Here is a 109,325-nt window from a genome sequence, read left to right as displayed (position 1 = left end):
CTTCTTCCTACAGTTCTGCACAGTCTTCCCACAAGGCAGGATTGCAAAAAACAAAACAACAACAACAAAAAAAACAAAGAACTGAGACTACTCCAGCTACTTTAGATTGCAAAGATAAATAGACAGAGGAGATTGCAAATTCAGTTACCGATTTATCAGCACAAAGATTATGCCTTTCAGTTCACTTATCTGCATCAGCTAAAACATAATGCTTTGTAAAAGAAAAATATGGGTGGTAAGGCTGTAAAAAAAAAAAGAATAATGATCTTAATCTGTAATGGCAACACAGAATGTTGAGGTGGATCACACCACCAAGGAGAAATAAAAAAACATCATTGAATGAGGAAGAACACCGAAGGGGCTACACAACGTGATGGTTAATTAAAACAGTTTTATGTAGACTTAATTACAGCAATTTCTGAGGTCAAACAAGTCAAGTTTATCCATGGAGTGCTTTTAACAAACCGCTTTATCACAAAATGCTTCCAATATACAAAACACAAGATGCACAAAAATATAATTAAATCAAAGCAGTGAGATGGTCACAATGGGGAAAAGCGGAAATCCACCTGGTATGTACAGGTGGAGCCGTTAAGTAACATTGCTGATTCAAATGTGTGCACTGGTGGTGGTGCTGTGTTTGTGCATTGATGGGGGGTTAACACAAAGCAGGAATAATGACCATTATCGCTATTACCATCATCATCACAGGCATGGCATTTCAAGAGCACCATTATCATCATTATTATAGCTAATATTACTGATGATGAGGCCTCTTTGTTGGCCCTGACTAAGGTATTGTCATGGAAACAGATGACAGAAAAGAGCATAGCTTTATTGAATTACACTATGATGCTATTCTGACCAAATGGGGCTTGAATGCTGCGCCGTCTGAGTGGGGTATAGAAGCATCAATGTGAGAAGTCCTGAGGAGCGACAGATGAAAGTCAGGAGCAGAGAGCGGGAGACAGAAACACAGATGAAAATAGCTCTTCGTGCAGATCAAATAAAAGAGGAGCAAAAAGAGACAGAAAACTCCAGCAGTACTGAGGGTCATGTGATTGCAGGGAGTCATAGATCCACTGGTACAGAGTGAACTGGTGATCAGCACAGAGGAATATTGTCTGATGGTTGGAAACAATGACACCAATTCACCAGCACAGGGACAGTCATACGAGAGAAAATCATTAGTACTAATAACAATAATACAGACAATGGGCATAACAAGGGTTGATTGATTCAGTCTTTAACAGATCTGTTACAACAGGCTTAACATGGTCACCTGATGAATGACCTTAATCTTTTTATGTATTTATTTTTGCTTCTCTTACTTGATTCGTAGTGTCTTTTAAAGTATTTCATCCTTTCTTCATATCCAGCTCTTCACATTGCTAACATCCCAATGCGGTATTTTAGTAAGTGCAAATGTAATCTAGAGGCAATATGCTATTTAAGATGAATGCAACCCTCTTTTTTATTGTCAGAAAGCAGTAATAGCACGGTGGCCTTCCAGCTATCTTAGCCTCTGCAGATTTTATCACATGGGGGCCATAAACCTGGGAAATATGATGTGCCACTTTCTGTTTTACTTTTAATATATCTGATGAAAAGAGCTTGCCAGAGATGATTCTAGATTAACTATTTCCTGCCATTATCAAAAGATAAATCTTGCCTAAATCTTTATTATTGTCACTTAAATTTTGTGAAAATGCTTTTCTACTGAAAGATATCAAGGCTGAAACAGATTAAAGCAACAAAAAATATACTTGTGAATATGGAGCTCCAAAAGTGACAAAATGAATGAATTAAATACACCATGAAATGATTAATTAAATGTGTCAATAATTAATTTAAATTGGAATTAATTAATTAAATAAATATTGATGACACATTTAATTAATTAATTAATTATTGACACATTTAATTATTTATTTATTTAACATTTTAATTAATTATTGACACCTTTAGCTAATTTTAATTGATCTGATCAAGTCAAAACCATTGCTTTGGCCTGGTGGCCATTCTTTTTAGTGGGCGTTTCTCCACACCAGCAACTGGCATGTGGAAACTAACTGAACTGTACTTTGAAAAAAAAAACCTTGTTTGTGTGTCACCAAATACACTTTTAATATTTTTATTTAGCTGACAATGTAGTGGTTTAATCTTCAGATATCTGGTCGGTTTGTCAAAGAGCCTCTTTGCAAAAGTGCTTCGACGATTTCGGAGATGTCTGCCCAGCCCAGTCTCATGGCAAAGTGTGTGACAGACCTGCTCGCATCGCAAACGCTTGAGCTGTTATACCGCCGACAAAGCTCAGGTCCCGGTACACAAATGTCATAACCTCCACTGACTGTGCACCGACTTTATTTACTGAGGTTATATCTATCAGGTCTTTATTTCCTGATGTTTGTAAGTGTCATACTTGTTTTAAGTCGTCAATTCTGAATTATAACTAGCATTAACATATCTTTAAGGAGAGAGCAAATCTGATTAACATCTGATCTTTGTGTTTTTTGTTCAGTAATCAGCATGACCTGTGTATACACGCATAGCCTTTATTCAAATAGATAATGTTGGTGTTTCCATCATGTAGTAACTGCTAGGTTTAAGTGTACAAAGCTTCTTAGACACTATGAAGCACATACAGACTTCACAATGTTCGACGAATATTTTTGTTGTGAATATTAATCATAAGGGTAAACGGGCAGTCCAGCTGCTGCCTCAGAGCCCAGTACACCATGGAGTGAGGTCAGCATATCCAGGATATCTTCAGCTCTCTAAGTTAACCCCGAGTTTCCCAGCTCGGTCACATGAAAGTGTCGGCAGCATCAAACTAATCTAACGGTCATCTACGAATTTAATTCACGGGTCATATCGATATTCTTTTACAGAAAATCATCCTTATTACTGCCAACTATTCCAGAGACGTGAACTCCACAGTATAAAGAACACAAAAATATAGCAGTACAACACAACACTGCTGTAAAAGAGATCAACGCTTCAGTTTGTTGCAGATCAAAGTGGAAAGAATGTGATTGGCTGAACAGGTGTTCTTGCATGTTCTATGTTATCTGCATTTCCATCAGTGTAAGACACTCAGCAGCAGATTAGAATCAAGTATAATAGCATTTATACATTTAATAAATGTATTAATACACGCACGTTCCCGTGACAATGCCAGGCACTGTTTGCGCAGAGATTTTAGTACAGCACGATGCTCATTTAAAACACATTCCTGAGTCTATGTACACATTTGATATGAGGTCAGCAATTACAGTGTCTGTGTCCTGTGACAAGCTGACCAGGCATGTGAAGACTACTCCACTACATTCGCGGCTAAAACATTAAAAGTGTAGTTGGTGACAGAAAAACAGGGTATTTTAAAACTTTACCTACAGTTTAGAGCACCGGCACCATTGCTGCTTGGGATTTGAAATGCATCGTGGGATTCCAAGCTGCCCCAAGTCCACACTACCACCAGTTCATAGCAATCCATTATCTAGGATTGACCTTACTTTGCACTGTAACCAATCAGATGTTAGACAAGCTGCAGTGGCAGCGTTAACGCTGTCCCCTGAGTTTGATGAGTGAGGCTGACAGATAAAATTAATTCATGAACAGCCAGAGGTCAGGACTGCTAAAATGAATTAAATAAATACATCAATAAATAATTAATCAAATGTGTCAATAATTAATTAAGATGCGAACAAATAAATAATGAATTAAATATGTCAATAATTAATTAAATGTGTCATAAATATTTATTTATTTAATTAATTAATTCCAATTTTAATTAATTATTGACACATTTAATTTATTATTTAATGGTGTATCTAATTCATTCATTTTGTCACTATTGGCACTCCATAATGAAACAGTTAAAGTTAAACATTTTCCAAATTTCTTTTTTTAAATATACACTCTGTTCACAGTCTTTCTTTCAGAGCTAAACTTTAAACACTGCGCACACTTGCAGCCCACTCTATGGGAAGAATAAAATGAGAACTAAACTTTTAAAAGAGTTTTAAAATATTGACTGTATATTTTGAGAGATTTACAGATTCAAACATGAATAGAAATTCTATGTGTACACTGTTTCAGAAACAAACTTGTTCATTCGTTAGCATATAACGATAAGCCTGATACTGGACAATCTTGAGATATAGGAATAAACATTGCACCATTTCAAGTACAGACATTTTAGATACCATTCTGATTGGTTATTCGTCCTTTATTTTATTTAGTGGCTCAATAGGTTCTGTAGTTAAACCTGTATTATTCTTTGTAAATTCAAAAGTCACTGTTTATGGAGCCTGTCCATCTTTTGGCTGATGTTATTGGCCAGTGTCGGCCCATCAGAGATATATCAGCATTATCATTTAAATTTAGTGATGTGTGACAATACAATACCTTTTTTTCTTGCAGAACATAATGAAGAAAATTATGGATATGCCAACTTAGAAGTGGTGTCACTACACCTTACAGTAGTCTCAACACTGTTTGGAGCGGAGTGTGTCTCTGTGTTAGGCTGTTAAGTAAAATGCAATGCTGGATAGTTAGTAAACAAAGACCCCACTGATAATCAAATGCACTTGATTAACTGATCATCAGCAAATGTGAGCACCTCTATAAAAGCAGAATTTTTTAGCAGTTTGCCAGTCTGGAGCATTCGTGTGTGTGAGTTAACAAAATGACACATTGTTCCCAGCAAATTTACCCCAAGGTCAGACTGTGCAATGTTCAGAAAAACTGCAGAAAACCCAAGAGCTACGTCTCAGACTCTACAGGCCTCTGTTAGCAGGGAAAAATTGGAAAAAAAAGACTGAACAAATATGTCTTGTTTGGAAGGGTTGCCAAGAGAAAGACTCTTCTCTCTAAAAAGCACAGCTTAGCTTTGCAAAGAACAAACCACAAGACTTCTTTGGACAGATGAGACCAAAGTAGAGATGTCTGGCCATAATGCACAGTGCAACGTTTGGTGAAAACCAAACTCAGCATATCAGTACAAACAACTTGTACCAACTGTCAAGCATGGTGGAGGAGGGGTGATGATTTGGGCTTATTTTGTAGCCACAAGACCTGGACACCTTGTAGTCACTGAGTTGACCACGAACTCCTCTGTATATCAAAGTATTATAGAGTCGAATGTGAGGCCATCTTTCCTACCACTTAAACTTGGCAAAAATTGCATCTTGCAACATGACAATGATCCCACAACTGCAACAGAATAGCTGAAAAAGGAAATGTGTTGGAATAACCCAGTTAAAGTCCAGACCTCAATACTTGATTAAAATGATGAGGTAGGACCTTAGGAGAGTTGTGCAAAAGTGCAAACTTCAATAAACTCAATCAACATTGTAAGCAAGAGTGGGCCAGTACACAAACTTTCTTTGTCACATGTCTGTATATACAGTTTATATATAAAGAATATTGACACTTGCTTTTTAAAATTTTTTTTTTTACCAATTTAATGTCATCATCAGCATCTGTCCCTAGAAAATAACTTCTTCCAAATGATTATACTTGAAGTAAGATGACATATTGTTTAATGTCATCATGTGGCTAGTAACATACTATGGGTGTTACATGATCCCAGTCCTTTCCCAATAAGTATTTAATTTAAAACGACAACAGGAAACTTGTTATTTAATAAGAGCGAAACATGAACAGTGAAATTTATGAGGTAAAGAGTAAACGACTCAGACAAAAGCCAAACCACAAAGCACGGTTAGCACAGTTAAAACAAAAATGGTGAAGATACACCTACAAAAAACAAAAGAACAACATGATTGGCAGTGCCACTCTCTTCAAGGCATTTCTGGTATGGCCGTTTTTCAAAAATGTCAGTCAACCAACTACACTTACTCTTTTTAAATAGAGATATGTAATTTGAGGCTCATTGTATTGGTTCCCAGCACTCCACCCAGAAATATAACTATACATGGAAACTATGTACTAAAGTTCAGTCACAGTAAACTGTCTCAAGTGCATCAAGAATCCTCAAATCACAGTACAGCTTTCTATGTAATTACATAACTTAAGTCTCTGGTTATGAAAGCTGTGGTATACACAGTATTTTATTAGTCTTTCCACAGTGTGTAACAATGCAAGCCTATAAACACATAAATACCAACACGCTGTGACTCTGGACTGGAGCAATATAAGTGAGAAGCATTTGCACCGAAGTTGCTATGTTTCAGAGAGGAGAAACACCCGGTCCTGGGTCTAAATGGTAAGTATGGCTTGTCCAAGCTGCTGTATGTTACTGGTATATGCGGGTTAAATGTAGCTCTCCTGCTCTTCCTTCATAGGGGGAATAGTTTGAGTGCCAACATCCGATTCTTTTAATACAGTCATCTCACTTGTTTCATTTCTTCCTGTTGAGTTCTCCTCCTTTTGTTCTGTTTCAGTTTTTCCACCTTCTTCCAGTTCCTGTGCAGTCACAATAGCCTGCAAGATGTTTGGGTCTGTGCAGCAATGCTTGTGGTCGCGACTGTGTTTTGGGCCGTAGTCTTGGCTTTGTCCTTGGTCCTGGCTATTGAAGAAGTTGCGAATTGTATGTTTAGGTAAGCCCAGCTGGGCAGATAAGGTATGGACCGCTTCCTCGTCTGGGTTAAGGCCCACGTCCTTGATGAAACTTTGCAGGATACCGAGGGCATCTCTGGACACATTTAACCCCTGACATTGGACCTCCTTGTAACTTTCTACCTCATTATCTGTCTCTGAACAAACCTCAGCCCTACACTGTTCCTCATTCTTCATGTTGGGCCACTTCACAGACAGCTTCTCCTTAACCTTCCCTTTTTTGCCATCTCCCATGATGTCATCTATGCCTTCCTTCCCTATATTTCCATCCCATACCTGTTCGCTGTTTTCTGCACTTCTGTCCCTCACGGTTCCAGCACAACCCCAGTCCCCACCCAAACTGTCCCTGTTTTCTCTTCCACCCTCAACCCATTCTTTACTGTCCCCTCTCTCACCATTGCTGCTGCCTCTGCCCTGCAAACATACTCTCAAGTGCTGCCAGGCACCGCCAGCATCAGACTCGGCTGGCGATGCAGCGCAGGGTTGTGTCGGGGAAAGGTGAGGTCCTGCCTCGGGCTGAAGGGGTTGATGGGGTTGTAGATGGTGTTGCTGTGGCATCAAAGAGCTGCGTTGGTACTGATGAGAGAAATTAGAAGTGATTAGAGCAAAAAGGTTGGTATTTTAATTTTTCTAGTTTTGAGTGTGAGCAGTACTATGTTTGACTTTAAATAGTTGTGAATGAAATAAAGTGAAGTCAACAGAGACTGTTTTGCTCAAGAAATGTCACCTTTTATGTTAAAATGAAACTACAACTTAACATGCACACCCATCCATTGTGTTTTGTTTTTGTGTTTGTTTGTTTTTTACCATATCTAATTGAATCTGCAGAGTTTAGACACTGATTTGCTGCTATATGAGCAAAGGCACAGGACACGATGATCTGGGCTGGTGTGAAATCAAGGGTAGTGGAGACCGTTTGATCTCAATCTCCTTAGTGTTCACATGTGAGGTGATCTGCAGTGCAGTCACCCAGAACTGATGTCTCCAAATGCACATCAGGATCTGAATTTGCCCATGTGGTGTTGACTTTTCTTGTCAACACTACATGGGCAATGATGCAATGATGTGCTAGGCAGTGGGCTGTATGTTCACAAACAGAAGGGTATGCAACCATTTTTTTTACACGTTATCTTTGAGTTTGTGCTATAATCAAGCCATCAATCCATGCACAAGCAATGGAAGGGAAAGAAAAATAACTAATCAGCCTCACGGATCATTGCTTAATGTGGTAATCATCTTTTTTTTCTGACATCTCTGGCATTTAGCTGTCATTACTCTGCTGCTTTTCCATTGCACGCCCTAGAGATCTATTGGCATTCAATGTGATGTATTCACTTTCAGATTTCTGATAACTTTTTATCCATAACTTTTTTAAATTACAAAATTAAAGTCAGTACACCTTAGCCTCAAGTGTTTTCTGCCATGCATATAGCTGTTTAATACTCTAATACATAATAGTTTTCTTCTCAAGCAAGATCTACTGAAGTCAGAGTGTCTGTTGATAATAATGTTTGTCACTTTTGGAAGTCTTACCAATGTATTGTCATTGCTGAGCAGGGTGAACCTGTCAATGCAGTGCTGTTGTGCAGTCATGTTGCTGCTCTCCTGTTCGTAGATGGCATCTCTTTCATTCTGGGACAGGCTGAGGAAGCGGCGGATCATGCACAGATTCTCCCACAGCGTCCGGTTCTCTGGACTGGGTTCCTCCTTCCAACGCAGCAGCTCGCACAACCATCCCTACAGGAAATATGTGCATATGCACAAGGTGGCTACAGTTGCTTAACAACTCTTAAAATATCTTAAAAGCACATTCACTGATAAAGGGCAAGGGAACAACCAGCCTTACATTAAGTTAGGATTGGTTTCAATGGGTTTAGTCATGTCACTGGAAAAATTTCCAGCACAAGGTGCTGTTGTTTTCTCCCCAACGACACATTTAGATCACACAACGTGACCATATCAATATGACTATGCTGTTATGTTTGACAACCCCTTTCAGGCTGTTTATGTCTATTTTAAAATGCTTACAGTACAGTACAGCAGACTGATAAGATAAAAAAGGTAATTTAAAGGTTGCAGAACATGAGTAAACTCACACATTAAAAAAGAGGCTAAGCTGGGGTTCAGTTTAATCCTTGTAGACTGCCAGCAGAAATTTGAAGATGCATATTTAGCGACAGCATTTGCAGCCTTACATTTAATTTGCTTATGTATGTTGGCACCTTACATACAGTGAAAGGGATTGACCAAAGGGAAAAAAAAGAATTCACAATAACTTTGTCTATACATTGACTCCAAACTGGTTCAGTGTGCTCTCAATATACATACAAAATCAAAAAAAAAAATTAGGATCTGCCAGATAATCTGAAGATTATAGCAAGATTTTCTTATCAGCATGAATTGTTTGTGTATCACGAAGGAAGAAACTTGTGAGTGACAGATTGAGGAATGTAAAGCCAAGCTAGTTTCAGATTCATGAACTGAGGATGATTATGTTTGCAAGCAAGCTGATATGCTCACACGCACATGCGCGCGCGCACACACACACACACACACACCTGGCTGTAGCCCAACTCTAGCACACAATGCCATCCAGATGCACAGTGCAGATAGAACAGGGAGATGCTGCATGGCTCTGCCTGCCAAACAACCGGGTAATACGGGGGGTGGGGTGGGGGATAAAAGATAGAGAGAGTGCAAGAGAATAAAGGGAAATAGGGGTGGGGGTTAAAGAAAGTAAGGTAAAAAAAAAATGGAGGCCAGTGAAAGAACCTCAGGGGTTTTGGACCACCTGGCTGTACTGGCATGACCGCTGAATGACCTCCAAACATCTTGATGATGAGTAGAAAGAAGAGGGAGTTATATGGGAGAAGAAAGAAAGAAAGAAAAGAAAAAAGAAAGCAAGCAAGAAAGAAGCTAAAAATTGGAGATGTGCTCGAGAGGAAGAGAAAATGAGACAGCTAAAATCCCCCCATTCCATGAAGGGAAATTATCCTCAAAACAAAAGGCAATAACAAGCTTATGGGGCCGCCATAAAAATGAGAACAATAAACACTCAAATCGTGCTTGTGTGTGTGTATTTGTATTAGTGTTGCTGTGTGTCTGTGTGCGCGATCACGTTTTACTTGCATGTGCTCTTACTGTATGTTTGTGTGCACAAGCGAGTGGTGTGTATGTGTGTATGGTGACTATTAAAGCGATAATTTAGGACACAATAGCAGTCTGATGCACTGATGATAGTCCTCTGCAGAGTACAGCTGCTGGTTGATTATCTGGGCTTTCCTCCACACACGGTATCCATCGCTGCTTTAACTGAGGCGATGGAGTCATAAATGAATGCTAAAATCGAGCATTTCATCAAGCGATAGAAACGATTGGGTGGTTTGTATGCTCAGATTTAAACTAACAAGAAGCAAAGTACCTGGCTCTTGGAGGCGGCAACCTTCGCAAACAGTGCCTGAGACACTTTGGCTCTCTTCATCTCATGCTGGATCTCCTCGTAGATAGAGGCGCTGACATTGAGAACGCAGCTGTCTGTCCGCAGTCCTCTTTCTGCTGTAACTGGGGACAGTCTTGACTAAAAAGAAGCAAACAAGAAGGAAAACCGGGTTTAAATACAGGCTATGCAAAGTAATGGGCAATAGGAGGTCTATGAAACAGATAACAGGCAAAGGTTTTTATGTTTTTTTTATTTGAAAATGCTCCACTTTGAGAGCTAACACAGGCATAGTTGAGCCAAGTGACAGAACTCACACTTGAATATTTCAATGCTGTTTTATGAACAACTTTAACCTTTCACAGCTGGTTTACAAGACTTTTGTTTTCATGTCTTTCAGTCTTTTGCTGGCTGACCTGTGAGGACCTCGGTGGCGTGTTGTTGCAGCTGGGTGTGAATACAGTCAGACTTCTCTCCTTCTCCTCTTGGTATATGCGCTCCCTCTCAGCCTCTGGGAGCTGCAGGAAGCTGTGCATTGCCCGTAGGTTGACCAGCAGAGATTGGGAAGCGTGTTTCGGGTCCTCCTCCTTTCGCAGGATCTCAGAGAGTAGGCCCTGATAAACACACAGAAAAATCAGCGTAAGTTGATACTTGTGATGGATTTTTTTTCCTTCTTCTATAAGCGGTTCCCTTTAGGGGTCACCACAGCAGACCATCTTCATCTCACCCTATCCTTAGTATCCTCTTTTGTCACACCAACCTTGTGAATGTCCTCTCCTCAGAGGACTTCCTCTTTTCCTCCTGCCTGGAAGTTCAGTATTCAACATCCTTTGTCCGTTACATCCTCTATCCCATCTCTGCACATGTCCAAACCATCTCAGCCTTTCCTCTCTAACTCTAACTCCAAACTGCTCAACCAGAGCTGTCCCTGTGATGTATTAATTTCTAACCCTGTAACATCTTCATTCTGCCACCTCCAGCTCAGCCTCCTGTCTTTTTGCTAGTCTCCAAACCATACAGCAGGTCTCATGACTATCTAGTAAACCTTCCTTTTCACTCTTGCTGCTATCCTTCTGTCACAACCCTGACACTCGTCTCCACCAGAGCCATCCTGCCTACACTTCCTCTCACTATTTTTTTGCGCTGTCCGTTGCTTTGGATTGTTGACCCCAAGTATTTAAACTCATCTACCTCTAAGTCTGCTCCTTGCATGTTCACCTTTCCACCTGTCTCCCTGTCATTCACTCACGTACTCTCTCTTCCTTGAAAAGTGGTCCCAGCACACTTCTTCTCCATTCTGGAGGCATCCTCTCATCCTCCAAGATTTTGTTATACAATCTGGTCAAAAAGTCCACTGTCCTCTCTACCACACATTGTTACCTCCACAGGATTGCCATCTGGATCATCCTTTCTCCTTTCTATTCGTAGCTGCCCTTACTTCTTCACTCCATCCATCCTTGTTTCTCTCTCGTTTCCTTCCTTCACCACCTCCTCAAAGTACAGCTTCCGGCTTCTCAAGTACATGTTAGTACATGTCCTAGCAGCACATCCTTTCCAGGTCGATCTATATATAGTAATGTATAACATACATGACGTTAGTGGTATAAAAATGGTTTAAGGGACACCAACTTTGCTTTCTTCAGTTTATTCAAAACTCACATAATTTAAAATAAGCGTCAACTTAAGATAATTTCTCAACCTTCAAGCGAGAAATGGTTAGCGATGATCACCATATATAATAGAAAAAAAGAAACAAGTCTTCACCAGTGCTGTGATGCTGACCTTTATTCTTCTAGAATTACTTATGGATCATTTCTCATTCTTAACGGTAGATAGACATTTTCTGAAAAGCTTTAAGAAGAAGAAGAAGAACTACTGAGTTAAGATAACAATCAGTAATGATCTCATCAAATATGAGAGCAATACTGATAATCTCATCTAACTCCAAACTGCAACATTTCTTTGAAGCAGAAGAAAAGTAAGCATTCAGTTGTACAGAGGGATGACAGATATTGTAATTCTGCTTTAAAGCTATATGAACTCATAAACCTGAATTCTTTTCCTTCATGTTGAATGTTCAGCTTTCACAAACAAAATGATTCAGGTCAGGTATTAAAAGCTCCAGTCTCTCAGGAACCACAAATGGAAAAGGTCTCATGAAATATTATGTATTCTTTCACTGTCTTTATTTAAAGATGATAAATATAAAGTTTCTTGTGAAACTAAAGGAATTTAGCAATAGCCTCGTATCCAACTCTGAATCCTATTCAGTGGCATCTTGACAAAACCTTGCAGTTTAGGGTTTCACAGCCAGCTTCTAGTCAGTGCTTAGCATGCTGCTCGCCTGTACATCTAGCATTATTCTGTCTGTATCTGTCTATACAGGGAAGTGTTCAAACACCACATGCAAATTTCAGGGATTCCTTCCCTGAAAGGAAATCAGATTTCACACTGGCAGAGAAATGGCTTTAGAGGAAACAGCCTTCTTATTCAAATAATAGATCGTGGTTGGAGCTGCCCAGCAAACCCTGCCTTCTGAAGAGATGGAGGCTTGATGTGAGTCGTCAAATGACAAATGCTTCCCTCGCTTTTAGATGACGTTTTGGCATCGTGCCCAACTTGTATGGCTGGCACCAGAGCACCTTGGACTTGGCAACAGGGAAACATGGGGGTGGATAATAACTAACTCTGCTTATTGTGATGAAAATGATAATGAAGGTAATAATAATAATAACAACGGGCTTAGCCGGTCCTTTGAGCCCCATTTCTGTGGGCACACTAGTGAATATAAGATGATGGACACAGACAACAAAGCATTTTAGTGTTAGAGAGGAGGCGATAGTAGAGGGAGATATGGATACAAAAGGAAGGAGACCAATGGACAAAGTAAGGGAGAGATTAAATATAGATGGATTGACCATGGGGGTTAGAGATTAAATGAATAGAAGGGCTGCCAGAGTGAAAGGTGGTGAGATGGACAGCGAGATATAGAGGTAGAGAGGGAGGCAGCAGTTCTCTGAGGGGTTGTGATTAGTTGGCCCAGCTGCTGCTTCAGTGCTGGCACCGGCTTTGTGCCGCAGAGAGCTGGCACAAACACACACTCACACACGCATACAAACACACATGCACAAGGGGGAGGAGGCACTACGGCAAAGGCCATGCCAGTGTGCCAACCATCTCACACTCACATATTCACAGAACACACTTAGCTATCACCGCAGCACCAGAGCACGAGCAACCTAATCACCACCAAAGAGTTGAAAACTGCTTTAAAATTTCAGCATCTTTTATTCTGCTCTCTCCTGCAACCATACCTGGGTCCTGTTAAATGCCACCCGGGCAAAGACGGCTTGGGAGATGCCTGCTCTCTTGAGCTCCTCCCTCACGTTCTGGTAGATGTCAATCGGCACCTCTGATGGTCCAGCGGAAGACGCAGCCGAGGTCTGGTTTTGCAGTCCGGCAGAAGAGCTTCCACCTGGGCCGCACTGCACTTGCTGCAGGGCTTGGGGATCAGGAGCTTTAGAGAAGACCTTGGCAGGAGCCCTCCCTACAGGGGGATGGTTCAGATACTGCTGTGGTGACGATGCCAAACCCTGGCCAGCAAGCATGCGACTAACAGCATACTGCTGGTTTAGAAACTGGGCCATCACCAGCTGCTGGTTGACCATTTGGGAGCTCAGAGGCTGGGTTACCAGCCCAGGAGGGCGCAGACTGAGGGGTGGGCAGTTGGATATGTTGGCAACTGCTCCACGAGGGAAAAGGAGAGTTGAGCTCTGGTCAGCGGGGGTACCAGTGGCTGGCTGGCTGAGGGTCATATGTGAGGACTGGTCAGAAAAGTTGTCAATGTCTGGTAAAGGACAAGGAAAGAAGAGACAACTATTTTTTACTCATTGTTCAAGTGGTAATAACATCTCCAAGTCACAGGATGATTTATATTGTGGCAGGAAAAAGTGGGTGAACCCAGGTTTTCTTCAATATCTGGTCACCAGGTCATATATGATCGCAAGTTTAAGTAAAGAAAAACACAGTAAGCTTCTTCAAGTCATCAACTGGCATCTCAGTTAGGTTTAAGCCTAGGTTTAGACTGGACCAGAAGATAGATTTTCTTCATTTGAAGCCATTTTGTAGCTAGTTAAGCATCTTGATGTATCATAATACTCCCTCCACTGTATTCCACCCATGGAATCATGGTTTCAATTTGGAATACAGTCCACTTTTATTGCCCTAAGTAGTGGTTTGTGTTCTCCATAAACAATTCATTGATTAACTGTCTCTATGGGCTCTGGTTCTTTTATTGTTGTGCATTTTGTATTTTACTGTTTGTCATACTGGTAAAACCTCCTCCTGAATAAAAAAGAAAAGCCAGTTCTGGGAACTTTGGCAGGTTTGGCAGGTGTGTAAGCCTGTCCCTTCATAGTTACATCACAATCATGTACAATACAGTCATGACACTTTGCAGCTGTGTAGCTGACACCAACATCCTGGCCCCAGATGGTAGATGGGTGTTGTCTGGAAACTGATATGATTCCTGTTCAAGATCATCTTTAATTTATAAGTTAAGTTGTTCTAAGACGTACTCCATTCATATTTCAAGGATTAGACTCCATGTTTACTGAGTCCTTGCTTTAAATAGCATTTGTGGTCATCAGCAAAGATATTCAGAGACTTTTTCTAATCTGTATTGTACATGTTTAGTAGTTGTGACAGGTGGATCGTGCGGTTTGCACAAACTGGTCTTGGAGACACCTACAATGGTGGGAAACCTTTACTTTATTAAGTACTAATCTAATAGCATGCAATTTCAGACAACACTTCTATCATAAAGTTTGCTTTCATGCAATATTTTCTTTTTTGTTGACATTGTTGAACAGTTAATGATTCTTAAACTAAGATAAGCTAAGATTTTTTTTTGCATTTGAGGAGCAGAAGCCACAGACATCACCCCACCAACTCAACACTGGACAATCTTATCCAAATCCCTTGAGGAGTACTGGTAATAATTCGGCTGTATGTGTAATATTGAGGTTATAGGTAACTGGCAGTGGTATATACTGTACTGAATTATAATTAAGGGGCACTTTTAAATTGCATGTTTTGGTGGATGCCTGCGAACCTTTGTCACCACATTAATGTCACAAATGTGCAAAGCGCACCGAACTTTGTGTGTAACCGAGATCAAAGGTATACTTTGAAGAATACAGCCAATTTTTAAAAGTTGATAAAAAAAATGTATCTGTCCATAGTTATAACTTATTCAAAGATTTGGCTATCTCTAAAAACAAATTCATACGGCTTATTTTAAAGGGTTCAACAGCTTTTTCCTGCTACTGCACTGTAAAATTTCCCTATAAAATGAAAATGATGAAGCATTCATCTTTTTATTCAAGCTGCTAAAAGTGTATGACGCCTGTTAGTAGGATAAAGCTCATACAATCAGTATCTAGAATGTATCAGACATGCTGTAAAACTTCACAGGTGTGTTTTGAGTTCTCTCACCCTTGAAGCATTTGGACTTCTTGAAGTGCTTGTACCATCGGCCAAACTCATGACACTTGGCAGCTGAGACATTTGCATAGTAAGTGCTATTTACAATAGACGATATCATACTCTGAAACAGAGGGGAAAAGACAATAGAAATTCATTACATTTTCTGAGCTCCTGCTATGGGCGGCTTGGGTGTCTCAGCTGTTCACACATCTGATATTAATGAACTCAGATCTGTGTTATTAAAAAGACCCCCAGGTAAATAGGATAATAAAGACAGATGAGAGTGTCAGTGTGTGAGCTGTGTGGGTATGCCTGCATCCATGCATACATGCGTGTGTGAGTGTGCAGTTAAACAAAACACTACAGGTCATCAGAGACTATGCCTCTGTCTCTCATTCACTCACTCTTACACACACACACACACACACACACACACACACACACACACACACACACACACACACACACAGAGTTTGTCCCTGAACACTATCCTGTGCAATCTTTACATCTTATTACACCTTTCATCTTCTCATATTTATTTTAATCTGCTTCCCGCAAACAAGAGAGGGGGGTTAAGGTAGTGATAGGAGAGGAAGAGAGATGGGGGAGGAAGGATTTGCTTGTATCAGATTTTAACATGGCAGAGAAGAGAGGAATCTGAGGTAGAGAGAAGACGGTGAACAGTTATCCTCTATCCGACTGTAGATGTCCTACGCCTCGGGCAAAATAATAGATCGACCAGGTTGATAATTATGAATATTCATAAAAAGGCCTTCCCCAAACACTGCGTGATTAATGACAATTATTTCTGCAGTTGTGTCTGTATTTGCTTAATTAAACACACAAGAATTGAAGATATTACATTTAGATTATTGCTGAATCAGTCCAGAGTGCAGAAAAGGCTAAACAGCAAAGGACTGAAAATCAACAGGATCAAGATAGGCAGCAAGCAGGCAGCATGGCTTTTAAGGAGATAACCATCTCTCTTTATCTGTTTCTACCTCCTGTGCTCTGCCCCCACACCTTATCTATCTCTGCATCTGGACTTGTCTATGTCTAACTACTGGACCCTTTCCTTACTCTTTGCCACATGTCAAAGAGGGCACAGAAGATTAAATTGCATGCATGTTAAATGCTCATTTTGAATTTCAGTCCAGTTTAGATTATTATCTCTCTTTTGTATACCTGGGACAGTGGGCACTCCTTGGCCAGTGAGCTCTGGTTCATGTCCTTGAGGAGCTCTTTCAGAGCATTTCTCACCGTCGAGTGACTCCACTGCTCGGCTGGCAAGTCCTCCAATTTAGGACAGCTACACAAAGGTCAAAGAAAAAAAAAGAACTAGATGATTTTAGTATATTACTGTTTAAAGGTATATTCAAGCTCAGCAGTGTTTTACTTTGACAACAAAGTGAAACACAACTAGACCTTCCATGATGTAACTTAATGGCATATTTCATTAGAATCTCTCAACATGGTTATTTACTGAAAAAGCTCCGGTCAGAGCTAGAGAAGCTTAGTAGCATCCCTTCAAGAAGACACCAACATGGATTGTTGTCTAAATGCTGAAGCACATGTACTGTCTAATGCAATAAAGAAATCACAAGGACACTTAAGCTCAAGAAGCTTCAGATAACAATAATGATATCAGGTCCGTCTTTATTTGCAGTACACTGTTTTCATAGAAGATATTAAAAAATTTAAAAAAAAAACAATAGGAAAAGTACATTTGGTGTCAAAGTGCTGGTATTGCATATGCTGACTCCGTGTCATTACTAAAATCTGTGATTTAACCACTGTAAACTTCATCTGAATGTACATTTGTGCAGCAATGTATAACTTACACAAACAGGACAAAGATATGACCCTGAAGGCAAACATGCTAATATGAGTGCTGTCTGCTCTCTACCTGTGCAGCTGGATTTTAAGTGTGATAACGTGGTGAACATCCTGCAGCATGTCTGCCACTGTTGCATCTGGAGCGTCGGTTACGTAGGACAGAGGCACCGGGTTCCACCTACCCACCTGGATCAGACCTGAACACACGCACATACATAGGTGAAGATAAGGAAGGTTTAGAGTTTAAGCGGCACTTTCTTTGCACTACAAGTGTTTTTACCTTTTGCCTGTGCTGCAGAGCTGTGTGAATATCCCAGTGTCAGCAGGGCCATCTCTATCAGCTGGTTAAACAGCAGATCTCTCTTAACCAACACAAACTCAGCATGCTCTTCTCTCCTCTCTCCTTCCAAAGGGCTTTCCGTGTGCTCCACCACACAGAACACCGGCAGCAGGCTCCCTGCGGTGACAGACATGCATGATGCCATACACCAAACCATTTGGGTAATTAGAAGTAATTCATAAAGTATTTTTATACATGCATTTGCATCAGAACTAGCTGAAATTAAAAAAAAAAAACACATTTACGGTTATGAGATAAGCTCAATTAATTTGATAACACAGCTGAGCCATAATCACAGAAGATCCGTGTAAAACTAAAAAAATACATATATGGGTTCAAACCCTAGGTTTCATCTTTTCACCCCAGGTACCTCTGCTGTGCCAGCTCTTTCCCTGTGACCTCGCTGTGGTGGGTTTCTGTGCCATGCAGGGGTTTTTGGCCACAGGACTACCCTGTCTGCTCCTCTCCTGGGTCGAGGGTCCCCCCTCGTGTTGCTCCACTCGAGCCAGCTTAGCAGGAGGAGGGCGAGGGTCTACAGCGAGATCAACGCCCTCAGCTTTCTTGATTCCATTACACAAGGGATCCATCTGTGGTCTTACACTAATACAGAGATAAAGACGCTTAAACATCAAATACTACACAAGGTAAGCTAATAAAAGTCACGTATACCAGTTCTCCTTAAACTTTTATTGACAAACTTTTTTTTTCTATATGTACTCATAGACACCAATTAAATAACTGCAAACTGCTCTAACATTCGCATACACAGTGAACGTCAAGAGAATGTGAGCTGGAAACTGCCACATAAAGTAGCCATAATAATATATATATTTTAAACACACACACGTGCACGCAAAGGTTTAAATATCCGTCTCAGCATCGGGGATGACCTTCACCCAGATGCCTCTTTGAGGCTAACCACTGAAATCCCTTATAACAAAAAAGATGCAGTGAATGCTACAGCGCAGTTTCCCCACAATAAACTGCCGTCGCCTCCCGGTGCGCCGCTTGTAAGCGCCGCTGATTCGCTTCAATTTTAGCAGCTAAACAAACAGTCCGACATCTGATTCTGCTGAAGTTTGACTGAGGCGAAACCAACCTGTTTCAGTCTGCACAACGTGCATGCTCGACCCGCTATCGTACATCAGCAGCCCATTCCCGCAGACGGCGTCTGTATCCATATGGTTCTCCCCGCTTCCATAGATCAGTTGGAGAACAGATCCGCTTCTCCCGGCTGTATGTCCCGCGACACGCTCCTGTGCGTCCTATTACTCACAATAACCGTTTACCATCTGAATTTTCTCGTTTTCCCCCTTGTGTCAGGAGTAACTATCTCGATCGATCCTCCCTTGTTCCCCGACAGCGCTTTGCTTTCCGATTAAACTGGCCTCAGCACAAGTTGTGAGCGACCTCCCAGCCAGAGCACCGGGGCACGCTGCTTCTGTGGATCAAGCTCCACAAAGAACAATGTGCGCCGTGGAGCTCCTGGAGTATATTTCCTGTCATACATTAGACCACTGACTCAGGGAGAGCAGTTGTTGGTTACACTTCAAAGCGCTGTGCGCACGAGGAGAGAGATAGACAGCGAGAGAGAGAGGGTGAGAGAGAGAGAGAGTGGTGGGGAGGGGGAGACCTCCCTACACAGTCTCTAAAATCCACGGACCCAGCTGCATTAACATATGGTGTAATAATGAATTCACTAGCGCGCTCCGTAAATGTATTAAATGTGACAATTGCGCATAAATCTATTTATTATGTTCTGCCGCATGCTGTGCACGCACTTATTATTGTCTTTAGGGTATTGGAGCTCTCCATGGTAACAAAGTGGAGCAGGGCAAGGTGGAACTGGCTCACTGATATTAACTTTTGAACGCTGATGTTGTCACAAGATTATCTAAGGCTCATTTTTAATATGCAGAAGATCACTTTTTTCTACTACAGGAAGAGCAGAAATGAGCTCTATACTAAATTTACAGTAGTGTAGGGTGTTTATACTACAGCTCATATTATATGTGTAAAGGTTATATTAAGCTAAAGTATACAGTTGGTATATAGCTGTACACTCAGAATGGCTGTTTCGCTGTTTTTAATGACTAAATTTCGCTTTAAAGTGCTTCAAGGGGCTTCACTTCTTCAGTGTACCTCGAAGTGTTGATATGGCTGCATGAGTTATCATTGGAACCAACTTGTCTTCTGCCCTGTTTGCAGCAACCTTAAGCTGCAGCCGAGCGTAAGCAGACCTCCCCCATGCGGTCCACTGCAGAGGAGGTGCACTCCATCTCGGAAGCTGAGATCCTCAGACAGTGCTTGAAATCTCTGTGAGGGTATCACAAAGCAGCGGGCGAAGTGTGCGCTCCGTGCGTGCACGAGAGGGAGACAGAAAGAGATGAAGAGTCAGAGATCACTCATGCTGGCAGACAGTCTGTTTTCCACCGGTTCATTATAGGGTAGATGGTGTGCAGTGGAAGTGTATGTTTGGGGAGCGGGAGTGTGCTCTACTACTTTTTGACTAATTAAACAAAGTGAATTAGCTATCTCCCCAGCCAGAACGAGTCATGGCTGGTTACACATCATTCATCGTGACTAATTCACAGAGAGAGATGTCACTCCGCTGGGCGGAAACGTGTGCGTGCGTATATATGTGTGTGTTTGCAGCATTCCCCTTGCACCTCTGGGTATTTTGCAAAGTAAGGTTCGCAGCAGTGGGTCATCTACTAGTTTGTGTGTGCACGTGCCTTTAAGTTTTTATATGTTGAAATTTCTTCCCCTCTGTTATTCTCTGCTCTACTATTTCATCACTGGCCTGATACGTCATCAATGAGGCTGCCGTGCTAAATGATAATTAAGACCATTACACGCTCACAGAGCGTGCTAGCAGTGCACCGCACAGCTCCCTCAATCGGAGCCTCATCTCAGGGGACACCCTGCTGCTCACACAGTCGCGTATCTCCCCAAATTAGGTTAGATTTTCACGCCACCTCATTCGCCATAGATGTGATGTGGTTATTATAACCTCATGATGTGGTTAGTGAGGTGGCTGCCGTTACATGGGTGGAGGCAACACGTCAGGGTGTTAAAGGGGGAAATGGATTACCGGCACTAAGTATTGCACAGTTTTGTTTCGCCTGCTCCCTGATCTTAAAGCGGACCTATTACGCTTCACATTTTTATTCCGGTACTCCACTAGAGTAGCTTTGTGTGATTCACAGTTCAAAATAATACTCGTTAGTCTTGTGCTGCCACTTGGTGCTGTCTAAAAGAAGCAATTTTTGCTCCTCTCCCTTTAAGGTCATGCTTATTTTGAGCCAGCTTTCTTCTAATTGGCTGCCCCTTTTAAACGGGAGGTTTGGTAGGTGGGGCTCCAATACTCACGGCCAGAGCTGTGTGACTGACATTTGAAAAAATATTCACTCTCAGTGACGTTATGCAGACCTAGGATTACAAATACTGACTGAAGCAAGGCATTTAGAGGAGCCTGAAGGCTCAGCTTCTGGCTCATAGGGATTACTTGCGCATACAGTGACCTCAATTTTAGCTCAGATGTTCTGGGTCACATAGAAAGAAAAGCAGTCCTGTTGCTCTCTAAGCAGCCATCGTACCTGTGTATTACAGCGTCCTGTTGTTTTACTTCATCCAGGTTTATCACATGATTACATAACATAAACATTACGTGATTACATCTACATAAATGTAAATAGGTCCTTAATCATTTAGAGAAAAGTCTTCATTATCTTAGCATAGATGAAATCTGTTGTGCTTATCAAAGAAACAATACATTGGGGGAGTTGCATGTCCAGAATATAATCCCACCCAAAAAGCTTTCTTCATGTGCTTGCTCTAAAGAGTTAAGGGAAATTGCCAAAAGGCTACGGACTTCATGGAACGGGGTGTGCTGCTCTTTTCACGAAACATCACATCTCTGAAAACATCAGAGAACTTTTTGCAAATAGGCCCTATGTGGAAAATTCGACAACATATTTGAAAAATAATTAATTCATTATTTATTTATTTCCAACATCAATTAATTAGTGAAAGATTTAAGAAATTAATTATTTTCTATTTTAATCCATTAATGACATGTTTATTTATTTATTTTTCCAAATTTGATTAATTAATGACATATTTAATTATTTATTCATTTCCATTTTTAATTAGTTCATGCCGCATTCAATTAATTAATAAATTAATAAATTAATTAATTCAAAGTTCACTGAATTAATAACATAATTAATTAATTATTTATTTCCAATTATAATTAGTTCCTGACACATTTAATGAATTATTAAAAGATGTCACTCTTGGTTCTCTATATTTCTGGGCAGAATTTGATTCGGGGCCCTGCCCCCAGCTAAACTCATCACCAACAGCCTACTTCAGTGCCACCATTATTAACTATATGTTGTCCATGCTTGATCAGTATGCATCTAATAAACCATTATCATGTTTTTCTAGTGTGCTGGAAAGAAATAAAATAAACGAGCAGACAGTGCCCTTTTAAAACAAGTCAATTGTTTTTTTTAAATGTGCAAAAGGGCACAACAAGAGTTTATAATGACCTAAATTTAATTTTTCGTTTTTACATGACGAATCCCACATGACAAATGTAAAAACAGACAATATTAAATAAATTAAACAGAAACTAACTAAATAGAGAGCTAGCACTAGATTATTAACTTTAATGCCTGTGGTTTCCATGCAGCATCACCTAAGCTCACTACAGCTTGACTGAACCAAAAGCCCTTGTTTAGCTAATGTCACTGTTAGCCAGTCTTAATGATTAACTGCTTATATGTGATTATTCTCAGAAACATACGTTTATCTTCCTTTTTTCCCCTCTGATTTTTTTCTTTTCTTTTTAGCCCCAGGGGAATAAATCATTTTTTAAAACTTACTTGGACACCAATCTTCTTACAAATACTTACACTGTGCATGAGCATGACCCTGGCTCTGACAGTAAAAATGATTATAGCAGTAGCATGAACTTGTACTACTGATATGTCACATGCACAAGAAATACATTTAATCAAACTGTCTTTTGTGACGTTTCAAGCACTCTTGGGGGCCCCCTGTTGGTGTGGGTTCCCCAGGCACATCTTGCTGACAGACAATTCCTTCAATTCCTATCTTTGTCTAAGGTTTTAAGATGTGGAACAAAAAAAGAAAAAGGTGCTGAGGAGGAGGGGTGGGGGTGGGGCTGCCTGATGTCAAAAGCCTAATATAAATATGGTGGGATTAAAGTAGGAGATTTGTACAAGATAAAAGTGATCTTGATTTTTAAAAAAAAGAAGGCTAGCCACGTTATTTAATTCTATGATATACTCCTAGGACACTTGTTTGCTTACAGCAGGATAATGGTCCTATACACAGCTCCAAACTATTACAAAATATACAAGAGCAGAAGCAGCTGGCTGTCTTTGGCAGCTGTAATTATCAGTCATAAATTAAGATAGCACTTTAAAAAAAGATAGCAGGGATAGGCTCCATGACCCTAAATTGGATAAGCAGTTAATAAACTGAATGGAGGGAGAAAAAATATGATCAGATGATAAAATTCAGCATATTGCTAAAAGTTCTATTTTTGAGCTGTTTGTTTTTGACTCTGTTACAAATGACCAGTGTCTAGTTTGGGCCCCTTAAATGTATCAACAGATGTTTGTGTGTTGCTATCTTACATGTCCTTGGAGTAAACAACTAGCTACACTTTCATCGACTGAAACACAGCAATCTTTATTGAATATTTGTTCACATGAAAAGTTTGATGATATAATGTAGAATTACATGTATGTCAGGGGCAATTTTCTGCACAACCAAATCTTTTTGTGTCTAAAATTCCTGTTTTGAATGCAGGGCTTTCTCTTGCAATGGGTTTGGGCTGTGAGTTTCTGGTAATATTACTTCATTCTTATTCAGCCACTGTCGTTATCATTTGCTCTAATATGAAACATCTTTACCCAGAAAAAATCTCTCTGCAAACATATTAGATGGCCATACTATAATCTTATCTCTAACATTGTATCATAGCTTGGCTTTAAGGCGACTGTCTCTCCTCAGGTCTCTCCTGATCTGGGGCGTGCGCAGGCTCCTCAGTCTGTTAATGTACCAGCATGGGTATCAAACACTGCCTGAAAAACCATAGCCTTGGGTTACGGTAGCTTTGTTAAATGTATACAAATCAAAAAGTCTCTGAAAAAAAAGGTTTGAATTTAGGAGCCTCCAGGTTTCAGATTAGATTGTGAGCTCAGGATCAGATGCGTGATGCTGCCCTACTTACTTGCTTGATTGAAAAATTGATGGGTTTTGTTTTGTGGGAATAAGGACAAGAAAGAAAGGACAAAATATAGCAAGTGTAAGTACTGGTTAGAAGAGGGCAGGTGTGATGTGTCATGTGACATTTCTGTAATTGCTTATTAGATCCCATGCAGTGTTGATTGTGAGTGAGGACACCAGTATTGCTCTGTGGAAATGTGGCTTTGTACATATTTCATGTAAAATAACCTGCTGCAAAGGTGTGTGTGTTTCTTTCATTAGGTGTGCCTGCACCGCGCATAGCAAAAAACGGGAAGTTGAAATGCTAGCATTGTGTTGCTTTAATGCCGCAAGGGAATCTTCAGCATAAATGCATGACTGTACATTATACAAACACAAGGTCAGATCTGATTAGGGTCCAACTGTTTATACCAAAATAACACAGAGAGACTCAGAGCTGGAGCTGAGAGTACTGTAAAACAGTACAAATGCATATAGGCATAAAATGATCTTCATTACAGTTATTATTATTGTGCACTATTCAAACATCTTAAATTCACTTGTAATTGGTGCATATTAATGGGTTCGTGTGCATTTTTAAACCAACATCCCCATCAAGCTGAGGGATTAATAAAACGTAACTTTGGCGCCCCCTAGCGGTGCTATCTAACTTAGGGAAAGGTGGCTGGAAGAAATCTATCCATTGCACCAAATTTTGACAAGGGTTGTCTAATGTTTTCTGCGACACAAATACACATTGCCCCCCTACCTCCACGTGTCAGGATGTCCACAGACATTCTGAAATGCCATTTCAGGTGTAATGAATAATGTAAACAAAGCCTCAGTCTCAGTAATCAATAACAATGACCCAGTGTGCAGCACTCCGGCACTGACACGTCCAAATGAGAGCCATTTAAAACGTTACACCTGAGCTGAGAAAATATCTGCTGTAAGAGAGGTTTATTTATGTCACCTCATGCAGTAGATTAATAATAAAGTTAGGTGTAAAGTTGCTGTGTTTGCAAGCATTAAAAACAATTTGGACAGATGGGAGGTGGTGTGGAGGGAAATACATTTTTTTTTCTCCCTTTGGGGTAAGGTAAATGTTATAAAAAAGCATGGTGATAGCTCTGCAAGTAAACTGTTTTTCTTTAATATCCCAAATAATTTTTCTCTAGTGCCTTAAGTGTTGTCACAGCTACAGTGATTGATTGATAATTACGCGGAAGCTTAATTGGCTCTAATCTTTGGAGGTTTAATAACATTTCTGGTGAGGTAACGCTGGAATCCACAGCGACTCACTTTGGCTCGACTGTCACTTTGCTATGAACTTAACTGTGAGGCGCACACACATATGCACATGAGATGTGTATTTGGTGCAGTGATTAGGATTAAACGATGCATTAAGCATTTAATTACTCAGGTGGAGCATCGCAGTGTGTTGGCTGTCTGTTTTAATTTTATTAGCTGACACATTTATGGAAGAAGCTCTGTGTGCTTAACTACTTGGCTCTGGCTCACCTCGGGGACATGACTCACATATTTCTTTATGTGGATCCTGAATGCATTTGTTTGAATGCGCGTACAGTTCGTGAGCTTGTTTGAAGGCACAGAGGAGACATATGATTCACATTTCGATGGGCCTGGGAGCGCCTGATGACTACACGTTTTCCACATGACATAAACACTAAAACAGCTGCTTCACTTTTGGGAAAGAGCTGAGTAGGAGGCACTGTTTTTGACTTTTGCTGTTTAGGCCCATGCTGTAGCACTGTAGGTAATGGGACTGACCTAGAATGGAGTTTAGTTATGGCTTTTGTGTTGAACATGTGTGTATTTGTGGGTTTATGAACTTACTAATGGTTTCAAGATATTTCCTAGAGGTATATTGTACTTGCAGCGTGAATCTTGAAATTGAAAACTTGGATGTAGTCCTATTTCCTGATTTACGTACTGGAGAAAATAAGGATTTGCAAATTGGGATTTTATTACGCGAGGCAGTTTTCTAAACATTCCTGCACAACTTTTTAGTAGCAGGTGGTGTCTCTTACTGTTAGCCAATATCTCAGTAACTTTACTCCTTAGGAGCACCGTGAGCTTATGCTGAAATAAATTTCTTTTTATACTGAATGTTTCCTGTTGAGGAAAGGTTTACATTTTAGAAGATATTATCATGTGGAAAAGAAGCACATCATGAGAAAAATTACTATTTGAATAATATCCAAACAAGTGAAGCATTTGAAGATCTTTTATTTATTTATTTTCTTTTTTTCTTGGGCTTCAGGAAAGTATGGATCCATCCATCCATCCATCCTCTTCCACTTATCCTTATCAGGGTTTCCGCAGGACGAGGGAGGGGCGCAACAACAAGCAGTGTGGTGGTTTGTAAGGACAACCCCATTTCTATCAAGTTCCCCTGATCACTAGAGTCAAAACATCAGAACACAGAGTGGCGATGAGAACCCGCACGAACCCAGAAACCACAAGTGCCCACAGCCAACAGCAAAGACCAAGCCCAGCAGCACAGAATGACTTTGCGTTATCATCTTTTAAACAGTATATAACAGTACATGGATTTAAGAAAAAAATGCAGATTTTAATTAGAAAAGTGATTAATGATGTGGAAAAAGTACCAATTTTACTTCTTTAGAACCATAAAATTAGGAATTAGGCTTGCAGATTAAGTACCAATAAATAGAAACTCGTAGGGAAAGTGGAAATTGTCTAATTTAGTCTTCTGCCAATTCTGGAGCTGTCTTACTTCTGAAGTGTGTCGTGTCATCAGGGTCTAAAAAGCTCTCTCAGGTCTTTAGAGAAAGGTTGAGGATGTTTATGAGTCTGGTAGTCTGTGGAAAAAAGAACATCAAATCATTCCACTGCAAGAAAATCATCTACAAGCGGCAGTGATTTCTAATGACTGTCAGTTTCACCGTGACCTACCGCTCCAGAAAATTCAGCCTAAGAACAAAACTGTTTAATGCACAAAAAAATCTCCAGGATCTGTCGCTAATGTTGTTGTCAAAACCAAATCTGAGCTGCATGGGAGTCGTATCAGGAAAAAGCATTTGCTATCTATAAAAAACATTAGAGCAAAGGTACACATTACTACTGAACATACCAACTTTTTTTTTTTTTGGAATAACACATCCTGGATCAGTGAATAAGAGATATCACTGTTTGGCCACAATAACAACAGACATATTTGCTGCAGACCAAAAACAGCTTTTCCAGAGAAGAGCCTCATATCAGCTGGGAAACATGACGGTGGAAATGTTTGGTTTGAGGCTTCCTTGTTGCCTCAGGAGCTGGGCAGTGTGCAGCTATTGATTCAACTATAAATTGTGTATCACATCAAAGAATATAAAGATGAGAGCCCATCTGTCCAAAAGCAGAATCAGAAGCAGGCCTCTCTACAACATAAGCACAGGTGGAAATCCACTAAAGAGTGCCTCAGAAAGACTAAAGAGTATAGTCCATGTTTGAATCCTATTAAAATAAATGTTAAATGGACTCGTACTTAATAGAAGGTGTTACTACAAGCCTTATTCCCCCAATCACACACAGGTAGATTCATACTAGTGTTTTTTTTCATGCCTAGGAAGCAAATGTCTGACTTCCTGTTGGTAGATGACTCACTATACCTCCTGACCACGACTAGTTAAGCAATCATATAAACATATAAATGAAAACCCCAAACATCTTGCAACAGAAGGATATTTTGTAATTTCTGCTGCCCTCTTGGTTATAGTCTCTCTTAGAAAAGAGATTTTTTTTTATCTCAATGAAGCTTTTAGCTGATAAATGAGTGATACATAAGGAGTGGTCCACTGTAGCCACAAAAAGGATGCTTGTCCAGATCCCTCAAAAACAAAAAAAAAGACAAACATTTTCATGGGATGTTGCTTTTGAAATCATTAGACCGTACTGTTATGACATTGATAAAACTGAGTCTTGCCGTTACAGCTTCTTCAATGTCATTTTCATTGTACGTCTCACTTAATGGTTTAAGTGATTTTTTTTGACCCCACATTGGAAAAATTCACACATTACAGCAGCACAAGGGTCAACAAGAAGAAGGGAATGAGAAATATATGAGAAAAAAATAAGTAAATAAGTACGTAAGAAAAAATAGTGGACAAATAATAAAAGCCTCAAAACTATACCAGTATTTTCTACTATTTACAAATGGTTACTATATACAGTAAATACACTCTGATTATTTTTTTCATATGTACATAAAGTGCAGTGTGAGTAATGTTATATACACATATCTATATAAGAAACTGTAACTAGTTAAGGAGCATTTATGTGCTGCACATTTACAGGCTTTATGGAGATCTGTATCTTACCATCCACAGGATGGCGATGTAGCACAGCGGATCCGAGCTGCGCAGCGCTGTTGTGCAGCTCATGGCAGACTTCAGCCCATCTTTCCGTGCCTTCCATGAAGGCCGTACCTTGATCCTTCCACCAGATGTCGCTAAAAACAGTGCGGACACGCTTCCAACACAACGACGTGAATGAGTCGTGCACCTACTTAAGTGACTTATTTGCAGTCTGCACAACTGATGTAGTTTATTGGCTTTATTTTAACACCGCGGTGTCCTTAAGCAGAGTACACCGAGCAACAGCATAAGAGAAATTCACGACTCACTTGATTGACGCGCTAAGTGGGAGAAAACGAATTAAAAAGCTGAAAATCAAAATTTCAATAAAAGTTCAGGAGTCAGCTGTTTTTCTCTGTTGTGATGTCACCGTGTCTCCACGCCGAGAAACCATCAGATTTGCGGCTTTAATCACAGCTGTTGAGAATGCTCGTCTCTCACCGCTGCACGCTGTGGATAGATGATCGTTGGCTCCAACCTACATAATAATGGAATCGCTGACAGGGAGTGTCACCCTGTCCCTCGCTGTTACCTGAGCAGCACCTGTGGTCTCCCTCTTCTCCTGTCCTTAACACACGCAACAGACGCACGGGTGGGCGCATCACGTGCGCTCCCCACCAGCTAGGGGCTTTTGCGTTGTGCTGAGTTGACTGGATAGCTGCTCGGTCATATAGCCATCAGCACCTTCGATGGGAACACCTCAAGGGTTTGGACGACTTGCACCATCTCTTCAGTAACTTTGATGGGGAATTCGACATTAAGCAGGGAAAATGCCTGTGATGAAGGGATTACTAGCGCCGCAGAACACGTTTCTGGACACTATAGCCACTCGGTTTGATGGCACTCGTAAGTTTGCTTTTTAATCTCCATATATTTTAAATTATTGACTCCTTTAAGGATGTGTAATAGTTTGCGATTTAAGTTCCTTTTCTTTATTTTTGGCCGGCTGGGATTCTCCAGAGAATAAGCTTGACAAAGCAGGCTGATCCAAAACGCCCAACACCTGTAATAGAGAGAATAGGGAGTTGTCAGTGCCTTTCAGTATGATTGCATGCTTGCTGTCCTCGATACAGATAGCGACATTAAATCACCAGGTATTTCACATTTCTTTCTATTTCTTTTTTCCTTGTCCAAAGAGAGACTTCACTAAAGTTCAAGGTAATCCAAAATTGTTTGCAGTATCAAAAGCAGACAGCGCTGAGGCTTTCAGCACCACAGACAGCGACAAAGGTCCACTCCCAGCTTACAGTACAGCTTCTCGCCAGGCATTTGGGCAGCATGCACACAACTTGCAACCAGTGTTAATATTTGTGTTTTTGAAAGAAGAAAAAAAAAAGCCCAACTTTCTGTGGCTTTCCACTCTTTTATCTTTACAGTGAAGTTAACCTTTATTATCTGGCTAAATCCTGCAGACGCCGACTGCAGTCGTTCCTCCCGCCGGTCTGAAAGCAGCGGTCACATTTATCAAACTTAATTGGTCGACAGCGACATTACAGCAAGTCCTTCCCCAGGCGAAGCCCACACAGACGTTTCTTCAACTTTACTCTGAACTCTTGCTTCCTCTCTCAATAATAACCATGAGGATTCCTAAACACCAAGCACCGTATTTCATAACTATGTCGTGTTTCTCTTTGAGGATTCTTTTTTATTTTATTTTATTTTTTCCAGGAATCATCAGCTGCTCAAATAGAATCAATCCACCTGCTCTCATTTTCCATTCAGCTTTGTTTCAGCTCTGTTGCTGTTTGTTTTGGGCAACGGCTCATGTCCTTAGGCGTGGATTATTATGGACTTTGTGGCTGAATTTTCCCGTTTTTGCTCTTTAATACAAATCGTTATATTGTAGAGTAAACAGGAATGAACAAAGGCAATGCTGTATATTGATCATTTTCTTTAAAAACACACACACGAACAGTAGCTTTTTGTGTGATTGGTGATTCAAATTTACATTTACTAGAAATTGTCATGACAACCTGTTAAAAACTCACTTCTGTCTGTTCTCTCTGTGCCAGTACTTGCCACATTTTATTACATCACAGTGCTTCCTACATTTAGGGCTGATTCAAGCTCCAGTTTAATATATTAGCTCATTGGTATGTGTGCTCCCTGGGATGTTCTACCTTTCCTGTAGCTTGTTCACTTGGAGAATAGCAATAATAACCAGAGACATTTATCATTATTTCTGTCCAAATATCTGCTGGTTGACGACCAGTAAAGGCACACGATGACAATAACTATTAAGCTGCCTTGGCAGGAGGGCTGTCCTAACAAAGGGGAATTGGGGTTGTACTGTACCTGTAGCACAAGCAGTTTGTCAAGCTCCTGAGAATGAACTGCTGTCCTTGAGTTGGTGAAGTAAAGGAAATTAATGTTGGATTTGAACTGCAAGACGGGGCAGACTGGAGGTAGCAGAGCCTGACGGGACAAATTAGCTATGATGGCCTGGCCAAGAGCAAATATAAGGGAAGAGGTAGTTTCGCTGCTATGCAATCTCCTATCACATCAACCAAAGCCAAGAACAGGTCAGACCTTTAAACAGTGATAAATGGCTGAAAGCAATAGTGGAAAACTCTTTAAGTTGATCTGATTTGTTCTTGGAGAAATTTTTTTTTTTTTACATTTAGTGGTGGTCATTTAAATCAATTTAACTTTTTCCTGGACAGTAACATTAACTTCTACATTCCAACCAACTGTTATCTGAATTAACTGAGTTTGCCCTTTCAGGGCAACCAGAGTCTACAGAGAACTGAAAACACTCAGAATTAATTCTATTAACAGCTTTGAGAAAACAGATAATGCCTGTTCAGATGAGCTGTTCAAACAGGGATATAAAATGTTAAATTCAGATTACTCTAAATGCTTCATTCCAGACAATGTTTTCCACTCTTAGCCTGTATGATGTCACTGACAGGAGTGGCATAAAATACTATCACAGCTTTGGCTGTGAAGAAGCCCCATCCACCTCTCTTTGAACTCTTCTGTTTGCAAGAGGCAGCCAGTCAGAAAAAGTTTGGCTTAAATGGTAAAGACAGGGAAAACAAAGACAGAGTATAAGATAAATAAGGATTATTATGAACCATGAATCATGCAAAGCTACTCTTGTGTGTTCCAGGAATAAAAATGTGCAGGTAGAAACGAGCATAGTGTGTTTACTGAAAGTATCTAAAGCATTTTATTACATTTGGTTGAAATTGGTTCACTTCTTACTATGGTAACTCACATTATTACCTTCTCTGCAGCAGGTTATGCTCTAGGTTAGAGATCAACAGGTATGAAGTCACTGTCTAGTGATCCTGTAGCTTGGGAGGTATGGTACAGATCAGGTCATGTACTGATTAGTAGGTTGGCGGTTTGACAACTGACTGCTCCAGCCTGCATGCCAAATATCCTTCAGCAAGATACTAACCTCAAGTTTCTCTCTGATGTTTCCATCAGAGTGTGAATGTAAGATACAATCCACTTCAGCATTATAAAAGCTGCTTGTGTTAATGGGTGAAGGAGGCATGGTGTATAAAGCCCTTTGAGTGCTCAGGTAGAGTAGAAAGGTGCTATATAAGAACCAGTCCATTTACCGGTTCTTTGGAAAATAGCGTCACCATTCCTGGAAGATCGCTTGAAACTCACGGACAGCAGGATGGTCTAGATTTTTTAATAGCATCTAAAGTCTTTGTGTTTCTTGGATGAGCATCAGTAATTAAAACAGATTCTTAGACACACTTTATTCTATGTTTTTTTTTCTTGTTGGCTACAATCTTCCAAAGTTTTAGTTTTTTATGAGCATTAATAAATGATCCTAACAATATTAAAGGATACTAACAAGTCTGTTAACTTACACAGTCAGCATTTTTCTTGGCTTTCTTTTCTGGCTTCAGATAGGCTAAACTTTATTAGTAGCTCTTCTGCAGTCTTGCTGACCAAACCATTCACGGCGCTCACACATTCATACACTTTTAATACTGAACTACTACACAGTGCTTTCTCTCTCACACTCACACACACTCACAGCTTTGTCTGCATGTGTTGCTTTCAGTCTGCACTGTTTTTTTTAACATGTTTATATTTTTATAATGTTTTTATTTTTATTTGTAAAATCAGCCTATGTGCTGCCAGTACACTTCTCCGTGTTTGTGATTGGTCAGATGTTGCCACTCCTTTCAGATGAACATGCTGGGGAAACCCTGGGTTACGTTAGCAAGTTGATCACCAGTTAGACTAAATGTATCCAGATAATGGAAAGATATCCCTCGATATGATGAACTCTCTTTTTAGTACAGTGCTCATCACTGTTATTTTTGGTCTGTTTGCCCATGCTGTGATTAAAATAACAGAATATGGCTGTGGCGTATGCTGTGATACCTTCTGTCATCACTACAACCTTACACCATCCAGGTGACTAATCTTACCACCTGTCCAGCACTGGTAGTTAATTATTGTGGGGAGTAGAGTATAGATTTAGTAATAATTTAAGACAAATCTCCAAAACTCAATGTGAGAAATTCTAATCATTCAACATCCAAAACTTATTTTTCATTTGGCATAAGAGTCATTTTTATTATTTTACTTATCTTAACTACATTTATGATATGACAGCCTCGCTTCTGTGAGTCTGCCCCAGGGCAGCTGTGGCTACAACCGTAGCTTGCTTCCACCAGTGTGTGAGTGTGAGAGTGAATGAATAGTGGAATTGTAAAGCGCTTTGGGTGCCTTGAAAAGCGCTATATAAATCCAATCCATTATTATTATTATCTAAACAGCAGTCACTTAATATATCAATGCTAATGGTAAGGCGGCCTCATCATCAAAAACACAATACTTGCTGCCTTGGCTCTGCAATCTAATGCTGGCCCTCCTTTCGTAAGGAGACCATATTGGGGTGTCCTGCTTCCAAGTTAAGCAGAAGGTCTGGTTGCCTCACAGAGTGTCGCCTTCTTCCCGAGCAGCACTGTTCTTCCAGATTGCTATTTCCTAGCTCTCAGCACAGACTAGTTCCACCTCCACTAGGCACGTAATTACTGTCACGATCGCTGGTGCCAAGACTTGAAACAGCTGTGTGTTGAGTTGGAACACAACGCCAGTCGTAATGTTTAAGCGTGCATGTGAATGAAAACGAGAGAGAAGGAGAGAGAAGGAGAGAGAAGGAGAGAGAGCATGTGTTTAAAAGGAAACAAAGGGAGACCGGAGATCAAGAAGAAGCAGGAGAGTATGCTACATTTTCTGCATTTGGCTGCTTTGTGTCACCGAACTGCCCGTGTGTAGTTCCTGCTCAACTGCCTTTGAACGTGAGGGAAGTAAAACAGAAGTTTCCTCCCTGCTGATTAACGTTCCTTAACGCAGCACACCTAATTACATGCTTAAGAAGTGGCTGAGGGATCCATATTGTGATTACTACTCGCTGCAAGGTGAATGTTAAAAGAGCCTACTGGAGTTTCTTACACAATGAAGGAAGCTGCCTCCAGTGAGCTGAGTTCATACTGTTGGTGTCTCTATGGCTTTGTCTCAACAGCAACCCCGTGACCTGCAAGAAGACAGAGGAAGCTAATTACCGAGTATAAAAGACCACAGACCGCACACTGACGCACATACAGTACGCTTGACGAAGGTTTATTAAAGCGAGGAAAGCCTGGACTGTGTGCTGGCATTAACCAAGATTATATATGTCATATAGTAACAGAAACAAGAGCGAGACTTTAACTTCTCTTAACAGATGCTTATTAATAGATGCAAACTTGTGAAAAGGCAGCTCCGATATTGTCCTCGGTCAGAGAACGGCTGTGAAAGAAATAATGAGTGCAGTTATGAGACTGTGAGGGAGTAATCAATCATCATTGACTGTTGTGCTGCAGGGTGCAGAGGGGCCCTCACTTATTTGGCAGTGGATTGCCACTACTGTTCCAATTTTCTCCAAAGCCCACTTAATATCGAGACTCTTACATTTCAGGGCAAACAAAACAAAAAGTAATGGTGCTGTGCTGCACGCACGGGAGCTCTAAAAAACCCCATCATGTTAAAGAGACAGCTGCCTGTTCACACATCCACCAGAAACAAAGCTTTCATTTAAAGTCTTGTTAGCTAAAGTAAAGATTATTGTGTTTACCCATACAGGGTTTGGTGTGCACACTTAAACGCAGGATCCAGGATAGTTATATTCTAAAATATCCTCTCTCTGATCTGAAGGTGGAATAAGGCCATTCAGACCAGGGTGGAGTTTCTAAACTTCCTGGGTATGTCTAGTGTTTTTGGGGAGGTGGGGAAACATCATTACAGCACAGTATCTCGATATTTTGCGTAGCGATTTTGTATCAATACAGGCAAACCAAATAAATTAACGCCATCCTGAGATAACGTTAGTTGAGCGAACTTATAAAATCCATCCAATAGCGGACACACACACACAAAGCAAACTGATGCCTCAGTCACATAAGTAAAAATAGGAATTGCAACTTGTGCTGGCTAAGTGTTTGCCCAGAGTGCTGCAACTACTTATGAAGGTAAAGCACTTGCACCACTCTGCAAACAGTCACTGTCTGACTGCAATCACTCTCAGAGAGATTGTCATCTGATTTATGAATGTAGACATACCAACATGTTGCCATGAGTCTGAGTGAGTCTTTGTCAATGAGCACAACTTGAGGGGACTCAGCTCAACTGGCTGCCAGCTGGTTCTATTCTTGTACAAAACAAATGCAAATATAATAGTTACATGTAAATTTATGTAAAATGTGAATGTCTATATAGACAGCAAGAGTGATTTCTCAACTTTTTATCAAACAGAATTGCTGTATTATCAGAAACCAATTACATGGGATTACAGACTCCACCCCACTGAATCGCAGCCGAATAGCAGACTGATTCGGTTTTATGGGGGATCTTTGCTAGTAGTGTGACGATCTAACGCCACAGAAAAGTGGGAAAACCTTTTGTTATTGGATAAAAGAGATACTGATAAAGTTTGACTTTGAGGACATAGATAGATTGCAATATATGTTATTGCAACAGTCAGCATATTGCAAAATATTAAAAGTTGCGACAATATTGCATCGTGAGTGAACTATTGTGATAATATGGTTTCTAGCACGGGACCTAATTTTGGATTACTCCCAGTAAAGCCTCTTCTGTCCCCTTCCAGCTGTGCCTTTGCAGTGCGTCAAAACACAAATCCTTCCACTTAATTTTTATTTAAAGGAAGTGGACAAATTCACAGGTACTAGAGTGTGTGGTGACTGTTAATTGTGTTGGTGTGACACAGTGTCCCATGCCATAGTTCAGGTCATTTCTGTGGAACATTCTTCATCAGGTGCCTGAGCATGTTGCCATAAAAATCTGCATTGATGGTTTGAATTTTTGGTGACTTATCCAGTAATTGATAAAAAACCATACTCAACAAATCCCTAGCTGCACAGTCGTGACCAGAGACCCAGCTCATCACAAGCAATGATCCTCCAAACAAAAGTTATGCAAGTTTAAAACAGAAGTATTTTGATGACTTTGCATGTCTGTGTTGAAATCACAGAAGAGACCCGCTGTGCTGGAAGCAGTTCAGAGGTGCACGAGTGGATGACTTTGAAGGGGAGATTGACAAGATTTTAAAAGAGATGCAGGTTTTGCATCAGCTGCTAGACAACCTGTTTAACCTGTATTATCCCAAACAAGCTGTTTCCTACAACACAGCCAGCTCCATGCTAAAAGCAATGAGATAGAGTGCATCTATCTCCATACTCACTGTAAACCAACTGTGAAAAATGTAAATCTCAGTGTCACATTAATAGCAACCCAGCACTATCCACTGGCTTTAATAAGGCTTTGATAAAGTATTCAGTTAAAAAGACACAGCCACCCTCATCAGTACAGACTTAGCTGGGAAATGCTGTCCTCGCTGTAAGGTCACTGGACTTGATTATTACCGTGAGCTTAAAGGAGCGTGAGCCTCTCATCTGTTCCACCAAACTTCTGGGACTTCTGAGAGCCTCCCCATCGCCGTGGATGTTCTGCCTTGTTAAACCTCCTAATTAGCGAGATTCCTCTCCTAATCACCATCCCTAATGGACTGTCCAGAACGATCGACAAACTGGGTTTCACTAGAGGAAGCCTGGGCCAAGTTGGCCATTTTTAGACTCAATTAACTGTGTGAGATTTTGTGAGACGGGGAGGAAAGCTTTTCTTTGTTTTGGGTTTTTATGCATTTGGAAGAAGAGGGGGAAATAGACAATGGAGCGTGAAAAAGACACTGACTGAGACAGACATGGAAGGAACAGCAGGTGTGCAACCTGCAAATTACAGGAATGTAATGCACAGTGTAATGTTTCATTTGCTGAGAGCTCTGGGGATTGTATGATAAAGGGGCACAGAGGTGATTAAGGCTGTGGATTTGTGTAATGATTTTCCTTCTTCAGTTACAGGGTGTGAGAGGATTACCACTGTTAGAATGGGTGCGAGAGTATGTGTATGCATATACTGTATGAATGTGTACAGAATGCTCTGACTAATAACCGAGACACAGTTTGTTGATACAGCACAGAAACTTAATCTCATTATCCCATACAATGACTGACTCGACTTTTAAGACAAACTGTACATGTGTAACCTTGGTTGCCATGGTGTGTGTCAGTGGTTACTGTGGCAACTGTAGAGTGACTTTTTTTTTTGGTTATGTAACTGCTGCTCTAGCAGCATTTTCAGAGGCCCACATGAATTTCGTCAAAAAGGTGGTGAGGTCTTTTCCATCCATCTCCCCACTTCCTGACCAATTTTTTACCACACTCCATCTCCATCTTTCATCATTCCGCCTCTCACAGCTCCATCTCACTTACTTTCAACTTTCCAAATCACCCCCTCACCTTGTGGCCCTCTAACACCTTCATCTGTCTGCCACAGTGTATCTCTCAACCTCCCCTTCTAGTCCCCTTATCTGTCCACATCCCCCTTCTCTCTCATTCTCTCATCATATTTGCCATCCATCTTTTCTTCTCCCTGCTGTGCAGTGCTGTCCGATTCTACTTCCCTACTTTCTCTCTTCCCTCTCGCTGACTCTCCACTGCTTCCTCATGCTCTGTTCCCCATCATAGGAATTGTTGTCGTGACTTAAATAGCTCTGGGGTTGCTTGCAGTGACGGCACAAGGCTGACAACGAGCTGCTCCCGGTGTGTGTGTGTATGTTTAAAATCCCCAAAACTGGGACAAAACCATGTGCGGACAAGGTAGCAAAATCACACACTCGCCTCTTCTCAAATATACCATCTGTTTAAGGCAGGGGTGAGCAATTCATTTTCCCAAGGGGCCACACGAGAAACTGGGACTGTTGTGGAGGATTCCACCAACAAGCTGAACTCAAGATTAATCTTATCTCTTTATAAACTGGAAATGGCAAGGGCTAATATTGCAATTAGGCAATGAAACACTGGAACAGTCAACATTTTTTCACTATTTTATCAGCATTCACATTTTTCCAGCTATCCGCAGCCTATCCAAGCAGTCACCTCCACAAAGAAATCACTCCCTGTCATAGACCTTTTCACTGAGGGCATTGCTGCCAGTTTTGCCGTGATCTCAAAAGTTTTAGTTAGTCCACAAACAAAGATGTGCAACTGGACTGCGTTACAGATTTCACAGCTCTCATCCAGAGCCAAGTGTAAAAAGTCAAACTGGATCAGTTTATTTTTCAAATGAAGCTCCAGATTTCCCTCAGTGTTCCCAATCTGTCTTGTTAGGTTTCACCAACAGAGGCGTGCATTCCAGCAAACAGTCTTTGATCCCCATCAGAGATTGGCTTAATGTCATAAAGCTGCTGCATACCTGGATGAGTAAAGCGTGGTCAAAAGCTTCTTATACTTTTCACCTTTGAAAGCTAATTTCCCGTTGTCTACACACCTTTGGTCAGGTACAACCAAAGGACTGAATGAGATCTGTGAGCTGTATAATGCCAGGGGCTGGTTTAAGAATTGGTAGTGAAAGACTTCACTTTCAGCTTTGCCTGACTCGTCAAAAAATACATTGATCAACTGTAGTAAACCCAACCTGTTTTCTCTTTGTTTATACCAATGCTTTCACAGTCCCGAGGTTATCTGTTGTTTTTAACTTTTGGATTCCTGTGACGATTATTATTAAAGCCCTGCTGAGCCTTGGTTTTGTGATATTTTAAAATTCAGACTCATTTTTGTTCTAGTGTTGTTTTGTGACATATTGAACTTCGGTTGCTGTTTTGATTTTATTTTTCTGCTTCCCCAGCGTTTCCATGTTGCGTTCCTTCAATCTCATTTATGTGTTTGTGTCCTTCTGTCTTTTGATATTTCCCTTTATTACTTTGTAGAATAATTTGTGGTGTCTGTGGTGTCTCCTTCTACTTTTCCTTTGTGCTAACTATTTTCACCTACTGTTGATGTCTTCATTCAGTCTTCCAAGTAAATATAGCCCTCTGGTTCTTCATTTTCCTGTCAGATTGTCTGCTATTTGTTTTGGACTTTCCTTTCTCTGCTTTGTTTTACTTTGTCTGCCTTTGTGTTCTGGATTTGGGTCTCGTCTCCACCACAAATCTTGACAAAATCGACCAACATGATCATTTGACATGGAGCTCCTATATTGTAAAGCCATGTTTTAAAGCCCCACAGTGTTAAGAATTAAAGTTTCCTTATCCACTGCTGATATGGTTTATGTTCTCTTTGTTTAAGTTTGTTTATTTTTAAGCCCATAAAACAACTCTGTGCACATGAGACATGCTAGTGCCTCTGTGAGGCTATGCATATTGAATAAAAATGCAAACATGATTGCTGAGATATTTAATATGGACCAGAGTTCAACCCAGAATTTCTATTCGAAGAGCCACACTCCAATGTTCACTAAAACCTGTTTATTAAGGTGATGAAAACAGTCGTTATTTATTTACGAAGAGCACTTTTCCGTGAAATTTATACCACTGGTTATTTTGTGTGTTTGTCTAAATTCTGTATGTGAGTAAATAGCAAACCAGTTGAAAACAGTCTTTTTAGTATTTTGGTTTTACTATTTACACTAGAAAGTTTAATTAATCACAAATCATTTGCAAATCTTTTGCTAACCACCTTCACTTAACTTTAATTACATAAGTAGTCTCTGTAACCACATGTGTCTTGCTTCTTCTTGCATTTTTTGTTCTTTTCCTGACCTCTTTCCTCTTCTGCCATCCTGCTCTATCTTTCTTTGTCACTGCCTTTTCTCCTCCCTCTATCCTCTGTGTACCTGTGGGGTTTCACTAGCAGCTGTCATGCAGCAATGTGAGCATGAGGCAAAATGATCTATTGGCTTCCACACTGGAGCAATTAGCCAAAAGAAAATTTAAATGGAGAACACAACTTGAGGTTATGAAGAGGGTACGACAGAAGGTAAAAGATGCAGAGAAGAAGTAAGAAGGAAAGATGATTGAATTTTAGTTTAGCAGAGATTCAGGGTGCAGAGGAAAGATAAAGTAAACTTAGATAGTTTATACTTTTTTTAGAGGCAGTAAAGAAGGTGGACGTGTGCAAAAATGCAGGGAATAAGCAGATTGGGGTAAGAGGAAGGTGTGATGGGATTCCAAGGCTAGAGAGGAGATGAAGAGTAATTAGGTAGAGAGAGCCAAAAATGGTAGGAGGGACATCATGAAGAGTTGGAGGGGAAAGGAAGGAGAGAGCAAAGGTTGATAGTGGAGTAAAGTTGGAGTGATTGAGAAAGTGGAGGAGCAAGAAAAGGAAGTAAAAGTCTGAAATTTAGGAGGGAGGAAAAAGAAAAGTATAAAGAAATTTAGTTAAAAACTGATTTATTTCATTATTTGTTATTTTTTAAAGGTTGAAATGAGTTTTGTGGTGATTACAAACAAGTGTCCAGTTATTACAGTAGTAGATGCAAAATCTATTTGATTGTTTCCAAGTGTAGAATTTGTGATGTTCTTTCTTTTTTGAATTCTTGGTGATAATTAGTTTCTATTTTAATGTTCATGGGCTACTGCTCTTCCTTTTTCAAATGTTTTTTTTTTTTTTTACTAATTGTATTACCATGATTATTTTTTGTGAAACATCTTGTAACATCTTTTTGAAATGCACTATATAAATAAAGTTTCTAATAACCACAACAAAAACAACAAAAATAATAATATTTAGTAGTGGTGGTAGTAGTAATGGTAGCACACTTTCATGTAAAGCACTCTATACACTGTACTTAATTACATTACACACAAATTATAGTGTAAAAGTTAAAAACTGTGACTAAAGCTGTTCTCTTAGCTCCTGCATTTTGCAGGTACTACTGGACCCTCTCACCACACATCTTCTACTCAAAAAAAATAATGATCTAGTTGGTTTGTTTTACCTTCCCTTTTTCTAGTGTATCCATTATAATAAGTAAGTAAAATTGTATTTCTATAGCACCTTTAAAGATAAACATCACACAGGTGCTTCACAACAAAATGCCAGAGGATAAAAACAAAAGTTAAAAATATGACTTTTTAGTTGTTTAGTCCATGGATTTCAAGCTTAAAGGGAGATTTCCAGAGTCTGGGGCACACTGTTGCAAAAGCTCTTGGGACTTAAAATCGATATATAACTGAATGTCATCTGCATAGCAGTGATAACAGATGTCCTTAAAGGTGCTCACAGTATGGTGAAGAAAGAGCAGAAATAACTGAAATAACCAAAACAATAAGGGCCCCTAAAATGAACCTTGTGGCACATCATAGGTAAGCAAAGTAAAAGAGGACTAAAAGGCAGCCACAGTAAAGAATGGTTCCGATAGATGTGATGCAAACCACTCTAAAGCAGACCCAGCAATAAATAATAATTGATGACTAAGAAGTGTGCAGCTATATGCACTTACAACTTGGACCATTATGGGTAGCTTATTGGGCCACTTCTTATAGCCTAACTTGTTGGTATGAGTGCTCTTATGTGTTCAAAATAGCAAGTGTAAGTTTGAAGTATGTGTTCTGAGACACAATTATAAGGTGTTTTAGTCCAGGTCCTTTCTATAGATAACCCAATAGGTTAGGTTAGATGCATGTCAGAAGTCAGACACAGTCAGACCAGAAATTAACTGGTCGTTAACCTACTAGTTGCATACTGCAAAGCACATGTGAAGTTCAGTTGCACCCATGGAAAAATAGCACAGGTAATTTTCTGGTGAATTCACAGTGATGAGTGAGTGTCATGTGTCCTGCTTCTCGAACACCAGGCAGCTGCCTAGACAAAACCAAACAGAGAATTTCCAGTAGTGAGAATTTGTCTGAAGCTATTCCCTGCTGTGAGCTGCATGTGAGAAGAAAACTTCATTGCCCTGACCTGATTCTGTTGTGCGAAAGCAACTATAGGCTAAATATAGTTCTTAACATATTGAATTTAACACAGGGCATGAAAGGAGAGTGGAGTTTAATGTACATGCTTAGCTTAATGTTTGCTTTGTTCTAGAGTATGTTCATATTATGTGTGTGATCATGAGGGGAGGGGAGACAAGGTCATGCCAGGTAAAACAAGTTACCTAAGATGACCTTGTCTCCCCACCATGTCACCCAGTACAAGTATACTGTATGTGCAGATAATATATTGCATATCTGTCAATTCTAAGCAAACAAATTAATCTGCTGTCAAACACAGTATAGTTTTTTGTCAACACCAACCTCCTGTGCTCTGAGAGCTGCCACGAGATAGGCTGCCTTTCCCCAGGACTCACGAGTCTCAATCTCCAACAGTCTTGACTGTCTCTCTTTTGCATACCCTCAGCCTCAGGGGCCTCACGCCTGACAGCCAGTCCCAGTGCTAAGACCCACTCTGACCATCTGTCTGGGCCATTCAGGCCAAATACTGCTGCTGACGTAGACACGTTCATATGTGTTTTTCTTTTTCACAAATTGGGATCACTGTCAATTAGACTTTTCTGTATGCTAATGAATCCAAAACATTGTTACATTTTGTTTTTCTAGTCATGCTTACCACAGCTCTTGGTAAAAAACCAAAACATTTCAATTTTTCTGTCAATGCAAATGAATTATGCAAGTTTTTGTAAATTACTTGTTTTCCTGTATTGGTATTCAAATAGCCAGAAAGTATTTTAAGACAGAGTAAAGAATAGATTATACTCTGTTTTGGACACAGACGACTAGAGACATGATGGTCATGTAGTCATTGCTGTTATTCTTTGAACTCTGCTTGATGTCCACCACCCAGGGTGCATGTGTGGTCCAAATCCACAGATGTAACAAAATTTACATCTAACAGACCCAAGCAGACTTGTGGACTTGTACAGGCTAAAGACTATTTTTGTTTTTATTGGTTATTTATTGGTTATTACAGTTCAAATTGCCACCAAAACTACACTCACCAGCTACTTCATTAGGTACATCTATTCAACTACTTGGGAAGTTCACATATCTAATCAGCCAATCACACAGCAGCAACTCAGTGTATTTAGGCATGGTAAAGAGAACCTGCTGGGGTTCAAACCAAGAATCAGAATGAGGAAGAAAGTTGATTTATGCAACTTTCAACGTGGGATTGTGCTTTGTAGCACATTCGATCAGAACTTGGCATAAACACCATTAAACCATGGGTAAAACCTAGTACTAGTAAGGTGTAGCTAATAAAGAGGCTAGTGAGTGTCCAAAACAGTTTCCTGTTACTGTTCTGTTTTCCCACATCTTAGCCAATATTAAGCAATAAGTAATAGTGATGATGGAAATAGTACTAAAGCTTTAATAAGCAAGTGTGTTTCTGTTATTAAATAACATAAAAGCATCGGGTATAATGACATTTATATTTTTTTTATAGTGAGCACTGTCAGAGTGCTGAAGCAATTATTGATTTCTTGATGGGATTCGAGAAAAGGAACAAGCTGCTCGTTCCTCTTGTGTCACATACAAGATTTTTGTTCCCTGTAGTTGAATTCCCAGTTCAGATCTAAGGTGTCTGCCTTCAACAAACCCTGACATAAAACATAAAACTATTAATTACCTGGGATGAAGAAAAAAAAGATTTACTGATGCAGAAAATTGATTTTTGCAATGAAACATAATTGAACAAGTCACTTTGCAGGATGTCTCAGCCAGTGATTATAAACAAGCTCATGTCACTTTGTGGGTTTGTGTTCGGTGTATCGAGTAAAGTGCTTGCAGCTCATTTATTTGCTCTGATTATACAGATGTCTCAAAATTTGTGTGGGTTCTGTATAGTTTCTCAATACCAAATGAAGCCATACATGTATCTGTATTCTTACTTCATCGTGTAATTCGTGGACAAGGATTTGCTGGTTTGACTGCTTATTAAATTACAGCAGTGGACACGCAAATACATAGACCTATAGACACTCACGCACTATAGAAACCGTCAAAGCAGCATAGTCAACTGTCGTGTATAATAGGCATTGTACTGTAAACGGTAGCTGTCTGTCAGCACAGCTCAGCATCATTCTGCACAATCCTGCCACTGTGGGTGTTTGTTTGCACACATGGGTGTATGTTTGTGTGCCTTAATAGATGGATTCAGGTAGAAACAGCTGGTCCACTTCAACTGGGTATTTCGAGTTAGACACAAATGGGCTAATTAATTGTGATAGACTTCAGCACAGTGATTCTTTTTTTCACTGTCATCATGTCACATCTCCCTTACTGATCCCCTTCTCCAGATTTTTCTCTCACTCTTTACCAAAATTTCTCCTGAGCCCATGGCCTATCTTTAACACGACTCTCACTAAGAGTATTACAAATGAGAAATCAGTGTTTATTGAAGCCAGGGACTTTCAAGGAGTTTCATAGGCATATTTCTTTGTACACAGAAATCACTCATTTATTTAGTTAAATAACCTTTATTTTGCCCACACAGGCCTTTATGTGTCTAAGCTAAAAAAAAAAATCCAACAAAACAAAACCCCCATCCTATCAGAATTAGTTTTTCTGTGTTAAAATATCACCGCAGTGGCTAAGTGAGAGCAAGTCATTGAAACAGCTAGAGAGGCACTCCTTGACCAGTTGAAAACGATTCCATTTATACTGTTTGAAGTTTCAGAAGTTGGTGGTGATAAAAGCATTTTGGTGTCCCAGTGCTGGCAGTACAGTTTCCACAGATGAGCAGGCCAAATTTCTATTCATAATGTTCAGCTTTCCAGAAAAAAAGAAATGATGATAGCTAGTTTCTCATTTCAATATGGATGAGATGGCAGTGTGCAATATGAAAGATGTCTCATATTAGGCATGTGGGCCGGTAAAAAAAAAATTGACACCCGTTTGCGGTTTTCCTTCTGGCTTTCTGAAGCATGCTGGCATCTGTTAGCAAATTTGGGGTTTGTACACAGACTGTATAAAAAAGACAGCCATACCCTCCGTGATGTCATCCACTGGCTTCCGGGCTGCACATTCTGACATCCTGGATGTTAGTGTCTTGACCATTTCCATGTTAGCTTTGGAAAACCAGAAGTTACACTATGTGGGCAAAAGTATGGAGCCACACCTCTTAATTTTTCAAATCAGGTGCAATCAGCCTTTACAAGCTTTCATTCTAAAGAGCTCACTGAATTTGAGCATGATACTGTAATAGGATGCCAGTGTTGACACTTTGTTATTCAAATTTATTCCATGTTAACTGTAAGCTGTGTTGTTTTTAAGAATCAGCAACTCTGCCACAAAGTAAAAGACCACATAAAATTGCAGTGTGGAGTCGCTGAGTTCTGAGGTGCATAGTGCATAATGGTCTGCAACGCTAAGTAACTGCAGAGATCCAAACCTCCTCTGCCATTAACATCAGCACAGAGACTGTGCACTTGAAGCTTCATGGCATGAGTTTCGATTGCCAAACGGTTCCTGTAGCCATAAAATGAAGAAGGCCAAGTTCTTTTGTCCATATAGCGCATAGATGAGAGGATAGAGCACCAAATTATCAGCTAATGCTACCAACCATGGCTAGTAAGCTGCACCCATAAACTGTACTAGTGTACATAGATATCTGCTAAACAGTGCAAAGTAACAGACTCATCAAATAGCAGAATTTCATTCACAAAAAAACTGAAGCACAAATTTCCTTGTCAGTCATTTTTCAGATAATTACGTTAAAATGCTTCAGGAGGCCCCCAAAGATACAAGCAGTTTTAGAAATAAATTAATTGTCAGGACCCAAAGCAGTCAGTGCAACCACACCCCTAATTATAGGCTTTAACCAAATGGGTGAGGTATTTAAAACAAAAAAAGTTCATTAAATTGTACTGTTGTTATAAAACGGGGAAGAATAAAGGCCAAACTGCTTTTTGTACCAGCCTGTGAACATGCTTTTAATACTCTTGAATTCGTCGTAGGAGTCTGTTGGGACAGACTCGCCTTTGGAATGAGCTTCAAGTGGCCATTAGAGACACTTTTGCATTGGCCTAATTTTTCAGTAATAAAGGCGGTCTCTTAGTTTCCTTAGTGCTTTGGTTCATCAACGTTTTTTTTTTTTTAGACATACAGAACTACTGTTTTTCTGTGAAAATGCTCTTAAAACCAATTGTACACTACTACCCAAGCACCAAGGTAAAGAGGAGAAAAAGAAGAAATGTTAGTAACAATGGTGAATTTAGATGGTGCATTTTTTTGGTTGCTACGAGATTGGTTCTGGGACCTGAAGGGCCTCTTGAAGCAGCAAAATAAAGAAGAATTAAAATGAAATTTGCTCTTAGAGTTCTGTTTTATATCTATTTTTGGTCACTGGCCAATTGTAACAGTGTACTCCTTTTCTTTGGAAAGGAGCTATGAATTGAACTAAGCTATCCTGAGCTCTCCATTTATTTTTCCTTTTTAGCAGAAACCTCATAATAGGCATTCATTATTTCTTCTAAGTCCAGGTAAATAGAAAAAAAACTAACAAAACAAAATTCTACCATAACCTTGACAATAATGCAATCTTTTCTTTCTCTTGCAGACAGCAACTTCATCCTGGCCAATGCTCAGGTGTCGAAGGGGTTTCCCATTGTGTACTGCTCCGATGGCTTCTGTGAGCTCACAGGCTTCTCTCGGGCAGAGGTCATGCAGAAGAGCTGCGCCTGTAAGTTCCTGTATGGTCCTGAGACAAGCGAAAGCATCATCCTCAGCATCGACGAGGCTTTGGAGGAGCGCAAAGAGTTTAAGGATGAGATCATGTTCTACAAAAAGACAGGTCAGTCAAATGTCACTTTCCTAGCTGTAGTATTTGAGTTGCGTGCTCAATTATTGTTGGCTCCCTTCATTTATCATTTGTTTTCAGCTCATGCCGAGTTGCTTCACAATGCAGTGCAGAGTCTGAGCCTTTATTTACCATTTGCCAATTAGATTGTGGAATCATAGATGGTAGACAGGCTCAGAAAGCTATTAGAGACTGCACCATGGGGTACTTTGTCTTTCAGATTTCCACGAATGGATGGCAGTTGTGTGGCTATTTCTGAAGAAGGTCAATTTAAACTGGCGTAGATGGGCCAGTCGATAGATGAAGCAATGGCAGAAGGCATGGATGTATTACTTCTTTTATTGAGCCATTCTCATTAAATGGTGATTAAACAAAGCCACCAGTCGGGAATGTCCTACAGTTATTATTTAATTCTGAGACATATTAAACTTTAATAGCTGTCTGCTAGTGACTCCTTAACCCCGTCTCCTTCAATTAAACTGAGACCAGAAACTAGCTGTGGTGCAGTATGGTTCGGTGTGTGATTCGCTGATTAGCAAGCCGGCCAATGAACAAGATGGAGTCAAAATAATGAGATCGTCAGGGCGCCAGCAGATACACACTTGCTGTGATACAAGCTGAGATGGTGCTATGTTCCCCTGCATTTAAGAGTTTTTGTTATTTCTTATTGTTTGGGTTTTTTTTTTTTAACAGATCCAGTTGTGAATCTACAAAATAATTAGAAAAACATGTTCCCCCCAGCCAGCCAAATGTTGTATTTGGTAGTGAATACCTCAGCAGTTCCTCTGTCACAATCCAGGAGGAAAGTTATTCGTTTTATCAGTTTGGTGTCTTTCTTTCACTTCACATTAGGGCTCATTTGCGAGTTTCCAACTGAGCCTTCAACATGACACATTTGATAAAGTCTGTGGAAACAAAAGAAATCTGTTCTTGTGCAACTGGGCAAAGTCTCTTCCTTGATAATCTGACTGGATTGCTTTATTTTTCACTTTCGGTTGTGGAGATTTCTGTTCTGTTTTGTCCAAACAGATCAGTGGTGAGCAATGAACCTGCCTCGACATTATTTTCTGTTGGCACTGAGATGGAGCCTGCAACAGCTGCTAGAACCGCAAGTTCCAGCAGCTGTTAATGTTTTTAAATCGATCAAATGAGCTTGTCACTTTACGAGCTGTTGTTTCTAAACATTGATTCAAACAAACAGTGTTGGTTCAATGTCTCTAAAGCTGCCATCAATTTACACAGCACTGGGCTCAGCCAGTCTATACTGGAGATGAGGTTACAGCTGAGAGGACCATCATATTACTTTCAATTCAATTCAGTTCCATTTTTTTATAGTGCCAATTCATGACAACTCCTCAAGACACTTTATATTGAAAGATAAAGACCCAACAGTAGTAGAAAGAAATGGTAAGCCTCTGTGAGCAAGGACTTGGTGACAGTGGGAAGGAAAAACTTGAGGAAGAAACCGCGAGCAGAACCAGACTCCACCAACACTGGTTGGGTGTGAGAAGAAAAATATTATAAAGTAACCAAATTATTGGATGCTAAATCATTATTTTCCATCTTGGTTTTACCGCACAAATTTCTTCATCTCCAGAATAGTAAAAGTCTGCAGTAGAAGTCCAACTTCTCCTTTAACTGATGTTGTTCTACCTACATGTTCTGTCACATCTTGAGTCCTGCCCAGAAGGTTATTGTAGTTGGTTAAAAGTAAACTAAAGACTAAAACAAGGTTTGAAAAAAGATTTTAATTAACCAAAAATAGCTTTTTTTTCTATTTGCTTCCACTAGCTTCCACTTAGGATATGAGTGAAATATTCACCAGTGATGCTCCACCAGTCACAAAAATCTTAAAAACCTGGACAGCTGCATCAACCACAGAGGAGATTCTAAAGGCTTCCCGTGTAGATGGGTTGCTAATATAAAAGTCCAATTAGTATCTAGTCATGGGGTAATTGATGTTCCTGCACCCGTGCATTTGACAATAAGTAGAACTCAGGTGTGACTGCCTTACTACCTGCTTTGGGTTTTTTTTCACTGCTGTTTATAATGTAAGTTTGCATGCACATGCAACATATTTACTGCACTTTAGTGCACGCCTAATAGAGGATGTTCAAAACACACAAATCTGTCTGATATTGCAGAGGACTTAGAAACTGAGAAATCTGCAAACACCATTGTGTGAACTGATCAAAAGCTGTTTGTGATTACGCTGTTTTGACAGCAGCTGTGAAGATGATTTGCCATGCTGCATGCTCTCTCAAAACGAGTAAAACAGAGATGGTGATTCGTGCACATGTCAGATTTTTTAGCATGTTTGCATGTGTTTATTTTTGATTTGCTTTTAAAGCAAATTCAGCAGGTCATGCAGGGTATACACAGCTTTGCTATTAGCATCACAGATGTGATTTTCTACCAGCATCTTTGTTGTCTTTGCCACCATCTCCTTTTCTTTTCACTCAGCCCTTTTGTTACATTTCATCTCTCTCTCTTTCTCTCATGGCAATGCCATTTGTTTCAGTCCCGGTCTTATTACCATCTCCACATTGTTCTTTTGGCATCGCTTTTTCTATGTCTCTGTTCCTTATCTTGCTGCTTCCTCCCCTGCCTCAGCCTTTTTGTGTTGCCTCATCCCTCTCGTTTTCGTCTGTCACAGCGGCGTCCCGAAAGTAAACGCGGCTGATTGACTCAGTTTGTCCTCCGTCTGTCTGCCTGAGAAAAGCCAACGCTGCATGATCGCAATCAAGAAGGCTCTTTCTCTCACTGTGTACTTGATAGTGCTGCCTTGTCTTGCAGGCAGACAGATATTCGCACGCACACACGGGGAGACGAAAAATACCGTGATTTAGTTATCATGAGGGAAGGGGGATTTAGTGAGTGGGAGAGATGGGAGGGAACTCCATGGGAAATCCCTCTTGATCAACAACTCATTTCTAATTACTGAGCAGAAAAGCAGTAAAGGTAGAGCAAAGATCTCTACTGTCACAGTGACATTGTGTGCTAAAAAAAGATGAATCCTTTTAAAGAACTAAAATGTTCACCTACCTACCTAGCTATAAAAAAATGTAAATGAATGTTGTCAAATATTGTCCTTATTATTTACTGCCAGCCATGCACAATCCCCCAGCTTGATGTGGATTAGGTATAATTTGATGTGATTAAATAATTAACATAAAGAAGACTTCCAGACGGTCCTTAAGGAACACAAACTCGCTTTTAGATACAGCCCTGGCTTGATCACTTTTTAAGCTGATGGAGTAAACTCATAAGCAGACAGCTGCACATATGCAGATCCAGAGGACACGAAACACGATTTATTTTCATTTCAAATTTACAGTCCATCCAAGCCCAATATTTGCTCTTCTTCTCAATCTGCTGTAGTCTCATCAAAATTCTGTGAAAAACATCTGTCCCTTAGCTACTGAATGCTCCACTGTGCTCACTAGCATGCTCCTAATTGTTTGCTGTTCAGTGCTCGGCAGGCAGCGTACAGTGGCTTTTAATGAGAGCTGTAAAAACAGTCCCAAAGTTTTGATCTGTGGAACCAAAACAATGAACTAAAAGGAAATGTTCCACAAAGTTGAGGCAGACGGCAGGCTGGAGATAATTCCACAGTAGGCATTTTGTTAACTTTTTGGCTCATCTACAGTACATACAAAATGATACAATGTGGTCTACTTGTATTTTCTGGATGCACAAATCTGTCTCCTATGACACTTTCCTTTGGAAAATCAATCGTTTAACAAGTGCACAATAACCACAACGAGCACACTCATTCTGATCAGAAACACTGCCCACAATACTGACCTGTAGTCTCTTTGACAAGGAATCTATTTAGCAGGAGATGGGACCTCAGAAATGGGTTCATCTCTTGCTGTGCCTGGAGAAAAGTGGCTTGATCTATTTAAAGTCTCTGCTTCCCCCGAGGGGCATCCAGCTGTAGACAGGCTCACTAATAAGTCTAAATCTTTGGAACTGTTGCTTTTGCATAAACACACCGGTATACGCACAAACTGTAAATCTTGTGTGTGTTTTCCCCTTTCAGCTGTGTTGTTCTGGTGCCTGCTGGACATTGTGCCAATTAAGAACGAAAAAGGCGACGTGGTGCTCTTTCTGGCTTCATTTAAGGACGTCACCGACACTAAAGTCAAAGCCATCCAAGAAGACAAGAGGGAAGGTCTGTATGTGCATTTATGTACAGGAAGTTATGTCCTCTAAAGAGAGGTGACCAGAATCCCCAAATATTTAATCTTCATTTTGCATGTGGATTTTTATAATGTAAGCAGCCACAGCTTATCCATCGGATTCAATAGTTAAACTGGTGTTTCTTGATGTAGACAAAAACAATCCCCTTAAGCTGTTGCATAAAATATGTGTTGAAGCTGAGTGTGTTTGATCTCTCCAACAGAAAGTAGTAAGGTCCCCTTATACTGTTATTCATCTTTCTTTACTGCATACTGTACAAGTTAGGTTTGTGGGGCAAAAGGTTGTAGTGCAAACTAAAGACCAAGAGTTAATATAACATCCATCCATCCATCCATTCAATTCAGCGTCAGTGAGCTGGAGCCTATCCCAGCGGTCAAATTATAATTGCAAGTTTACCACAGAGAACGCACATAAGCATGAGGAAGAACATACAAACCCTAAAAAGGTCCCAGATGTCCAGTGGATTCAAATACAAGACCTTGCTGTGAGGGAGCAGTGCTAACCACTGTATCAGTCCCTGTCTTTAAATAAATTATGTATAAAGCCTTGCGTTTCAAGACAATATATCGGTTTTTGTTTTTATTTTTTTAATCTAAAACCAGTCTTTGTTCAGGTGCTTTGGTCAGGATTAGCATGTTCTGTCTGATAGGGAATTTAAAAATGAACTTCAATCAATGTTTCCAGCTTTTGTAATTTTCATCAATACAAAAAGAAGCTAAGCTAAAGCCAGAGTCAATGTGTGTGAATGTATGTGCTTGTGAAATAAGCAAACTCACGTTTCTCATCTCAGACCTTCCTCTTCTGGATTTGCCTAATTACTCTGTAAATAAAGCGGAACTGGAAGCAGAAAGTTATTTTTGCCCATATAATGAAATGCTTTTCATAGAAAAGGAAAGAGGCTGATGCTGCATGCCTCTGACACAGACAAACAGCACAGTATAATGGGTTTGAGACCCACTATTAATCATGTGTGTCTTCCTGTGAACTAAGGTAAATGGTAAATGGACTGGTTCTTACATAGTGCTTTTCTACTAGACCTGAGCACTCAAAGTGCTTTATAAAAATTGTCTTATTCACCCATTCATATAAGCACTTTTTTCTATGGTTAATTGCTCTCCAACAGTCACACCCATTCACACTCCCATGGGTGATTTGGAGATCAACTTAGGCCATCTAGTATTTTTACCAAAGGATATTTGGCATGCAGACTGGATCGAACCACCGATCTTCCGTTTAGTGATGACCTCTACTTTATGCTTTAACCAAAAACCCAAACAGCCACTACATAAAGACATGACACAACATAGAAGAGCGAGCTCGACAGGACAACACTGTACAACTGCACCTAAAGGGTAAAGGTCACTCTTCTTTCTTCCGTTCACAAGCACCTTACCCCCCACACAAATCATGTGTCAAGTAACCTCATTAGGTTAGATGATAGGATGGGGCAAGGTCTGACAGTGGTTTCACCCAAAACCTCCAGTGGTAATGACCCACACCTTTTTTCACACCTTATTTCATGATTAATATTGGTCAACAACCACTTCCCGAGGGACAACTCACCAGGCTTTAAAAGTGGGACTCTCCACCTTTTGCTTTTAGAGCTGAAGAAGCATCTTGAATGAGAGGTGAAGAGTCTTCAAAAACTTTCAAGCTCTTAAGACGAATCTCTTGCGTATCTTTTCAATCTCCTGTCATTCCTTTGTTTGTTCTCTTCTTTTATGACAAACATTTTCACCTTTGGCAAAACAGCTTCTCACCTCTACTTGACTTTTTGCTTCCTTCAGTACTTTTTTCACAACTGCATCCCTCCATGAGTTTTTCATCTATTCCATCTGATTTTACAATCTGTCCACGGCTTCCCCTACTTATGCACAACATCCACCCCTCCCTACCTGTGTGCCCCCCTCTACCCACACAAGAATGGCTTTAAAAGTGGAGGGAAATTCATTAGATCTAAAAAATAAGCATGTCTCTGCTTCTGTGCTCCTGCCGTGTCGCGTCCCCCAAGGCTGCACCGTGTTATGGATGAGCCCTGTCTTTTCGCCTTGTCTGTGGTCCACACGCGCACACACCCACAACACACACCAGAGAACTCATATACTTTCCAAAGGACACTCAGAAGCAGTTATCACTTCTATTCTGCAGCTTTGTTATCGTTGTTATCCCCTTTCAAGCCAATCTAGCCTTAGTCCTTTCCTGTGGGTGCGCAGCGGTGAGAATGAGGCCCAGAACCCAGCAGCAATAAAGTGCCTTCTCCCATTACCCAACTCCTCAGTCTGAACACATCAATCCTGTACTATCCTGCACTATCTACTTTATCTGCTACACACAGTCCCACACCAGTAGCAATTTACCACAGAAAATATACCTTACTGAACTGCCTCTTTGCCCCAGTGGCGACTTATCAAAGCTGAAAATTGCACTGTTTTGTTCGAGACGGTACTTACACAATAAGACATTATCAGTCAACGTGTTTGTCCAGTACAGCGGATGAAAGCATAACAAATGTTTTTTGACCAAGCAAAGGCCAAATGACTGTAAATATCATTCACTATCTTTGCATTTCTGATCAAATAACACAGTTTGCTTAGAAATGAATTATTCCCACTGCTGCATATTCATGTTTTCCTATTCAAGACAGAATATTATGTATTTCATCAAGTATAATGGCTGGTTCAGTCATCAGTTAACCTTGGGGGGTAAAGTGTTGTAGATCGGTGTGTACTAATTTTTCCCTGTGTGCATTTCCAGAGCGACGGCGCGGCAGGGTGAGAACAGGCTCTCCTTTCAGCTCAGCTCGTCTGCGGAGTAGTACCGTACTTTACCACATCTCTGGGCACCTACACAGCAGAGAGAAGAGCAAGATTAAACTCAACAAGGTATCATCATATCATCAGCCTCTTCAAACAATGGGACAGGATGCACCGTGACGAAGGATTCATTTAAAAAGTGGATGGGGACAGATTGTGCAATTTGGGAATTAAGAAGATAACTGCTGTTAGTGAAGCACAATGGACACACTCAAGGGCTGGGAGCAAATATCTCTCACAAACAGTGAATTTACAACAATATGAATAGTTTGAGTAATTTCATTCCTGTATTAATAATGTGATTATTTATTTAACAAAAAATCAAGTCAAATGCAAAAGCAGTGTGGTAAAAACGAAGAAAAAAGTAGGACAAAAGAGGGTCAGTAGCAGCCAGGTGCTGCTAATCTAATGTACTTGATTAACTGAATATTAGCAAGTGTGAGCACCTCTATGAAAGAAGAGGTTCTGGCAGTTTGTTGGTCTGCAGAATTCAGGTGTGTGTTACAGGTGTGTGTGTGACATAAGTCATCAGCAATGATCTTAGAGAAATTGTTGCTGCCTATGAGGCCATTTCTACACCATCTGAAGTCCATCATTCTACAGTGAAATAGATTCACAAGTGGAAAATATTCAAGACAATTGCCAGCATGATGTCCCATCAAATCCACCCCGAGGTCAGACTGTGCAATGCTCAGAGTAATTGCAAAAAGTCCAAGAGCTACATCTCAAACTCTACATGTTAAAGTTAAAGACAGTAGAATAGGAATAAGACAGAACAATGACAGCGTGTGTGGAAGAGCTGTCAGAAGAAACCCTCTTCTCACTAAACTGAACACTGCAGAAACAATGTGCTTTGGACAGATGAGACCAAAGCAGAGATATTTGGCAATAATGTGCAACACCACACTCGGTGAAAGCCAAACTCATACCAACCTTTAGCACGGTGATGGGGGGTAAAGACTAAGAAATTCAGCTACAGGAGCTGGATACTTACGAGACCATGAACCCCTCTGTATACCAAAATATTTCAGAGTCATAAATGAAGGCATTAGCTGTCAAACAGCTAACGTTTGGCCCAAATTGGGACATGCAACAGGATGTTGAACAGAATTTCTGAAAAAGAAAATTATCAAAGTGCTACAATGGCCCAGTACATCAACCTGATTGAAATGTAAAGCTGGAACATTATGAGAGCTGTGCATTAATAAATGCTGTCAAACCTTCATGACCTGAATAATTAAAAGAAGCCGTGCTTTGTTTTTTGCTTGACTGTAGGTGGAAATAGGTGGATAAACTGGCTTTTTTCCCCCTTATCTTGTCCCATCCAGAATGTGTTTGGCGACCTACCTGCTCTGCCCGAGTATAAGGTAGCAGATGCCAAGAAGTCCAAATTCATCTTACTACACTACAGCACATTCAAAGCAGGATGGGACTGGCTGATTCTGCTCGCCACGTTCTACGTTGCCGTGACGGTGCCCTATAACGTGTGCTTCATCGGTAACGATGACGACCTGACCCGCAGCACAACCGTCAGTGACATTGCCGTGGAGATATTGTTCATCATAGGTCGGTTGCTGTCTTAAAACTGTTTTATTGTCACTTGTAAATAATTGAGTCTTCATAATAACCACCAAGCCTGTGTGCCTCTTTTTTCTTCAACTGCCAGACATCGTTTTCAATTTTCGTACCACTTATGTCAGCAAGTCAGGCCAGGTGGTCTTCGACGCACGACAGATATGCATCCACTACCTGACCACGTGGTTTATCATCGACTTGGTGGCCGCGTTGCCCTTTGACCTGCTCTACGCCGCAAAAGTCAGCGTGGTGAGTAGCAACTGGCTCGATGCCTAACACCGCAACATAATTTGGTTTCCAGAGCTCTTTCAGTGTCTCTTTGGGATATTAATTACGTGCACTGAGCAAGCACTGACAAAACCATCAGATCTGCATCATTAAAACTTTTTTTTCTGTTGCTTTAGTAAAATACATATCCCCCTAAAGAACAATTGAGAGGAGGAAGAAACAGAGATCTGGAGCAATTAGGTAGACTGTGTTGTCTTGTCCCCGGTTGAATGATGTCACTGAGTCGAAGCATTGCACTGTAGGGAGGTTTTGATTGGTTGCTTATAGAACTTTTCGTTCTCTGGTCTTTAATTTAGAGAATGGGATGCTTTGACTGTGCTGTATATCACTGTTTGCTCACTCAGCTGCTGTAGAGTGGATCAAAAGCTCAATACGGAGTACTGGATGGATGCACACAAGCATCCAGTCTCAAATAGGTACATGTTTGAATAAATGCTCAGAACAGAACAGGTATTAAAGAGCAGGAAGAAAGTGTACAGATCTGTGTTATGAAAGGAGACGGTTAATAGAAGAATTAGGCCGCTGTTTGAAAAAAAATCAGCAAAATGAAAAAAAAAAAGTTTACTTTCAAGGTAAGGAGGGAGGGAAAGGATGCGAGTAGTAAAAGGCTGCTGCAGGCAGTGGTACCAGTTTGATACAAGACTCTATTAATGGAAATACCACATGCTCAGTAGGCCAGGATTTGTGTGTAGGGGTACCAGGCCATGAGTTCCTCCATTTCCCCGCTGGGATCAGCAGGAATGGCTAGTAATTGAGGAACGTTCTGCGTGAAGTCTCCTCTAAGGACGGGAGCATTCATGCTGATGTCCCTTTTGAGAACAGAAGCCATCTTTCACTGAAATGAGCCATGGGGCCTCAGCGGTGTTCCTCACTTTTGTTTCCCTTTTGTTTTTGTCATATGTCTCAGTCATTTACGTTTTTAGTGTGTTTCGCACTCTATCTTGTGACTTTTCTGTTGTTTTGTGTCACTTGCACTTTCTTGCTCTTTTTCATAGTCTCTATAATGCTCTCATTTTCCATGATCATTGCTCTGTGTATTATAAAATGCAGATAATATTTGTTCATATTTCACAAGTTTAGGAAACAGAAGGGGACAGAGGGAAAAGTATATAATAAAGCAAAAGCAAGTCTATGATTCTGGGTGCTGTAATTTGTATGTATATATTGTGTGTCTATACACTGGCTATCGCTGAAAGTGTATATATGAAAAGGTTTCTGTGCATCATTTTGTTACCCGCAGATTGTCACAAAAACACATCATTTTACCCAAATTTTATAGCTGAATGCACAAAAAATGCAAAACATAACAGAGTTGGCAGACATAAAATAGTATTTTTGCACCAACAAAGTGATTCCCAATGAAATATGAGCTTAAAACTGGAAGCGTATCTCGATATTGTCTGGAGTAAGTCATTAAAGCAGACTGATCAAAAAACAAAAATAAAAATAACGATAAACAGTATTTGAAAGTCGTTTTCTTAAGGAACAGAGAAAAGTTCCAGCAAAGACCTGACACAGGACCTAAGAGATGCATCTGGTTCTTCAGCTGATCCAGCTACTGTTCACTGAAGCTTCATGAGAAATTGTGTCAGTGAAAGGGTGGCTGTCAGGAAGCCATTTTAAATGAAGGGAAACAGGTAAGGTATTCAAAATTAAATTAAGAACTGGCCACGAGTGATGAATCCAATTTTGACATTTTTGGTTCAAAAAGTCAATATGTACAGATCAGGTCAGGAGAGATGTATAACAGCGAGTGTCTACAGCCATCTGTAAAACATGGTGGAGGCTCTGTCATGGGTTTGGGCTGCATTTCAATCATCAGTGTTGGAGAGCTTATCAACACTGATGAAATTATGAACACAGAAAGGTACCATCACATTTTGATCCTCTACACAGAGTTTCATTGGGAGCAGCTTCATTTTTCAGCATGACTGATTTTTGGTATATATAGATTATACTATTATTATCGATTATGTTTCACTGCACTGCACCTATTTTGCATTTTCCTACAAAATTAAAAAGATATGAGGGGTGGCTCAAGACTTTAGCACAATGCTGTACTTTTACTGTGAGGGAATAAAGGAACAGAAGAAATATGTAATTAAATAATATAAAAAAAACACTGTTTATATGAACATTTCTACAAGCAAGCTCCAGGCAGGTTACCAATACTCACCAATTAGTCCTTTTCCTTGGATATATTACTTTTTATTGGGTGTTTTCAATACTCTTCCCTTTTTCTCTGTACTTTGGACAAGACCTCTATTTATCATCTCCAGTTGGTCCAAAATGCAGCTGTTCATCTGCTGACTAGTACAAAACAGAAGGAGCATATAACCCCAGAGTTGGCCTCTCTACACTGGCTTCCTGTTCCTTACAGGATCCAATTTAAAACGTTACTCTTTCAGAGCCTTCTCTGTGACAGGTCCCAGACTCTGGAATAGTCTGCCTCTAAATATTAGATCTGCACAAACACTTGAACATTTTAAATCTTTACCGAAAACACATTTTTATCCACTGGCTTTTAGCATGTTGGCCCAAACATTTTTTGTTTTAACAGCCCCATTTTACTTATTTTAGTTGCCTTTTAGTTTACAAAGCACTTTGTCCAGCATGAGCTGTTGTAAATGTGTAAATTTTGGTTTTATCTGCTTGACTGAAATATTTTTTCAAGAAAATAACACAGGAGGTCCAAAAACTTGTCCTAAGCGGAAATTTGAATAGCATTTCTTCACTTGAAAATGTTTACCACCAATGTACATTTCATTCACTTCTTACTTCCGTCTTAAATGAAAAGTGTGCTGAGATAATCTGTTTTTTTACTGATATGAACATTTTTTTCAGCAGTACATAGTTGATGTAAACAGAAACCTCCGCTTGATTTAGCTGCTGTGAGTAGGTCTCCTGGGTCTGCATGGCTGAATGCCCTGTTGGCATTAGAGAACAATGTTATTCATGCTTATTGGCCCGATACCGTGGCATTAATAAAATAAAAAAATAAATAAAAATGACTGGCCATGCTGTTGTGATAGGCGTGCAGGGCTAAAGGCGTGGTTTCAGGGGGAGAAATAATGAGCATTTCTGCAACCTTATGGTCTCACGTGCACAAAAAGCAGAAGTAAGCAATCAGGCCGCAAAGCATATATATTTCACACCTGATAAGCAGAGGAAATGAAAATGTGAATGGCAGGGGTGAGATGGAAGTGACAGGAGGAAAAGTTAAAGGAAAAAGTAGCAGGTGGTGCACATTTGCATTGCTGGCTACATTATATTGTTTACCACTCATGGCGCTGGAGAGAACGGGACGTGGCGCAGCCTGCTCGCTCCATAGGTGGGATGTGGGGTAGTGATAGATGGTGGAGGGGAGATGGTGCTTCTCCCCTGGGCTCAGTAGGAGGCTTCATTACGCCTCATGCTGCAGCTCTCTACCAGCTCTCTATTTCTCACAAGCTACCATAAAACTGGAGACATGTGCAGGAGAAGCTCTGATAAGGTCAGTCCACATATCTCCTCCTCTTAGCTTTGTTCAAGCACTGTAATTCCCTCCTTTACCTCCTTGTCCCATCACATGCACCCATGTACACACAAACAACCCTTGATATATTCTAGTTATTACTACATAAAATAGTTATATGGTGCCCTGCTGATAATCAGCACAGAGCCTGAGAAAATATCTGTCTGCACATCAAATGTAACCCACGGGCCAGAGAAACAAATTGTCCCAGAGAAAAGACACTCTTTATTACATATGTTAAATAATACATGTGCTGTGGACACAGATGTTGGACATCCATCTGTAACCCTGGAGAGTTACTGAGGGTTTTAGTGTGTTATGAGTGATGTTAGTATTTTGAGTTCACTGTTAAGTTTTATTAAGTTAAATTATTTTGTTGAGAATTAATAAAATAGAAGATGTCTATAATGTCCTGATGGTCCTTGAAGTATACAGGGGGAAGTACCGCCTCCTGCCGTTCACTGCGTAGCAGCTACGATATCAGGAAAGAGGGAGAGGAAGAAAAGTCAGTTTTTTCCTAGTGGAAAGCGTGGTTGCTTTTATTCAGTCGGATTGTATGGTGGAAATAAACTATCTGAAATTGTTGTTAACCAGAAAGGAGTTTGTTACTGCTCGGATTCTTCTGGGTGAGTTAATTTGTTGTGAACAAGAATATTGTGAGTTTAAGCCACTAACGATGACATGCTAGCGGCTATCGCGGCTATTGCTATTAGCCATGTGGCTGTACATGTGTGATTGTAAGGATTAAACTATATGTTAGAGTTTGTTAGCTTCTTATGACGATGCATGTAAAGATTGTAAGTTATATGTATGCTGTAGATGTTGATATGTTCCAATATCAATCCTTAATTGTGTTCATTGTGAGGTGAATACAGTTTAAAGAAAATGGGGTTATGTTTCTTTGTAGTTGTGCTACAACGCTGCACCATCGCCATTTTGAAGCTCCAGGAGAGCTCATTTTATTGGTTACTTTGGTCAGGTTTTTTTTACTTGGGAGTACAGTTCAGTGATGATCCAGTCCAAAGATGGCGAGCCACCCCTCCAGGATCCTTGAGATGATTGTTTTAAGAAGAGAACTAAATTCTTTGGACGAACCGTGAACTGTACAAACTCTACTTAAGTGGTAGGACAGATTTGCACTTCATTCCTCCTTTGCACATCCTGCAAGGAGAATCCTCATTGCTGGACTCACACTTAAGGGTGTCGGCTGACACGAGAGAGAGAGAGAGAGACTGAGTCAAATCCCCCGGGGTGTGTGTGTTTTGTTTATTATTTTCCGTGACTTGGGCCCAATTTTTCCTTTCATGTACTGTTATTGTTTTCATTGTATGTATGTGAGATTCTTTAATTGTGAATACAAATTGATCAAACCAAGTTCTCTGAGCGTTTCATTAGTCATCCACTCTGCTCCAGTAGTCGAACCTCAGCTATTGGCCCAACACACAGGTAACCATTTAAATCTGTATCCCAAGTGTTGAAAGGGGTGTTACAGAAAATTGGCAAGCCAGCCAGGAGCAGGTGGCAGACTATTGACGCTTTGTTTTCATTTTTTTCTCCTTTCTGGGCAAAAAATTCTTATCTTCAGTTATTATAACAGTAATTTGCCAAATTGTTGACATGGAAGTAGTGACACTTGAGCTGGTAAAAATCCCTAACTCTGTCATGGTTGAAGGGTTAACCTGGACTGAGGTGGACAATGAAGTACAGAGCTATCTAGAGACTCATGGTTCTATTAACCGTGTCCTGCATATAGATGAACCCAACTCAGAGTTCCATAACAATGCAATTGTTGAGTTCACTTTTGGTACTGCGCTGCACACGCTTGCTCCTTTGTTGCCATTTAAATACAAAAGCCCCACACGGCCTGATGTGACTTTCCACGTGTGTGCGCTTGCTAGCGTCTATACCCCTGTGGTTAGCCATAGTGCTACTGAGAATTACATGTCTGAGTTGCAAAACATTGCTAAGTTAACAGGGAAGTCATTTCAGCTTCTTTTGCAAGATGAACTAACTAAGTTGAGCTCTACAGTTGCAGCCACAGTAGAAAATGCCCCTGTGGACAGGAGTCATCATGATGGAAGTCAGGCACCTAATTTCAGCTCGGCATCATTACCGCAAGGTGCAATGCAATCTAGAATTGCTCCTGACACTATTGCCACTATTGCCACTATTCAGGGTGCTGCACTACGCTCAGCTCCAGAGATACAAAACCTGACCAAAGAGCAACATCCGAGAATACCACCAGTGACGGTCCGTTCATGCCCAAATCTAAGCCCCAGTGATCTCAACCCCCCTGAGATACAAAAGGTTGTTGTGGAGCATATTGTGCGAAATGAGGAGGCACCGCCACACCATTATGCTGCCTCACGCCTTCGAGTCTTTTCAGGCCGATTGCCGCGGCCAAATAATGAAACTGATTATGAGACCTGGCGCTCTAGTGTGGAACTTCTTTTAACAGACCCAGCATTGTCTGATTTAAGTCGCTCCAGGAAGATTGTTGACAGCTTGTTGCCCCCTGCTTCAGATTTCATTAGGCATCTTGATTCACAAGCTTTACCTTCTGCATATTTGCAGCTTCTTGACTCAGCTTACGGTGCTGTGGAGGATGGAGATGAGCTGTTTGCTAAGTTTATGGGTACTCTGCAGAATGCTGGTGAGAAACCATCAAACTACCTTCACAGACTCCAAGTTGTGCTTAACACCGCTACAAGGAGAGGAGGGGCCTCTGCTGATGAGTTTGATAGGCAGTTGTTGAAGCAGTTTTGTAGAGGCTGCTGGGATGACTCCTTAATAGCAGAGCTCCAGCTTGAACAAAAAATTAAAAACCCTCCTTGTTTTGCTGAATTATTGCTCCTGTTGCATACTGAGGAAGACAAGCATGCTAACAAGGCAGTACGTATGAAAAAGCACCTTGGTACTTCCAGACAACAGCCAGCCCCACCCAAACAGCATGTTTGGTCCCTAACTGCAAACTGCCTGTGTTTGCTCTGAGTCTAAGGCTGTAGCAGAAACCAATCTCCTGAAGAAACAAGTTATTGAGTTACAGGCTCAAATGGCTCAGTTAACCCCCCACAGAAAAAACAGGGGTAAGAAAGCAAACTCAAATGCAACGGTAACTGTGCAGACCAATCCTGCTCCTGAGCAGCCCTTGGCAGTGCCTGTTCCAGAGCACCAGCCACCTCCCAGGCCATGCCCGTGGTACTGCTTTCGGTGTGGAGAGGATGGCCATGTAGCCTTGAGATGCAGTAATGAGGCCAACCCCGTGCTAGTAGCAGCAAAAAGGAAGCAATTTCAAAGAAAACGACAGGAGTGGGAGACACAGAATGGCTCTGTGGACCCACACCATTTAAACTGACAGCAACTCCTGTTGTGGGACAGACAGGAGTTCAGTCTAACACTAGTCCCTCTACCTCCCAGCAAAAAGGCAAAAGACAGCTAAAAGGTCAGCCATGTGGGCTGCCACAGAGGTTAGTTGGAAGCAAATGCACTGCTGAAGTGTGTGTTGCAGAGAAAAGAGTAAACTGTCTTTTAGACTCTGGATCTCAAGTTACAACGATCCCATTGTCCTTCTACGAAAGCAACCTGAAGGACCAAGAAATTAAATCATTAGATGATTTGTTGGAGGTTGAAGGAGCTAATGGACAGCAAGTTCCATATTTTGGCTATGTGGAAATAGATATCACTTTTCCCAAAGAGTTTAGTAGGAGAGGAGATTGAGATTCCTACTTTGGCCCTTGTGGTTCCAAACATGAGAGAAAATGCCCAAGACCAAATTCTCATTGGCACCAATACACTAGATGTGTTGCACTCAAGTGTTGCTACTCACATGAATGAATTTGGCCTACCTGTCCAGTATGGCTACCGAGCAGTCCTCAAAGCCTTGGAGCTTAGGCACAGACAGCAACCAAATGGCAAGCTGGGCCAAGTAAAACTGTCTGGGGGGGAAATCTGAGACGATTCCTGCTGGACGGACTGTTGCTTTAGAAGGGGTAGCCCTTGTTGGGAGCTCCTTTAATGAAAAGTGGGCCTTGGTAGAGCAACCAACAACACCCTCTATGCCTGGTGGCCTACTGGTAGCGAATTGTTTAGTCACATTGCCTAAGAAAAGGGCGAGCACATTGGCAGTGATAGTCAAAAATGAAACCGCCCATGATGTAACGATCACACCAAAAAAAGTGATCGCTGAACTCAGTGCTGTTCAACAAATAGTAGCACATAAGTCTGACACAAATGTACCTGACTCTGTCAAAGACAAGAACAATTCTAGTCCAGATTTACAGTTTGACTTTGGAGATTCTCCTTTGTCAGCTGACTGGAAGGAAAGAGTAACACAAACATTGAAGTCAATGCCAGAAGTGTTTGCTCACCATGACCTCGACTTTGGTCATGTAGGTCAGGTCAAGCATCACATCAGACTTCACGACCAGACTCCTTTTAAGCAGAGAGCCCGGCCAATACACCCACAGGATGTTGATGCCGTGAGAAAACATTTAAGGGAGCTGTTGGATGCAGGCGTGATTCGCGAATCGGAGTCTCCTTTTGCGTCCCCTATTGTGGTGGTCCGGAAGCGTGATGACTCCATCCGTCTCTGCATCGATTACCGCAAATTGAACTCACAGGCAATCAAGGACGCCTATGCCCTTCCCAATCTTGAAGAGGCTTTTTCAGCTCTCACAGGCTCAAAGTGGTTTTCGGTTTTAGACTTGAAATCCGGCTACACCCAAATTGAAATGGAGGAGGCCGATAAGGAGAAGACTGCGTTCGTGTGTCCCTTGGGATTTTATGAATTTAATAGAATGCCACAAGGAGTCACAAATGCCCCCAGCACCTTCCAGTGCTGCATGGAGCGTTGCATGGGTGATCTGAACCTGAAAGAGGTGTTAGTTTTTATTGATGAACTTATCGTTTTTTCAGACACAGTTGAAGAGCACGAGAAGCACCTTCTGCATGTTCTGAATCACCTGAAGGAATATGGTCTCAAACTTTCACCAGAGAAGTGTAAGTTCTTTCAGTCTTCTGTCCGATATCTAGGCCATATTGTTTCCCAGAATGGAGTTGAGACTGATCCAGAGAAAACTAGTGCCCTGAAAACCTGGCCAAAGCCATCTAACCTAAAAGAACTGAGGTCTTTCCTTGGGTTCAGCGGTTACTATCGCAGGTTTATTCAGGATTTCTCCAGAATTGTGAAGCCGCTGAATGAGCTAACAGCCGGATATCCTCCAACCTGCAAGAACAAGGAAAGAAAGGCCAATGTCAAGTCCCTGCAATCCTAAAGAACCATTTGGTGAGCGCTGGACTGCTTCTTGTCAACAGGCTTTTGACACCATAATCGAGAGACTCACTTCAGCACCTGTTTTGGGTTTTGCTAATCCTAAACTTCCCTACCTGCTCCACACAGATGCGAGTACGACTGGGTTAGGTGCAGCCTTATACCAAGAGCAAGATGGTGAGCTTAAGGCTATAGCATTTGCAAGCAGAGGGTTATCTAGAAGTGAAGCTAAGTATCCAGCACATAAGTTGGAGTTCCTAGCCCTTAAGTGGGCTGTCACAGAAAAGTTTAGTGACTACCTTTATGGGGCTAGTTTCACTGTGGTCACCGATAGCAACCCCCTTACATACATTCTAACCTCTGCCAAGCTTGATGCGACTAGTTATAGATGGCTGTCTGCGCTCTCCACTTACTCATTCAAGCTGCAGTATAGGGCTGGAAAACAGAATGTGGACGCAGATGCATTATCACGAAGGCCACATGGTGGACTCATAGATGATCATATCTCAGTGAAGGAGAAGGAGAGGATCTTTAAGTTCACTGCCAACCACCTCTCAGAAACGGAAACCTCAGAGGTCATTCAGCCAGAGGTGATCAAAGCTATCTGTGAGCGGCATGACATCTATTTTGCTGGTGAAGGTTCTGAGTGCTCTGATCACTCAGTTGCTTTGGTTGAGTCCATAGCACTCAGTCCTGAAGCCCTGCCACCTTGCTTCCAAGGGAATGACAGTCAAGGGCTGCCAGTTATCCCCTCTTTCTCATTTGCTGAAATCTCAGAGAAACAGCAAGCAGATGCAAGCATCAGTGAAATAATTACTCAGTTGGAAAGTGGTGAGACACCTCCACCTCAAGTGAGAAAGGAGCTCCCTGAGTATGGACTCTTGTTGAGAGAATGGAACCGGCTAGAGCTCAAAAATGGAGTCTTGTTTCGCAAGAGACAGGGAGAGATGGGAGTGACTCATCAACTTGTCTTACCAAGAGAACTGAGAGATATGGTACTTGAAAGTCTTCACAACGACATGGGCCATCTTGGTGTTGAACGCACCCTTGATCTAGTGAGAGCTAGATTTTATTGGCCTAAAATGTCCTCAGTGGTTGAAGAAAAGATTAAGACTTGTGATCGCTGCGTAAAAAGAAAAACGCCACCAGAGAGAGCAGCCCCAATGGTTTCAATAGCGACAACCAGACCATTGGAATTAGTCTGCATGGACTTTCTGAGTGTGGAACCAGATCAAAGTAATACCAAGGACATATTAGTAATAACGGATCATTTTACTAAGTATGCCCCCGCAATACCAACGCCAAACCAAAAGGCGACTACCGTGGCTAAGTGTCTGTGGGAACATTTTATATCACATTATGGGTTCCCTGATAAACTCCATAGTGATCAGGGCCCCGATTTTGAGTCCCGTACCATTAAGGAGCTGTGTGAAATGGCAGGAATCCGGAAGACACGGACAACCCCGTACCATCCAAGGGGTAACCCTGTTGAGCTTTTTAACAGAACGCTGCTGCAGATGCTAGGCACTCTAAATAATAAGGACAAGTCCCGTTGGAGGGACTATGTTAAGCCTCTTGTGCATGCATACAACTGCACAAAGCATGAAGCCACAGGGTTTGCACCTTATGAGCTTATGTTTGGGAGACAACCAAGACTCCCTGTGGACTTAGCTTTCGGGCTTCCTGTTGATCCTCTGCCATTGTCTCCTTCACAGTATGTGCAAGGCCTGAAGAACCGCCTGAAAGAGAGTTATGAGCTTTCGAGCAGAAATGCTAAGAAATCTGCAGAGCGTAACAAAACTAGGTTCGTCCAGAGAGTTACAGGGTCTAGCCTTGAACCAGGGGATCGAGTGCTAGTTCGAAATGTGAGACTGAGGGGAAAGCACAAGCTAGCAGACAAATGGGAGGCAGATGTGTATGTAGTTGTGTCACATGCTAATGACCTTCCCGTGTATACAGTGTGTCCCGAGGCTGGAAATGGTCCTTTGCGCACTTTACACAGGGACCTCCTGTTGCCCTGTGGGTTTCTGCCCGTAAGTACTCCTGAAACCCCAGTACCGCCAACAGTGCGAAAGCCAAGAACCCGTCAAAACCCAGGTTATGTAAACGAATGCTCTGATGATGTCATGTCAGACGATGAAGAAGTGTATCCTTCAAGGGTTGTACTTTTGGATCCAGCTGCCTCCACCCTAATGCCCCAGGTTGACCACGTGTCATCCGACATTCCACCAGAGCAGCGCGTTACTGACAGTGTGATCCCTCTTAGCAGAGCGGTTGTTCCCGGAGCAGTTTCAGATGAAATTGAGGTGGAAATTCCCATAGAAGCAGAGGAGGAGCCCCCAGCCACAAGCTCACCTCAGGTCAGCTTTCTTGACCTTGAAGAGCAAGGAAGAACTGGAGGTGATGAAAGTGAATCTTCTGGGAAGAATAGTGAGATTTCAGTGCCCCTCATTTCACCTGTTGGGGAATCTCAGCTGCTTGACATTGAAGGTACACAAGATGTTCCTGAAACTGATGACATAGCTAATTTAACCCACATAAAAGAGCCATCAGAGGGGTTAGATGAGGCCGTCAGATGTTCAAACAGGCAGCGAAGTCGACCAAAGAGACTCCATTATGCTGAACTTGGAAACCCTTTAATAGAGGTGGTTCAGTCACTTTTTCATGGTCTGGGTGCTGCCATAATAAGGTCAATGGATGCTGCAGAACCGTTATGGTACGATCAAACCACCATCCCTCCTGTCGACCCAGTAACAACACAGCCGCAGAGAAGGTGCACGGGGACGTGCCACCCTTCAGTGGGGGAGGGTGTAACCCTGGAGAGTTACTGAAGGGTTTTAGTGTGTTATGAGTGATGTTAGTATTTTGAGTTCACTGTTAAGTTTTATTAAGTTAAATTATTTTGTTGAGAATTAATAAAATAGAAGATGTCTATAATGTCCTGATGGTCCTTGAAGTATACAGGGGGAAGTACCTCCTGCCGTTCACTGCGTAGCAGCTATGATATCAGGAAAGCGGGAGAGGAAGAAAAGTCCGTTTTTTCCTAGTGGAAAGCGTGGTTGCTTTTATTCAGTCGGATTGTATGGTGGAAATAAACTATCTGAAATTGTTGTTAACCAGAAAGGAGTTTGTTACTGCTCGGATTCTTCTGGGTGAGTTAATTTGTTGTGAACAAGAATATTGTGAGTTTAAGCCACTAACGATGACATGCTAGCGGCTATCGCGGCTATTGCTATTAGCCATGTGGCTGTACATGTGTGATTGTAAGGATTAAACTGTATGTTAGAGTTTGTTAGCTTCTTATGACGATGCATGTAAAGATTGTAAGTTATATGTATGCTGTAGATGTTGATATGTTCCTATATCAATCCTTAATTGTGTTCATTGTGAGGTGAATACAGTTTAATGAAAATGGGGTTATGTTTCTTTGTAGTTGTGCTACAACGCTGCACCATCGCCATTTTGAAGCTCCAGGAGAGCTCATTTTATTGGTTACTTTGGTCAGGTTTTTTTACTTGGGAGTACAGTTCAGTGATGATCCAAGTCCAAAGATGGCGAGCCACCCCTCCAGGATCCTTGAGATGATTGTTTTAAGAAGAGAACTAAATTCTTTGGACGAACCGTGAACTGTACAAACTCTACTTAAGTGGTAGGACAGATTTGCATTTCATTCCTCCTTTGCACATCCTGCAAGGAGAATCCTCATTTCTGCACTCACACTTAAGGGTGTCGGCTGACACGAGAGAGAGAGAGAGAGACTGAGTCAAATCCCCCAGGGGTGTGCATGTTTTGTTTATTATTTTCCGTGACTTGGGCCCAATTTTTCCTTTCATGTACTGTTATTGTTTTCATTGTATGTATGTGAGATTCTTTAATTGTGAATACAAATTGATCAAACCAAGTTCTCAGAGCGTTTCATTAGTCATCCACTCTGCTCCAGTAGTCGAACCTCAGCTATTGGCCCAACACACAGGTAACCATTTAAATCTGTATCCCAAGTGTTGAAAGGGGTGTTACACATCCACACAGATTTTGTGTTGTTATGGTGTGGTTAGCTTTGCATACAATGCGTGGATTGTATGCAGTGATGTGTCAGCACATGGTACTCTAATGGACCCTGGTTTAGCTTCTCTGTCTGCATAAGCTTAGCGTTCAGAGATGTACCCTAACAACACCACACCACAGTCAATGCATTGCACATCTATGCAAGGTTAAAGTGACCGTCTAGACGTGAGACTGACCTATGCAATACCGAGAAATGTTTTATCTACAATTGGCAGTTTATGCTTTTTCTTTGACATTTTCCTTGAAGTCTTGATTGCGCTGACTAGTCAGCGACTTTTCTGGGTGCATGACAGAGGCTGTTTGTAGTGTGACAGACTGATTAATCTCACTGTACTAATCTGGCCACCTTTGATGGGCCCCATCTTCAATGCATAGGGTTCCTCACTGTGACTCTCTATAATTTCCCAGCCTCTACAGTTGTAAAGACAAAACTTCTGGGTCCAGTACCACATACTTTGGGGCTAGCTTTGCAATGTTTGCAATGTGATGTTTGTTATCTTGCCTTGAATGCTTAGTTGAGACATAAAACACTGTGCACAGAATATATCATGCTACCTGGGTCATGCAAGGCCTAACTAGCATGACCTCTTTGGTCCCAGTGTTCCTGCACACTATTTTTATCATTCTAATGTGTCACTCATCTCTTGATGCTTTGTTCCATATGCTCGGTATAGAGGACTCTAAGGTGCTGCTGGAAGCACTTGCAGGAGACCATTTTTATCAGCAATGTTGGTGATTTGGCCCTGTTATACAAAGCTGATGCAGAATTCCTTTTCTTTAAGGAAGTTTATCTAATCATTGTTTTGTTTTCTCTTGACCTAAACTACTTTAGTGACTAATTGCTACTGCACAGAGAAATCCAAAACCAAGTACTTTTATGTTTTCAAATATAGTGACGTGATCTTGAGATCTCCTGTTTTTCTTCTCCTTAAATTGATATGAACAGGATCATAATCCCTTTTAAGGACATTTCTTGATTGGAATATCACAGCTGAATGATTTATTTTATTTATTTATTTATTTTTGTGGAAGTGAAGATAACTGTCTGGATGCTTTGACTACTCCCTATCTTTATATACAGTATTTAAATCCGATTTTTTTTGGCCTACTTTCCCACCCAATTTTCCCTGCTTCCTCTCCTCGCTACACAAATACACATGTAACATGTATCACATGTCCTCTTTGTCCCACATCCTTCTTAATAATACCTGGTGTGTACATCTCCTGTGGGGAAAGATGACAGCAAGTCCCAAATGATAGACTGTTCGTGCAGTTTGCCTGAGGAGCAGGTGCAAGTCAGAGGAGGGCTCAGAAGACATGGGCCAAAATTTAATTGGTTACAGAATGAAGGAAAACAGAAAAGGCATAAAAAGTCCAGAGAAGCAAACTCGGCTGAAGGTGGGAATTTTAAGTTAAAACACAAAACCAACAAACAGGCTGATTTCACTTGCATTCAAGGTTATCAGCAAATCTTCATACAGATCACATTATAGTGTCAGAGAGCGACTGAGTAACTAATGCTGAAAAATACCTCCTTCTTTTTTCCTATAATTAGTGCTGCATGTGCACAAAAGTGCCTTAATCAAATATTATTAACATAGTCGGTGGCTATTATTTGATATGCCTCCCATAAATATCATAGTGGGGAGCTTCTTAACACCAGCGAGTTGGCTGGTTAGCTTCGCTTGATTTTGTGAGACACTGTAAAAATTTGAGAAAACTGAAAGTACATTTAATGTTTTAGTTCTTCGACACTTCTTTTTATATCTCTTGCGAAGAATTTGTTGGTTAGACTACTGTTAATAACTGACAATCATTTAAAGTTCATGCTGGCTTTGAAATTTAGTACAGAATGTCAGTTTTATGTGTTTTTTAAACTGTTTGATAATAAGAACCATTTTAAAGAAGATTCAATGTATCCTTGTCCATATAATTAAAAATACATCTGTCAATCCAAAATGTGAATTCCACTTCACTTTAATGTGAAAGTTCTTAACAGTAAAACTTGTATGTAACCAGTTACTTCTTTATCTACAAATAGATTCACCTTGGTTTATTGTTTACCTACAGGTGTCAGTGGTGCACCTGTTGAAGACTGTGCGTTTAATTCGACTGCTGAGGCTGCTCCAAAAGATGGACCGCTACTCGCAGCACAGCACTGTGGTTCTGACCTTGCTGATGTCCATGTTTGCCCTTCTGGCTCACTGGATGGCCTGCATCTGGTACATCATCGGCAAGAAGGAAATGGAGGACAACGCGAACAACTGGGATATTGGTCAGTGGCGGGGGAAATCTTACCATAATCTTAAATTAAACCGCAAATCTTCAAACTCTTCTTCTTCTTCTTTTAGCTGCTTCCTTTAGGGTTTGCCACAGTGGATGATCTGCTTCCTACCATCACTATCATCTTGTAAACCTTCTCTTTCACTCTTGCTGCTATCCTTCTGTCGCGAATCCCTGCTGACACTCTTCACCCTCTCTACTCTGCCTGCACTCTCTTCTTCACCTCTCACGTGTACTGTCCGTTGTGTTGGATGGTTCACCCCATTTATTTTACCTCTGCTCCTTGCACCTTCACCTTTCCACTTGTTTCCCTCTCATCCACACACACGTAGTTCCTGTTATTCATTCATTCTCTCCAGAGGATACCTCCATATTTTTTATCCATCTGCTCCCTGCTCTCACTGCTGATCTCAGTGTCGTCACAACATCCTAGTCCAAGGAGACTCCTGCCTGACCTCATCTGTCCCCTTGCAAACAAGAAAAGGATCAGAGCAGATCACCGATGGAATCTCACTTCCATCTTAAAGCCATCTGTCATTCCTACCTCGACACTGTCTATCTGTCCTCATACATGTCCTGCACCACCCTAGCATATTTCTCTGCCACTTCTGACTTCCTCTTGCAGTACCAGAGCTCCTCCTTTGGCACCATATCATATGCTTTCTCTATATTCACAAAGACACAGTGCCACTTTTTTCGACCTTTTCTATACTTCTCCATCAACAGTCTCACATAAAACATTGCATCTGTAGTGTTCTTCCTTCGAAGCGCCTTCGAAATCATACGATGTCAAAACAAACAATGACTTGTAACTGAGACCTTTTTTTTCAGCATAGCACAGGTGCTACTAGGCACTTTGCCAGTATCAGTTGTAGCATCTTCAGGCGCTGTTGGTGCTTGGATTAGTAATGTAATACAATCTTCCCACCCCCTATCATTCGCAGGAAGACACTGAATATGCTGATTCACCACAAATGTTGCTAGAATATCACAGAGAACCAGACAAAGAAAGAAAAACATTTGTTGCTGTGTTTTGTACCAAAAGTTAATTGAATTCATTATATTGTAGCCATGTGAAAATAAATAAGTCTCAGAGCTACCCACCACTGTGGTAACAGTGTACATGTAATGTGATGTGTGCCTGCAGAGATTTGTTATCAACTTTGTTACAGGATGCTAATGGAAAACTGACTCCGGTGACATCAAATGCTGGGACAAAATCTGGGGCTAAAAAACAGCCTCAGTTTCTGTTCTAGCTGAAGGAGTCATTATCTAGTTTTGTCAGACTCGGTATAAAACAAACGCTGAGCTTCTATGGGCCAAAATCTGTGCAATAAGCAGACTCCTACAAAGGCTATAATAGAGGCTAGTATAATAAAAGACACAGACAGACAGACAGACAGACTAGACTGTATCCCTAAAGGCCAAAAACATTAACTCGTTTAAAATTGGCCCTTTCAGCTTTACCATCATGTTGACCTCTGGACTGCTTCCAGTGCTAGCTGCAATTGATAGATTGTTCTCCGGAGAGTCCTGTTCGGTGCACCTGCAAATTGTGCATCTATGCTGCATGTGGGGTCTACTCCACTGTGCCAGAACGGTTAGCCTTCAACTATTATTATGGAGAAGTGGACAAATTCGAAGAGAGTGAAATATGCTTAATTGGATTTGTGGTGAGTAAAGATTGTGCTGTTCTGGCTCATGAATGTTCTCCCTGTGACAACACTGGATATTACCAAAACTCAGCAACTTCAAAGTCATGTTCATTTTTATGCTTCACACCTGATGCACTACCTGCAGGCTCGCTGGCTGCAGGTTTTGGGGGGGGGGGGTTTGTTTTTGTTTTTGTTTTTTTAAAAAAAAAAAAAAAAAGCTTTCGTCACCAGTAGTGTAGAGGTGCACAAGAAGACAAACTTGAACAGGACAGAAGTCCTATTTAAATTTCTGAAGTGCCGTTAAAACCAAAGATACAGGGTTTTTTCTGCAAGTGAGATCTTATATTTACCTGTATGCATTTGTCATCAGGGTCTTCATATAGGATTTTAAGCCTTTACGGTAGAGCCGTCAAAAAAGGTGGGCGAAACAACTGTATCAGTTATGTGTGTGTGCATTGTAAAATCAGTGCAAATGTGTCAATTCTTCTCATAACGAAACACGAGGCTTCCCCTTTAGTCCTCGGGTCACTTATGTATAACGAGGCCCGTTGGGCTGATTTTTGGTTAGCATCGATAAGCTGTGCTGCTCACAATTACCTTGTTCTTGCGTCTTCATAACTGGATCCCGGTCAGTATACAGTGGGTCATGAGAGCAATGCAGATTTCTTTTCACCAATTACTGCATTTCAGTGTCATAAAATATCAGGTCAGTACATGAGCCAGGATTAATGTGTTGCATTCTAATTACACATTTCTGATGCTCAAGTAAGCACTGAAGTGAGACAGCTATGAGGAGCTTCTATCCAATTACCATTCATCAGTGTCTCCAGGAGACTCTTGGGATCAGCTGTATGTCTCCACACTATACTGAACTGGGACCAGTTCTGGTTCCTGAGAAGCTGATCTGCTTCCACTGTGAAATCCACTATAGGAGAGCTAACCACAGTTCCTAGAACTAGGAAACAGTGTTGTTGGGTTAGGGTGTAACTAGATTCTTCACTGCATAGGATTTCATGATAACCAGTAATAATGAAGGCTGGTAATTTTGTGGAAATTTTGTTACAAGTCGAGTTTAAATTTTATATTAACTGCTGTTATGAAATTGAAACAAATGCCACGTGTCTGTCTGACCATCCGTTTGCTGTTTACACTATATTAAAACAGGATGGCTCCATGAACTGGGAAAGCGTCTGGAGTCGCCGTACTATCCCACAGGAGGTGTTAATGGTTCTGGCAGTGGTCCCTCCATCCGAAGCGTCTACATCTCTTCACTCTACTTCACACTCAGCAGTCTCACCAGCGTGGGCTTCGGCAATGTGTCAGCCAACACTGACGCTGAGAAGATCTTCTCAGTTTGTGTCATGCTTATAGGAGGTACACGAACAAACAATTAGTCGTGAGATATCGTTACATTAACTTGAGTGCACACGTGTTTTGGAAATGATGGAAATGCTTACATTTATCATGAGATCAGATTGAGACAACAGTGTGTGGAATTATACTTACCTGTACAAATGGCTCTTACCTGAAATCGGATACGCAGTGAAGCAGGATAGACGGATGGATGGAACATCAACAAAATCTGATCCTGGTCCATCATTTGTTTCACTGTAAGCTGTTATATTTCACTGGCAGACAACTGCAGGAAGGTCTGATCTGGTTTAAACTGGCTTGTTACACTACATTTGTGTTTTGGGGATGAGGAGAGGTCACCGTGGTGGGGGTTTTCCCTGTGGACACTCCCAATTCTGGTTCAGCTAAATGCTAAATGTCCCTGGCTGCCTGGGGCAGTAGCAGTAGCTGTCACAGACACACCACACAAACATGTGCTTACACAAACACACACACGCTATCCCTGTTGGGTTTACACGAAATAAAAACTAAAACCAAGCACCTGTTCATATTTATATGGAAACATAGGCCAAACAGGATGGGTGGAATTGAATTAAATCATTTTATTCCATCATTCAATGCAAACATGAATAACAATATGACTAAATGACCTTACCGGGATACAACAGTGTAAAACATAAAATGTAATTAGTTTTCAGTGGTGAAGCTTAAAGCTCAGTTTTCTTTCATTAATGGCTCATGCCACAATCAGTAATCGCTGTCACAGCAGTCCCACTTTCCCGTCTTGCAGCATGCGACACAGCTGCAGCACCGCTGAAAAGTGAATGAGCTTAGGACAGGACAGGTATCTGTCATCCCAATCAAATATGACCCTGCCAGACCTAATCCTGATGTTCCTGTGTTCTAGGAGCAGAGCTGCAGGATATGCATGTGTATATTTAGTTGATTTGATGTTTATTTGATCATAGAAATCAAGTGGAGGCAGAACTGTTGTAAAACTAGGCTTATTCCTGTCGCTTATTTAATTTTTTAAAAATATGATAGAATTCCTGTTTCTAGATGTTTCTCTCCATGTACCGCTGACCTGCTTTGAGCAACATGTGATCTGAGTCCAATTCCATGTTTTTCTACTATTATTGTGCTGTTTCTCTTTGGTTTGCTGTGAGATACAAAACCAGTCTAGAAAAGAGTTTAGTCAGGTTTCCTATTTTTGTTCCCTGTCTTGACAATTCAGTGTCAGCACATTTTTCACTGCATGTCATCAATGCTTACTGTCCACTTCATTAACTCTCCTTCTTCATCTCTTCTTACCTGCAGCACTGATGCACGCTTTGGTCTTTGGTAATGTGACAGCCATTATCCAGAGGATGTACTCACGCTGGTCTCTGTACCACACCAAAACCAAAGATCTCAAGGACTTCATACGTGTCCATCATCTGCCGCAGAGCCTCAAGCAGCGAATGCTGGAGTACTTTCAAACAACCTGGTCGGTCAACAATGGCATCGACTGTAACGAGGTATGAAAGGAAGATGGCCTGATTGGTTTTTGCTAAACTGAAATTGGAAGTGTCTTTGCATTGACGATATCCCAACATCGCCATCAAATACAGTAATTACTTAAGTTGGTATTAACCCTTTTCCTACTTGGTCTGTTCACTTGTACTTTAAATGTCCAACAGCACAGCCCACAGGGACCGATAACTCATTTGAAAGTTCACATACTCCTTACATGTCAGCCACATTTAGGCTCATGGTAGAGGTGAAAATACAATCAATGGTACTATGATTACCCACAGTGAACACAGGTGTGTTTAGCCCTGAGCACTGACTCACAGGGAGAAGAAGACATTACTTTTTTGTCCATGCATGATGATATTTAGAGGACAAGCTGTCGGCCTTCAGTTTCAAAAATGATGATTCGAGGCTGGTTTTCAAAACCAGATTTTGTTTTGTTTATGTTGAAGACAACATCAGGCGAAAGGAAACGTACGAACAGATCTAAGTGTGCAAATGTGGCTTCAGGACCATGTAGAGAAAACACACAGTAAGACAGGGTGAACAACACCTCTGCTTGATAAGCTCAGGGAAACGGAGGCAACCAGTCAGCAGTATAGTAGCAACCCGTCCCTCTAGGCTGTGAATGCCTGCAAGACAGCTGTCAGAAAACAGAGCAGGGAGTGGAGGGAGTGATGATGATGAAACCCAGATAAATGAATTATAGATGGGCCTGTTGATTAAAGTAAGCCTGCCTCTGATGACTCATTGATCAGCTGTGATGCTGCTGAGCTGCAGATTTTTGTCCCGATGAGGGGATGGACAGATAGATGATGTGCAAATGACAGCGTTTCTCCAGATTCTCACCTTACATTGTCTGTGTTGCAGCCACAGGTGTTTCATTGGTTAGTAATGGTGTATAAAGGTAATTATTACTATATAATGATAGTAATAATAATATCTTTTAACTTTAGGTACATGTGTTTTTTTTCTTACAATTACAAGTGTCATGCTGCTCACATCCTTCTCTGATTTCTATTTTTCCCCCCATCTCTACAGCTGCTGAAGGACTTCCCAGATGAGCTGCGATCTGACATCACCATGCACCTTAACAAGGAGATCCTGGAGCTGTCGCTGTTTGCCTCTGCCAGTCGCGGCTGCCTGCGCTCCCTGTCACTGCACATCAAGACCTCTTTCTGTGCTCCAGGAGAGTACCTCCTTCGACAGGGTGACGCTCTCCAGGCCATCTTCTTTGTCTGCTCAGGATCCATGGAAGTGCTGAAAGATGGCATGGTGCTGGCCATTCTGGGTATGATAAAAGGGAGAAGGAAGGGGCTCGCGGGTGGGAAGACGGAAGGAAAACAGATCTTTTCTAATTTTAACAAGGAAACAGCAAGCTTAATAACGAAGCTCTGCGTGGCTCTTTGTGTAAAAGCCCATCCTGAAAATAGGCTAATTGTTTTGAAATTGAAGGATTACATTGTCCTAGAGGCTATTGTGCATTTTCAGTGAATTATTATTAAGCTCTTGTTAAAAAGTCAACTCACTGGCCTCAGCAGAGATTCCTCTGGAGTTATCATCACTCTGATGCTGCAGATTTGTCGACTGCATATCCATGATGTGAATCTTTCAACACATTGCAAAAGGTGCTCTATTGGATTGAGATCTAGTGGTTGTGTAGTCCATTTAAGTACATTAAACTTATTGTCATGTTCAAGAAACCAGTTTGTGATGATTTGAGCTTTGTGGCATGGTGTGTTATCCTGCTGCAAGCATCCATCAGATAATGGTGCAGGGTCATAGGTCAGCAACAATATTCAGGCTGTGGTTAAGCTCAGTTAGGCAACAATGCTCACTTGGTTGTAACAATTTACACAAACAAAGTGGGATGGATCCGTGCATATGAAAAAATTCATTTGAATATTGCAGCAGAAATTGAGAATCGTCAGACCAGGCAACATTGTAGCCTAAGTTTCCTGTTCTTGTGCCACCTGGTGTGGTCTTCTGCAGCAGTAGCACATCTGTTGTACATTCTTCTGCAGCCTTCCAATCAGCTAGAAGCATGTCTTGGGGGTTCCTTTTTGTCTGTATTAGATTGTGCAGTGAGGATGAGACAACAAGCCTTGGATCTGAGTCAGACCCGGGCCACAGCATTTAGCCCTCCAGCACATGCAGCATATTGCCTGCTCAACTTGGAAGCCAAACAGGCACCCAGGGAACTGCCATTGACTGGACATTTTCTCCTTTTCTGACCATTCTCTGATAACCCTAGAGATTGTCGTGTGGGAAAGTCCCAGTAGATCAGCAGTGTTTGAAATTCTCAAACCAGCCAACGGCCAACAACAATGGCATGTTTGAAGTCTCCTATATCACCTTTCTTTCTCATTCTGACACTCATTTTGAACTTGGGCAGGTCGCCTTAACCATGTCTACATGCATTGATGGAGCTGGATGGATGGAGCTGCCGTGTGATTGGCTGATTAGATATTTGAGTTAAAGAGCAGTTGAAAATGTGCACCAAATGCAGTGACCAGTGAGTGTAAATGCCATTTTTGCAGTAGGCAAAGAAGGACTTGTCAATTTGTGCAGATAATATGAAGGAGCTGCATTCTTCTTTAAGCTGGGCTGCATGTTTTTGTGATGTCTTGAAGTCCACAGAGGATGAGCGGAGCTGACTGGCAGGTGATGAAAGAGACATTCAACCTTTGCCAATTGTTTTATATCATATACCAGTGATCCATTCGATCCATAATTGCCCAATTCCATCCAGGCTAAACTATTCCAATCCAGTTATGTCCAGCTGAGCATTCATCATATCTTTTCCACAGTAGTGTAATTCAGTCTTCTGTCAGCTTTAATCTGTGCTGTCCCGTTGAGTCTAGCACATTTAATCAGTCCAATTCACAGAGTTAGGTCATTTTAGTTTCTTCTAGTCTTGATCATTTTAATGCTGCTCATCCCAGTTCCTCGTTGCTTGCTGAAGTAGGTCTCTATATAACACCCCGGGCCAAATTCATTTGCTTTTTCACTTTCAGTTTTAAATTGATATTTGATTTGCTAAAGCACCAGCTAATTACAGCATCTGAAGCCAGAACTGACTTCTGTGTTTTCTACAACAGAAACAGAAAAATACAAAAAACAGTCTATTTCAGTAGGTGGATCCCCCCGATTGAGGAATTCCAAAGGAAGCTGCGTGCTGAAATAGAAACGGGCTTCTCATTAACGATTCCACAACATGCTCAAAAGCTGCGAGTCAGCTTGAACCGAGAAAAAATATTGCTGTCTTTGTTCATGAAATTACAATAATTAATTAAAAAGGACTGTTTTGTTTATACAGCAGAAGTCTTGGTGAAATACAAATGAAGTTGCATTTCACTTTAGCAAAGTCTCTTTGTCCTTATTATTCATTTTTATTATGCATTTGCCTGAGTAAAAACATCTCACGTATTGCAAGTATCAAATGGTCATCTTAAACTGGCAGATCCCAATCATAAAGCTATGTGCAACATGTCAAACTGCGAGGGACTTATTTATGATCAGGGCCTCTCTATAGAATCGGTAGTCTTAATAAGAGTTTTTTTTAGACATTTTTTGTTTTTGTTTGGGGTTTTTTTGTTACTTGAGAATAGATCATATTTATTTAGTTTCTTAAGAAATGGTTGTTCTTGTGCGACCTTAAACATGCAACACTGAACAAACCATATTAAGCTTGTAATCCATGTATAATAGATTTGTTACTATGAAGAAGCAGTTAAGTACATTTTTGAGGGAAAGCACTTAGTTAATGAGCTTGCAGTTGTAAAACACAGCCATGCAGAATAAATCATTGTGCTTTCCAATGACTTATAAAGCGATAGTAAGCAACTAATATTCATGTTAATAAGCAGCAGACATGTGAACTTAAATATAAAGTGCAAATCTGCTCTCTCTCCACCCACATGTCTTGTCTGTATCTTCATTGCCACTATTAATACCAAAGCTGAATAATAGGGTAGAATGATAGAAAGATAAAAGAACAAAAGAGTCACAAAATCTGCACCTAAAACGACTTTAACACATTAAACATGGTTATAAAGGTAATCATTCAACTTCTTCAGTGCTCATTACTTTTTTCTTAAAGTAATGGACTATTTTTTAAGTAAGATTTAAAAAAAAAAAAAAACTCCAGTATGTTCAGCTTAGAGATGAAGAATTTTCTGAAAGTTCATAAAATGATGCCCATCTTTGTGTGCAGAACAAATCGAGATGTAGACTCACTCGAGCTGTATCTGCAAGCATGCACATCTGCTGTGCGATGCAACCTCTTGCCCTAAGTGACTATACTGGCTTTTGCTTTCTGACCTTCATGACACAGGAATACATTCTATCTGTCACAAGTGCGTGTGACAGAGAATAGAAGACAGCCAGATGGTTTAAGAGACTCCATCTGTCACGGCTTTTTCCTCTTTTGGCATTGTTATCTTTGTGTTTGTATCTAGTTGTTTGTAGAAACAACACCTGCATGCCTTTTCTCCTGTTATAAAAGAGGGGAAAAAAAGGTTTCTGTGTTTTCCTGTTTGTGTGTATCGAGTAGGCGGAATTGTTTTCTGCTGTTTTCTGCTGAATGGCTTGTGTTTGTGTGTGTGTGTGGGTGGGTGGGTGTATATGTGTATGTAGGCTTGACAGGCGGAGAGCGTTGTCTCTGTGCTTGTGTGCTGAAGGTCAGGCTAACTTCGAGTGTCTGAAGAAAAAAAAAGCTTCTCTCTCTCTCTCTCAGCATGTGTCTCTCGTCTCTCTCTATCACCCCCTTCCTTGTCACACAGCGAGTCCATACCCACAGCTCAGTACCACATAACAGACAGAAGACCAAAAACAGGAAGAGTGAGAGGATGAGGAGAAACTTTGGGAAGATGGAGAGAACGTGTGCTGAAAGAGGGAGGGCAAAAAGGAAGCAGAAGAGTGTAAAACAAGAGGAATCAAATGAGATGAAGCAAATGAAAATGGATGGGAGTTAAGATGAGAGAAAGTGATGAGAAAAGAAAAAAGGAAAGAGAAGAAGAAGAAGTGATGAGAGTAAAAGGGAGCCAAGCTGAGGTCCAGATTGGTGAGTGAAGGGAGAAAGGAAGGAACATACGGAAGAAGGAATCAAAAGTTAACAAGACAGAAAGATAAGCAAAAAGAAAAATGAAAAGAAAAGGAAAAATGAATAAAAAGAAAGAAAACACAAAATGGAAAAGACAGAGAAACTCAGAAAGAAGTAAAACATGGCAGATAAAAGGGTTAGAAGGCGAACAGGAGATGGAGGCGGAGGGAAGCATGTAGTGAGCTGAAAAGGAAGAGGAGAATTTAAAAAAGGAAGATGGGGATGACAGGAATGAAAGAAACCTAGAAAGAGACAGATACAAAAAAGATAAGAAAGACCGCAAAGAAGAAAGAAAAGTAAATAGGAAGACAAAAAAGCAAATTAAAAACCAGAATGATGCAACAAAAGCTAAAATGTTAAGAATAAAATGGAAGTTTGGGAAACACAAAGTAGCAGACGAATAGCGGACAGGAAACACAAAGCAGGAAACAAGAAGTGAAACAAAGAAGCAAGAAAAGAAAAAGAGGGAATGGAGGAGAAGGAAGATGATTGAAAAGAAAGAAAAGTCAGTGACAAAGGGTTTTGATATAGCTGAACCAGTAGGATCTCTAAAAACAGAGGGAGTGAAGGAAAGAGGAGAGGAATAATAACCGGGGTGAGAAGGAGTGGGTTGAGAAAGCGACAGAGAAAGAGAACATGAACAGTCATGACTGCCACTCCATCAGCTGTGGTGTAATTTAGCTGCGTTCACACCACGAAATGACCATAATGAATAATTTATCTCTGCTTAAGGGATATTAACTCTAAAGGGGCACTTATCTTCATCCTGTATGGAGAGGAACAGCTGTCACAGCCACTTCACCCAAACTGTAAAACTGACTAAAAGCAGTGGAAGTGATTTATAAATAATAATTATAGACCAAAACAACGCTGCAATATTCTGTTTATTCTCTATCTCATTAAACTTGTTTCCTATTTGGTATTACTTGGTCATTAGTGTTTAGCTTTTTAAACAGTATTACTTGAAGCCTTCCCATTAATACAGTGCTCACTTTTTGGTCTTGCAGATGCATTTGAAGTTGCCTCTTTATGCTCTTCATACTTTAACATCTAAGAAGTCAGTGGCAAACATTAATTAGCAAAAGACATTTAGGTAATAAACAAATAAAGAATTTCAGGCTGCCTTTCTTGTTTTGATAGAGGTGGAGTTTGGTGGTATGTGGCTCTGTCATGGTATAGCAGCCTTAAGGCTCCAGGTACACAGTAGAACAGGTGGAAATTACAACACACATGACATTGATTAAGTCAGACACCACGTGAGAAGGAGAAGCTGAGGTGGGGGTGGGTTCCAAAGCAGCTTGCAGAGGCAGAAGCAATTATATGTAGTCCAAGGTTCCTTAGTAGTGCACCCTTAATAAAAGTTACTATGAGAATTTGTAAAAGTGTGTTAGCTGAGCTATCACCTTTGGAGGCTTGCAGTGAGATCAGCTGTTTTCAGCTTTACCAAGCTGAGTGTGTCTTCCTTCCCTGCCTTAACCAACACTGTGCTCAGTACTTAGTGTAATATTAGAAGACATACAGTCTATAATAGTGACAAAGTTACTAATTAGAATTCAGAATAAGTTATATTCTGAGTCTTGAATAAATGAATAATCGTCTTAATGTCTTAGCATTACTCTGCTCCAGCACCTCTCCACCCTCCAAGCTTATAAACTTTTCAGTAAACGCTGATGTGTCCTGATGCATCTGCAGAAAAGATTACTGAGTCTGTACCTCTAACACCCTTTACCACAGTGTACATTATGCTGTCACCTCTTTTTCTGACCATCTCACTCTCTCTCTGCCTGAGCAGGTAAAGGTGACCTGATCGGAGCAAACCTGTCCTTGGATAACCGGGTGATAAAAACCAATGCAGATGTGAAAGCCCTGACCTACTGTGACCTGCAGTGTATCAACCTGAAAGGACTCTATGAGGTGTTGGACCTCTATCCTGAATACTCTCACCACTTCGTCCAGGACATCCAGCAGGACCTCACGTACAACCTGAGAGAGGGACACGAGGCACACGTGAGTCCATCCAAGTATTGGTGTATTGATTCCACATATAATTGGGTAACTTATAAAGCGAGGGAAATGAGTATAAACAGTTTGTAATCTCCGTGGTAGTTTCATTTTAAAGGAGAGAGTTACATCATTTACAGTTACATCATCAGCAATAGCACTCAGTCTGGAGCTTCTTAAAGCTTATCTCATGAGATTATTTTACATTGTGGAAAGCATATCCAAGCAAAATAAATGACGAAAGTTACAAATTTAACACGGGATCAAATCATTTTTTCCTTGGAAGGAGATTTAAACAGATTTTTAACTATACATCCCCATGAACCGTTTTTTGATTGTGATGCCAAAAGAAGGAGCTACAGAAAAGAAAGAAAGATGTGAGAAGACATGCGTTAGGTGCTAATTTTGCTAAAGCAATAGCAATGAAATAATAAATTAAATAAGCAAAATAGATTTGGGGATCCCAAAGCCAAACACCAAATCAAATTTTTCATTTGTTTTAATTATCTCCATACACCCTTAATAGATCCTGATTTTTCAATATTTTTTAATTAATGATGCCTGGGTATTACCCACAGCAGTGCAAGAGAAGCAATTAATGTGCTCTCGCCAATTTCTCGGTGAAATGAATCACGATACTGTACTAATGTGTGAGAATGACTGATGAGTTTAGAGACGGCAAAGCAAGAAGGGTCTGGAAACTTTAAAATTACAGAGAGAGAGAGAGCTAGCTGAGCCGTCTTGGAGAAGCTGAACTGCTGTAATTACAGTCAGGTGTTTTTGTCTCGCCTGCCCAAACGCCGCTGGCCCACTTACACGCTCACACACATCATTAACACACACACACCCGCACTCACTCGCACTGCATGCCGCAGGGCTTTTAGGTGAGGCTAATGTGCAGAGGGGCAGCCCAAATCTCAGGGTTCAATAGACTTTAAATGAAGACAGGAGATGGAGGGGTGCTTTCCGGCTGAGATGTTGAGATTGCTTTTTTTTTTTTGGTCTTACTATCCTGCATTTACCACTACAGTACTACTATATCAAGGTCATTAGGGTATTTGTCATTATCATCTATTCTATTCTTATACTGGCTTTAGAAAATAATTTACTGTATGACCTTGTGAACTGACTCACCTGTAAATTAAAAGCAAGAAAAGAAAGATGACAGGTTAATTGCACTTATCTGCAGTTCATTTACTGTGTTTCCTCTTTGGCTTTCTTCCAGGTTAAGGCCAGACTGTCCACAACAGCTCTAGAGACGCAGGTACCCAAATTCTCACTCTCACAAGCAGAAGCTAAACAGATTTTAGACAGGTGCCATCAATTTAAAAGACTTGTCCGATCAGTCCATGTTGTTTGTTAACAGCCATCACCGAATTTTTAATCAGCTCTCACTAAGAAATTTGATGCTTCTGCACTCTGAAAACTTTGTTGGGTGACTCAGCGGAAGGCTTCAGTCACCGATAATGGGCACAATCATTGTTTGAGACTTGATGAAGGACGAAATGGATCACTTCTGCACAAAATTAGTTGCAGTCATTAGATCATGGCGGCACCAGAATAGAAGGCGATAAGATGCTCTATATACTGTCAAGCTGTCGAAATATTTTACAGAAGAGTCTGTCTCTCTCGATGAGACATTAATCTCATGCTGGTGGTATTTTTGTCATAGGAAGATGGTTCAGTAGGCGACTGTGGTCTTTACTTCTGCTATTATCAGGCTGAGACATCGTCTTGTAGCTGTAGGCTCATTGCAGACCACCAATGATACCACCTCTCTGTGTTCAATGAGACAGGTGTCAGGTGTTGCATTTACTGTTCTGCAGGACACATCTGCAACCTAAACTGTTGATCTGACCTTTTATCCAACTGAGTGGGCTACTCGTTGCACTTACAAGTCATTAGTACATTTTGTTTACTTAAAGAAAATAAAGAAGGATTTTATTAACTTTGCAGAGAAAAAAGTGAAATGGCCATGGTATACAGATGAGCCAAAGTGATTTTAGATTTTAATTGAATTTTGCTTTTTTTTTTTTTTTATTATGTCATCTTCAAAATGGTCTAAGTATTTATTGCGATCTTCATCTGCTGTTGCTTTCTGAAGTTTCTTTCATTTTTAAAAAAATTCAGTCAGAGGTGAAGAGGAACGGGCGAGTGGTTCAGGGCTATCCACCTATCACAGAGGCACAGGAGGAACATGAGGAAGATGCGGAGCTGGAGGAGCAGGAGGCCGTGACCGTATCTTTGTTATCACGGCAGAAACGAGCAGTGAACCTCAGGGGGGCTGGTGAGAAGTCTCCAATGTGCGGACCCAGCCAGAAGAGCGTGGCACAAAACTCTAGCAGGTCTCGGAGGATGATCCAGGAAATTACTCTCAACACTTTAGATCCTTCCAATCTCAGCCCCAGGTGAGTTTGTTCTCCATTGATTGGTCTTACTTCCTGTCTAGGCCTGTTTCCCTGTGAATCCACGCTATGCCTATTTTTATATTTCTTTGGAAGAGTGCATATGCCGCAAACTAGAAATGAGTCAAAAGTGTCATCAGTGACAAACAGTATGTGTATTTACTAAACCCTGTGACAGACTAATGGAAGTCTAACCCTCTTAATTTCTATTATGTGATCTATCAGTGAGGGTATACAGAAAAGGTTTCACACCCTGAAACGTGCAGTTCTTACAGAAACTGCAAAATGGAAGAAATATATCTCGGACTCCGACGACCTCAGTCAGCATATTAAATGTTACATTTCATGACAGCACAATCAGAAAACGACTAAATAAATATAGCTTGTTTGGAAAGACTGCACGAAGAAAGCCTCTTCTTTCTAAAGAGAACATGGCAGCACAGGTTAGGTTTGCAGAGTTGCATCTGAGCAAACCACAAGGCTTCTGGAACAATGTCCTTTTGACAGATGAGACCAAAGTGAAGCTATTTGGATATACAGCAACATGTTTGGTAAAATCCAAAAATAGCGTATGAGCAGAATCACAGATCATTTGGTTGTTTTGCAACCACATGACCTTGGATGCCTTGCAGTCACTGAGCTGACCATGAACACCAAACCAAAGTATTCTAGAGTCAAATATGAGGCTATTTGTCCAGCAGCTAAAGCTACAACAGACCTCTACGATCCTCTAAGATCATGTGGCAGGACCGTAAAGGAGCTGTGCATACATGACACCTCTATGAACTGAAGCAACATTGTAAAGAAGAGTGGAACAAAATTCCTCCACAATGATATGAGTTATTGATAAAGTCATGCAGAAAACCTTCACTGCAAATTACTGCTGCTAAAAGTGGTTCTGTAAGCTATTGAATCATGGGAGGCATTTAGTTTCTCACAGCACTGAATAGAGTCGTGTTAAAACTTTCTCTAATGACACACACATGAATGAATCATTATGGAAAGAAGGAACCAACTGCATTAATTAATTCCTGATGAGAGACCTCCAAGCACTTTCACTCATGTACATGGAAAGCAGAAGTCAGGGAGCAGCAGCAAGATCCCGGAACGAACAGAGCAGACATCAGAAGTCGTGGTATTAGTTAAGTCAGACATTATATATAAAGAAAGACTAAGGTGAAGGTGGGTTGCAAAGTGGCTTGCATCTTCACAGCAACTGTGGACAGGCTGGAGAAGCTTAAGTAGGAATCCCATGACTCATTTGCCAGTTGAATGTGTGGAAGTGAAGCAGATGAACGTGGGTTGGTGTCAACTGATGTTCATATCATACTCACATTCACCCTTTGTCCAACACACATTATTGTATGACATGTGTTGGACAAAGGGTTAAATAGAGGGTTTAAAATGTATTATAAGAGACATTTTTGTATTTTTAAAGATGTAACCCCGTTTCCAGTCTTTATGCTCATCATGGTTTAGACTGGATCATTTTAATTTAGCCAACATAATAAACTTAATGGGATGAATATTTGTCAGTGACATAGAGTATAAATCAAACAAGCTGGTTATTCTTTTATAACTTATATAACTATCTTATATAAAAATAAAAATAACTGGCTAAATACACAAAATCTGTTGTAATATATATAGAATTCAGCTACATATTTTTTAAATTGCCGTTTATATTCACAAATGTGTATCACTGTGTTGATGTTAAAACTATGAATTTCAAATATATGGAAAATTTCAGTTTGTTTTTAAACACATAATCTTGTATTTCTGGCCTAAAAATATTTTATGGAATAGCATCATAATGCAATAGCCAAAATGTGTACATTGTGTAGTGTTATTGCACAATAATATAATAATATCTCTCTGCAGGATAGTGGATGGTACTGAAGACAGTCAGGGGACAGAGAGCTCCCTGGCCTTCTCCTTCTCTAACCAAGGCCATCCTGTCAGTGAACCAACCAGTGCCTCAGCACCAACCACAGGTATTCTCTTCATGTAGCACAACTCACAGACATGAACCTATGTCATTTACTGTCCCAGATGCAAAAACACTTTGTAGACAGAGTGCTTAATGGCTGTATAATGGCTGTAGTGCAATCAGCTGTGGGGTGTATATTGGTCCTTGATTGAAGGGAATTATACATTTCTTATTTGTTACAGATATGCTGCACATAAGCACAGCCGAATTAGCAGCTAAAGCGGAGGAGACCAGAGGACAACTGCGACACCTCGATCAACAGGTGGGATCTTGTGTGCATTTATATTCAATTTTAAGTTAAAAACTTTATGGTAAGAGCAAGAATTAAGAGGAGTTTGTTATCTTAGATTAAGTTTAATGCTCTCATAGAAACATGACTGTGGTGAGACAGAGAGTGATAGAGATAGAGAGACAGGGCTCAAGTAAGCACAAACCATATGGCTGTATCAGCATGTCAGCCACAAGACAAATGAAAGGACTGAGGGAAGTAATGAAGCAAAAAAGACAAACAAATAAGCATTTTAAACCCTATTAGTTCATTTCGTTTATTTAATCTTTCTCTATTTTTATTTTTTCACATTAACATGCAGTTGAAATGCTGTAGATTTTAGTCATATTTTTATTTTTAATTCTCGTGGTGCTCTGTCAAACTTAAAATGTCCACACATACACGCAAACAGACTGCCGTGCTGTTTCCTATGGTTTTGATTGGCGGGCGGCTAAATTGACATTAGACCCCTTGGCAGGTGAGGAGGAGTGTTCGCCTCCTCCTGTTAAGCCTTGGTGTGTATCATATGGGATGACTGAGGTAGAGAGAAAAGAGAAAGAAAAAAGAAAAAAAATAGACAAAAAAATGAGATCCTCTGGACTTTTTTTTTTTTTTTGCTGTTGTTGCTAGTAGAAACATGATGTGTGTAAAGCATGAGTAGTGAAAGAAATCTATAAAAGAGAGGAAAGACAATGGCACAGCCTTTTCACAGCTATGCACACTGGCTCTGTGCCTCCTCTGTCTCTGTGGGTGACCGGTGGTTAACAGGAAGGACCTCAGCATGGTCTTGTAGGCTGTTAATCCACACTTGGATCCATTCAAAGCGATCACCATAGGAGATGACAAGGGGCATTTGAATTGAACCCTATCAGCTCCCCATGCAAACGTACACTAGTCTAACAAAAGCACGACAAAGGAGACCAAAAAAATCATTTATAGGCAAAAAGAAATTACATTTATTTTAAGCTATGCTAGCACTGGCTGATTTATTCAGCAATAGTGAGATACCCAATTTTGTCATTTTTAATCAAAATCAGAAGAGGTTCCTGTTGAGATGATAATCCAAGGGGGTAATTTTCACTTCTTGTTTCTGCCTTTATTCAAAGGAGACGCTACCACTGAATAACAAAGCTCGAACTTTATTTTTTCAAAATTCAGTAAGGCCATCTGAGCCAAAGGCTTACAAGGTTAACATCATTCAGACCTAAACCACATTCTCACCATTTTAACTCGAGATTTTTCTTCATGCTGCTATAAGACATACTTCTTGCTCTTTGGCCTCTTACACTTGCCCTGCGACTTGACGCCATGACAGGACCGTTTATTTATCCAGTGGGAGAAATTCAAATTCAAATGAGGCCTAACATGGTGACCTCTGTACTACGCCAAGGAAATCATCATGTACATAGGAGAGCAGAAGCAATGGGAGCATTACCTGAACAGTTTGAGTAATTAGATGCATAATTACTAAAAGAGGCTGCTAGAAAGACATGAAATAACACAATAGGCATGCTTGCTCATCAGTAGCGACCCACTTTTGAACACAATGAACAATAAGAAACAAAGAAAAAGTCAGGTACTTGAAACTAAGGCATGAATACAGCAGAAGTTTTAAACACATGTTAGAATTAAATCAGTCTCTCATATAAGAGAAATTTAAATAATCCTGTCTTAAATTAAATTAAAATGAGTACATATCAATCATATGTATGTCATGCAATAAGCCCAACAGTAAGCAAAGGAAAGCACTGTGAATTTATTCACTGCATGATCTCCCAGGCGGCATAGAGAGCAATCAGGATTTTAGTATTCATGCAATTTCCTGCTGTTGTTTAATATGTTGGATTACTATATTTATGCACTGCAGCACTACAGCTCAACACTTTTAAAACACTCGCGGATAAGTAAACATCAGCTTTGTTTGGTCTAACTATGCTCTTACTGACTTTGAGGGTACCTGTCGCTGCATCGCTGCTGTTTCTCTAGCCCGTCTATCTCTGACGTGGGCGTACTAGAATCACGTTGACAGCGTGTCAGATTGGACTGGACCGCCACTCTTGGCTTTTCTATTTTTATCAGAGTCAGAGTTTAGACCCGGCCACATGTGAGAGGGAGAGATTGAAAAAGGGGGGATGTTTTTCTATGGTAAAAGCAAAAGTAGGATTTTGGTCAGGGTTTCGTGATGCTGATCAAAGTTTAACAACCTCAATTCTGTAAGATGCTAAAAATCCTGCCTAAAAACGACTGAGCCGGATAATCACTTTGGACAACATTCGCCTAGGCGGCAACATAACGATGCGAGCTGAGAGAGGAAATGAAAGTTCCCAGCTTGATTAGGTCTGTCGTGATCACAATATACTTGAGTGCTCATCCTCATCACCTCTTGACATATTCATGCAGCGACCGGAGCAATTCCCACCTGGAGTTGTGTGTCCTGCTGGGGGCTGATGTGCATCCAGTTGTGCTGGCGTGCATGATTGGCCTGATGAATGGTCATGAGTGCTTTGACTGGCAGAAGCAGATGGCACGTTGGCAGCGCTTCATGGTCGTGCCTTCTGTGGACACGCCACGTGCAGAGAGCTACTAATCAGCAACCCCTCTCATCAGTGTAATGACCAATTATAGCAGCTTGAAGTTACATGCAAAACGGCAGGCACGAAATAGATATTTGACCTGGAAGGGCTGACCTGAAAAAAATAAATTCATAATCTGTGGCTTTTTGTTGATTAGCAGTGTCTCCTCACAAGTTTGTGTCATGTATTCAGAAAAATCTATTTGATTTTAATGACTGGAATGTGAGAGTTATAGTCAAATTTGTTAAGCAAAATATAGCAAATGCAGTCTTGTAGATTGTAGCTATAAACCTCCAGAACTGCAAAATGAAGCCCACGTTCAAGTTCTAAAAACTGCAGTTCCTCCAGTGGCCACTTGAGGCTGGATCTGAATCAGTCCCCATAAACTGAAATGGCCAACCTTACTGGTTTGCAGTCTAGTAAAAGTTCTGGGGTTATGTGTCTAATTTCTTCCTTCATTACAATTCTACATGTATTTGCTGAACTGGGCCTCCCCGTGGTTCTGGTGCTGTTTGTGCTTTTGGAGCATATTAATGGAATAATTTGGCTTGCTTTAATGTATGTGAAGGTTCTCAGTGATCTAGGTCATCATAGTCTAAGGAGTTTGGAAAGAAAAGCATCTTTCCAAGCTCCTTAGACTACGCCGTACACTTTGGGAGGAACACCTTTCAATTGCTGAGGGAATATGAAAAGGAATCGAGGAAATTAGCGGATTATAGGAACCATCTCCGCTTGGTTTATTGCGCCGCCTGTAGAGGAAGTTCGTTCTTTGGTTTTCCCTAAAATATCTTCATATTATAAAAAAAGAAGTGCAATTTCAACAGAACGTCTCAGTCTTTCTTCGTGATATATGTGTAAAATTACAGAAAAGGTTCTGGTAGCTCAGCGCCCAGACAGACATAACATTTTTGTTGATTGATGAAAATGTTATTTTTTTAAAAAAACAAAATTTCTTTAGTAGACAGTGAAAAATAGTAATTTTCATGTCATTAAATTGTTTATCTGTCACTTAACTACTTTGGTGGAGTGTGAATAGCTGCTCCAAAAACTTATGTCCTCCTTCATATTTTCCAAAGCTGACCCAGGCCTTACATTAGACACTCATCCTCTAGACAATAAAGCCAATATTGCTGATAGATGGACAACATTAGTGGCATAATTTTTTTATAACACAGCCAAAAAGCATTGTCTAAAGTCAGCCCTAACAATTTTCAGCCATGTTCTGATTTCGTGGGGCAGAGAGTGTGAGCTGTATTCAGCAGCCCGAGGAATTTTGGTACCTTGGTGGGAGGTGTGCAATTCGTTTGGTATGCAGTACTTTTTCACAGCTCACTGTGGATCCTCGTTATTGCACTACTTTTCTGCAAAGTCTAACAAAACGATCCACTGACAAAAACAACTTAAATGGTTGTCTAATTGTAGTCGGCGCACTAACCGCTGGGACAAACAAACCAAGCCAACCTTTTTTTTTCCTTTTTTTTTTTGCATTTGAATGCCTTTAGTGTGAACCAGTAGCAGCAGTAGGACTGTTAAAAATGAACATACAGTGGGAAGGGTGGGATAAAGATGCACTTTATTGTGTACATTTTCTATAAATATGCATATGAATCTAGGACGGGAGCTGCAGATTCCAGTAAAAGCTACCACACAGGGACTTAAAATATATTAAAAGCTGGCTTCCGCAAAAACAAAAACAAAAAAAAACATTGTAACCCATATGACACCAACACAATATTTTTTTTATTTTCAATACTTGTGGAGTGCTTTGGATGATGTATACCAGCCATAGTTGCAGGCAGATTGTCTCTTGATTCTTGTTTGTTTCTGCAGGTGAGCACCCTTCGGAGAGAAGTGGCCGACCTGGGGCAGGTCATGAAGAGAATGGCTCAACTCATGGAGACCCTCATGACGTCAGTGCCACAACCTGCAGTAGTCTGCCCCACACACTACTCCCCAGCACGCCACACATACCTACACCATTCCCCCTCCCGTCAGACTTTCCCTTCACCATTCCCCTCTCAGACTGCCACAGTGTGGACAGAAACACCCATGTCGTTACCTTCCTCTCCCCTCATCATGTCCCAGCAGCATAGCACATTGTGCCACTCCCTCATACACAAAACCCAGGACCTCCTTTTGGGGGACATAGATATTCCCAGCTCAACTCCATCTCCAACTGCCAGCTCATTGGCCCTTCAAGTGCAGCCATCCTCTGTGATCTCAGAGCCACACATGCCTTTGTCACACCTCAGCTCTCCAGAGTTTCCCCACTGCAGAGGCAGGGCTTCTAGCTCCATTAGGCCAGGTGCACACAGTCCACCTCCGCAGGACGGAGGACATGAGGGTCTTATTCAGAGCTCTGGTGGTTCTCCTCAAACTGGACTCGATGATGTCAACCACAACCCAACCAAGGATTTGTAGCAGACCTTAATCACAAATGTCTTGGAGTCTGCAGGACTTTCTCAAGAACACTTTTTGGGATATTTTCCTAAACTCAAGCTAAGACTGATAAACTGGGGTCCCCTCTACCACTGGAAAATGTTTACAGGGACACAACTCAGATGTTTTTCTTCTTTTTGTTTAAAGGCACGTGTTTCAAATTCCCATTGCATGAAAACAAGTACAGAAGGTTTAGGTGTGTTAGCTTTACCTTATAGAAACTACGTGTTGTTAGAGGCTTGGGTCGGTTGTGGAGCTCTGGTCTTTCTGGTCCGTAGCGGCAACTATCAGCTTACCTCCAGTACCTTCCCCCACAGCAAGCCTGTGCCATAATGTAGGATGGAGTAGAAAAACAAGATGTTTTTGTTGTTTTGTGTTTTTTTGCTTTTGACTGAAAATGGTTTTGTGCTGGAGGAGAAAGCACTGGGAGTGCTGGGTTTAGAACAAGCGGTGAGGGTGTGTTGTGGAGGGCAACCCTCTCTTTTAACCCCTTTTTCCTTGCTCATTCAACCTGTGTCAGATGCTCTGGATTTCATGGAACAGTGACTGGTTGGACTTGGAGCACAGAACGGCGTGAGTAGAGAGATGGGAAGTACTGTGCTCTTCACCGCTGGCCCTCGGGAAAGTGTGTGTGTGTGTGGGGGTGGGGGGGTGGGGGGGTAGAGAAGACAGTTAAGGAGGTGGTGGTAGGGTATGGTGTGCCTCAGGCACCACAGCCCCTGCTGTTGTCTGTCACTAAGAGCACAGGGACTTTCTTTCTCCCTCTCCGTTTCTCCTTTCCAGTGTTTCTCTCCAAACACCTCTCTCTCCTTCTCCTTCCTTCCTTTCTCTCTCTCTGCATGCCTATCCGAGCCTTTTGAGTAGTGCCTGTAGACAAACATTAACATGCTGCATGTCACCCTGTGGAAATCCAGCTTGCCATTTATCTAACTATTTAAAGGAAACACAGTTCAGTCTTTAATAGCTGAACCTGGCATTTTACTGATGCATATTTATTGGACGTGGGCTTAGTTTAAAAAAAAATCTGATTAATTTAGCACAAGATAGTCGCCCATGTTGTGAAAAGGCCTGGAGCAAATATTACCGATGCTAAATTGGTTCATGATCCGCAATGTAGACTTTTTCTCCAGGGTCATCAATCCTGAGATCCACTTTCTCAACTACTCAGAGTGAAGGCAATATCCCCACATAAAAGCACAATAAGGACATAAAGACGCTTTTATATTTCTATGAATGTATCGATACTAAAGCTGTATTTTTTTACCTCAGAAATTGCACGAGTGTGGGATGGCAGTAAATGATGCTACTGTATATAAAAAAGTTATGGCAGTGCTGTTTGCTGGTATCAGCTGATGCAATCCTAAACCAGGAAAAGGTCATAACTCTCATCCCGACAGATCTACTGTTCTCTTTTGGATTCATGTAGGTTTGACTCTGCTTCTCTGCAAATGGAATGTACTGTAATCAAACTTTTATCCCTAACATTTTGATATTTATTAGATAAAAAAAAATGTTATGCTAATAAACAGCAGTTATGACTGTTACCTACTATGTTTTTTGTTGTTGTTTTTGTTTAGTAAAATATTCAAGAACTGAAAAGAGGTTATTCAAGGGCACAACATCCAAGGAGCTACAATTTCCTGTGCAAAAGTGTTGAGCTGCTCCTCATTTCTATTTTTCTTACAAGGAGCCATACTTGTATCTTCAGGAATTTTGTTATCATAATTTGCTTACATTTTTTAAGTTGATTCTGTAAAAAATGATGAGGAAAAATAGTTTGACAGGAATGAAATAGTATTTTTGCACCAACAAGATGATTCACTAAGAACTATTAGTGAAAGTGTCATCATGGCATTTGGATAAATGGATGACAAAAGAAAAAGTGCCAGAAATAGGGCATTAGGACATGAGGAAAGCATCTCTCAGCGGAAAAGTGGCTGTGAAGAAGTCATTCATAAGGAAGAAAAAGAGGGAGAAATGCTACTAACCTGGACTGAAAATCAGTGGCAACAGGTCTTATAGCCTGATGAATCCATGTTTGAAATTTCTGGTTGTCACAAATTGTCACTAGTATGTATCTAGAAGGTCAGGATGGGTGTACAACAGTGAGTGTCTACAGCCATCTGTAAAATACAGTGGAAGCTCTTTCATGCATTTCAACTTATCAAAACTGACTGATAGATTTTGGTTTTTTTATCCACCATGCAAAACCATCTGGAAAGCATATGATTGCCAGCAGCTTATTTTTTTTCAGCATGACAATGATCCCAAAAACGCTGCCAATGGAGCAAAAGTATGCCTGGATAGAAAATGCACCGACTGGCGTCCTCAGAGCCTTGACCTCAACATTACTGAAGGAGTGTGGGATCATCTCGACAGCGAACGCTACAAAAGGCTTCCAACATCCAAATAAGGGCTTTGAATGTCCTTCAAGACGCCCGGAGAACTATTCCTGAAGACTACTTAAAGAAATTAAGAGAATGCTTCCTAAGATAGTTCAGACTGTGTTGAAAATGTACCAAATATTGACATGAACAACACATGACAGTACTGAAATGTTGGTGCTTAGCCTTGTCCAAGTACAACTGTGATGATGTGAATCATCACAGGGGGATTGTTACATCCATCTGCAGTAATTTGTATCTGACGGCATGACTTTGTTCTGGGGCCTTCTCGTCCTTCTAAGTGCATAAAGGAGAGAGGAAAGGACAGCAGCAAAATCTCAGTACAGTACTGAGCAGACATCAGTAACGAAATGATCCATATCAAGTCATATATAGCAGAAAGTGGAGAAGGTGGGATTGCAAAGTAGCTTGCAGACTATTTAAATGAATCGGATGTGTGGAAGGAGATCAGCTGATCTGCCATGAGTGCCTGAGCTTAGCTCCTTAGCGCCAATAAACACAGAAGTGTGCAGGTTTATTGAACTTAAACAACCCAGGGGATAATAATAAATACCAACTTTCATTGCATTTTATCAAAAAGCTGTTGAAGCATTTTGTTGTCAAATGTCAACCTCATGGCAGGACAAAGAAGTTCACAGAATCTCCAAAATGAATAGGATTCATTCCCTAAGGAACGTGAATGAAACAAATAAAAAAAAGCAAGAACAACAACAAAAAAAAAACCCAACAACAATAAGGTTGCATCAAAATTACTAAAATATGTTTTGTTGTATGGCACACAATGAAAAATATTAGGTCATTTGACACCTTTTTATGATCACGAATCTGATCTGAGATAATCTTATTATTTTGTACTTTATTTGATCTGGAGCTAATATGTTTTGTTCCTGGACTTGGAGACAGGATTTCTGTTATGCAACATGAGGTACTTTGATTTGTTTATAATACTAATGTACCTTTTCTTTGTGTTCTCATGTGTTCGCCCTTTGTTAGCTGTGTAACGCTTCATCTAAAGTGAAACCACCGGGTCCCACCAGTGACGTAGGCTGGGGGTGAAACCTGAGCAAGTATGCGTGCCAGGGATCATGCTGACACACCTGTTCAAAGATCCAGCTGCTCTTACCTGGTGAGGTGCCGCTCCAGTGTGTTTGCTTGTTTTTGTATATCTTTAAAAAAGGTTTTTTCTGGGGAATACTGGATCTATCTGAATCAGAAACACGCTCAGTGGAGATGATGGAGACACCAGAGCCATCATGTCGAGATGTGTGTTGATGGGCGAAGCATTTTTAGAATCAAAACAAAGATGTTGGGTCAAAACGCTTCCCTCCCCACCAGAAAATGTCATATTTTTCCCGCACCCGACAAGCCGGTAAGCGGTGGTGTGTTTGCACTGTGAACGATTACTTGTGTACTTAGCAGCACCTCCGGCACATCTGTGGGAATGCTGTCATTTAGCCCAGGGTCTTGGAGACCCATCCATATTTAATGGTGTGCAGACAATCCTCTGACTATTTATGCATCGTTTTATCCACCTGCTAGGAAAACTCATCTTTTATTCACCGCTTTTCCACTTTATCTGTCATTAGCAAACTGAGGCCCATCTGGCTTCCTGCTTTGCATCCTTCCTTTCATCTTTCTTCTTTTCACTTACAATTTTCAATGAAAGTTGAGTTTTATTTAGAGGGATGGACGGAATAGGAAATGGCTCTAAAGAAATGCTTTAAAAAAGGAGTTAAAAGAGGTTCTACGTGCACTGATTTAATACATGGTTCTTCATTTTTAAACTTATTATACAATGAACTTTGTGTTCAATATCCTTTCTATTGCTGTGTGTCTGTATATGTGCGTGTGTGTGCGAGTGTGTGTTTTCTATCCACTCGATTCACATTGTTTGATGATGGCCCTGACCCAAATACAGCAACTATTCATCCCTGTCCACCCTTTTCATCGGAAACACACACAGAAATACAGCGTGGGTGTGCACACACACATTCACTCTTCCATTCAAATGAGCACTTTATCCCAGTTAAAAGAGCCACTTCACTTGTCCCTCACCCCAGATTTCAGCACTCAAACACCCCATCACTGTGCGGGAGGTGAGAACTAATGAAAAACAGGTAACAGGGGGAAAAAAGTTAATTTCTCCCCTTTCGTCTCAGCAGTCATAATGGAGATATGTATAAATCTGCCCGATGGTTATGGTTTGGTCTTTTCATTCAAGCCTTACAGAGCTTTATCTGAAAGGAAAAAAAAACTAGACTGCCAAATGGAGAACACATTATGTTTGTATCTCATTGTCGTGTGTCATTCTTTGACTTGTGCGTGTGTGTGGTGCTGCCTTTTTGTTGCTTGGGCCTCTATGAGAGCACACAAACACATGTAAATGGAGAGGCTCTCTGTACAAGAGCTTTACATTTATCTGTTCCACTCTGAGATGGTGGCTGCTGTTGCACAACCAAATACTTATATTTGGATTTGGGTAAAGCGGGGAGGGGCGGTTTCATCTTTGTGTTTGATAAATGAGTCTGAGCTTCTCCTCTGGGTGCTACGGTATAAGTGGTGGTAGGGGTAGCAGCGGAACAATGAGCATGTGAGATGTAGAGATTAATGGTTGCTTCTTCTTTTAGGGATGTAGGTCTGGCTGGGCCCATCAGCGGAGGAGAGGAGATGGCTGCTAAATTACCTCTTTTGCTGCTCACCTGTCGAGCAGTAGTCTGGCATTTTTAAATGCAAGATAGAAGGATCATCAGCATGAAGAGCTCTTAGTAAATTGTGGTCTTGCCTTGTGTGGTGAAAGGGTCCCTGTTGAAAAGTCTGGTCAAAAATGTTTAGACATTTAAGTGAGAAGGAAGAAAGCTTTAGTCTGTTGGTAAATGTAATGCCTAGGAGCATTTTATCCTTTGAAGCACTTTAAAACTGTCAGACAGCCATATATGGAGTGCCTTTAGATTCTTTTGTGTGGTTGTGTGTTTTGTTAAGGATAACTAGCCAAAATTAACATTTCAAAAAAAAAAAAAAAGATACCTGCAGTTTTCCTCTTTTAGCCGTCCAAGCTGATACTATTTCATAGCCTGAGATGCCAGCTGAAACATTAAACTGGTAGGATAAATAATAAGGCTCTTGTCTCAGCATGGGTTTCTTAGCTCTGAGCCCTAATTAGTTTTCTGGGCATTTTTTTTTGTCACCTTAAAGTAACTATACCTATTATTAGGTGTTTTTCAGGGCTGGTATTTGAAGTAATTTTGGGCATATCTATCTATCTATCCATCCATCCATCCATCCCATCCACCCCACCCACCCAAACATTCACACCTACAGGCAATTTAACATCACCAGTTAACCTAACCCTACTAAATGCATTTTACAGGACTGTGGTAGGAGGAAGACATGACCCATACATACACAGGGAAGCATGCAAACTCGACACAGAAAGGCCAGGTGGAGGATTTGAACCCATCACCTTCTTGAGGCAACAGTGCTAACATATATAGCACAATGGTGTGGTGGTTAGATTGCATGTATAGATAGATAGACAGATCCATAATTTGTCTACTGTGGCACTGAATCAGATTTTAAAGCAGATTTTCTGTTGTTCAGGAGCCTGAATTATCACTTTTCTCAAAATCCCCCTGTGTATTCACAACCATTTATCACACATTTTTTCTTTCTTTATTTGGAGTAACGCTTTGCTCGGATGACAGTTCTGGGCTTTAATATGACTAATACACTATTTTTTTTTACTAGAAAAACTGTGTATTAAATGACAATGTGAAAACAATGTGAAAGCTGTTTCTTGCAGCACTCAGCTGAGGTCTTCTCTCAGGAGTACAGACCAGAGGCAGAACTAAAAGAGAATGAATTTTTGACCTGTATTCACCAGATGACCAAAAACACATCTTCAGATGAGATAAAATTGAGTGCAGTGCTAGTTCTGTGTACCTCAGCCACAGTCAGCAGATTAGCTGATGGCTCAGCTGATGCAACTGGGATACTCTCATATAGGGCATGCTATTTTCAGTCTGCCTATGGTTAGAAAACACTGCAAGCCACTTTGCAACAAACCTCCACCTTTTATGTTGTGTCCAACTTAATAAACACATCTTTTGTCTCTTCCATCATTCCAGCTTTGCAAGTATGCACATGGAGGGGAGGTTCCATAACAGTTGTGTGTGTGGAAAACTGGACTTGTACACTTTAAACAATGTAGGGCGAATGAGGAAGACTACAACAATTGTTTTTCTTCTCATTAGGGTCATTTCTGAAAGTGTTTTAAGAACCAGCAGTTTCCAGGATTTAGAATGGTACAATTATATAGGTATTGCTGTGAAACTGAATCTACAGGGTGTGAGTAAAAAATGTCTTTGCATCTCACGCAAACTTTCTAAATGATACATTCAAAAGCTGTTTTTGTCTTTGACCTTAATTGGTGTCACAAGCCCAGTTTTTGTCACATTTTAATGCACTTAATCTTTGCTTTGTGTCAGCCCCGCTCCTGAGGCCCATGCACATCAACCTAATTGCGCATTATGAATCACTGGAAACAACAGTGTCTCTGTAAAAAAGACCCAAGGCTCTTTGAGGGTTGCACAGTACAGTAGAGCCACCCTGGTCCTGGGTGAAATAGCCCCATAGATCTTCATAAAGACACCACAGCTTCCTCCATCGCAGCAGCTGAGATCCATCTGAGTCACGCAGGTTCACTGCAGTGTGTGTGTGTGTGTGTGTGTGTTTAAAAAAAACATAGCAGAAACAAAGAGGCTGGTGAGATTGTGACATGCCCAGCAGCAATCAGCGTTTGATGTGGGAGTCTACTGTATTCATCACACTCACCTCAGCGTGGAGAAGAGATGGAAGATGCTGTGTAAGGAAGACAGAGGGGAGGGAAAAGGTCACATACAGCATCAGACGAGGATAAGAAGAGTCCTCCGGAGAAGGAGAATTTCAATTTTATTGTCTAAATCAGCACAAACAACTTATAATAGTACTAATACAACAATATAATGCTAGGATTTTTTTTTTTTTTTTCACATCTTACGCTGCAGTGGAAACGGATTTAGAGCTATGATGAACCATCAGGCTTGCCCAGTCATAAAGTCAACACCAGGATCACCCAGTCCCCCACCAGCACAAGTCCTACATGTGTGGCAGTCTGTGGTTACTGTGTGGGCTTCTCTTATGGAAGGTCTAAGTACCCTTAAACCAGAGATTTTTGAATGAATCTGAATGATCTATCGGAAATTTATTTTCCCAACTCTTTGAAATCAAACACTTTCTAACTGAAAGAAGACTGTTATTAGGGACACTTCTCATAGACCTCACAGGGTTAACAATATTTATTTATCACGTGGAAAGGTAATTACATCTCATTCTTTTCTTCTTCTTTTTTAAGCTATTTTTAGACCGGTAAAGATCTTCTCCTTACTGATTACATCACTACAAAGCCATAAGGAAAACTAGCTTTTTCAGTCATTTATTAACAAAAAAAAGGAGACACACACTAAGAGCAAGCAGGAAAAGTAAGTATATGCTTGGCATCAGGGTCTAGTTAATGGAAGCAAAACATTGGCTTGAATGGTGGAGGGGTTTTCTTGCATGTAATTCACTTTTAATACTGTGTCCCTTAAAGCTGTCTTTGATGTGCACCAAGCATGTTTACTATGACTCTGTCATTGTCTTTCCATTCAATGGCAAACCGAAGCTTTGCTCTAATGTTGTGTTTGGACAGCAAAGGTTTTGTACCTGGTGCTGCTCTCATGTCGGTCAAATGCTTTCTGATTGTGAATGCATGCAGTTTCTGTGTCTGTGGAGAGGTCATCACAAGAGTTAGCTAGTAAATTAGACTTTATCAAGTAACTGAAGTGAAATTCAAAGTACCAAGTATCAGTACTCTCTATCAAAAAAGAAGTGGGTACTGATACTTGTGTGGTGGTTCCCTGGGAGAACACCCTGGACAGGTCACCAATCTATTGCACAGACAGCCATTCATGTTCAAATTCAAACCAATTTAAGCATGAATGTTCAAATCAGTGTGAAGGCAATTCATCACCAGTTAACCTGACCCCATGCTTGTCTTTGGGAGAGACCCTGGAGGAACCCATGAAGAATCCACACAGAAAAGACCGGACTGGACTCGAACCCAGGACCTTCTTGCTGCGACGGGACTGTGCTAACCACTGCTTCACAAAAACAAAACAATTAAATAATAACATTTTAAAAATATTATTGGATAGATCAATAGACGGATAATGATGATTTTAAAATATAAAAAATATATAGATGTATGCTAAAGTTTAAGCACAACAGCTATAGAAAGCACATATATTATTGGGGTTTTTTTTTGTATTTTTCTATGGGAATCAATGTAAATACAGCCATGCAATTTCCACCATTTAGAATCAACAGCAGCTGTTTGCTTCTGATAGAGAAGCAAACAGCTTCCACACGATAGCCCTAGCCCAACTCTGAAAACCCACTGCAACAGAAATATGTTGCACTTCGTTTGCAACAGCTCAGTAGGTGCATAACTAAGAAAGACATACTAAGAGGTTACCATATAATTTTTTTTTTTTTTTTTTTTATCCAGAAGGTGCTGTGAAGTTCACTGGGCTAAGTGGAGCATGGGTTAAGAAGAGCATTATTTTGAGGCTGAGTATTGGGGGTTATTAGAACTCATTGCCTTGAGGCCAAGAGAGAGACACTGAGAACCAGTTTAGAGTCCATCCAATTCTTAAGCTCCATGGCCTAAATAACATCTGGTTTATTAGACTGTGAGTTAATACCTAGAAACAAAACCAAATTTGCCTGTTGTAGAGCAAATCCACTTCTCTCAGACGGATGGACGTCACTGTCACATCCATTAGGTTAGCCCTAATGACAGAAATGCATATAAGAACATGTTAAATATATTATAATAAATGACTAGCATGGAGGGAGGGGTGCTATTTGTGTTTAACAATAACAAAATAAGGAGTTTGGCTTTTAGAAATGATTTTGAAGGTTGATGGCTCCCTCTGCTGTTGATATATAATATCCAGGCACTCTCCATGCTGCACACACTCTTTCAGCAGTTTGGACACTTCAACAAGATGCAACCATTTTAATGTTATCATAACACCTCTGCTCTTCCTGATATGAGAAAATAAACTCTTTGTAGTTTTAGCTTAGGTGTGGTGTACGTGAAGGCCAGCATAATGGCAAAACTGTCCTGAATTCAGAGCTGTGGTGGTGTTTTGTCTGCTGGTTAAATATTTTAGAAATGTACACAAACAGATCACAAATTCATGGAACCATTTACTGACACAAAAATAATTTAATATACAGTTTTTATAATAATATATATGATGAAATATTCATAAAGACAACAGGTACTGAAACTGACATTATCATTAGTTAATACAGTTAATACAGGTAATGATAATTGCAATCCTTAAAACAGGAGCAAAAAGTTGCAAAATACGTGTGTGTGTGTGTGTGTAATATAAATATATGTATGACACTACAAATATGTGATATGATGATAGATTTGCCTGGGATTTATATCTTGCTAAAGCTAGTCCCTCTATCAGGCACCTTTGGGAGCCACTAGTTGTTCAAAGTGCCACTGTTGTCTGGGGTGGTGGGTGCACTGGCGCAGGAAAAGACCTCCTGTGCTGCGCTTGTTGTCGCCTTCCTCTTTTACAGCCTCCAGACATAACTGAGACAGTTGGTGAACGAGCTGGCCGCTCAGCTGTGGAAAAGTGGAAAACATATGCAGAGAGTCAGCTAAATGCCCCAGGTAGTCATAAAAACTGTCTGTCGCTCAATTCTTCGTCTTGCCTTTATGAACTTCCACTGGAGTCTGCCGGGGGTCAATCGGTGGCTGGCGCAAGGAGAGAGGACCGCCCTCTCTCCCTCAGTATCCAAACACAAAGTACCCGTGGGACCCCATCGCACTTCACCCTCAGAGTTTAGATCACAGTGCTACAACAGCAAGAGATCAGCTTCACTGATGTCTCACTTATCTGTTGTTATCATCAAGTAATCTGCAATCATGGTTACCTGGCTACCTGTCCCAGTGCATGGTGCCACATCCATGGCCCCACCCTGCAGTCCCTGACCTTGGGGATAGTCTGCACATCTGCCAGTACCAACACTGTACAGCTGCAAGCAGATACAGACATGATGCCTCACAGTCCATCCATACACAACCTGTTCATATATCCGTGTGCATGTATGAGCATGTGAGAGCTTGTGAGAGCTTGTGATACCTCTCCTGACAGTGCAGTTCTGTCCTGGGGGATATAAAGCTGTGGGTAGACTGTAGTTAGGAACCAGTGAAAGTTCCTACAGCCCAGACTCCTCTTCAGCCGCAGACGCTCCGTGATGTTCGGGTTTTCAGACTGGACAAAGAAAGAAAGTTTCATTTTTTTGTCTGTGGTGCACACTCACCAGACAATCTCTTGACCAGATGTGTTGACTCACACACGCGCACACACACATATACACAAACACCTGTCTGATGAAATGAGCAAGCGTGTCCCTTCTGTAGTAGATTTTCTTGTACGTGTCCATCCAGGTTTCAGCAATCCGGATCTTGTTCCTCTGAAGCAAGTCCTGATCTGGGAAGCGATACGGCAGGTGGCGGTGAATGAGGTGGCCCACGCGGGAGCAAGGTACTACCTCCATGGTACCACCGCATGACCACACCTATAAGAATGTAGTAGTATTTCAGTAATAAAGATTATAATTGTTTTCTGTGTTTCTTTTTTTTTTTAATTCCCTGTTTGTTAGTCATATTGTTTCATATTTTAATGGTCATCCCAGGCAGACAAGTTGATTTATAACATTTTTGCTCTCACACTTGTACATTCATCAGTGGGCCAGGACATTCCCAGACCACTATCCAAGCTGAAATTTCCATTTGCAAAAGGCATCATCTCATAGCACAACAATCCTAAAGCACTAACAGGAGGCAACCGAATCACTCAGGCGAAGCATTGCTAAAATACCTTACTTGGCTTAAAATAAAAAGCAAATGCAGTCTGTCATCTCTCTGTCTGGTGTATGTGCACTGGAGGATTTAGCAGGAAAGTTGACATCAAATGAGTTTTCCTTTACCCGGATAGACAGCTCAATTTGCTCTGCACCCCAGAGCACCATCCCAGGGTCATAGGCTCCCACGCTCTGGAAGAAATGTCGGTCGATAGCCACAACTCCACCTCCTAACGCTGGGCTCCTGTCACAAACAGAACCAGCATCATTTTTTTTTTAAAAAGAACTGCACGGATGTGTTGGTATCTCTGGAGTAGAGTGACATAATGGACTTCAGGATGTTAAAGTCTGGGTTTGCAACACAAGGACAAACAGATCCACATGTATGGTCCTTAGTTTTTATACTTCTGTATTCTAATTGGTCATATTTTCTAGATTTTTCAAAGGCAAAGGTCAGTTATACACTTACACATACTGTGTAAAATTATATCTGTTCCGTCTTTCTTAATATGGTTCATTTAACATTGTTATCATGCAAATAAGAAGTCATTAAATCTAACTTGCACCCCTTAACAGCTGCACACTTACTGCAGAGGTTGGACAGCCATCTCTGGGTCTTTATCTTGCAACTCTGGATTTGATTCCCAAAAGAAGTCAAGTCTCCAGTCGAACACCCCCCTAACTGGCCACTGGGTGGCATTGTACCGAAAGGACTGCCAGTCTATCACATCCATGATGGGGGACACCACTCTGGTCCTAAGAAGACACCACATTCTGGATCTCAGCAGCTCTTTTTATTTGCATTTATTAACTGTGGTAAATGAGACTGCTTTGGATGTAAAGCATGCCACTACTAGTCAAGTTATAGCTAATAACTCCTTGACTACATTTACATTTACTAATCTGTGCACAACTAGGTAAAATAGACACTGCGTTTTCCTTTCTGTATGCATGTGTTTGTAATTGCAAACGGCTGTGTCACAGGAAGTTCAGAAACATGTACTGTCCTTTGTCGGGGAATGGTTTGGCTCCCCATGTGTGCTGTTTGAAATATCCATGCCAAATGACCATGTGTGGTGTGACGTTTTAAGGAAATGAAAAGATCAAAAAGGGAATTGAGAAAAAATGGGAGAAGGGTCAAACATGTGGCCGAGAGAGCCGAATGGTTGCAGATTCCAAGCCCGAGCCCTCAGCTTAATTACCTAGTCTAATTAGAGCCACGCTGCAGGCAGCCTGAGACATAAGACGAGAGCCAAATCATGGGAGCTCAGTGCTCGATACACACACATACACCTCATGCATCGCCCAGCTTTGCTAATGAGTAAGGGCGAATGATAAGTCTGAACCCTTCATCTCCTCACAAGTGTTTCTGTCCAAAGGCTGAACTCATTAGAGAAGGTAAAAAAAATCTGGCACAGTAACTGTTTATATTTTGACATGTCACCCATTTAAGAACTTGCATTTGGAATCCTGTTAGTATGCAGCATCTTTCTCACCGTAAAATATGAAAATAGATTTTTAATTGGAATAATTTAAAAAAGTACCTGTCCTGGGCAATTCTCTCCAACAGCGGTTCCAGCCAGCCCTTTTGGCATTCACAGTGGGAGTCCATGAACACCAGCACCTCCCCAACAGCCCTGGTAGCACCTAATGTCCGGCAACCTCCAACCCCGAGGCGTTTGGTGCTGCGAATCAAACGCACTCCATCCAGATGAGACACGTACTCACTCAGCCCAGTCTTCAGGTGACCTAGGAGGAGCATAGAGAAAAGGCGGAACAAGCTGTCAGCACACTGAATTAATGGATGGATGGATGGATGGATGGATGGATATGTTCACCCTGTTGACTTAGGTCGTCCACCAGCAGGACCTCCTGCAGATACTGTTTAGGTGCAGTGTCGAGGACGCTGTGTACTGTGCGTAGGAGAATGGACCAAGCCTCGTCATTAAAACAGATAACAACACTGGCCGACGGCAGAGACTCGATGTGTTGCTCCCCCAAACACCTGTTGATGGGAGGGGGACAAATTGTGAAAGCAGTAACAACTACACTAACTTTTAGCGCTTGTTGAACTCCAGCATGGGGTAACTTTTGGTTTATATTTTCAATCGTGCGCTTTGTTCACTCACTCTGGATGGCGCGCCTCTGGCAGCCTGCGATGCAGAGAAATCCTTTCGCTCACTACCTCATTGAAACCGTACTGCTGCAAAGCCCTGAGCTCCGTATCCCTCTCCAAACCCTCCAGATGAAGGCGCACTGCTTTCCCCATTTCACCGTGCGTAGGTGGCCCGCGTACGGTGGTATCTTTACTTGCTCCGGGAAGGAGCATCTTGTAACTCCGCTTTTTCTGTGGCGAGCTCTTGGTGCCAAGTATGGATGGGACGAATAACAGCTGGTCTTCTTGCAGAGATTTCAGAGGAGTCAAATCGGCGCCTAGCTCCAAAGCAGGGTCATGGGAGTCCACGATGACCTCTAGATCCGGAGGACTGGCGATCCGCTGGAGGGGCTGGCGGGGAGGGCCGGGTTTGTGAAGATTGCGGTCGCTGTCCCGATTAAAGAGATCCGAGAGCGCCAGCGCAACCAGGGCGAATCCAATGAGCAGCAACCAGAGGCAGAGCATCTTCCTCCGGACGGCGCTCCTCCGCCTCATGCTGAGCGACGGCGCAGGAGGCGTGAGACTGTGCTCAGAAGGCGGCCCGGTGCTGTTTTGAATTGCAGATGTGTTTGTTTTGCTTCATCTTGACGAGCACTGCATTTCATCAGAGTGATGCAACTCGACTAGAATGATTCAAGAAATAAATAGATCGCACACGAATCCCCTGAAGAAGAGTAGAGGTGCATTCATTGAGTACCAGAGCTGGGACAAGAGTGACATACAGTGCAGGTTTGAGACAAGTTCTCAACTTTGAAATGATGGAGTTTCGCTGACTTTGTCTTTCATCCAGCTCCTCCCGCGGTCCTAGAGCCTGTGCAAAATATTTTGCGTCATGTAAATCATGTAAAGGTGGTCACTTCCTGTATCCACCTGTTACTCAACCTGCTCAGGTCTTCGTCTCTACTTCATAACAAGAGGGATTAAAAGATAATTTTAGAAAAAAAAATATAATTAAGAAAATTCTCCAGAACGCACAGAGTAGTATACACTTATTGCTTTTCACTTTCCATCACAATAGAAATACAATGTTTAAAGTTTAGAAAGTCTACTTGGCTCAGAAGCCGTATTAGTATTGTCTTCTTGTCATCTTATTATTCCTGAAACGCCTTGTGGGGAATCCTAAAATACTCTAAATTAAGTGGTAAAAGCCATAATTAACGATTTCAAAACACATTTTTACTAGCTGGTGTGCTCAGTTATAAATAAGTCCGCACTGCAGTGGAAAGGCACAATGTTTTTACATTTCCTCCAGTCTGTGTGTGAGAGTCTGCTTGTAGCAGGCGTCTCCCTCCGGGCGTCACACATCAAAGACGCTTCCTCTGGCCAGCTGGCTTTGGGCCTCCGGGTCCCATGACCGTCTGTTGGTGCCGGGAAGCGGGGCGTTCACGGCTTCGATCTCCTTGGTTCTCTGTGGAGATCTTGGCAGCCAGTCTTAAAGAAAGTAAAGACCGAAGGACTTGGGTCCGCGTGTTTATTTTACTGTTTTCTTTCTCGACAAGTGGAAATGTGCATGCTTCTGTGTTGTCATAAACTTGTTTTTGGTATTCTGTGAATGGAATTTCCCACACCACAAAACTGAACTGCTGAAGAAAAAGAAAAACACTCGGAGCATGCCCATATATCATCTAAAGGTTTCAGTGGAAAATTGGCAAAAACTAAAGCCTAATAATTTCCTAATACATTATGATAATGGCATTAGAAGGTCAGACTGTGCACATCACAAACCCTTCTGCGTCGTCTGCGCCGTGGCAGCTTCTCTGCTTCTGCTCTGTATTGTGGCTAACATCTGCGAGAAAGACCTCCATACAAGCTGGCAGGAAAGCCTGAGGAGCTTTTAGAGCTTAGGTCGGCTGCACTGAGAGACCAGTTCACTGGTGGCAGTGGCTCTCTTAAAGCTCCATTGCAGGCTTAATGAGTGTGTTATAGACCACACAAGGACACTTCACCTCCCCTGGATAACAGGGCAGAGTGCCTTCTGATAATTATTATTATAGTTTCAAGAACTGGGACAGGGCACCTGGAGAGACAGGCTGACAAGTTGAAAGGCCAAAAGAGAGAGAGAGGGGGGGGGGGGGGGGGTGAAAGAGAGAAATCGAAGATAAGAAAGAGCGGTGACCAGGTCCTGACTCCAGTGTTCTGGTGGGAATGTGTTTACGCGCCTCAGGGTTGGAAAAGAAAGAATGTCTCTGTGTAGCTCCAGCTCTGCGCAGTGAACAGTCTCATATGTTCCACTGTGCGGCCAAAACACACGCCGAATTAAAGTTTCCACCGCCAGCACGTTTTCAGACAAGCGTGCAAACACCAAAGGATACACGCACACGCGCGAGCGCGCACACAGACACATTGAAGATCCTGTCCACATTCCTAGGAATGTTTCTGCATTCCTCCATCCAGTCCACCAGCTAGAAGCCAGAGCTGTAAATGAGACGGCACGACAGTAAGAGAGAAGGAGGAAGGGGGGGGGGGGGGGGTAAAGGGACTGCTGGCTGCACAGTTGGCTTGTTTTTGCAATCATATTTCTGTCTTTTACAACCTGGAGCACTTTTTATTCTCTGGGCTGCATAGAAGACAAGCAGACAGAGACATATTTTTGTGCCGGCTGGACAAATAATACACATTTGGGTTACTTTTAAAAGTTGAACCGTCGATAATTAACGTGTTCCAGCTTTACCGTTTTCTGTAAATAAGCTGCATTTGTCGGGGGTTTGAACTTGAGGATATAAAAACATTTCAGAATTTCACTAAAATAGATCTTTTTTATAGCAAAGGACTTGAATGAATGTAGAAACTAATCAGGAGGTTAATTAATAATGAAAACAACACATGCAGAATCAGAATAAACACTTAATTTTTAGTGTTCAGTAACGTTTTACTGAACCCTGGAAATGATCAAGAGTTGATCTGATTCGAGAGGAATGGGGTTTAGTAACAGGCTGCATGAGAAGCTGCGGAGGGGTGCTTCCCTCTACTGGAGAAAGTCGGTATTGCAGGTAATCGAAGTTTCCCCTACACTTCAATGGGTGGTTGATTGAAAAAAAGAAGAAGAATCTAAGGATCCGCACTGTAGTGTTATTTTAAGAAAAGTCGTGATAAATGTGCTTCTCTGTGAGAATTTTAACACAACAAGTGTAAAAAAAAACCCACAAATATTAATTTCAGAATTTCAAAACAAAGCATGTTGGATCAAAGAAATATAACATGTTACGTGCCGTTTTTAAACATCTGCTCTAATAATGTTTTCTTCAAGAGCTTCTGTCAGATCTCGTGGTCTTGATCAGTGGTCATCAGTGTTTCATTTATCAATGCAGTTTTTCCAACCGGCTGAATGTCTGGTGGCTTTATTCTGACATGTGACAGCAATTAACCGCCACGATGACTTTCTTCCTTTTTTTATTTATTCAAATTGTGGTGTCCTCGGACCAATAATGGTCCCTAGGTGAATGGCAAACAAGCATATGGGAATCCCGAGAACACCACAAAGGTTTTAATGAATTAAAACACAGATTTCACTGGAATGCCAACAGATTCTGAAGCTCGATATCTAAAACATGAAAAGCAGATCTCAGAGCTTTAAAGGAGGTCACTATTAGAGCTCTCCCAAAAACTGAACCGAATAAAATTCGCAAAATTGCAGGCGACCACGCCTGCCGGCCGGGGGGAATTTATCAGAATCAACATCCCGGATTGGAGCTATTTTTAGATCTAAGTTTTTTTTGTTTCTATTTATTTGTTTATTTCTTGTGTTTTTATTTATTTATTTATTTATTTTAAAAACGTAATTATTTAGAAACCTTGTCTGCTGACATTGCTTTGCTTTTCTATGCTTGAAATCGCACGACCCAGCAAGGACACACAATTTATTCAAGCTCCTTCTCTTTTGTTTCTGCTTTTATTTATTTAAATAGAGACGAATAATTGCTTTATTTTCAGTATTTTGTCCATTAATACCATTGCTGGAAATATTCCGCGCGAGCTGTTTGTTCGTTCAGACTGCTGACTTTTGAACCCAGTTTTAAGAAATCTGTTTGCACGCGAGGATCCCTTTGTAACCCTT

General features: G+C 41.0%; 4 protein-coding genes across 4 annotated transcripts; 2 read left to right on the top strand and 2 right to left on the bottom strand.

Annotated features, from left to right (window-relative positions):
- Positions 1-3,833: 3,833 nt before the first annotated feature.
- Positions 3,834-19,640, bottom strand: satb1a (SATB homeobox 1a). The gene is made up of 11 exons (XM_085149063.1): positions 18,784-19,640; positions 18,055-18,284; positions 17,625-17,801; positions 17,415-17,541; positions 16,694-16,817; positions 15,518-15,629; positions 13,336-13,868; positions 10,438-10,635; positions 10,007-10,162; positions 8,119-8,322; positions 3,834-7,161 (listed from the first exon to the last, which is right to left on the bottom strand). Exons 2-11 carry the CDS (start codon positions 18,269-18,271, stop codon positions 6,280-6,282), a joined length of 2,730 nt encoding a protein of 909 aa, XP_085005189.1. The 5' UTR covers positions 18,272-18,284; positions 18,784-19,640; the 3' UTR covers positions 3,834-6,279.
- A 9,160-nt stretch (positions 19,641-28,800) lies between these two features.
- On the top strand, positions 28,801-92,383 carry kcnh8 (potassium voltage-gated channel, subfamily H (eag-related), member 8). The gene is made up of 16 exons (XM_085148036.1): positions 28,801-29,161; positions 46,189-46,422; positions 50,474-50,605; positions 53,389-53,516; positions 54,776-55,013; positions 55,114-55,271; positions 70,229-70,433; positions 73,261-73,470; positions 74,767-74,966; positions 76,003-76,252; positions 81,858-82,072; positions 83,292-83,330; positions 84,197-84,474; positions 86,353-86,465; positions 86,644-86,723; positions 91,133-92,383. Exons 1-16 carry the CDS (start codon positions 29,086-29,088, stop codon positions 91,721-91,723), a joined length of 3,147 nt encoding a protein of 1,048 aa, XP_085004162.1. The 5' UTR covers positions 28,801-29,085; the 3' UTR covers positions 91,724-92,383.
- LOC146493467 (uncharacterized) lies at positions 55,282-61,815 on the top strand. The gene has a single exon (XM_085149356.1). The coding sequence runs from the start codon at positions 60,442-60,444 to the stop codon at positions 61,813-61,815; it is 1,374 nt and encodes a 457-aa protein (XP_085005482.1). The 5' UTR covers positions 55,282-60,441.
- An 8,080-nt stretch (positions 92,384-100,463) lies between the features above and the next one.
- Positions 100,464-106,517, bottom strand: LOC146493465 (polypeptide N-acetylgalactosaminyltransferase 15-like). The gene is made up of 10 exons (XM_085148794.1): positions 105,246-106,517; positions 104,955-105,121; positions 104,661-104,865; positions 103,705-103,872; positions 103,243-103,360; positions 102,637-102,831; positions 102,393-102,524; positions 102,184-102,285; positions 101,962-102,105; positions 100,464-101,872 (listed from the first exon to the last, which is right to left on the bottom strand). Exons 1-10 carry the CDS (start codon positions 105,764-105,766, stop codon positions 101,708-101,710), a joined length of 1,917 nt encoding a protein of 638 aa, XP_085004920.1. The 5' UTR covers positions 105,767-106,517; the 3' UTR covers positions 100,464-101,707.
- Positions 106,518-109,325: the final 2,808 nt, after the last annotated feature.

This window comes from Neolamprologus multifasciatus, chromosome 22, assembly GCF_963576455.1.
Source record: "Neolamprologus multifasciatus chromosome 22, fNeoMul1.2, whole genome shotgun sequence".
Classification (NCBI taxonomy): domain Eukaryota; kingdom Metazoa; phylum Chordata; class Actinopteri; order Cichliformes; family Cichlidae; genus Neolamprologus; species Neolamprologus multifasciatus.
Note: the sequence above shows the minus strand (reverse complement) of the source record. Positions and strands in the feature narration are given on the sequence as shown.

Excerpts from the sequence above, each read along its gene's own strand:
- kcnh8 (XM_085148036.1), top strand. The coding sequence starts at position 29,086 with ATGCCTGTGATGAAGGGATTACTAGCGCCGCAGAACACGTTTCTGGAC. Across the intron at positions 55,014-55,113 it reads GGAGATATTGTTCATCATAG|ACATCGTTTTCAATTTTCGT; the intron begins GTCGGTTGCTGT and ends TTCAACTGCCAG. Across the intron at positions 74,967-76,002 it reads ATGGCATCGACTGTAACGAG|CTGCTGAAGGACTTCCCAGA; the intron begins GTATGAAAGGAA and ends CCATCTCTACAG.
- satb1a (XM_085149063.1), bottom strand. The coding sequence starts at position 18,271 with ATGGATCCCTTGTGTAATGGAATCAAGAAAGCTGAGGGCGTTGATCTC. Across the intron at positions 16,818-17,414 it reads CTTAAAATCCAGCTGCACAG|CTGTCCTAAATTGGAGGACT; the intron begins GTAGAGAGCAGA and ends ACCTTTGTGTAG. Across the intron at positions 8,323-10,006 it reads TTGCCGCCTCCAAGAGCCAG|GGATGGTTGTGCGAGCTGCT; the intron begins GTACTTTGCTTC and ends TATTTCCTGTAG.
- LOC146493465 (XM_085148794.1), bottom strand. The coding sequence starts at position 105,766 with ATGAGGCGGAGGAGCGCCGTCCGGAGGAAGATGCTCTGCCTCTGGTTG. Across the intron at positions 104,866-104,954 it reads GGACGACCTAAGTCAACAGG|GTCACCTGAAGACTGGGCTG; the intron begins GTGAACATATCC and ends TGCTCCTCCTAG. Across the intron at positions 102,525-102,636 it reads TTGCTCATTTCATCAGACAG|TCTGAAAACCCGAACATCAC; the intron begins GTGTTTGTGTAT and ends TTCTTTGTCCAG.
- LOC146493467 (XM_085149356.1), top strand. The coding sequence starts at position 60,442 with ATGGAAGTAGTGACACTTGAGCTGGTAAAAATCCCTAACTCTGTCATG.